The sequence below is a fragment of the Emys orbicularis genome, chromosome 10 (assembly GCF_028017835.1).
Source record: "Emys orbicularis isolate rEmyOrb1 chromosome 10, rEmyOrb1.hap1, whole genome shotgun sequence".
In the NCBI taxonomy this organism is placed as follows: Eukaryota; Metazoa; Chordata; order Testudines; family Emydidae; genus Emys; species Emys orbicularis.
The window spans coordinates 65,059,776-65,181,671 of record NC_088692.1 but is presented as its reverse complement, the minus strand read 5'-3'; the positions used below and the strand labels follow the sequence as shown (position 1 = coordinate 65,181,671).

Sequence of the window (121,896 nt, the reverse complement as noted above, 5' to 3'; positions counted from 1 at the left end):
CCTTAAATCCACTGATTAAATAGTATTCCTATTTGCCTGCTAATTAAGTGAAAGGAAAACTTTCTGCTAGGCCCCCATGTAGCGTTTGATTTAAAAATGGTTTTAAACACATATTTTAAAAACCTTGGGTGATGGCTGCATAATTTAGAAAAAGTCAGTTCTTAAAACACAAGAATTTGGAGGGGACTAGTTGTATTGAGCTATTGTGCAGTGCTAGCAGCACAGAGGCAAGGGAAGAATGCCATGCACATACATAGAACACCATAATACCAGTGCAGATGCTCCCCCATGTATATGCCGTCCCTTGTCATCCCCCCATGTTAGGCCTGCTGGAAGTGCAGGGTTAACATATGCACAGTGGTGCTGGCACTTGATACAGGATCAAATCTGCAAGGCGCTGAGCATCTCAAAAGACATCAGTTCAAGATCCACCTTGGGCAACTTCTTTCAAAAAGGGAAATGGCTCTAATGTGTATTTATTGGTAGAAATCAACAGAACTTTGAAATAATCAAACCCAAAGCTTACCATATAATAATACCTCCCCCACAAGCTGGAAAAAATTTGCAAGTCTCTCTTAAGAAAACAAAAGGAGTCTGTCTGAGGAGGGGCATGAACTCTCTCTACGGTCTGCTGCCCGTGGTATCAGGTGCTGCAGCATAGCACCACTGTTTGTCCTTCATCGGAAGAGCTCACGTGCTGGGGGCTGCCTTAGTTCAGTGCTTTTATCCCAGGGACCAGGAGAAGCAATGATGTACTAGCATCTGGAGTGCTAGTGCAGCAGCACCATGAAAATGAATGCTGTTAAAATCAAATACTGAAGATTTCAGATCATTAGCAGAAATGCCACAAATTACCAAAATACATTTCAAGAACCAAGAAATTACCAAAATACATTTCAAGAGCTGAAAATCTGGTCCTCTCTTCCTCGTTTGCCAAATCTAGGTGGCAGCATTCTGCCTCTCTCCAACACGAGCTGACAACCTCACAAACCTCTAATGTGACACTCTGCTTTAAGTTCTACTGATGTCATCAGTCCATAGGAGAAATAATAAACCCCTTACAAAGCTTCAGGAACAATACTACAAAGTGATTTGTCTGCCTGGCATCTCAGTGACACTCCACATGGGAGTCAGTTTGCCTGTGCAGATCCCCTTTGTAGCATTAGGGCCTCGGCTGGTTAAGTACCTTTCTCTGTTCATCATTAGAGATTTTTACAATACTTGAATTCTTCTTTTACTTTTAATGACAAGGGTTAAAGTTTTCTAAAGCACCTAAATGACTTAGGAGTCTAAATCTTATTGACTGTCAATGAGATTTAGGATCCTTAGTACCCAAGACAGTTTTGAAAATGGGACATAAGCACTTTTGAAAATTTTACCCGAGGACTTCATGTGTCTTGCTGCATGTTTGTAAAGTGCCTGGTAACATTATGGCTCTATAGAAGTTATTTTTAATAGTTATCAGCCAACATCAGAACATTTTTATCATCTTCTTTTTTTTCCAGGAGGCACAGAAAGGGGCAGCCTACTGAAAAATAAAGAGGAAAAACACCTTCCTCTACCCCCCATTAGGTTAGAACAGATGGGTTTAATAACAAATCTTAAACACAGTAATACTTTAATAAGCTCATGCAGCCATTCTACTGAAAAAAGAAAACAAATGTCATGTCACCTTCTCTAATTCTGATAAATAATAAAACAGTAACTATCATTTTCTAATATACATATGTCTACTTTTATTAAGCCTCAGTGCTCAGAATCTTTTATCATGCATTTTTACCTCATATTAAAACCCAACATTTAAAGTGAAAACTAAAATAACATTAAGGTGAGGTCATGGATATCTATGGCTAAAAACACTAAATATATACATTTAAAATAAAATTTTAGTGCATTTTTCTCTTTCCTTGATCATTCCCATTATTTTCTCCTATCTTAGCCCTTCATCATAGATGTAAATGGTGCCACAGACATTTCTCATGGTTCACCACAGTACTGCAGCTCTGGGTAATGCTCAATGACAACACCACTTGTATGCCCTTCATCAAGCTGTAGCCCCTCCCTCTCATCAACCGCCTACTTGTCTACAAGTCCCACACATTTCTGACTTGAATAACACAGGCCAATATCAAACATCTCCTCAGAAGTAGCAGGCAATACAAAGTACTGAATCTCTAGTAACAAGTAAGTTGGATTTAAAACCCTCCAAACACCTCTACTGAAGTTGTGAATGCTGGTTTTCAATCACTTTGTATATATATTTTTGCTACAATAAGAAATGCTATTAAGTGGGAACCCTATAAAATTTAAATTCTAATACTGGCTCTTCAATAGCCTTCAGAAATTTATTTAAAATTGTAAAGACTGCCTATTCCCAGCTGAAGAATAAGCAACTTGTACAGCAAACTCTTTTTTTAAAAATGCCACAATTCTTAGCAAGTGTTTCTGCTGCAGGAGGCACTTCCATTAAGACAAATACAATACGTCTGTCTTTCAGATACAGTGTGCTACATACATATTATTAAACAAATTTAACCCAACATTTCAACAGCAGGATGATCCTTACTCTCCATCCACTCAAAACCTGATGTAGTCATTGAGTTAATGGATTCATTGCAGATTTGTTGAAACAAGGGGTCATTCTTTAATTCCTCCAGTGTAGCATCGTCGTCTTGTCCCTGCTGACGACCTGGATCAAACAGTAGATTTGTATCTAAAGTATTCAGATCATTAATGCTGCCTGAGAGGTCGGAAGACAACCTGATGTCGCTGGAAAAGACAGATGCAACGTTATTGAGATCTGACACCACCTGATTCACCAGCTGCTGGTTGGTTTGCAGATTGTCCTCCCCTAAAAAGTCTTTTACAGTGCTGCTGAAATCTAATTGCTGTTCTCCAATTTCTGATTGTGCTTGGTTATCTCCAGAAGAAAAACTGATCTGATCGGTGCTGCTGTTTTTTGTGAGGTAACTTGGTGTTTGGAATTCATAAACTGAAGTGCTGGAATTGATCATATTTTGCGGGTTGGCACTAGGAAAAGTGGTGGATGTTTCTAAAATCTGAGTGAGATTCATCCTCGCTGTGTAATTTGAAGGCATGTTGTTCATTCCCAAACCTCTCACTGCATCATCGCCATCAGAATCAAGTTTGCTTAACAACACATTTGTTATTTTTTTAGTGTTTGTTTGTTTCTGAAGAGAGGGGAAGGCTGTCTGCATCATGACAGTCAAAGGGACTGACTGACTCCTTTGAGCTATATTATTGGCACTAGTGTCAGCATGAATATTTGTGAACACATTGTGAACTTCAGGTGTCACTGGACTTCCGAAAGGGGTCAAGTTAGAGCGTGGTATATTAGAAACTGGATAGACAGTGCTTCCACTAAGATTACGTTGGCGATGGACAGCAGGGCTTACACTCCGGCATCTGAAACTGTTATTGAGAGAGGAACTTGTTCCTTTGTTGTCAAGAGGAGCAGGAACAGCAAAGCCTTCCTGCTTGTTGGTGCTATTTACAGAGGATCCCTGATGTGATACAGGTGACACAGGAGTCACACGACCAAAGTGAGTATCATGGTGCCGGGACTGAGACTGATATGACTGGCCAGGAACTGCAAAAGCATGAGGTTTCCTGAAACGGTCTTCCACTAGCTCCTGATAGCTTGGAAGAATGCCATGATTTGAAACTGATGAATTAGTGACTCCACTGTACCCGTTATTCATCCACTCAAGTTTGGTTTTATCAGGGTGAGTAGCCATAGGTCGCTGCATTGGTTTCACAGGGCTACTCGAGACAATGCTGGCATCATGGTATGCCATACTGGAGCTTATTGGAGTAAATGCAAAAGGATTTCTGCATTCCACAGGACTAGGAGGGACACTGCTGCTGCAGTTTGAATGTGGTGTGCCAATGGGTGTATGCCGGCTACTTCCCAGAGCACTATCTACAGGAGTAGTCTGAGCCAGTCGTGAGCACGGGCTCTCTCGTGACACACTCTGAGATCCAGCAATCATTTCTGACGTGGGTGTTGGGGTCGGAGTCGGGGTAGGTGTGGGAGTCGGGGTAGGTGTGGGAGTGTGAATTGGAGTGCCATTGTTGTGGATTGAATGGTAGAAGTGCGTATTGCTTGGATGAGATGACATTGGAGCTCCTTGAGCTGCTGTCTGATTCTGCAGTGCCATTCCCAGACAACTACCATAAGGATGAGAACTGTTCATTGACATTTGCTCCTCCATGAGCACCAGTTCCTCCACAATGCTGTCCTGTGTAAGGTCATCATCAAATGAAAAGAAGTTTTCGTTTGACTGAGGGACTGTATGTTCGAATTCTTTTAGCTCAGACTGCAGAGGTAACGGTAACTGATTTGAGGACTGTGCTTGTATTTGACCCAAAGCTGATTCTTGGATCTGGCTCTGTAACTGCTGGCTGTATGTATCCTGTTGTATTCCTTCACAGTGCACTGGCTCCCATACAGATTCCTGTAAATCATTAGAGTCAGACTGTCCTGCAATAGTCATAACACTGATATCTTGCTGCTGTTCAGAGTTCACAGATGTAAAGTCAGAGGTTTTAGTGATATGCTGCCATGGATTTGGATTAAAGCTGCCATCAGATTTTGAATCATTTTCTAAGATAAACAAATTTCCTTCCAATTTTACTTTTATATCTGGAGATGAGGCTGTGAGCTGCTGTCCCAAAGTGGAATCACTGGTATTTATAACATTGGAATTCAATGGACAGTTTGTCACTAAGTGTGTTGAAGCTGTAGAATTTACTTTTATAGTGACCTTGCTAGGAACTTGAGCAAGTGCTGTAGTACTGTCATTTCTAGCTAATGATACAACCTTCTGAACCTTCTTAACACTGCTTCCTTTTTGACCTTCCATGCTACCTGCTGAAAGCTGCCCCACAAGTGGTTTCTTTACAGGTGGTACCTGGGACTCCTGAAGCGTAGAAGGTAGTCGCTTCCTTGGACTTTTAGTGCATGTTTTATCTTTAACAGTAGAATCACCACTAGGAGGTGAACTGATGCTGGGATTGGAGAAGTTTTGAGTGGCAACTGAGAGAGTAAGAGTGCTTTGATTATTGCCTGCTGAAGAAACTGGTATGATTTCTTTAGGTCGGGCTTTATATTTGGTCCTTGCTCCTTCAGCTCTCTGATCACAGCCCTTAACTGTTTTCACTTCACTGATGCTCTCAGTTGAAGCTTTCAAGGTTGTACCCTCAAAATGATTCCTCTGAGCAGCAGGCAGGCCCGGTGCTCCTTTTATAGCTTTAGACACATCAGAATTCTCTTGGCACTGTATTGGGTTGTCATCCAGTAATGCTTCTGGTTCCATTTTGATCTCAACTGCAGGTGTAGCTACAACACTGCTTGTCTTGGATCCTGGAGACTGAAGTGAAACAACAGACCCATTTTTAATCTGAGGAACAGTTCTCGATTCTTCCATTGCTCCTGTACTGCTGTTCAATGAAGTAGTGTGTTTGACGGGTACACTACTGCTGCTAGGGGCAAGAGATATTGCTGTCATTTTTACCACGTTTAAGGAATTTACATGTGGAGCTGGCACAACTGTCTTGATTGGGCTACTGGTGAAAAGCACCGTAGTTGGCGAGCGGATGGTGAGAGCACTGGTGTTTGCTGGCTTAGGTAAGATCTGTGGGTAACGATGCCGGGCGGAACGGTCACCAACTGGACTGGCTGGAACATTCTGAGGAGTCTTTGGTGACTGCTTGACTGACTGCATGTGCTGAGTGACCACCTGAACATTGAGCGGAAGAACCTTGCCATCAGAGGAGCCCATGGGACTTGGAGATGTCACCAGCTGTCTGGTCCTCGGTACCTGTATGTGGAGAAAAAGGACACACAATTTAAACAAAAGTATGCATGCCCTACATAATCTAATGGATAAAGTTAGATTAATGGGGAGTCAGAGTGCTACATCCTAAGCATTAAAAGGATGCTGCACTGTTATTTATATATAAAACTGCAAACAGGCACCCATCCTACACTCTAGTTGCTCTTCCAGAATACTAACACTCACATCACCACCATCATGGACAATCCCAAAGAGATATAGTCTCCTTGCAGACTGTCACAGTAAATACTCAAAACATACAGTAAAGCTGCTCTTCCACCTCAATGGCCCACTGCCCCACAACTTACACATCAGATCACGAGAGCAGGTATAATGACAAAGCAACAAGGCCTCACTATCCCTAGCCCACCTCTTCCCCAAATTCCTGGGGAAAGGATGAAAGACAATACAGTTGAGTACTAAGGCCAGCAAAAAATCAAAACAGAACAAATAATCCTGGTTGCCTAACCCAAAGGGGCCCTGGTCCATGACAAGGGCTCCTAGGCACTATGGAAATACAAATAATAATCCACATAACTAAAATCTGCACTAGAGACTTGGTGCTTGATTCTTGTAAAATTGAGGCCCTATTTTAAGTGCACTTTTGCAGAACGAAGGGGCATTCATGGACATGTCCAGGTCCCTTCCAGCCCTACATTTCTATGATTCAGATGCAGGGCTTGGAGTGTTGATTGAAGATAGATAGAGAGAGGAAGAGATCTTCAAACATTAATTTTTAAACTTCCACCAGTGAATAAAACACAAATCAAACATTATTCAGGCAGAAACTTAGCTATCAAAATATACAATAAAGACAAAAGTCAGCTTTTGTTCAGCCAAAACAAACAAGTCTGTACAGCATAGATATTCTAATAAAGGTTAAACTGATGCCAGTACAAAGCCCTCTGGACTAATGAAGCCACATTTACATACCATATGAAGGGCTTAAGCAATGCATAGGGCCTTGTACAATCTTCAGAACTCAGGTAAATTTTGCCCTAAAGGTATAATGATTCCCATTTAAAACCCAAATTATTCCTGGTTTAAGTGCCACTGTCAATGACTCACGATGAACGTGGCCCATGCTGTATAGGTGTCATTCTACTACATCCACATCCATCAGACAAAATTATTACATTTATGGCTTTGTCACTTATTTGGAATAACAGAAAAAGTCCCTGGAACAGGAAAAGCAGGGTCACTGCATCTATCTCTCAACGTTCATATAGCAAGAGGAAGCCATTAGTCTGTGATAACTTTCTATTTGCTTAAATATTTCCAGAATAAATATAAAATAGAGAAAAACAGTTTTATAAGGTTGTCTGGGTTGAAAACTGTTGGAGCACATTACCGGTATGGGGCTGGGTACAGCTGCCACTACGATACCGATAGGTTGAGGAGACAAGATTGCAGGACTTCCATTAGAAATACTTGTTACTCCATTGGCTGTAGCTCCTTCGGTTTTCTTTGCTGGAGACTCTCCTGGCAAAGGAGACTGCAGTTTCTGTTCCTGTTGCTTCTTCTGGATCTTACGCTGTAGCTGCTGCTTGGCATCAACTGGTGATGGGAGAGTTTTCACTTGAGGCTGAAAAGAATTACTTTCAGCCGTGGGTATAAAAGCAGAGGGTTGAGGGATCCCTTTTATTCCTGAAAGCGAAAAGAACAAAAGTGACTTATGCCATGTATGTTGTGTGATATTTCTAAACCTATATACATGGCAACATGTGCGCATGCGTGCGCACATACACACACAATGAAAACATTCATGAGGGGTTTTGTACTTGGAATAGTTATTTACTGATTAAATTTATTTCTAATACTGATGATAAAACCCCTTGGTGCTGGGCAAGCTGGATATGCTTATGTTGTTGCTCAAGTATTTTGCATCAGCATTGTTTCTAGAAATCCCAATTTGCAGTATCCAAGTTAACACAATACGGACAGTGTGTCCTTCACATAATTGTCAGTAGATGGCAGTGAATATACTTTTTAAGCATCTTCAATCTGTTTTTTGTTGTTAATGTTTATAGCACTTTTAAAAATTACACATTCCAAAACACAAGGTTGTGCCATGGACAAGAAGTGCTGAACAGATTGTACAGCATTTAAATCCCCTTGGACAGTCTGGGGAGAGTCCAGCAGTATACAGTGTCGAATACCAGTTGCAGTACAAGTGTAGAAGCGATATTAGCATGTAATAGGTAATGCTAGAAGTGCTTAATAATGCTACTAGTGCATGGAAGGGTGGGAGACACAACACGGAGACGGTGAAAAACTGAAAAGACAATTGAATGCAGAAGGGGAGATGGAGATACAGAAGACTGAGAAAAGATCTCTCTGGAAACAATGTCCCTGAAAGTCAGAGACAAACAGCAAAGCCTCCAGGCAACTGTTTTTACCTGTGTAGTCAGGACTAATCCACATTTTAACCTGTAACCAAATCATGTTACAACCTTGATCTTCAGAAAGTTTAGTAACAGTTCCAGGACTAGCATGTTCTTAAAATGATGCCTGTGTAAATGGGTTCTAACACTGTTTCCTTTCCACATCACAGGTGTTTAAAAGCTGTACATGAGACAACTCTTAATTATGGGTCTCTAGATACATCATTTTAGGCCAAATGGCCTGCAACATACATCATGTGCTCAGAAAGTGCCTCCTAGACATCTCACTTGGGAGCAGCAGTCACTAGGTTTGAATAACACTAGGAATGCTGCAGCATGTTACAGCCTTCACCTCTCAATTCCTTTTTCACTTAAGAACTGAATTGTCCACATCTTGAGTGACCTTAATAGAACTATTGAGAACTTCTCAGGCCAGATGTTTTTTGAAACACAAACACACAGTGAGAACAAGTTTTGATGCACAAGAAATCATAATTTTCCCCTTATAGCTCAAGAACAGCGTTTTGTACTTCAGCAATTTACTTCAAACCTTCCATACCAAACAAGTATTCTCTGATCGCCTGTTAATAATAACAGGAAGTTTAAGACTACAGGGAGTCTCTGAAAATGATGAAGGAACATGAAGAAATTTTTTTTACACAAATAATTACACGTTATTAAGCACTGGAACTCACGGCTACAAGATATCTTTGAGACAAAAAACTCAGTAAGATTCATAAAGGGACTGGACATTTATATGGATAACAAGAATATCCAGAGCTATAATAGTTAGTGCTATTATAAATTTTGGAAGAGATAGTAAACCTCATGCTTCATGGCTTAAGCCAGTCTCGATCTATTAAGGAGTAGGAAGTTTCTTGCACCTTCGTGTAAACCACTGGGCTTTGGCCATTCTTGGAGATAGGATACCGGACTAAATGTATCAAGGGACTGTTTCAGTATGGCAATTCCTATGTTCCTACATGTAAATTGTCTTTTAACCTTAACAATGGAGTATTTATTGTAGCTCCTTAATCATAAATGAAAAGCTAAATAAGATAATATACTTGGGAGAGTTGCACAATGTCACAAACTTGCACCAGCAGAAGCCCATCCGCCTCGCCTCCACAAGCTCTATTTTTAGTATGGTTGATGCTGACACCTGATGACCTACTTATGTTACCTGAACCAGAGCAAACATTTCAGGACAGTTTGCACCCGACATGCATCAAGATTGGCCCTGAGAACATCAGTTGTTGAAAGAAAATTAAATAACAGCTGAGATAAAGTCACCTAACAGGAAATTCACACTAAATCGATTTATATGCATTTCTGAAGTGTTGTCACTGTGCTACTACAGCCCTGCTCCAACAAAGTATGTAAGCACATGCCTAAATTTAAGCATATGAATAGTCCCCTTGATTTTAATGTCATTGATCATATGCTTCAAGTTCTGCATGCTCTCAAGTCAGAATGGATTTGATTTAAATCAAATTTATTTAAATCATGATTTAAATCACTAGTCAGGAAGACTCGATTTAATCATGGATTTCTACATAAAAGTGCATTTTTGTTGGTTGTTATAACCTTAATACACACATTCTTCACAACTCAGCGATAGATGTAGGTTTCATTTTAGAAGGTACACACTATACATTTTTAAAGTGATTTATTTTGAAAACTTTTCAGATTAGTTTTACAGCTATATCAGAAAATGAATGATTGTTTGGTTATTTCATTTACCAAAGATAACTGAAGCAGATATTTATGAAGTCACTGGGAGGTGAACTATCTCCAATCAAGAGGTTAATCATTAATACACCTCTACCCCGATACAATGCTGTCCTCGGGAGCCAAAAAATCTTATTGCGTTATAGGTGAAACCGCGTTATATCGAACTTGCTTTGATCCGCCGGAGTGCGCAGCCCAGCCTCCCCGGAGCGCTGCTTTATGGTGTTATATCCGAATTCATGTTATATCGGGTCGCGTTATATCGGGGTAGAGGTGTATTTGGAGGATTTTCTTGCCATGCTGTGTTAGGAGGAGAACATCACCAGACAGACATTTAAATTGTTTTATTTAACTAAAACAACAACGTTATGTATTCTGGATTTTTTTCTTCAACAGCAAACATATAATATTTTAACAAAAAAAGTTAAATGAAATATTAAAAAAAAAATTAAATCGACTCTGTCAGCCAGGTCAACGTGAGAAACATAAAATATTGGCTTCTGCAGCTAACTCAGTCGTCTTCACCTTCATTTTCCTGTTTGTTCATAATCTGGAAAAGAAAAACAAGCTTTCCTGCTTTTTCAGGTCCCAAACGATTTCTCAATTTGGAATGAATTAGTGCCAAGGAAGAAAATATTCTTTGTACACCAGCAGAAGAAGCTACTGCTGTTAAAAATGAGATTATCACTTCAACAGTCTCTGAATCCAAGTGCTTAAGTGACTTCCACCACCAGTTCAATGGTGTGACTTTCTTTAAAACATCAGCAAACATGTATTTCTTGAATGGTTCACACTTAGCTCTGAAGTTTATTATAGTTGGCATTATGGAGGGATGATTGCTGCATGTCCATGTCATAGCCAACTCCTCTTCTTCAGCAGTTAAGGTTTGACTCTGGTACCTGGTAGTATTGAGAATATTTGCAAGAAAATGAGCTGGAGATAGTGCTTGTCCCATTTGTTTTTTTAATGCTTGTCATTTAACTCTGTTATTGCATATTTCTCTTTTTAACATCTCACTCAGTTCCTTCCAAATTTCAACTGCGTCAGCAATAAAACAGCTATTTGCCTGCATTTTGTTCAAGGCTACAGAAACTGGCTTCAGGGTACTCAGCATGTGTTCAACATTTCTCTTAAGCCCAATGCTGAGAACTTTGACTGTGACAGTGCCATCTATTTTTTCACAATTTTCTTCACAAACTGTCATCAGATTAGGCCAGTTTTTGATATAGTGCTCAAAACAGTCCACTACTGAGTTCCATATCATGTCTTGTGGGAGAATTCGTTGGTTTCTCCCACTTTTTCCAGAGCAGCTGCTGCAAAGTGTTTGTTAGGGAAGTATTCTGCAATTTCAACATTATTTTTTATTTCTGGAACACTGAAGTCTTTGGCTAGGAGGTGCATTAAATGAGCACTGCAACCGTATATTATTAGCTTGGGACTCTCTTCTAAGTAATTTCTTCTCATTGGATACATTTGCAGCGTTGTCTGTGACCAAGCTGCGTACTAGACATTAGAATTTTTTTTCAGTTTGTTATAGCTTTTACTGCTACTTCTTGTAAGTATTCTGCTGTGTGTGCATTTCCTGATGTATCAATTGTTTCTGTAAGGAAGACATTCCCTTCTTCTGTTGACACACAAGCGAATACAACAGGATCATTGTGGGCATTGCTCCACCCATCAAGACTCAAATTAACAATTTCACCCTCTAGACTTTTTGCACACTGCTCAATTTCTCTTTCATACTCTTTATCCAACAATTTGCCTGCAACATCTGCTCTGTTGAGTGGACTGTATCCTGGTCTTAATGACTGAGCTATGTTAATGAAGTGTGGGTTCTCAAGCATACAGAAAGGAGAGTTTGTTGCATAAACAAACCAGGCAATTTTTTTCATCAATTACCTCTTTTTGTAATCTGCTGGTTCTTATCACAAACTTATCTATGGCTGTTTCTGGATGATGGAGATTTTTTTCCCTTTTTGCTACAGGTGATATACTGTGGCTATGTGACATACATGATGTGACTGAAACACTATCATTGGCAGATAACTCTGAAACTATAGAAAATAATGGTGATCTCGAAGGTGGATCGTCTTCAGAATCCTGTATGTTGAGGATGGAGTCTCCTAAACAAAATAAGTCAATGCAGTTATTTAATTATTATTACCATACTGCTCATTTAGTATTACTCATTGAATTCAGTGACACTCAATAATACTTTAAAGGTGAAATTGTAAAAGGAAGATATGCCTGTTTCAGCTATTCATTTTTATCACAACTGCATCTAAAATGATAGTACCATAGAGTAACAACTATATTTTTTGCTCAAACATGAGAATTCAAGAATAGTCCAAAAGGAAGACGGGCAGTCCTTAAGAAAGAAGTATGAAATAAAAAAGTTTGCCAACCTGAAGATCCTGCATGTTCAGACATGTTCCTTTCATCATCTTCAATGCAGCTTCCTCCTGAGAAGGAACACTTCTCATGATGTTGTTTCATTCGGGCAACCAGGCCTTGCATTTCTTTGTTGCACTGTTTGCATTTTTCACGCATGCCTGTCTTACCCACAGGTAGAGGAACTTCATTAAAATATTCCCAAACTGGGTCTCTTTTACGGCCTGCTGCCATTATAGGTTTTCCCTTCTGGTGAAAGAATGGTATGGTAGATCTCAAATCAATGAAGGCTACACTCAGAAAGACCTCAAGACTTCTGGAATATGCTGCTCAGCCAGTTTCACTTTTGTTTCTACTGCCTGTCCCTCCCTTCTCACATTTATCTCCAGACTTCTTTTCCTTGTCCAGATCTATTCCGTCACCAACAATCTTCTATTCATTGAACTTTTTGAAACTTTGCACTTTTAGAGAGAGGTAAGGGATTGACTCTGTGTACACAAATTTGCAGAGGGACAATAGGGTTGAGGCCTGTTATTTCTCATCTCTATATATTATTTATTTAAAAAACATTTTTGCTGTTAACAAGCATGTTATCTCTGGAGACACAAATCCACAGTTTGAGAACTTCAAAACTAAGCATCTCTGATGGTATCTTCTAGACTGAGCACTGAGTCCCATTGGGTAGATAGAAAGATTAACCTAAATAATCTATACAGAAGACCTTGAAACCCCATAAGATTGGGTCCCTAATCCATGAACTATTGATCTCATTTACAAAACTTTTCTTAAACATTACATGAATATATTGTCTCAGACTATTACCGGGGGGAGGGATAGCTCAGTGGTTTGCACACTGGTCTGCTAAACCCAGGGTTGAGAGTTCAATCCTTGAGGGGGCCATTTAGAGATCTGGGGTAAAAATCTGTCTGGGATTGGTCCTCCCTAGATTATCAGGGTTGGACCTCCCATCCAACCCTGCTAATCTATGATTCTATATAGCTGAGCCCATTAGGGGAGTTCTCTGTCTGTCTCTATGGGGGTGGGGTCTCTATATGTTTGGGGGGGAGGGATAGCTCAGTAGTTTGAGCATTGGCCTGCTAAACCCAGGGTTGTGAGTTCAATCCTTAAGGGGGCTACTGAGGGATCTGGGGCAAAATCAGTACTTGGTCCTGCTAGTGAAGGCGGGGGCTGGACTTGATGACCTTTTGGGGTCCCTTCCAGCTCTATGAGATAGGTCTATCTCCATATATTATTATAATTAGAATTTATAATCCCTACTCCACAATGAGATATCTTTGAGCTATAATGTATCTTAATTAAAACTATCTTTAGATAGGTTTTTTCCTCAAAATCCAATTTAAATAAAAGAAAAAATCAGATTTTTTTATTTTTTTAAAAAAATCATTGATTTTTATCCGCCCTGTCTCAAGTGCTTTGAGAGCCCATCTGGGGCCAGTCTGGAAGGGATAGTCATTTCACCATCCAAGTGCTGATACGCAGCAGGGTGCACTTTCAATCAAACTGATTTAAAGCACTGATTTTAATCCTAATTTAAATCAGCAACCTTTACTGGTTGTAATCTTGTTTTGCATTTGTACTTTTTAGTTATTTTCCTAAAGAAAGGTTGATTTCCCTTGGTTGGTATAACCATTAAAACATTGATTTGCAACCAAATATAGCCTTTACACTATATTTGCACATACACATTTATTTAAGAAATCATATGCCTCAACATACATTTATTCAGACTCTTTCTACTTTTTTTTGGTTCGAAAATGGTGAATAAAGTATTTCTTATTTACTAGATAACTTTATACTCAGAATTGGTTTTAAACTGCATTTGGATTGAAGCTGGAATTCAATTAAAAATGTACAAAACCAGCATTTTAAAATGTTTTTTATTAGTTAAATTATACTACCTTAAGCACTGGATACATAAGAAAAAAAATTAAGTTTATCAAAACATGTTTTGCATTTAAAACTAACTGATTTATTAAACAAAGGAAATATTAACTGTGTAGTTAGTGAATTGACGGGTTGTTTCTGGTCACCATGGGTCAGATTTTCAAATGTATTTAGGTGCCTAAAGATACAGATGGGTGTCTATAGTCTAAATACCTTTGAAAATCTAGCCCCATTTCCTTAAAGTTTTTAGAATTAGTAGATCTCATCCTGGTTTTTATTCATAATCTGAAAGAGGAACACAACTTTTTCAACTCCCAATTGGTTTCTCAAATTTGAATGAACTAGACCAAATGAAGAAAATATTCTCTGTGCACCTACTACTTAAATGAAATAAAAGTAATTAAGTCAAAAGCTTTTTTGCACAACAGAAACTGAAAATACTTACATTTGGAAAAATGTAAGTAACGTGCTCCACTGTAAGACTGAAAATAACACAGATACTTAATGCAATGCATGACATTGTGACCTATTTATAAAGCTTGCGTTGACCTTCTGTATACAATTAAAAAAGCAACACCCTTTGATGCCGCTTTTTATTTATTTAAATTATTTTAATATATAATAGTAAATTTAGGCCTTAACACAGATTATCATGATTTCAAATGCAACTTTTAACATTTTACATTTTAAAGGAAAAATGTATTTAGTTTAAATTGAAAAATCCTTTAAAAAAATCTGTAATTGATTTGATATGCATTCTCCCTATATGTTGCTTTCAAAGAGCCACCAGTATTCTGGCAATTGTCCTGTACAGAAAGGGAACAGATGTTCTTTAATTCTACATACAAACTCTGCAAACACCTGTGAAATGAATGCCAACTTGAATGGCTACGATGAACTAGAGTGCTATATCCTGATTGTAAAATGCCTCAGGTGACAGGGATTTACCCCCTCTCTCCATGAGATTGTGAATTCATAACCAGTTTCTGGAGACTGGGGAAATGGATTTGAGAGAGGCCACCCTGAATTCTTTTAGTAACAATTAATGTAGCCAAATATTCCTCACTTCATCTCCTTTCTCTACTGTTCAGATGCTTGTGACATCTGTATCCTTATATTCATCCTTTTTACAAGACTATGATACATTTTGTACAAAGTATGCCTGTGAGGTATCATTTGAAAACTCACAATCTGCTGAACATTATTGCCCTGGTAAAATATTTTCCTACATTGCATGTAAAGTTAATACTGTATAATACATGTTCCAAGTCTAGGGAAACAGTTTTAAACCAGTTTTCCAGAGACAAAAGGCTAGCCAGGTGTCAGCATAATCAAATGGACTATCACTTGGTTAAGCAGCCATTCTGTGGCAAGTAGAAGGCTGTGAGTGAAAAATTTACACGTTGGCAAAGAAACAGCTGGAAGTTCCCGTCCCACAGACTCTCTGTCACCTGAACCCCAGCAGAAGATAATTCTCTTCATTGAGAATTGTTACAAAAAAAGGGGAGCAAACTCCTCAGATTATCTCTACTCCCTTTCTCTCTGCTCACAATATCCACAATGCTTGAAAGACAAGGCAAGGAGCATTGGATTGGGGGAGGGTTCCTGGCTGAAATGCATCCAGCCAGTAAGAGTACAAAATCATGTGGTGAGAGAGACATTTTACTTTGAATTAACTTTAGCTATTAGTTGCGTTTTACCTCTTATTTTCTTGTAACCAAATTCTGACTTTTATGCCTCATTACTTGTAAACACTTAAAATCTATCTTTCTGTAGTTAATTAATTTGTTTTATTGTTTTATCTAAGCCAGTGTGTTTGGATTGAAGTATTTGGGGAATAAGGTTGCCAGGTGCCCAGTTTTCCACTGGAAAGTCCAGTTAGAAAGGGGGCCTGGCAGTGTCTGGTCAGATGTACTGATTGGACACTAAAAGTCCAGTTATTGCGGGCGAGTGGGGGGAGGGGCGGGAGGGATGCACAGGTTATCAACCCATGCTAGCCACTGCTCAGCTGGGGCCACCTCCTACCTGCATCTCGTGGGCAGGCAGGCAGGCCCGGTATCAGGCTGCAGCTCCAGAACAGAGGGAGTCCAGCTCAGGGGGGCAGGGATGGAGGTGAAGAGGATCCAGCTACAAAGAAGGGGGAGGGTGATGAGCAGTGAGCGATGGGGGGCGGGGCCTCAAGGGAATAGGCAGAGCAAGGGTGGGGCCTTGGGGGAAGAGGTGAAGCAGGTGGCGGGGCTGGGGGGGGGGGGGGTCTGGTTGTCAGCAATTAGAAAGTTGGCCACCCTATTGGGAAACTCTCTTTGAGATAACAAGATTTGTGCCTATCATTTTCTATTAATAAAATGGTGGACTTTCTATGAGCTTGCACTGTTAAGGAGGGTACTGGGCAATACAAGATGCACATTTCTGGGGACAAGTCTGGGACTGGGAATTTGCTGGTGTTGCTCTGTAATATAATTCAGGAGTGGCTGGCTACAGCACTCAAAGAATATGAGCAATTTACATGCTGGAGGCTGCGTGTGGGCAAACCAGGAGTGGTTGCTCTCACAGTGAAGCAGTGTAAAAGGCACCCCAGGTTGAAGAACTGAGGAGACACATCTGTCCATCACTCCAGATTGTACCATGTGTAATGTCACAATTAACATTAATGTAGCCAAATATTCCTCCCTTCACCTCCTTTCTCTACTGTTCAGATGCTGGATTCCGGAGTAGTAGTTCTTTTGGAGCAGCAATCAGGGTTCCACAGTCCCCACGGAATAATCCCAGTGAATGTAAACCATAGTTTATGTAAAGGCTTCTCTCTCTTCCCAGGTAGTAAACTGCTCCAACCAGATGTGACAATATTTTACTCGACATCCCCCACTCCCTTTCCTTACAACTAACAAACATAAAAATCCCAACTGCAGCAAAAATAGTCATATTAACTTTCCCCTCTTATAGCACTGGTGAAAGGAGCCAGTTTAACAGTCTGGGAAACAAAAGTCACAGAATAGGCACAATACAGGCAATGGCAATTCAAGCTTCCCCTTTCCAGCCCTCCAAGTCCACTACAGGGCTTTGCAACTTCAAACCCTAGGCCTCCATGCTCAGCCAGCCAAAACGGGAACCAAGTCAGCAATTTAGACTGATTCCGTCAAAGCACTTTAATATTTGTTTAAATCCATCCCTATTCAGGACATGCATAAGGTATGGGAGCTTTATGGAACCAGGGTGTTAGTGATGTGGATGCTTATTCATCAGGGACTGGACTCACACTACTAACTCATTTCACCTAATGGTCATCAGACTAACATATCTTTCAACCACTCCTCAACTGGGCCACATTCCAACAGGTGACATCCAACAGATGGCAAATTCTGTATCCAACTTCTATTCCTTCTGGATCACCCAGTCTCCCCAGTTCTTCCTATTTACATTTAAAAAGTCATCATTACACAAAATGCATTAATTTTCTTCTGAAATAAGAGATCACCCATCCCAGAGGTTCAGAAATAAGAGTTAACCCATTACCTGCTGGCGCCCCTGCCATTACTGTTAAAGCTGCCATTGATTTGGTGCCGATGTAGTGACTTTTGACAAGGAAACGAGCTAAATCCAAGACTGAATCAAATGGCTGGCTTAGGACTTTCTGGGCCCATTCGCACACAAGTCGACAGGCGGCCGACACAACTTCCTCATCAGCACTTTGTAGCTGCCCTGATGGATCTGATCCATCCAACTAATGCAAAGAAAAAGCAAAGCTTAGTTATTAAAAAGCAATGACAACCCTAGAGCAAATGATACAGAAATGGAACTCATTTACTTAATTCAAAAAAAATCTATACATTCTACATCTATATCAGTATTATCCAAGATGAAACACATCAATATTTTCCTACCGCTTGTGCACAAGCAGGGACATTATGTTACGTTACTATTGCAGTTCTGGAAGAATATTGCATGAGTAATTCCAGTACTTTCACTACCCACAATCCAATGCTCCTTGCATGAAAAGCCAAACTAAAATTAGCAAAGCATTTTTAGTGTTTCGCTACTTTTCTTCTGAGCCTACCAATTTAGCATGCCACCTGTTATCTGGAAGATGTTTGCGTCACTATGACTCCTGCTCCCTTTCTAACAGTGATCTTTTGGGTTTTTTATAGTGAAGGCAAAAATACACAGAGAATTATGAATTTAACAAATAATAATTTGTAGGTGGTGACACTGTGAAGAGCTGCTAAATTAGATCATCATTTTTATTAATAGCATTCCAATTGTTACTTAAGTTTAAAGTAAATCCAACTAGGCTTGTTTTGGGATATGAGAGTTTTGTAAAAAAAATCCTATATATTTTTAAACTGCACAGCTCTTTAGCTGCATACTTCTTATGAAATGTTTTTTGTTTCAATAATGTTAAATATTAAAAGAAAATATGGTAAAAGTTAGTTTGCACAAATACATATGTAGATACTGTACCCCATCTCCAGTTTTATGGAAGCCAAGGTTGGGCAGTGTTGGCATATGCACAAAAGCTTTCTTCCTCAGTCCACTGTAGCAATATGTGATCATAAATTAAGGTCTAAATATTCTCTGCTCCTTGGTTTGTAACAAAATGGCACATGTTTTCAAGCACTCTTCTGCTTTCCCAATATGGACTTTATAAGCAAAAGCAAAATGCAGGCCCCACACTTATTGGCATTACATTAAAAAATCCTTTACATTAAGCCAGGAATCAAAACAGTGTAAATTATGGACCCCAGTCCTGCACTGTCATCTGCATGGGTAGAGTCCTGTACCCCCATGGAGTCCAAATGAAGTCAGTGGGGTTCCATGTGAGCACAGCAGTCTGCCTAAATGCTGTAATTTGCAGGCCCTCGGTATGTTTCATGGATTTAAAGGCCAAAGGGGATCATTAGATCATGTAGTTTGACCTCCTGCATCACACAGGCCAAAGAATTTCAACCAGTTACCCCTGTATTGAACCCAAGTACCTGTGTTTGGGTACCCAGTAAGGCATCCAATCTGAATTTGAAGACCTCAAGAGATGGAGAATTCACCACTTAACTGGGTAGGTGGTCCCAATGGTTAATCACCCTCCTTGTTAAAAATTTGTGTCTTATTTCTAATTTGAATTTGCCTGGTTTTAACTTCCAGCCATTGGTTCTCTTTATGCCTCTCTCTGGTAGATTAACAACTCTTTACAAGATAAGGCCATATTTTATCATCCTGAGTTGATAAGAGAATGATTTGTCTTATTCATAATTTTCCGATTTCCTATTACATGAAGCACCGATTCTCTAAACTAGAGGGCGTATATAGTTAACTGCTACCAACTAAGCATGGAAGTCTCTCCTTTAACAGATTCACAGATTCCAAGGCCAGAAGGGTCCACTGTGATAATCTAGTCCAGTGTTTTTCAAACTTCAGGTCACGACCCAGTACTGGCTGGTGGCATGTAAGGCATTGGCTCGCCTTGCTCAGCACCCAGGGATCCTAGTGGCTCTGGTCAGCAGTGCCAACTGGGATGTTAAAAGTCCTGTCAACGGTGCTGCCCAGCTAAGGCAGGCTAGTGCCTACCTGTTCCAACACTGCGCTGTGCCCCGGAAGCAGCCAGCAACAGGTCCGGCTTCTAGGCAGGGAGACCACAGTGGAGCTGCTTGCGCACCGCCGCCTAGGAGCTGGACCCGTTGCTGGCCGCTTCCGGGGCGCAGCCTGGTCCGCGGTGCCAGGACAGGAGGGAAGCCTGCCTCTGCACCATGGCTGCGCCGCTGACCGGGAGCTGCCAGACATAAGTCTGCACCCCAACCCCGCAACCCAATCCCCTGCCGCAGCCCTGAGCCCCCCCCCACCCGAAACCCCTTCCTGCACCCCAAACCCTTCATCCCTGACTCCACCCTAGAGCCTGCACCCCCAAGCCCAGAGCCCCGACCCCCTCCCATACCCCAACCCCCTGCCCCAGCCCAGAGCACCCTCCCACACCCTGAACCCCTCATTCCTAGCCCCACCCCGCAGTCCTCACCCCCCACCTCAGCCCTGAGACCCTCCCACACCCCAAACTCCTCGTCCCCAGCTCTGTTGGGTCGCGGGAATCAACAATTTTCTTCAACTGGGTCCCCAGAAAAAAAGTTTGAAAACCACTGATCTAGTCTGACCTGCTGTATAGCACAGGCCCTCAACCTTTCGCAAAATAATTGCTAGAGCAGATCTTGTAGAAAAACATCCAATCTTGATTTTAAAATTGTCAGCGATGGAGAATCCACCATGACCCTTGGTAAATTGTTCCAATGGTTAAATACTCTCACCATTAAAAATGTAAATGCGTGTTCCATGAGTGTTCGGGGGCTGGATAGAATTGTCCTACAGGCAGAGCTGGTCCTTGGGCATGCAATGCATGCCTTTCATAGATAGACAATATGCCAGTACCATCCAGTGTTTCAAGTCGTACAGACCTTAAGAGGACAAGAGTCAATCTGTGGTGACAGAAAACTGTAGATCACCAGTGAGGAATGTGAAATGTCATACCCTCCAGAGATCGATCTCCCATGTGCCTCAACATTTATGAGGCCTTCTCATGATCTCATTTCTAAAGACATGGGCATGCAAATTATAGTTACATATCTGTTGCCTCATGGAGTCTGAATGCTCAATCTTAGATGTGGAAGAATGATTGGCTGACTTTGCTAGCTGGATGCATCAGAGCCACCCCCTCTTTATTTGAGGTGATCAGCACATCTTTCATCATATGTAAAGATACATAATACACAGACTGGTCCTCAGCTTTAGGAAGACAAAATTCTTCCTGACAAATACAAGTTCTCACTGCCTTCATGTCTCTGCTTACTGAGTGGACTTGTTCAGAGGTAATGTGCAAGATTAAATAACTTGATGTAGTTTTCAACCAGTTTTTCCAGGAACACCTTACCTTGTTAGAGATGGAATAGAGGTGTTTCAGTTACACAGTCTATACATGCTGCTCCCTTACTTATGTCAGACAAACTCGGAACACCAACACATGTCCTCATGGCCTTTAGATTTAATACTGCAATTCCTTCCTGGCAGGGCTTGTTCATTGCTTGCTCATGATGATAATGCAGCACAATGTTTCCTCACTGGCTTGAGCAAACTTTTTCATATTATGCTTGACCTGAGTTCTTCACACTGCCTGTTAAGTGATGCGGTGACATAAGGTTGGGCCTATTGGCTTTTTTAATGCCTTTAGCTGTGCATAGCCCTGTCTATAGTAGAGATACCTATTTGTGCTCTGACATCATCCTTTCAGGTATCCCAAGTTACATCTGAGGTCACCAGTTAATTGTGTTATTGCTTTCGTGGATTCTTGCATGCGGAACTCCTTCCTCACTGACATCCAGTTCATTCCTCTCCTCTTTCAAACAATTAACCTTCCTCTCCTCCTCAAAAAAAAGTGCTTTATAGCCTGAGCATTTCTGTGGGATGAGGGTGGCAATTTTAAACAACAATTTAATATGGCTTAAGAGGCATCAATGGCTTCATCTTAATTTCTCACATTACAGAACGAGGAAGTTAAGATCATAATTCTCCTTACTTGTGTTATTACGGCATAAAAGGTATTGCATGGATCTAATGCAAGTTGTTTTATCTAAGACCCATCTTTTTATTTTTCAAGGTAAATAACTATAGGAACAACTAAACATTTAGAATCAGATAAACTCAAACAGATACAACATTTCTGAAGACTTGTCTTACATCTTAACAACAGAAGATTAACAAATTTCCAAGTATTCTACAAAGCACTTTGGGGAAATTGTTTTCATTTCTTGATTTAATTTTACTTCTAAATTTAGCTGGTAGTTGAGCTACAACAACAGATGTTCTTCAAGCAAGCGCAGAAGAGATTACTGAAAAGTATTCTAGCAAAGGATATTTTGATTTGCCTCTTGTGCCCAGACGGCGGGCCTTCATATTTGGAAAGACATTTTTCATGATCTTTCCAAAGTCAGCAGCACTTAAAGGATGGTAGCCAAGATTGTCACAATAGCTCCTGAAAGAGAGGGAAAGAAAATGTGAATGAAACTGGTATTAATGCAAAAGGCCGTCCTACACATTAGACTTCCATCAAAGGCTTCAAAACAAAAAAACAAAAAATCCTCAGACCCATCCATATTTAGAACCACATTTAACATTAATGAATCAATCCACAATGAACTGAATACATTAAAAATGCATAAACAGAGCTATTAATACAGTCGTTTCTGCCTTGTACTCTTTCAGGTTCAAAGGCAAGTCATGAGGAGATTTAATACAGAGTGACATTATCTGGAGAATGGTTAGGATTTGCTATACAATTTGGTTATTATTTCATCATGTTTCATTACATATATTTCAGACATGGCTTGGATAAAAGAAGAAATCTCACTGGCCAATACATGGGTTAAAATTGCTTGGGTGTAACAAGGTGTGAGGCCACGTATGAATAGTTGAAAAACAGAGGGTGAGAGATTTTGCCTATATGTCAAGAGAGTGGAAGACCCTGCATGTGAAAACTCCAAAAAGGTTAGAACTTAATTTAATAAATTCATCTGGGATATTAGCACTAATGGGGAATAGCTAATGAGCCACAGAGCCTGTAGGAGTTTGTCTTCACACAAAGGCCTGGTCTACACTATGAGTTTAGGTTGAATTTAGCAGCGTTAAATCGAATTAAGCCTGGACACGTCCACACGATGAAGCCCTTTTTTCCAACTTAAAGGGCCCTTAAAACCGGTTTCTTTACTCCACCTCCGATGAGGGGATTAGCGCTGAACTCGGCCTTTGCGGGTCGGGTTTGGGGTAGTGTGGACGGAATTCGACGGTATTGGCCTCCGGGAGCTATCCCACGGTGCTTCATTGCGACCGCTCTGGACAGCACTCTCAACTCAGATGCACTGACCAGGTAGACAGGAAAAGCCCTGCGAACTTTTGAATTTCATTTCCTGTTTGCCCAGCGTGGAGCGCACAGGTGACCACGCAGAGCTCATCAGCACAGGTAACCATGATGGAGTCCCAAGGTCGCAAAAGAGCTCCAGCATAGACCGAACGGGAGGTACGGGATCTGCTCGCCATACGGGGAGACGAATCAGTGCTAGCTGAACTCCGTAGCAGTAATCGAAATGGCAAAAGATTAGAAAAAGTCTCAAAGGCCATGAAGGACAGAGGACATAACAGGGACGCACAGCAGTGCCGCGTGAAAATTAAGGAGCTAAGGCAAGCCTACCACAAAGCCAGAGAGGCAAACGGAAGGTCCAGGGCAGAGCCGCAGACATGCCGCTTCTACGCGGAGCTGCATGCCATGCTAGGGGGTGCAGCCACCACTACCCCAACCGTGTGCTTTGACTCCATCAATGGAGAATCATGCAACAGGGAAGCGGGTTCGGGGTACAAGGAGGATGATGATGAAGACAATGAAGATAGCTCACAGCAAGGAAGCGGAGAAACCGGTTTCCCCAACAGCCAGGATATGTTTATCACCCTGGACCTGGAACCAGTAGCCCCCGAACTCACCCAAGGCGTGCTCCCAGACCCTGAGGGCACACAAGGGACCTCTGTTGAGTGTACCTTTGTAAATATTACACATTGTTTAAAAGCAAGCGTGTTTAATGATTAATGATTAATTTGCCCTGGCAATCGCGGCCAGTACAGCTACTGGAAAAGTCTGTTAACGTGTATGGGGATGGAGCGGAAATCCTCCAGGGACATCTCCAGAAAGCTCTCCTTCATGTACTCCCAAAGCCTTTGCAAAAGGTTTCTGGGGAGGGCTGCATTATCCCGTCCGCCATGGTAGGACACTTTACCACGCCAGGCCAGTAGCACGTAGTCTGGAATCATTGCATAACAAAGCATGGCAGCGTATGGTCCTGGTGTTTGCTGGCATGCAGACAGCATCCATTCCTAATCGCTCTTTGTTATCCTCAGGAGAGTGATATCATTCACGGTCACCTGGTTGAAATGGGGCAATTTTATTAAGGGGACATTCAGAGGTGCCCGTTCCTGCTCTGCTGAAAAGAAATATTCCGCGCTGTTAGCCACGCGGTGGGGGGAGGGGTGAAGTGATCATCCCAGAGAATTGGGTGTGGGGGAGGGGAATTAGTTGGGTTTGTGCTGCATGTTAACCCTGAAACCGCAGCCCCTCCTTTTACATTGCAAACCCATTTTAAATGGCCAACCCAACGGGTGCTTGGTATGGGAAATGAGAGCACTACTGTTTGAAACCATTCCCACATGTTAAGAAGGTTAAAAAAGCCAAAAGACTGTGTCTTACCATGGCTGCCTGCAAGCTGAAATCTGTGGCCTGGCACTGCGACCTTGTAACGAAAGCACATGTGCTGTGTAATGTGAACAGCAAAATTTAACGTGAAAGAGTGTACCTATTGTTCTCTAAAATGTGTCTTTTTTAACCACCTCTCCCTTCTCCTCCACCAGCTGCAAATGTTTCTCCTTCACAGAGGCTAGTGAAGATTAGAAGGAGAAAGCGAAGGACACGTGATGACATGTTTACAGAACTACAGATGTCCTCCCACGCTGACAGAGCACAGCAGAATGCGTGGAGGCAGTCAATGACTGATTATAGAAAAGCCCAATATGAACGAGAGGAGAGGTGGCGTGCTGAATCGCGGGATGAACAGAGCAAGTTGCGGGCTGAAGATGATAGGTGGCGTCAGCTTGCAGACAGAAGGCAAGAGTCGATGCTCCAGCTGCTGGAGCATCAAACTGATATGCTCCAGCGTATGGTTGAGCTGCAGGAAAGGCAGCAGGAGCAGAGACCGCCGCTACAGCCCCTGTGTAACCAACAGCCCTCCTCCCCAAGTTCCATAGCCTCCTCACCCAGATGCCCAAGAACACGGTGGGGGGGCCTCCGGCCACCCAGTCACTCCACCCCAGATGATTGCCCTAGCATCAGAAGGCTTGCCTTCAATAAGAGTTCAAGTTTTAAACTGCAGTGTGTCCTTTTCCTTCCCTCCTCCCCCACCCATCCCGGGCTACCTTTGCAATTATCCCCCTAGTTGTGTGATGAATTAATAAAGAATGCATGAATGTGAAGTAACAATGACTTTATTGCCTCTGCAAGTGGTGCTCGAAGGGGGGAGGGTAGGGGAGGGTGGGGTGGTTGGTTTACAGGGAAGTAGAGTTAACCGGGTGGGGGGGGAGGGGCGGAGGGTTCTTCAAAGAGAAACAAACAGAAGTTTCACACCGTAGCCTGGCCAGTCACAAAACTCGTTTTCAAAGCTTCTCTGATGCGCACCGCGCCATGCTGTGCTCCTCTAACCGCCCTGGTGTCTGGCTGCGCGTAATCAGCGGCCAGGCGATTTGCCTCAACCTCCCACCCCGCCATAAATGTCTCCCCCTTACTCTCACAGATATTGTGGATCGCACAGCAAGCAGCAATAACAATGGGGATATTCTTTTCGCTAAGGTCTGAGCGAGTCAGTAAGCTGCGCCAGCGCGCTTTTAAACGCCCAAATGCACATTCCACCACCATTCGGCACTTGCTCAGCCTGTAGTTGAACAGGTCCTGACTACTGTCCAGGCTGCCTGTGTACGGCTTCATGAGTCATGGCATTAAGGGGTAGGCTGGGTCCCCAAGGATCACGATAGGCATTTCAACATCCCCAACGGTTATTTTCTGGTCCGGGAAGAAAGTCCCTTCCTCCAGCTTTCGAAACAGAGCAGAGTGCCTGAAGACGCGAGCATCATGTACCCTGACCGGCCAGCCCACGTTGATGTTGGTGAAACGTCCCTTGTGATCCACCAGGGCTTGCAGCAGCATTGAAAAGTACCCCTTGCGGTTTATGTACTCGGTGGCTTGGTGCTCCGGTGACAAGATAGGGATATGGGTTCCGTCTATGGCCCCACCACAGTTTGGGAATCCCATTGCAGCAAAGCCATCCACTATGGCCTGCACGTTTCCCAGAGTCACTACCCTTGATATCACCAGGTCTCTCATTGCCCTGGCAACTTGGATCACAGCAGCCCCCACAGTAGATTTGCCCACTCCAAATTGATTCCCGACTGACTGGTAGCTGTCTGGCATTGCAAGCTTCCACAGGGCTATCGCCACTCGCTTCTCAACTGTGAGGGCTGCTCTCATCCTGGTATTCTGGCGCTTCAGGGCAGGGGAAAGCAAGTCACAAAGTTCCATGAAAGTGCCCTTACACATGCGAAAGTTTCGCAGTCACTGGGAATCGTCCCACACCTGCAGCACGATGCGGTCCCACCAGTCTGTGCTTGTTTCCCGGGCCCAGAATCGGCGTTCCACGGCATCAACGTGCCCCAGGAACACCATGATTTCCAAATTGCTGGGGCCTGTGCCTTGTGAGAGGTCTATGTCCATGTCCATTTCCTCATCACTCTCGTGGCCGCGCTGCAATCGCCTCCTCGGCTGGTCCTGGTTTTGCTTTGGCATGTCCTGGCTCTGCATATACTCCAGGACAATGCGCGTGGTGTTCATAGTGCTCATAATTGCCGCGGTGATCTGAGCGGGCTCCATGATCCCAGTGCTAGCTATGGCGTCTGGTCTGAAAAAAGGCGCGAAACTAGTATCTGACGGACCAGGGGAAGGAGGGAGGGAGGGAGGGGCGAGTGACGACATGGCGTACAGGTACAGGGAATTAAAATCAACAAAGGTGGCTGTGCATCAGGGAGAAACACAAACAACTGTCACACAGAATGGCCCCCCCCAAAGATTGAACTCAAAAGCCTGGGTTTAGCAGGCCGTTGATTTCACGGAGGGACGGGGGAAGCAAATGAATACAGAACAAATCTATTTTTTACATCTTAAGACGACAGTGCAGCATGACTGATAGCCCTCGGCATCTTCTGGGCGCTTGGCAGTTATGATGACGATGGCCTTCAGGCCTATTGCACGATCTGCTGCTCAGGGAAGACTCTGCTAATGTGCAATGATCCAACAGGGCGCTTGGCAGAAAATGGCATACTACGACTGATAGCCATCATCGTCATTGTGAAGGCAGCAGAATATGACTGGTGGGATGGGGGACTGGGGGACATATGGAGTTCCAGCCACTGCTGTACGACGAGGACGGTTACCAGTCGTAATAAACCATCTACTGCCAAAAGGCAAAAGGCAAGGGCTGGTGCAATGCAGCCCTACTGCTGCCAGCCCCACAGCTGCCAGCACCCAGATCGCCGATGAAGGCTACCAGTCATGCTGCACCGTCTACTGCCAAAAGGCAGTTAGCTGCTGCTGCTGTGTAGCAATGCAGTCCCACGTCTGCCGGCACCCAGATGACATATGGTGACGGTGAGCTGAGCTGAGCGGGCTCCATGCTTGCCGTGGTATGTTGTCTGCACAGGTAACCCAGGTAAAAAGGCGCGAATCTATTGTCTGCCGTTGCTCTGACGGAGGGGGAGGGGCCTGACGACATGTACCCAGAACCCCCCGCGACACTGTTTTGCATCATTCGGGCATTGGAATCTCAACCCAGAATTCCAATGGGCGGCGGAGACTGCGGGAACTGTGGGATAGCTACCCATAGTGCAATGCTCCGGAAGTCGACGCTAGCCTCGGTACTGTGGACGCGGTCCGCCGACTAGAGCACTTAGAGCATTTTATGTGGGGACACACACAATCGGCTGTATACAACCGATTTCTATAAAACCGGCTTCTATTAATTCGACCTGATTTCGTAGTGTAGACATACCCTTAACCCAAGCCATACAGACATGAGGAGGCAGCCAGCAGAGAAGCTTAGAGGATTAAAAAAAAACAGGAGTACTTGTGGCACCTTAGAGACTAACAAATTTATTAGAGCATAAGCTTTCGTGGGCTACAACCCACTTCTTCGGATGCATATCATTCATCCGATATGAATCAGAGGATTCAGTCATCCATCTGGAAGCCTCTGCCACCACACGACTGAGGCGTCTCTCACCAGAGGATCTCCATTTCCCCTTCTACACTGCCCCAAAGCGATGGGATAATTGTAGTAAAATTCAGAGAGGTCAGCCTTGCAGGATTTGCTGGCCCCTCTAGTAGGTTTCTCTTGGGACAAGACCATCTCATGCTTTTTGCTTTATTTAGGTGAAAGAGAATGGTGGAAACATAAAAGACCAGGGTGCTGGGAATCCAAGAAAATTCTTGTGACTACTCAAAAGCCTGGTCTACACTACAAAGTTAGGCTGACATACGTTGCCTTCTGACAACTTATTTGTGCATGTGTCTACACTCAAATTTGTCTCCTGCCAGCGTAAGTGGTGACACAGTAACACCACCTTCCCAAATAGCATTGAACCATGCTCGACATACTCTAGTCAATGTAGGGCAAATATAGATGCTGCCTGACCTATGTTGATCCTAACAGTCATCCAGCAGCTGTCCCACAATGCCTGACGCTGACCACTCTGGTCACAATTGTGACTTCCACTGTCCAGGGTCATAGAGACTGGAAGCCACCCTCCTTGCATATTTTTGAAATGGCTTTTCCCGATTGCCCAGCTTGGAGCTCTTCTGTGTTGTGGTCAAAAGCTCAATCAATCATGCTACCTATGCACTCTAGATGTGGTCCTGCCTGGAGTAGGTCAGCCGACTGGGACAAAGGCAGTCTAGCCTAGTGGTCAGAGTGGGTGTCAGGCCTAGTGGTCGGAGCGGGCATCTGCAGTTTGGAGCCAAAGTCAAGGGTCAAATGGGAAGGCAGGAAAAGGATACCAGAACCAAGGATTAAGCCAGAGTCTGGAGCCAGAGCCAAAGGTCAAACTGGAAGGAGGAACTGGAGCAAGCAGGGGAGCAGACGAAGTGGGGAGGGTTCAAGGCTGGGGCAGGACAGAGGCAAGGCTGGGTACAAGGCAGGACCTGCAGGAACAAGGTAACGAAGGAGCAGAGAGAGTGGTTGGCAGGAGTGTGGAGAAGTCATCGAGCTGCTGCTAGTGCTGGCTAAGAACCAGCCTGCTGACCTCTGTAGCCAAGCAGATGATGTGGATAAGTGGGTAACCTGCTACAGACCATCTGTACTAATAAGGCTGCCTGGAGACTAGCTCTGCTGCAGACCCTGATTCTTTACAAGTAGACAGAGGACACTGGCTCTCCTGGGCCTCTGAGGAGAAGAGGCTGGGCAGACACAGCTATGAACAAGCCATAGAAACATGGACATCTATGAAAAGATTGCACTGGGGATGCAGGCAAAAGGATATGACTGGGAATAGCAGCAGTGCCACATGAAAGTGAAGGAACTGCGTTAGGCATACCACAAGGGTAGGAAGGCCAACAGCTGATCTGGTTCTGGGCTGTAGACCTGCTGCTTTTACAATGAGCTGCATGCCCTGGCAGAGACCCTATCAGAAACCCGCAGACCACTGTGGATACCTTGGAGGAGCCGGAAGAGGAGGAGGGATATGCGTCAGGGGGTCCAACTATGCCCCAAGACGACTGATGGGGAGGACACGTGACCTCCCCACATGTCTCCTCCTTGGGCCCCGTGCTCTCCCCGCCCCCTCCCCAACCCAACCTGGCTGGGAGAGGGGGAGGAGGAGGGGGCTCTGTCCTCCCACTGAGCCAGCTTCCCCTCCCCGCCCCCCCGGCATGTTCGGCTGCTCTTCCTGGCATCCAGGGCTGGGCGACAGAGCCACTCCCAGACGCTACCTGGTGCAGCGCAGCAGCTACCTGGGAGAGTGCTTGGCTGTGGCAGCAGCGGGCTGCCTCCTGCCAGGCCTTGGCTTCCGGGATAGCGGCTGATCAAGTTGGGGCCCCCCCGCCCCTCCCCCAGCATACTCAGAGTCGGCTCCTGTCCCCAGAAGCTGTGCCTGGGCAGGGAGCGGGCTGCCGCTGCTGCCCCTCCCCAACCAGGCTGCAGGCTCTCTCGCAGCCAGCATGCTGTGTGCGCAGCAGTAGCCAGCTGAGAGACAGCCTGGCTGGGGAGGGGTGGCAGCCCACTCCCTACCCAGGCACAGCTTCTGGGGACAGGAGCTGACTCTGAGCATGCTGGAGGGGATGGGGGCTCAGGCTCACTCGGCCGCTGTCCCCAGAAGCTGAGACTGGGTGGGGGGCAGCCTGCTGCTGCCGCAGCCAGGCACTCTCCCAGTCAGCCAGGACACTGCGCTGCACCGGGAAGTGTCCCAGAGTGTGGCTGGAAGAGGCTCTGGCCCCGTCCCTTCCTCTCCCCGCTTAGGCCAGCTCCTGGAGGGGTGGGGGGAGGGAGGGACACTTGTCCTTCCCTCAGCCTGAGCACGGAAGAGCCCAATCCCGGGGGAAGGAACCTCAGGACAGCATGTGCATGTGTTCTCCCTTCGAATGTTTAAATGTGAAGCGAGTGCCTGGCTCAACCTCATAGAATCATAGAACTGGAAGGGACCTCGAGAGGTCATCTAGTCCAGTCCCCTGCACTCAAGGCAGGACTAAGTATTATCTAGACCATCCCTGACAGGCGTTTGTCCAACCTGCTCTTAAATTTATTCCAGTGCTTAACCACTCTGATAGTTAGGACGTTTTTCCTAATGTCCATCCTAAACCGATCTTGCTGCAATTTAAGCCCTTTTCCAGTCTTCTGGAATGTCTCCTGTCCTCAGTTAGCAGGACACAGATACCAACTTTTCACTGTTTTACTCGTACGAAAAGAGGTAGAATTATTATCTGATCTTCATTCCCCTGTAATATTAGGCAATGGGAAAGTGGGGGCATGCAGAGAAGTTTGTTTATGTAGCCTCCTGAGAGATCTGGATGTAATTTTCGTGGAGATATCTGAAATCCTCTCCTGAAGGTTTCTAGGGGTGGCTTCCTTATTTCTTCCTTCACAGTAGGACACTTTCCCACACCACTCCGTGCAGAGCCGGCCTTAGGGAAAATGGCATTCTGAGTCCAGAAGACGGGGGTTAGGCAAACCGGGGGACAGCTCCCCTTACAGTGATCCCTCACGCATGGTTGGGGAGCAATGGGGGCAGGAAGCTGGGGGTGGGGAAGGGAGGGTGCAGAACTTCCTGCAGCCAGAGGAGGTTCCCGGAGATGGGTCTGATCTGGACACAGGATCAGCCCATGCACGGGAAGAGGAAGTCCCATCCCTCCCCAGCCGGGCCAGGATTAACAGCCGGAGGACATCACACAGTAGAAGTCCCCAGGTGGGGTGCCCCCAGCCCTGGCCCTCCCCGGCTCTGGGGCCTGTGCTCGGGGATTAAAGGGGCCTTGGGGTGTGTGTGTGTGTTTCGGGGGGAGGAGGGAAGGGTTGACCATGGCATCCCTCTGACCACGGCACCCTGGGCGGTCATGCATGTCGCCCACCCCTAAGGCTGGCTCTGACTCCATGAAGACTTCAGCAGGCAGCATTGCAATAAACAGGCTAGCAGCATAGGGGTCCAGGAAGCTTTGGGATGCCAGCAGCACCAGCATCTGTGTTCCTCTGGGCCTTTGTGACCCTCAGTCTTTGAGAGATGTCAGCTAAAACCACCACTGCCTGTGAAAAATAGTGCCAGTATTCAGTGACATTGTCCTGTTATTCATACCATGGAAACAGGGGCCGGCCTTTCATTGTTGTTTGCAACCAAACAATTCCTTCCTCATTCCTGCCCCCTCTTACCCAATGTGAGCCACACTCACCATGGCTGCAGGTAGAGAGCAGTGCTGTGCAGAGGCACGCCAAAGCTGAAGCATCAATAATGTCTTATTTAAATCTCTTATGGGAATCAGGGAAGAGTATGCAGAAACTTATCTTTCGCCTTCCATTGTGACTGTAAACACGTTATGTCTGTCTGTTTTATCAGTAGCTGCTGCCATTGAGGCCTTGAGGGATGCCTTCTCCACACCCGACCCTGATGATGAGGAGAAAGTAGAGGACAAGGGAGTGCATGTTCATCGAGATCCTGCAAGCTAGTGTTGCATCAGGCTGTGAGCAGAAGGCCTGGAGAAGAAAAGAGTGAACAGAAGAAAGGCCCAGGAGTCCCAGAAGGATAAGGAGAGGGAGGTGCACCAGGACAGAATAGGGCTTCTCAGACAGCAAACACAAATGCTGCAGACAGGGGCAGCAGGTTTGTATAATTTTTGGTGGTGCCCAGAATGGGTCTAAGTCCCCCACCCCCCCGCACCCTGCCTTGTAAGCTGATATACATTTTTTAAAATAGTGTAAAAATGGACTGGAAACAGTAAACATTTAACAGTTTCCCTTTATTGCACAATATCACTATTGTAAGAAATTGTTTTTTAACTAAGACTATCAACTTTATTAATACTCTTTTGAATACGGAAACAACCAAGCACTCTTGGGTCAATAGCCCTCAAAAGCAAATACTTTCTAAAATTAAAACAAATATAGCCCCTTCTTTTGCGATGTTCTTCAGGAGGCAGCAAACACTTTTAGTCATTGTTTGATTCTTGCAATGAGGTCATCCAGGAGACTTGCAATGTCCAATTCAGAGGTAGAGTTCTTAGGAACGTGCAGAAATGCCAAGTGATTTAGACGTTCTTGGGCCATTGACGTTCGCAAATAATTTTTCAGTCAGCGCAGGCAACTGAATGATCGCTCAGCGGTGCAGGTTGTAGTCGGAATTGTGTAGAATAATTTCAGGAGAATTGTAACTTCTGACACTATGTCACTCAAGCCTTTGTTTTGTTTTAGAAATTGATTCACTTCGCTCACCGAATTAAGCTGGCAATTTCTTGATCTGCAAATATCACTCACATTTCTAAATGAAAACATAGCTCCTCCATGGGAGGGATAGCTCAGTGGTTTGAGCATTAGCTAAACCCAAGGTTGTGAGCTCAATCCTTGAGGGGGCCATTTAGGGATCTGGGGCAAAAATCAGCACTTGGTCCTGCTAGTGAAGGCAGGGGGCTGGACTCAATAATCTTTCAGGATCCCTTCCGGTTCTATGAGATAGGTATATCTCCATATATTTATGTTAATGTCACCATGGAAAGCTTCACTTATTGGGACAATGTCCTGTTTCGAGCCATTTGCTGCATCAGTTATAACCTTCTCCAATTTTACTGCGAATGTAAAGCTTTCTGTTGAAAACCTCTGTTGAATAGCAACTTTGTAAGCATCAATGATCCCAACATATATTTGATGAAAATACTCTTTGGGGTCACTGAAAGTGAAGCTATGTGCTTTGAGTAGCACTAGGCATTGTGTAGTATATGTTATCAAGTATTAAAGATGAATTTATTAAAAAAAAAAAAAAAAAAAAGATTGTGTACCAAAAACAATGCCAAACATTACAGTACTATTAAAAAACAATAAATTTTATTTAAAAAAATAAATTAATAGAATAGACTGGTAGCAATCTGTGGTTGCAAGCTTCCACAGTGCAATCACCACTGATTTGTCAACGGTCAATACAGCTCTCACTCTGGTGCCCCTACACGGGAGGGCTGGTGCAAGTTTGGCACACAAATCCTGGTATGTGGCCTCTCTCTCCTCTGAAAGTTCTGCAGGTACTTCTCATCCTCCCAAACCTGCATTACGATGTGATCCCACCAGTCAGTGCTTGTTTCTTGGGCCCAAGCGGCATTCCATCAACAAATCTGAATTGTTTTTCGCTATGTCCCTCAAAGAAATCATCATGTCCAGTGTTGTGGAGCTACTCCTGCAGATCTGCAAATACCATCGTTGTCTTGTGTTTGCAGCGTTCATGACAATACTGCCTAGCTGGGCGGGCTCCAAGTTTCTGTGACAGGGCTGGGAAGTGGGTGGCCTGGCCTAGGAGTTAGATGCAAACTAAGAGTCCAGGAGCCAATTACGAGGAATCAGCCTAGCCTGCAACACCAGGAGATCAGAATCAAGAGACAAACCAGAGGGCAGAGATCAAGAATCAGTCTGAGTCAGGATACGAGGTCAGGTTCGGGTGATGGAACTGATGGCAGGAACCAGGAGGTAGTTACCCAGAGTCTGGCTGAGTCAGGATACCAGGATGTCAGGATCAGAAGGCAGGAACAGGTAAACAACCAGACCTGTAGTCCATGTCAAGTGAAGCCCAGTTGTATGAATAACTACCTGTTTCCTCCCCTGGCTTACATAGGGGCTGAGGCCCAATCAGGAGTCTGGGAGCTTTCCCAATCAAGAGCATAGGGATAGGACTTGTGCTCCAGTTGGGCTTCACGATCCCCAGTCACAGCTGCTGCTTTTGAGCTGCTGGGTGGAAGATTGGAATGTGGTGACTCCCAAGACCCGAGTTCATGACCTGTAGGTCTTGACATTCTGACAGAGATGCTACAGCAAAAAGTGGGATTTAAAAAAAAAAAAAAAGAAGAAGAAAGACAAAAATTATGGGATAGGTATGGAATTATGGGATGGAGAAAGTTGCATGATGGAAACTTGACCTTTTGCTCCAAGCACCCCCTTGCACGACTCACGTGTTCCCCACAATGTATTCAAAAATTCCCCCAAAAACATTGCACCAGAGGGTGGAGCATGGCACAGTGGGATATCTACCCATGGTGCACCACACTTTGCATCAACACAAGCTCTCCTGTTGAGTACACGAAGTGCCGACACAAGCAGCCAAACATGCCTGCGCACGAGCAATATACCATTGTGGCAGCTTTACACTGACATATCTTGCGTCGACCAAAGTTTGTAGTGTAAACATGGCCTCAGAAGCAGCTTTACCTTCTGCCATAAATTGGCTCTGAACGGACCTTTGCCAGTTTCACCTATCCATTTTCAGATGTCACCAGCCTCCACTGGACTGTGACTTGACTCGACTCTAGGGGCTCTCAAAAGGTATGGTAATACAGCTAGCTGATGCCAGTTGTATTCTGGCTTTCAGCTTCAGTACAAAGCATCATCTCCGTAGCATACATCTGGGTGTACTCTACAGTTTCTTTGATGTAGTCAGTGAGAACTGAGAGAGTGAATGTTGAAAATCCTTGTTTGAAGTTGAGCAGTACAAGTAAAACCCACTTAAATTAGCAAGCACTGGGCTTGGGACCTTATCGCTCACTTCTTTTCAAATGAAAATTTCACTCTAAGGGGAAAAAGAAAAGAAAAATATGCAACCACCAAGAATAGCAGGTCTGTTTCTAACAAGGACTTAGCAGCAGCCACAAATCTACACAGCTGCCTGGGGTTCCCTGGGTCCAGGCTGGAAGCTCCTGCAAGCTTGTGACCTTTTTGAGCGACTACTATTTTATCATGTAATTTAAATTTACAGACAGACCATTCCATGGCATTTGCAACCCCTCCTCCAAGCTCAGCCTGGAAAAGCCTCACGTGGTCTCTGTGGTCTCATGCTGACTCAGAGCCATGCACCAAATGCCTTTTCTTAATGGCTCCCCTCTCTGCTTGTTGCCCTCTTGGCATGTTGGTGGGCTTTGATATGCCCAGAAGCTTTTGTGCTTGCATGGAGGACAGGTTGAGTGAAAGCAGATGGGGGTGGAGGTGTCCAAATCAGAGATGGTAAAGATACTGCAGTCTTGCGTACTTTCCTTTGCAAAGGGCCTCCCCGCCTCCCTACACTATCCACAGTAAGGTTGACTCAGGATTTAGCTACACATTGCTTTAATCGACACCAACAGGGGTGTAAATTCTAACATGCACCAGCAGTTGCACACTAACTGGTCCATCTGGACTCTGCTGGCATGCACTAAACGTTCCCTAGTGTGCATTAATGCAGTACTATTTGAAACGGGACTACATGAACACACACTAGAGAACTTTTAGTGCATGACAGCAGAGTCCATACAGGCCAGTTAGTGTGGGACATATTAGAACCCATTAGAATTTACACCCCATCTGGTATGGACTAAGGCACCATGCTGACAAGCCCTCAGAATAAAGCACTTTTTCTGTGAGACCTACAATCTAAATATGCGCTTGAGATATAAAATTTAAATTACTTGGAATATAAAATAAATTAATGAAATAAAGGCCAATAAAGACACAAGACTTTACAGAAAGTTTGCCTGTAAAGGTATGTCCAATTGCTTTCAGTTTTAGGGGACTGCACTATATATTCTTTTGAACTATTTTTTTGTTTCCTTGAAAGAAAAGTGCATGCCTCCTTGTAGCATGGCACAATGGGGCAGTGGCTCTGCCTCGGTTTCCCTCTCGCTCTTCCACTGCTCCACCCAGACTCCAACACCTTCTGGGTTGAGGCGATTTAGCCCTCCAGCTAGGTCATGTAATAGTTCCACCCCTTCCAGGGTACCCAAAGTCCAAAATAAACAGTAAGAAATGTAAAATCTTCCCTTCCCTCAGGGAGGACCAAATACACAACAATCTACCCCAGTTCCTGGCCCAGCCAACCTTCTCTCTCCTAGTGAGAGCTCAAGATCCGTTCTCCTTCCCAGACAGGCATTTCTCTCTTTTTAGCTCCTCTCCCAGCCTGACACCTGCTGAAGTGTCATGGGGTGGGGTTGACTGGGCCCCCTGCAGCCCATCAACCCTAGGGTTTGTACACCCATCACAGAAAGTATCAGCCAATACTATAGTGTGTATGAAACAAAAAAAATATGTAACACTTAACACATTTGCCAATCCGCGTCAATCTAGCTGAGTTTTCAGCACTCAATCTCTTCTATTCTAGTTCCTGAGGCTTCCTTTTCTAACTCATTGCTTGAGATCTTTAACATTTACAACACACCATCTACAGATCAAGTGGTTGCCCTCTACAGACAGTGAAGTAGTGATTAATAATTTACAGGAGGAAGATGGGAACTAAAGAACTTCTGATCAAAATTTACTAACTCTATCAGAAACTTAAATGAACAATTAGCTCCATTACCTCAAATATTTGAATGATCTGATGCACTTATCTCAGATCATCACAGTGGAAGCAAGACTGCAGCAACAGAAGTTTTACAGCAGAGCCCAGACAGAGCTAGAAATCAGTGCAGCAACATGTGCCATCTTTAATTTTCTTCTTGAAAGATTTTCTCATCAGTTGAAGCCGTGTAGCCATGACTTTGCCCATTAAGCCCTTACTCAGGCAGATGGGAGTCTTGCCTGAGCAACGGCTGCAGGATTGCACTCTATGCACTAAATTCGCCTAGGATCTACACTGGTTTCTGATGGCATAGGCCCAGGTAGAAAATCCTTACTGGTGGAAAGAAGTTGCATCAACAAAACTCCTCTTTGCTGGATGGGTGTGTCAAACAGAATAGTGAGGGGACTTGATAAGGGGATGCATTTATTCTGTGCATCCCCAGTGCATACCATGCAGTCCCCAGCACATTTTAAAGCTGCATCTCCCTGGCATAAACCTGAAGGGAGGCTCACAGAGAAAACATCACCTGCCCTCCCTCCCTGGTGTTAAAGCCTTCTAGGGCACAGGGGGCCTTGCTTATGATGGTTGGTGCAAACTGCACCTCCTAATGCCAGTGAGAGTGGATCTGTCCCTGTGAACCACCTCATATCAGGAATTAAACTGCAAGTTCTTAACCTTCCTGGGCTGCTACTATTTTATTTTGTAATTTAATTTTCATTTATTTTACCACTTTAAAGGCAAGATGAGTGTAGTCACTTCTATCTAATCACAAAATTCAAATCTCTTCCTAGACACCCAACTTATAAAACCATAAAGAGAAGTAAATACGTATAGAAAGGAAGAATTAGTGTGCAGATAAAAGTGCATTGAAACTTGAAGAGGGAGGTAACACAAGTAAAATTTGTCTATGCTGGATTTGGGTAGATTCTGTGCTTCTGCCTTTAACATTTCAAACACTTGGAATCCAAACTATATTGTAATAAAACAGGCTAAAACCACCACATCATAGTTGAAGCAGAAATTCAGTATTTCTGTAAAACTACAAAGAAGAATTTCTGACTGATATTTACAGCAGGAATTTAAGTGTTAGGTTTATGGTGCAACTCCTCAAAAGTCTCGTTAGCCTCTGATGGACATATGACCCCTCCATATTTTATAATATTAATGAATTTTCTTATCTGTGTGTATAAAGTGCTCATTGTGAACTCCAAACAACATCTGTCTTCACAGGTGGAGGATGGAAATAACAACTCATGAGTGACATAGACAAAAGTAGGTTTTGAGATGTCTTAATCCCCCCAAGAAGGGAGAAATGTCTTATCAGAACTAATGCTACTATTTATATGCCATTTCCCACCACCTCCTACCCTGCGTCTATTCTCCTTTTGATGCACGAGGGTAACTCAAAAATATTCATGGAAGCTAAATGTTTTTAAAAGAGAACAGATGCTTTAAAAGGAGAACAGATTACAAATATTTGATATTTTCCCAGATATTTCCTCACCATCCTTATTTTGTGAGGGGGAAAAAAACAATACACAAAGGCTTGTTGTAGCTACACAGAAAATCTGTTCAAGTTTCACACTACACAATCTGTAGATGATTATTTTTCTGGGCATCTGTAGCTTGGCACAGCATGGAAGCCAAGCAGATTTGTTGCTGAACCAGGCTATAAATTATTTAATAAGAAATATATTTAAGAATAACGCTTACGTTTTTCTCTTGTGCAGCAGCTGCTGTTGCCTTTGTTGCTGTGTGTATATGTAACTGACTGCTCCGTGATTGGTTAATTCAACATACTTGCACTATTGGTTATGTTTCTAGCCTACGTCACAACTTGAGTTGATGGTGAGATTTCAGAACTAGGTGTGTGCGTGTTCAGCAACTCCAGGCAAGCTAATACCACCACATTTCAACTCAGTCGGAGCAAGTGACTCTGCCAGACAGCGTTAATTAAGGTGATGTATATACACACTGCAGAGGAAATCTGGTCATAGCACTGTGCACCTTCTGTGAGCTGAGTACTAAGCACCTTGCAGTTTACTGTAATCATTTGGAAGGCGAAACTGTTAATACCGCATCATAATTCTTTATTCAAATTCATCTTCAAGGAATTGGGCCATGTATTTTTGATTTGATTAATTTTTGGATTTTGGTTTTAAATACATTCAGAGCCAACTCTTGTCTGACTGCTCCCTTCCTCCAGTCCTCATCTCTTTTCTAGCTATATGGTAGCTTTGAGATCTAACTGAACACAAACGTGTGTTGGCTTGGTTACCAATTCTATGACCATTATGATATACAGGGAAACCCCGCTATAACGCGCCCCGCGATAATGAGAATTCGGCTATAGCGCCATCATAAGGTGGCTCCCGCCGCCCCAAGCGTGCAAAAAAAACCAAAACAAAAAACAAAAAAAACACACCACACTGGTGCCTTCCCCACTGCCTCTTCCCCCTTACCCCTGCTTCTCCTTTTGGCGGGAAGAGCCATTCTCCTCCCCAGCTGCTCCTCACTCTTCCTCTGCCCCTTGCACATCTCCCCTGCTCTCTGCCCAAGAGAAATTGACAGGTCTGAAACTGACTGGCTTTAAATGGTAAACTTTTCGTAACCCTGCTATTCCGCGACCCCGCATTTATCGCGATCAAATTTTTTGGACCCCAATCATCGCATTATAGCGGGGTTTCACTGTACTGCAACCTGTCGGAAACAGGCTTACTGCATGAGGGCTCGTTCTCTGTGACAGACACAATATTTCATGTATTATTCCAGAGGGGATCATTTAGTGGACTAAAATCTTAGTTTTGAAATATCTACAATTCCATGCATTACTTGTTCAAACCCCAGTAAGGTCAATTCAGCCCTTCATCCTCCTGATGCAGATAAAGTGACTTTGATGCAGTTGACTTTGTGTGATGTGGTCTTTTGGTTGACCAGCCTTACCCAATGTATTGTCTGGGCTTTAAGATCTCTTAGCACTTTGAAGTTATGGTTTACTTCCATCTGCTTGACCAAAACTCCCCCGTTTGCACTGCTGTGCAATGTGTTGGGCACTGGTTAGTTGCCACCATCTTGCATATAAGAAATCACTGCATTTCAGTGATGATGTATGTACACAGTTTGCAAAAAATAATTTGGGCCTTTGTTGCATGAAAGGGACAATATAAATTTACTGCAAGATATTATTAGTGTTCTGTACACAAATCCTCTTTTTCTATCATAATATAAAGAATATTAATTTAAGTCCTTATTTTTTAAAAAGTTTCTTAACTTTAGATTTATTTAATCTGCAGTTTAAAATTATGATCTTACTTTCAAAAGTGCAAATACTGAATACAGTAGCAGTTGCATCACTGTACTTAGTGCATCTTCAGACATTATGTTAATGCATAGGAACTGGTCTTATATGCATTTATTACCAGGAATACGTACTAAGGCACTGAGACATACAACACAGACATATATGTGTCAGTGGAATAATGTATGACTTGCCCAGTCTCTGAGTTAAGTAAACTCTGATCACTAATTTTGACATGTTTTAATTAAATGCATTTTTAGGTTCCAAAGCGGTAACTGGCTCCACCTGAACACAGGAAGCAGGGCCTTTCTGTGTATACTGCACTCTAATTTGAGCAAGTTTAATATCCAGATTATTATTTATGATTCATTTTATAAAAACATTAACAACGTCCTTCCTCAAAGTCTGAAACTGCAGAAAAAAAAGATTTTTCACTTCTTTATTGTTCTGCACAGATGGTGAAATCCTAGTCCTACAAAAGTCAATGGCAAAATTCCCACTGACTTCAGTAGACCCAGGATTTCATCCACAGTTCCTCTCATTTAAACCTCATAGTCAACATAAACAATGTCAGATTTTAAGTTCTAACCTCCACCATATTTAACTATACTTTAGTCAAGACAATTCAAGCCTCTGCTTATAAAGGAAGCAATTGTAGCATCTGGTTAAATATCTGTACTGTGTACACTACACTTTATGCATTGCTACAACTAGATGTATGGATTCAATTTAGCAGCACTCACTTGTACTCATCATAAACTTCCTGTTTGGGAAGGGATGTCTCTGGGTGCTCCTCCAAGGTATTCCGAATCCAAGAAAATGCATGCATTTGCTGCGCACGGCTTGATGACATCGAGATCTGATCGCTAAGTGAAAACAGAAATAGTTCTGATGAAGACAATGTACTCTATAGCTCCTCTTCAATTAGTAGAGTTAAGTGTTCAAATGGGCTGAAAAGATTCACATGGAAAGAAATCATGGACAAACAGGAGTTCCTGTGCAGGCATCCTGTAAGCGCAATTCTTAAAATTTACTCCATAATGTCTCATCTATGAGCTGTTTTTGCTGAATAACAGTAGGCATAAACAAAACCAGAACTTTGATCATTCCTTACAAAGCCATTCATACAACATCTATTCATGTATGCATCCACAGAACCCCAGTTTCAATATAGAGTAGGGGGGGTGGGAGGGAGAAAGGGCCACTTCAGACAGGTTCAAATACCATACCTCCTATGTTGTCCAAGCCACTGCACCTCTCCTCCACTTTATGTACAATGTCTCCCTGATATCTTGTTGGGCTGGTCTTCCCAATGCACCCCCATTTTATATGAGCATAAGGAGCTTTCATGCCCAATACTATTGTATAAATCAGGGTCAGGATATGACACAATGAAAACAACATTAAAGAAAGGACAATTTACTGCATTCCTGAAATAGGTTTCTGTGAGTCCAGTGTAGCAATGGGCAAACTGATCGGAAAGCTGTATGCAAGGTAACCCATCAGTCAAGCAGAATGGAACCACTGAGTATAAAGAACTGTAGCACCTTCTGGATCTCTAATGTGGTTCCCCTAATTGATGCTTTAGACTTTGTACGGTCTGCACTGGGGACATACAGAATGAAGAACTTCATGTAGCCCATCATATTTAAAAGGTTATGGTCATCCCTCATACCTCCCAAATGCATTTTACAATTTGCCTCAAACTTCCCAGAAATGTCTGTCCTGGCATAAGTTCCTGCCTATACACTTTCATGTGGATTGGTTATGTTTTGGTGAAGTTAAAAGTTAAGGCGAGATTCTTCCTTAAATTATGGAGAAAATGGAGTCTCTTCATAATTAAAAAAAACATGAGTACTCAAAATATGGGACATTTCAATCAGCTCTAATAAAAAACACTTGTTCTGGATATCAGTATGAGGGGGAAATGGTTAATTATTACAAGTGTGAAATGTGGAGTTATTTCAGAGATGGCAAGGACCTAAATGAACAAATACTGTCAGACCTACCATGAAGTAATAATCATTCTTTCCTATAGTAATATTTTAAGTGCTATATTATACCTCCATTATATAAAAATTGAGGCAACAGTCAGACCTGGTCCATAATCAGATTCCCAACCAAAAGCACTTCCTCATAAACAGCCTACCATGCAAAGCTTATATTGTCAGATTTGTTATTATGCATCAAGGGTTCCCAAAGTTCAGATTTACTGAAGAACTAGTTCTCTGAAAATATTAAAGACACTTTTCCTAAAAAAAATAATAAAGAAACATTACTGTTTCCAGAAACAGTAGATAAATGTGTGTTTGATGGGGAAAAAAATCTCATGGGAACTATACCAATATTAATATTAAACACCCACACCCACACACCTTTTCTCTCCATTGCTGGGACCCGAAGGCAGTTGAAGGTAGAGGTAGAGTTTCTCTAGGTCTGTAAACTTCTCAACTTCTTGCTAGAAAACAAGGTTTTTAAAAAAAGCAAATGGTAAATGAACAGCATGACAGGTTGTAAAAAAACCACCAAACACACATTTTCAAAATGATCCCAAATAAAACAACACGTAATATTTGGCAATGTGAAAGCATTAGACTGCAAGGTCTTTGGGGCAGGGACCACCCTTTTGTTCTGTGTTTGTACAACAGGATCCTGGTCCATGACTGGGACACCTAGAGACATTATGGTAAGGCAAATAATAATAAATATTAATTATGATCACCACTTAAAACAAAAGTGAACATTGGAATATCTGCCTGTTTTTAACTGCAAAGGAAAAAGTTAATCCTGATAACCAGAAACAGTTTTCCCAGCCAAAAAACACTGTAATGAAAAGAAGTTTAAATTGAAACCTTTCATTATGATTTCCTAGTCTTGGAGGGCCACATTCAACACCCTAAGACCAAAGCATCAGATAATGGCTCTTCTGTAATAAAGCACGATTGTTGGACTGACCATACAACTGTATCAGTGGTCAAACAGAGCAAGCCCTAAAGAAGGCTTTTTGGAAAGTCAATGTAAGTGGCTGTCACAGAGTGATTACATCGATATTGATGGCCAGATTCTGAGCTGCTGTACATCATTGTACCTCCACTGACTTCAACAGAGCTGTGCCCATTCCTATCACCTAAGGATCTGGCTCAAAGCCTTGAAATCAGTGGTTCTCAACCTATTTACCACTGTGGGCCGCATATGCAGCTCTCTATGTGTTATGTGGGCCGCATCCACACAATCTATATATACTACCTGTATGGCCCTGAGGATATCACATGGGCCACAGCTGTGTGCTGTTTGGGTTGCCGGTTGAGAACCACTGCTTTAAATCATGGAAGGTGGTGAAAAACAAAACAAACACAGCAGGCACATGCACACCCGAGCAGCAGATGCATGATGCAGTGTTATCATGAAGGAACCAGGCTTTGGGTGATCCCAGTGCAGTAAATTGGAGTCTGAAATATTAGCAAAGTCAATTTTGGTAACCTGGGTAACATATCCAAGCATAGGGCACAGACGAATAAACCAGACTTCCAACAGCAAGGAGCAAATAATTTCCTTCAGGAAAGTACCAAAGATAAGGTGAACGTATGTTATTTAAATAATAATGTTCATATAAAAATTTACACTTCATTTGTATTAACACTAATTTGAGAAGACTATTGCTAAAGTAAAACTAGTTCATGCATAAGCAACATTGAGTAAATATGAGCAATTATTTTTTAACATAAAACAATGCTATCAGGAATGTGATTAATTCATCTCTCCTTGACCGTTATTTCACTTTTAAAATTGCTCAACTAAAAGAGAAAACCAAGGCATCTGCTTATTAAGTCTAAGAGTGAATGAAACCAAGGAAGAAAGCAACTAATCAGAACTTTAATTTAATTTCAAAGCAGGGTGTCCCCTAATTCAATCAAGGCAGAGAGGAGTCTTGTCAGGTGGCCAAGAGATCAACACCTCTGAAAAACTACGAAGGGGGATGTACTGTAAAGTGAATTATTATGTTAATATTTATTTTGTTTTGTAATTAGTGTATAACTAGCAGCATGACAGTATAAAACAAAACAAACAATTCTGAGAATGATACAACAAACAACATATATAAAGTCTCCTGAGAGGACTGAGCCACTAAGTAATGAGAAAATATATTCTGAGGAAAGAAAGAACTAGACAAAAATTTGTCTGGGGGAGGTGAGACCAGAGAATCAAAGAGCGTTCTAATCCTAAATGGCTAAGACCACACTGGGGGGGGGGGGGGGGGGGGGAAAGAGAGAACTTGTGAGAGCCAACAGACACAACAGTAACATGTTGGGCACAATCTATTCAGATTCACCACTTTTATAAGCTGCGGCAAATCACAAAATCTGGTATTTTTACTGACACTAACCCCTGAAACTTGCTGACAATGATTTCTGTGTGACTTTTACTGCAGTTCATACAAAGGTTGTGGTACTTAAATTGCCTTCTCTATGGACAGGTCTCATGTATTTTTCAATACATACTGTGGGGGTCACTGAATTCTCTCCCCCCCATGGTCTCCCACCACTGTGGAAGCAGGAGGAAAGAGAACTGATTACCACTACATCTGCTTTACCTGGGCTTAGGCTAAGAAAATGGTGCTTCAATAACAGCACGGTCCTTTTCTCTTAGAGCAGGGAGCAAACTGAAAAGGCACTGCGAAGTGTAAAAGGCAGCTGATCCAAGAAGGAGCCACAGGGAGAACCCCATTCCCAGAAGAGGAAAAAGAAAAGAGACTCTCCCACCATCAACCCAGCGTAGAGTTCTGTCTTCTTTAAACATTGCCCACTGCATATTGCTTCACTATATTTTTATAATGGGATTTTAGAAAGAAAAAAAAAACGCAAATAGGGTAATTTGTGCAGCAATGGCCCCAGTTTCTACACATGACAAACTTGCCATCTTGAGACATAAGCAGAAAATGTAACAGGAGTTGAAAAAAGCCAATTCTTCAGCTGGAAGAAAGGGAGATACAAGAACCAACCGCCTATGGTGAAATGGCCACTTTGGGGTTACAGCTGCTTATAATTTAAAAGGCCACAGGCCAGTATCCAGAAAGGGCATGCTGGGAAAATAGCTCCTATAATAGGGCAGTGGTAAGACCATGCAGTGGTAAGAACTAAGAAAGTCCAGGCAGAGACAAAGAAAAGGGCTCTGGTAAAGAGACAGAAGATGGCTTCTATGTTAGGTTATAGAATTTTTTCCCCTCGTTCGTACAAGTGACTCCCCCACTATACAGAAGCAGGAAAAATATGCCTGGCAAGCAAATTAAATGGGAGGCTCCAATATGTATTTACATAGAGAGTCATCCACCCTGATCTGTTCCTGGGTGGAGCTGTGTCTCACTCCTTCAATTTCAGACAGATCCAGAACTGCACTTGCCTAGGATCGTGTTCTCTTTTTTTTTTGTTTTGTTCCAACAGCCACTGTAGGTTTGAGCAAAAGTCAAACGTGAGTTGTAAGGAGCCAAAAGATGAGAACTGCTGATACATGCAGGGTTGTAGTTCCTTTAAGGGTTTTTATTGAAATAAAGAGCAGCAAAGCTTGAGTGATTTCCTGTTGCCAGACCTGGAGGCGGAATCATAGCCCATTTTTTCCCTGGCTTTTTGGTGAGGATGGGTTGAAGGATTTGAGCACTGCTGCAGGCTTTTTAGGATGCTATATGCTTTGGGAGTATACTCTTAACATTGAGCCTTAAGTTTTGAATCTTTTTTTTAAAATAACTTAGTTCCAGGATCAGTTCATCTCAAATCTGGAAAAAGGAAATATGCTACCAGCAAGCCACCGGAGTGGCCCCGCTGATTTTTTTTTTTTTTAATTAAAAGAACGTAGATCCCAAACTACAGCTGGTAAAAACAGTAATGAAACGTGCATATAATGGCAGATTTGCTATAAAACTTGTCAGACTTCATTAGAATACATATTCATTCATGATTGATTGACTCTATAGTTTGCTCTTCTACTCTCGTCATTGAATCTTGGCCAAATTCAGTCCGTGGCAGAGTAGATTCATCTGATTTATAATCCTGCTCCTTAGGCCTGGTCTACACTAGGAGTTTATGTCGAATTTAGCACCGTTACATCGGATTAACTCTGCACCCGTCCACACCACGAAGCTATTTAGTTCGACATAGAGGTCTCTTAAATTCGACTTCTGTACTCCTCCCCAACGAGGGGAGTAGCGCTAAATTCGACATGGCCATGTCGAATTAGGCTAGGTGTGGATGGAAATCGACGCTAATAGCTCCGGGAGCTATCCCACAGTGCACCACTCTGTTGACGCTCTGGACAGCAGTCCGAGCTCGGATGCTCTGACCAGCCACACAGGAAAAGCCCCGGGAAAATTTGAATTCCTTTTCCTGTCTGGGCAGTTTGAATCTCATTTCCTGTTTGGACATCGTGGCGAGCTCAGCAGCACTGGCAACGATGCAGAGCTCTCCAGCAGAGATGGCCATGCAATCTCAGAATAGAAAGAGGGCCCCAGCATGGACTGATCGGGAAGTCTTGGATCTGATCGCTGTGTGGGGCGATGAGTCCGTGCTTTCCGAGCTGCGATCGAAAAGACGGAATGCAAAGATCTACGAGAAGATCTCTAAAGCCATGGCAGAGAGAGGATACAGCCGGGATGCAACGCAGTGCCGCGTGAAAATCAAGGAGCTGAGACAAGGCTACCAGAAGACCAAAGAGGCAAACGGACGCTCCGGATCCCAGCCCCAGACATCCCGTTTCTACGAGGCACTGCATTCCATCCTAGGTGCGGCCGCCACCACTACCCCACCACTGACCGTGGACTCTGAGGATGGGATATTGTCGACGGCCGGTTCCTTGGACATGTTAGCGGATGGGGAAGATGAGGAAGGAGATGAGGAGGACGAGGCAGTCGACAGCGCTTACAACGCTGATTTCCCCGACAGCCAGGATCTCTTCATCACCCTTAAAGAGATCCCCTACCAACCGTCCCCAGGCGTTAACCCGGACACAGAATCAGGGGAAGGATCAGTCAGTAAGTGTTTTAAACATGTAAACATTTATTTTTAACAGAACAGGAATATTAACAATATTAACAATGGGTTTTTCATGATTACTTTGCCCTAGGTGCTTAACGTTTCAGTCCTTGGCAGTGCAACTACTGAAAAAAAATCTAACAATGTCCGGTTTAGCATGATTGTTTTGCCCTAGGCGCTCTACTGTTTAGTCCCTGCCAGTGCAGCTACAGTAAAATCCGGTCTATATGTCCGGGGATAGAGCAGAAATCCTCCTGGGACATCTCCACGAAGCTCTCCTGGAGGTAATTGGAAAGCCTTTGCATCAGGTTCCTGGGGAGAGCGGCCTTATTGGGTCCTCCGTGGTAGGAAACGTTTCCGCGCCAGGAAACAATCAAGTCCTTGGGTATCATTGCCTTGCAGAGCATGGCAGCATACGGCCCTGGTCTTTGCAGGCTTTCCCGAAACATCCGTTCTTTCTCCGTCTCTGAAATCCTCATCAGAGTGATGTCGCTCATGGTGACCTGCTTTGAATTAGGTAGGGGAATGTTAGTATTGGGACTGCTTGCCTGTTCCTTTACAGAACTGTAACCGGCGGTTTAGAGCCACGCGGTGGAGGCGGGAGAGGAGCAGCATACAGGGATCTTTCCCTGGGACAGCCGCGAGGGGGTGGGACAGGGGCAGAGTTCATGCTTGCCGGATTGCTGGCAGCAGGGACTGGCGTTGCTTTGAACGTGAAAGGAGGCCAGTGCTATTATTAAAGTTTTAAGCAGCCACAAGTCTACGGCTTACCATGTCAGCCTGTTACCCAAATTCCGCTGTCCTGTCCCACTTGTCTGATCTGCACTGCAAGACCCCAGGCACTGAATGCGAAGGCCGAAAATTCGACCTTGTCCTGAGTGCGCATGTGATAGGTGCTGTGCATGGTCTTGTTCACAGAGAAAGACTATGTTCTTTGTTCACCCAAAAATTTATCTTTCTGAGGAATTCACTCCCTTTTTCCCATCCCACAGCTGCGACTGTCTCCCGAACTACCCTGGCATCACACTCCCAGAGGCTAGCGCAGATTAGGCGTAGGAAGAAGAGGACACGGGAGGACATGTTCTCGGAACTTATGGGCTGCTCCCGATCCCAGGCAGCCCAGCAGACCCAGTGGAGGGAGAACTTGTCCCAAATGCATCGATCACACATGGAACGGGAGGAGAGGTGGCGGCAGGAAGACCAGCAGGCGACTCAAACGCTGCTTGGACTAATGAGGGAGCAAACGGACACACTCCGGCGCCTTGTGGATGTTCTGCAGGACCGGAGGCAGGAGGACAGAGCCCCGCTGCAGTCTCTCTCTAACCGCCCTCCCCCGCCACAAAGTCCCATACCCCCCTCACCCAAAGTCCCAAGAAGGAGGGGCGGCAGAGTCCGTGAAAACTCTCACTCCACCCCTGCAGACTGCTCAAGTACCAGAAGGCTCTCATTCCCCAAAATTTGATAAGTCCTTTCCTTCCCGCCTCACCCAAGCCCCCGTCCCAGTTTCATCCCCCAGTTTCATGTGTAGTTGCTAATAAAAAATAAGTTTCTGTTAATTACTGTTTCCATCATGTTCTTTTAGAGGAGAGTCTGTTTGAAGGGGGGGAAGGGGGTTGGTAATTGGACAGGACAGTCACCTTTACCAGGGTACAGACGCGGGGGCAGGTTCAGCAGCAGGGCACACACACATTGCATTCACTAGTTACCCTGGTCAGTCTGGGAGGTGGTTTTCATGTTCGGGGGGGGGGGGGGGGGGGGCTATGTGACTTTGTGGCGGGGGAGGGCGGTTAGAGATCTTATGCAGCGGTCCTTATCCTGGATCACAGAGCCACGCAGCAGGGGATCTGTAACCGTCCTCCCCCTGCCACAAAGTCACATAGCCCCCACACACAGAGTCCCAAACAGGAGGGGTGGCAGGCTCCGTTGAAACAACCAGTCCACCAGTGCGGAGCCTGTCATTCCTGGAGTTTAGAAGCATCCTTTGCATCACTACACTACACCCGCTCCCCACCACAGTCTGCGTCCCAGGTTCAACACTTTCCCGCGAAAACAGTAATAAAGAAAACGGTGTTCATTAACAAATTTCAAGTGATTTTATTTTTAAACGTGTGTTGGAAGGGGGGGAACGGGGTGAACGGGGTATGTAAGTGGAGAGGATAGTGAACATTTACTGGGTAAAGAAACGGGGGCAGGTTCAGCTTCTCTGTAAACAAACTTAATAGTCACAGGTTACCCTGCTCACTCAGGAACCTAGCTTTCAAAGCCTCCCGGATGCACAGCGCGTCCCGCTGGGCTCTTCTAATCGCACGGCTGTCTGGCTGGGCGTAATCAGCAGCCAGGCTATTTGCCTCAACCTCCCACCCCGCCATAAAGGTCTCCCCCTTGCTCTCACACAGATTGTGGAGCACACAGCAAGCTGCAATAACAATGGGGATATTGGTTTCGCTGAGATCAGAGCGAGTGAGTAAGGTTCTCCATCTCCCCTTGAGATGTCCAAAAGCACACTCCACCACCATTCTGCACTTGCTCAGCCGGTAGTTGAAGAGTTCTTTTTCACTGTCCAGGGCGCCTGTATAGGGCTTCATGAGCCAGGGCATTAGCGGGTAGGCTGGGTCCCCGAGGATCACTATAGGCATCTCCACATCCCCAACAGTTATTTTGTGGTCCGGGAAGTAAATACCTTCCTGCAGCCGTCTAAACAGACCAGAGTTCCTGAAAACACGAGCATCATGAACCTTGCCCGGCCATCCGACGTTGATGTTTGTAAAACGTCCCCTATGGTCCACCAGTGCTTGCAGCACCATTGAAAAGTAGCCCTTTCAGTTAATGTACTGGCTGGCCTGGTGGTCCGGTCCCAGGATAGGGATGTGAGTTCCATCTATAGCCCCACCGCAGTATGGGAATCCCATCGTGGCGAAGCCATCTATGATGACCTCCACGTTTCCCAGGGTCACTACCTTTGAGAGCAGTAGCTCAACGATTGCGTTGGCTACTTGCATCACAACAACCCCCGCGGTAGAGTTGCCCACGCCAAAGTGGTTCGCGACTGACCGGTAGCTGTCCGGCGTTGCAAGCTTCCAGAGGGCTATGGCCACTCGCTTCTGGACAGTCAGGGCTGCTCGCATCCAGGTGTCATTGCGCTTCAGGGCAGGGGACAGCAACTCACAAAGTTCAAGGAAAGTCTCCTTCCGCATGCGAAAGTTTCGCAGCCACTGGGATTCATCCCAGACCTGCAGCACTATGCGGTCCCACCAGTCCGTGCTTGTTTCCCGGGCCCAGAATCGCCGTTCCACAACATCAACATGACCCATTGCCACCATGATGTCCTCGGCGCGGGGTCCTGTGCTTTGTGACAGGTCTGTGCCACTCTCAGACTTCAGGTCCTCACCGCGCTGCCGTAGCCTCCTCGCCCGATTTCTCAGCATCTGCCTCTGGGAAACGTGGATGATAAGGTGCGAGGTGTTGATAACGGCCATAACTGCAGCGATGGTCGCAGCGGGCTCCATGCTCGCAGTGCTGTGGCGTCCGCGCTGTCACTGACCAGAAAAGTGCGCGAACTGATTTCCCGCCGGCGCTTTCAGGGAGGGAGGGCGGGAGTGACGGTTCGATGACGACAGTTACCCAAAACCACCCTCGACACATTTTTTCCCCCAGAAGGCATTGGGGGCTCGACCCAGAATTCCAATGGGCAGCGGGAACTGTGGGATAGCTGCCCACAGTGCACCGCTTCCAATGTCGACGCTTGCCCCGTTAGTGTGGACTCACAAAGTCGAATTACTGTCCTTAGTGTGGACACACACATTCGACTTTGTAATATCAATTCCACATATTCGATTTAAGTAAAATCGAACTACTCTCGTAGTGTAGACATACCCTTAGTAACACAACCCTGACAGTGGGGGTGAGGGAGAAGGAAGGATTACTAATAATGAAGAGTTCATCCAAACAGCAGTTACTATTTTAAAAATGGATGTTTTTAAAAATAGCTAACTGCAAGTAAACAAAACTGACATGCAGCGTCTCAGGATGGAAAAGTCACTTGTATAAACTACATTTCTGATGCTATGCATACTAACATGAGCCATTCAAAATTCATGCAGGAATGAACTTGCCTTGTATTAAGTCGGTAAAACACAGAACTTACTATGACTTATAAGAAGAGCTTTGTGCTCACATTGAAACATTGCCATTTTTGACTCTTCCTACCAGTTTTCACACCTTATATGTTTCAACAAAAAAGTGTGAGGTTTCTAAAATGTCTCTGCGGCAAAGCTTGAAACACACCTGACATTACCAGTCTAGCTTCCCTTGTCTTAAAAGTACTTTCTGGAGTAGTGAAAGATCATACAATCTTTCAACATGGTAAAATTATTCATTTTTACTCGGAAGTATTACATCAAAGCTCTGAACAAACACTAACACACAGATAGATAACTCTTGCAGAAAACGTCAAGGATACTAAAAATCAACCGCAAATTATATCTGTGAACTGCAAGATAATTCTATGCCAACGGATTTCCCCCCCCATCTACTTTTTCAGTGTCCTTTAACTCCTTTTGTAAAATTATCTGACCAGAAAAGACTCACAAATGTGAAGTATAATACAGAAACAGCATGTCTGACCCACTTCAAGCTCTGAGAAAAAACGGTTACCTACCTTCTGTAACTGTTCTTCGAGATGTGTTGTTCACGTCCATTACACATTAAGTGTGCGCGCGCCGCGTGCACGGACGTCGGAAACTTTTTCCCTCAGCGGCTCCCGTCGGGCCGGCAGGGATCCCCCCTCCCACCAGAGCAGCGCCCCGCTCTAGCGTATATATATCCCTGCTGGCCCGACCCTCCCTCGGTTCCTTCTTGCCGGAGACTCCGACAGAGGGGAAGAAGGGTGGGGAGTGTAATGGACGTGAACAACACATCTCGAAGAACAACAGTTACAGAAGGTAGGTAACCGTTTTTTCTTCTTCGAGTGATTGTTCAAGTCCATTACACATTAGGTGACTCACAAGCTTACCATTGGAGGAGGGTAGGAGTCAAGGAACAATTGATTGAAGCACAGCCCTGCCGACCACCGCGTCCTCTCTGGTCTGGTGATGGATTGCGTAATGGGTTGTGAACGTATGTACCGACGACCAGGTGGCCGCTTTACAGATTTCCTGGAGTGGAACCTGCACCAAGAAAGCCGCCAAGGACGCTTGGGCCCTAGTCGAGTGAGCCCTGATCGCCGGGGCTGGTACGCTGGCGAGCTCATAGCATGTGCGAATGCAAAGCACAATCCACGCTGACAAGCGTTGAACCGAGATAGGCTGGCCTTTCATTCTCTCCGCAATGGCAACGAACAGTTGTGTCGACTTGCGGAATGGCCTGGTCCGTTCCAGATAGAAAGCCAAGGCTCTACGGACATCGAGGGTATGCAGGCTGCGGTGGCTTGGGTCCGTATGGGGCTTAGGGAAGAACACGGGTAAACAAACGTCCTGCCCCATATGAAATTGCGTGACCACCTTAGGACCACCTTATAAGGATAAGGTGCAACTAAGGCGGCCTCAGTTGCACCTTATCCTTATAAAAAAAACTGTATATGGGGGTTCCGAAGTGAGGGCTCTCAATTCCAATACCCTCCTAGCCAATGTGATGGCCACTAGAAACGCTACCTTCCATGAGAGGTGCATGAGGCAGCAAGAGGCTAGGGGTTCAAAGGGCGGTCCCATGAGTTTAGTTAGGACCAGGTTAAGGTTCCATGCAGGGACCGGCGGGCGCGAGTAGGGAAACACCTTCTCCAGCCCCTTGAGGAATCGAACTATTGTGGGGTTGGAGAATACCGAACCCCCCAACTCTCCCGGGTGGAACGCCGATATGGCGGCCAGATGCACTTTAATTGAGGCGGGGGCGAGCCCTTGATGCTTGAGGTGCAGCAAGTAGTCCAGTATTGATGGGATGGAGGCCCGGAGAGGCTGTATGAGATTACGCTCGCACCAGAGGGAGAATCTCTTCCATTTGGCAAGGTAGGTCGCTCTTGTGGAGGGCTTCCTACTACCAAGAAGAATTTGCTGGACCTGGTGGGAGCACCTATGCTCCGTATCGTTTAGCCAGAGAGATACCACGCCGTGAGATGTAGCAACGGTAGGTTCGGGTGGAGTAGGCGACCCCGGTCCTGCGTGACGAGGTCGCGATGGAGGGGTAGGGTAATCAGGGCAGTCAATGACAGTTCCAGCAGGGTTGTGAACCAATGCTGGCGTGGCCAAGCCGGTGCTTTGAGGATGACTGTCGCCTTGTCCCTGCGGGTCTTGAGCAGGACCCTGTGGATGAGCGGGAATGGTGGGAAGGCGTACCTCAGGCTCCCGCCCCACTGAATTGCGAAGGCATCTGCCAATGATCCCGGGCTTTGGTTCTGGAATTAACAAAACTGAGGGCATTGGCTGTTGTCCTTGGTGGCGAAGAGATCCACCTGGGGAAACCCCCACCTCTGGAAGATTGAATGCAGGACGTCCTTTCTCAGCGTCCATTCGTGCATGTGGTACGACCTGCTGAGGCGGTCTGCTAACCCGTTTTGGACCCCTGGGAGATACGCTGCCAGTAGTTGGACTGAATGGGCTATACAGAAGTCCCATAGGAGGAGAGCCTCGTGACAGAGGGGAGAGGATCGGGACCCGCCCTGATTGTTTATGTAGAACATGGCGGTAGTGTTGTCCGTCAGAACTGACACGCTGTGGCCTTCTATGGTAGCGTGAAAGGTCTGGCAGGCGAGGCGAACTGCCCTTAACTCCTTCAGACTGATGTGGAGCAACCTTTCTTCCCTGGACCATAAGCCCTGGGTCCGCAGGTCCCCTAGGTGCGCCCCCCAGCCCAAGTCCGACGCATCTGTTACTAACGTCAGGGTGGGTTGTGGTGTGGCGAAAGGGACCCCTTCGCAAACTTGCTGCTGATCGAGCCACCAGCGGAGGGAGTTCGATACCCGAGCTGGGATTGTCACTACTAGGTCCAAGGGGTCTCTGTTGGGGCGATACGTTTGGGCTAGCCACAGCTGTAACGGTCTGAGTCTCAGGCGGGCATGTCTGACTACGTGTGTGCAAGCCACCATGTGCCCCAGGAGTTGCATACAGCATCTGGCCGTGGTCATGGGAAACTGTTGGATGGAGCTTACGACCTTTTGAATGGCCAGGAACCTGGAAACTGGAAGACTTGCCCGTGCCGCCACCGAGTCCAGGACTGCTCCTATGAAATCCAGTCTCTGCGTGGGGATCAGTGAGGACTTGGGTACATTGACCAGTAGGCCGAGCTTGCGGAACACCTGTAACGCCAGTGCCACGTGGGAGCGGACCTCGTCCTCCGACCTGCCCGCGAGGAGCCAGTCGTCCAAGTACGGGTATACCCGCATCTTCCTTTTTTGAAGAAAGGCTGCCACCACAGACATGCATTTCGTGAACACTCGCAGGGCCGTTGCTAGGCCAAAGGGTAAGACCGCGAACTGGAAATGGTGTTGGTTGATGGTGAAGCGCAGGAACCGCTGGTGGGCAGGGCAGATGGCGATGTGAAAGTATGCATCTTTCATATCGAGGGCAGCGTACCAATCCCCCGGATCCAGGGATGGGATAATAGCGCCAAGGGAGACCATACGAAAACGTGCCTTGACCAAAAATTTGTTTAGTTTGCGTAGGTCCAAAATAGGACGGAGGCCCCCTTTTGCTTTGGGAATAAGGAAATATCTGGAGTAAAACCCTTTCCCTCTTAGGTCCGGAGGGACCTCTTCCACCGCTCCTACTTTGAGGAGGGCCCGCGCCTCCTGCATAAGGAGTTGCTCGTGAGAGGGGTCCCTGAAGAGGGACTGGGATGGGGGGTGGGAGGGAGGGGGCGAGGAGAACTGAAGGGTGTATCCCGCCTCCACCATGCGAAGGACCCAGCGGTCCAATGTTATACGGGACCAAGCACGGTAGAAATGGGACAAGCGGTCCCTGAAACATAGGGGAGGATCCGGTATAAGGGTCGGTACGCTGTCCTCGATCGCAGCTTCAAAAACCTTGCTTATTTCCCGGCTGAGGCTTGCCTTGGCCTTGGCTGTGGCCCTGGTTAGGCGTGTTGTTTCGTCTACGCCTGTTGTCCCTACCCCTTCTGCGGTACGGTTCCTGTCTAGGACGAGGGTATAACTGCCTCTGCGGTGGTTGGGGCTTAAAGGGTTTCCTCTGAGTCACTGGGGTGTGCATTCCCAATGACTTGAGGGTTGCTCGAGAGTCTCTGAGGCTATGTAATCTGGCATCCATCTGGTCTGAGAACAAGCGTAACCCCTCGAACGGGAGGTCTTGCAAGGTGTTTTGCACCTCTGGGGGAAGGCCGGAAGCCTGTAGCCATGCCGAGCGCCTCATCACCACTCCTGACGCGATTGTCCTGGCAGCTGCGTCCGCGGAGTCAAGCGAAACCTGCAGAGAGGTTTTGGCTACTGCCTTCCCTTCATCCACTAAGGCAGCGAACTTGGGTTGTGAACCCTGGGGCAGGGAGTCCTTAAACTTGGAGACTGATGCCCAAGAATTGAAATTCTGTCTGTTCAGAATCGCTTGTTGGTTAGCGATCCTCAACTGGAGGCCCCCGGACAAGTAGACCTTCCTACCAAATAAGTCCAAGCGCCTTGCCTCCTTGGCCTTGAGGGCCGGGGCTTGCTGGCCATGCCGCTCTCGTTCGTTGACCGCCGAGACGACCAGCGAACAGGGTGTTGGGTGAGAAAAGAGGAAGTCGAACCCTTTGGAGGGGGCGAAGTACTTCCTCTCTACTCCTTTCGCAGTTGGTGCACTGGAGGCCGGTGTTTGCCATACTGTCTTATAGTTAGATTGTACTGTTTTTATGAGCGGGAGTGCGATCCTGGAGGGGCCTTCCGGGCTTAGGATACCAACCATGGGGTCCTCCTGCTCTACCGTCTCCTCCGCCTGCAACCCCAGATTGAGGGCTACTCGGCGGAGCAATTCCTGGTGCGCCCGATGGTCAATCGGGGGAGGACCGGACACTGTCGTGCCCGCCACGGCTTCATCTGGTGAGGAGGAAGAGGTTAGGGCCTTCTGAGCGTCCTCCTCTTCCTGCAACTCCTCACCGACTGGGCGCTCCTCTGGGGTCTGTCGTATCTGAGACGGTGCCGGGCTCGGTGCCGAGTAGGCTCTTTCTCGCTCCGGTGGTCTGGAGACCGTGGCCTCCTTGCGAGAGGAGGGGCGCCCCTGCGGGGCGCGGGAGCGGTGTCCCGAGGGGCCAGATCTTGAGGTCCTGGACGAGGGGCCTTGCTGGTGGTAGGCCCAAGGGGTCCAGAATGGCCATTGTCCTGGCTGGCCCCACTGTGGGTGCCAAGCGGCTTCGTGTTCCCTACCGGTCGGTGCCCTGTGGGTAAATCTGCTGGACTGGCCCGAGTCTGCCTCCGAAACCACGGACGGTGACCTGGATGGCCACGGTGGTGCCATGGGACGGTGCCGGTCCAGGGTCGGAGAGTAGTGCCTCCGTGACTGGGACCGGGAGTAGCGTCTTGCCGACCTGGACCGGTACCGGTGACCTCGGGACTGGGAACGACTGCGAGTGGTCGGTCTCGGGGATCGCGTGGCTGACACGTCCCGGTGCCTACTCGAGTAGGGCTGCTGGGTCGGTGCCGGGCGCTTATTCGGGCCCGACGGCTGTGCGGCCCTCTGCGCCGAGGGTAGCCGGGAGTCCACCGAGGCGGAGCTCGACCGGGATCGGCCCCGTGAATGGTGCCGAGATGGTGACCGTGATGGGCGCACCATTGCCGGCTTGCCTCTGGATGGCAGTCTTGGTGGATTATCCTTGGCTTGGAGGGGGCCCTCAGCGGACAATACGATGAGGTCCTTTGCTGCCTCAAACATGTCCGGGGTGGAGGGCTGTTCCAAAAGCTCCTCCAGCCCTTCCTCCTCACTCGATGCGCCTATCCCGGGGCTCGACGGGCCTTTCGGCACCGGAGCCACTGGCACGGGATCTGTCCTGGGGCCGCCACGCCTTTAGGCGCACTTGAGGTCTTCGCGGGCGCTGCCCTCTTATGTGGGGAGCGTCCTCGGGCCTTGGGTTGACCCTTCGATTTTGCCGGCGAAGATGACCGGTGCCGGGGGCGGTCCTGCTGTGTCGGTGCTGTAGGCTTAGGGTGCCCCGCCGGCGCCGGATCACGAACCGATGCCGGGGCACTCCGCACCGAAGTTGACTGTGCCACAGCCTGCTGTGCCGAAGTGGAGGGCTGTAATGCAGCCTCCATGAGCAGCTGCTTAAGGCGAAAGTCTCTCTCTTTCTTAGTCCTGGGCTTGAAGGCCTTACAGATCTTGCAGAGCTCTTTTTGGTGTGTTTCCCCCAGGCAACGGAGACACGAGTCGTGGGGATCGCTTATCGGCATAGGCTTGCGGCACGTGGTACAAGCCTTGAAGCCTTGGGCGTGCGGCATGCCCTGCCGCCCAGGGCCGGTGTCGGGATTGACCAAACACCTAACACAAAGGAGCTTAACTACTACTAAAAGAACCGATAACTGCTAAGATTAACACTAACAACTAACGCTAAGGGACACTCTCAAGCGAGAGACAGAGTTGTTCCAACGCCGTCACGGACGGTAAGAAGGAACTGAGGGAGGGTCGGGCCCACAGGGATATATATACGCTAGAGCGGGGCGCCGCTCTGGCGGGAGGAGCGGGTCCCTGCTGGCCCGACGGGAGCCGCTGAGGGAAAAAGTTTCCGACGTCCGTGCACGCAGCGCGCGCACACCTAATGTGTAATGGACGTGAACAATCACTCGAAGAAGAATATAGCTGAATAGCTAAAGAGAGGTTTTTAATTTATCTCTTCATATAGTAAATCCTGCAAAGAAACAGTTCTAGAATTTCTTGAGCTTTACCCTCTTCTCCAGTCCATGGAGATCATCCAGAAGCAGGTTCAGATTTCATCACGTTTATATTACCAATCAGATCAGCATTTTAGCAGGCTTCAGGTGTACATTCAGAGCCAAGATTTCATGACCATTATTAGAACACCTTGAGGTCAGTGAAGTGACAGCACAGACGAATTTGCTCTGAACCTACTCAAAACACCACAATAAAGTGGTTTTTACTAAAGTTGTGTTTTCACTAAGAAAAAATGTTAGCAGTTCAAGATAAAACCTAGGCTCCCCCATAGCAAAGTAGAGTTAAAGACTATGGGGGAGCCATACCTCACCTTGATCTGCTAATTCATGTAAAAACTACCAACTGCCCCTTCTTCACTAGGACTTACCATACCTTTTTTCCTGCTGAAGAGAAAGCCTTCAGCTACACAAGATTTCCATTTTAAAAACAACTCTCCCTCCTCCCCCAACACAGAACCAAATTTGAATCCACACCAGTACTGACCAAAACTGTTACCATCTGAAGCTGTCTGGTGGCCTCTGGTTAATTTACTGGTAGTCTCAGTCCAACTGCAGATGCCAATATTTGGAGGAGGGGACAGTCACTATCATAATACAGTAAAATACTGGATAGCTGAAAGTCCCTTTCTCCCCTACAGGATAATAGCTATGTAGAACAGGACTGAAGCACTTCAGTGGTAGGAGAGGGTTTGTACTACTGCTGCCCATGCTCAAACTCCTCTGTAGATTAGGGACTTCAGTGATCATTGCCATCAATCCAGCACCTCTTACTAGCACTGAATTCCTTTTAAAAGACAAGGGGCAGGGCCAAGAACCTTAACCTTCTTGCTAAGTGATCAAACTGTGAGCCACATAATCAGGTTCAGGAGTTCACTTAGTATGTGGCAACATAAATATAACAAGCAATGTCACACTAAGTGAGCACCTACTTCTAGACTTGTTTACTACAGTTTAAAAGATATTGCAATAAATCTTTAATGGATGTTTACCCCACAATTCTTGCTAATTATCCCTTCTGGTTTGCACAGCACAGAATGATTTTCTTATGATCTTCCAAAAACTGACTTAATCTGTCAGGATGCAAACAGTACAGCAAGACACACACAGACACACAAAAGGATAAATAACTATATGAAGTTATTACTGTTATCCTCTGTCCTCCTAAACTTAAATTGTTGCATCTGGTCTTAAATTAGGTGGTCCCTGCCCCCAGCAGCTTAGTCTTCCAGCATGTTTGTATAGTGCCCCGCACACTGGAGCTGTGTGTCTGGCTAGGATTAGGTGCTACCATAATGCAAATGCTGAAAAATAGTAAATAATGTGAGTCTCTACTTAAAATGAAAATGTGTTTGCTAGAAACCTTAAGTCAAAACCTAACTGGACAAGATGAAATAGATATGAAGGTGGCAGTAGCATCTTCTCACAGCATATGTGACTAAGGAAGAAAGACTTCTTGTAAATTCAGTTACCTGAATCAAGGTAAACTGCTAAAAGGTGGTTTTTCCTCCAAAGGGCTTGTTCTTATGTTCTCTATTGCAGTCAGCAATTAAAGTGCTATGACAAAATGGCACTGCCCTTGAACACTCCTTGGTGTTGTTATTAAAGAAACTGAAAAGATAAAGGATACGGATCTGTTGTAACTGCATGCCTCATGGGACTAGGCACTCAAATGGTGCCAAGAAGTCTGCAAGTCTCTTGAGGAAGCACAGACCATGAAAACTACACGTAAGGCTGAACACTTAAGTGGACTGGACAGACCTGCCCACAAGCTTGGTTCTTTGGAAGTAGAGGGGGTGTAGGGGAGAAGAGATCTGGCAGTGTCTAAATGTCCAGATCACATGGAGTCAGTTGCTGATAATCATATAAATCTGTTCATACTAAGGCTCGGTCTACACCAGGGGTCGGCAACGTTCGGCACGCAGCTCGCCAGGGTAAGCACCCTGGAGGGCCGGGCCAGTTTTATTTACCTGCTGACACGGCAGGTTCGGCCGATCGCGGCCCCCACTGGCCGTGGTTCGCTGTCCCAGGCCAATGGGGGCGGCGGGAAGCGGCGCGGGCCGAGGGATGTGCTTCCCACCGCCCCTATTGGCCCGGGACGGCGAACCGCGGCCAGTGGGGGCCGCGATCAGCCGAACCTGCCACGTCAGCAGGTAAATAAAACTGGCCCGGCCCGCCAGGGTGCTTACCCTGGCGAGCCGCGTGCCGAACGTTGCCGACCCCTGGTCTACACTTTAAACTGATATTGGCATAGCTACGTCAGTGAGGGGTGTGGAAAAAACATAGCTATGGTGACATAGGCTCCTCAGTGCAGACATAGCTGAAATGTGAGATCAGTAAATACGGCAGACAGCCTTTGTCCCCCAGAGGGTAGAGAGGAGAATGGGCTTGCAGAGAGAAGTTCCTAACACAAACTCTCCCATAAGGATTTTTAAAAGGCAACGATGTTCTAATTTCATTGGGCTTGGGAATTCTCAGACTCTCACACAACAGTTTACAGCTTTCAATAGCAAGAACAGATCTCCTAGCTGAGTTTCTGTGTTGTGGTTGGTGTATTCACCACTTCTATTTCCTGTAACCTATTCTGATTCCAGCCTTCTGAACAATGCTATGCTGTATTTATAACTGACTGCACTACATTAAGTATGTATCCTGTCTCAAAGGTAAATTACCCAAGAGAGAACCATTCAATTATGGATGGAGATCTGATACCATTAGCAGGACAGACAGGGAAGCATTTGAAATGCAAGGTCAGAGCATAAGGAAACCCTTGTGATATTCTAAATCAAGTTGTGGAGATTGTTCTTTAGCATTACAGGCTAAAGCTCTATCTAGGAAAATGGCTAAATTGTCCAGCTGACCAAAATAATCCAAAAGCCCATCCAACAAGCGAAGGGAAACATTTAGTGTACATCCACACTGCAAAAAAACAAACAAAAAAAACAAACAAAAAAACCCACAACAGCAAATTTCAGAGTCCAAGTCTACAGACTTGGGCCCTGAGACTTGCTGCCCAGATTTTTATTCCCCCGCCCTCCAAATGTTGACTACCCTTGGTGGCTGCTAGACAAGCCGATGATCTGCACTTAAAAATCCTAAATCCAAGACTATTAGTATGAAACCTGTTTCCATCTCTAACACAATTTTCTTGTAAATGCACAGAATGCAAACGATTTGCTCCTATATTCTTCTTCTGGTGCTGCTTAAGCAGTTCTGCCCTATATTGCACTGTGAAAAGAGTTAATTATATTTGCTTCTACCTGCTGCAACTTGCCTTTGTGCCACTGACCTCACCTATCAGGGTCCTCTGCTCAAGGACGATCTTCAACCTACTTTAGAGGCAATACGGGGAGCAATTGCCATTGGTGGCATTAAGGAAGAAGGAGGCAGGAGGCCACTTTCATCCTCAGGCTAAATATCAAATGCACCCAAGAATCCCTTTAAGTGTAGGTAAGACTGGATCAGAAGCTGGTCCTTGAAAGGACATGGATACAAAAATACAGCTTAGTTTAAAGAAATATCATTTAGCTACCATAAATTAGGGTAACTTTATTCTCAGAAAAAATACTTTGGAAATCCAAATTATCTTTTGACAACTCGCCTTTAAAATGTTCCTAGCGTGCTCAGCCATATGGCTACACAGACACTATATGAAGGTAGCTAGAGGGCAGCTTGAGCCATAACTTTATTAAGTACTCATTTATGGGTGAAATTCCATGACCTCTTATGCAGGGGGTCAGACTAAGTGATCATAATGCTCTTTTTTAGCCCTCAAATCTATAAAAATGGTTGCTTCCTCGCTTAAACATAGGTGCAAGATCACAGTATTAAGGGAGTGGGATTTACGCTGATTTAGAGCATAAACTGTTTCTGATTTAGGGTATGTCTATACAGCAATAAAAGACCCAAGGCACAGCCATGGCAAGCCCGGATCAGGTGACTCAGGCTCGTTGGGGGTGGGGTTGGGGCCTAAAAATTGCAGAGTAGACATTCAGGCTCGGGTGGAACCCAGGCTTCAACCCGAGCATCTACACTGGTAATTTTACCACCCCCACCATCCTGAGCCCCGCCAGCCCGAGTCAATTGACCCTGGCTCTGAGACTTGGTGCCATGGTTTTTTTAATTGCTGTGTATACATACCCTTAGAGCCCTAAATGACTTGGCATCTGTCTTCCTAAGATGGCTCTCCCCGTGAAATACTACTTCAATTGCAGTCAGCGCAGGCATTCTAGGCAGAACTCCTTGTGTATGTAAGGGAAGGAGCTGATCAGAGGACATACTTTGAGGACTCTAACTTCAGAAATACACCCTTCTGCCCAAAGCAGTCAAGGCCTATAAGGCCTGGTCTACACTACCCGCCTGAATCGGCGGGTAGAAATCGACCTCTCGGGGATCGATTTATCGCGTCCCGTCAGGACGCGACAATCGATCCCCGAATCGACGCTCTTACTCCACCAGCGAAGGTGGGAGTAAGAGCCGTCGACGGGAAGCCGCGGAGGTCGATTTTGCCGCCGTCCTCACAGCGGGGTAAGTCGGCTGCGATACGTCGAATTCAGCTACGCTATTCGCGTAGCTGAATTTGCGTATCTTAAATCGACCCCCCCCTGTAGTGTAGATGTAGCCTAAGGCATACGGCAAAGCTGGTCTCTGGGCAAATGTTTGGGATCTTGACAATGGTGTGGAATTCTTTATGGAGGGGTATGGATTAGTTTTTTCAGGAGTGACACAGGGTGGAGAAGGTCGTATTTATGGATGCCCTATATCTGTGCAGAGAAGCCACTAGTTTGCTATCAGGATGGATAGAAGTCGATATATTTAAATTAAATTTTTTCATTTAAATTAAATACAGGTTTGTTTATTAAAACTAAACCTATTTAAAATACATTTGAAAATGATAACCTATGTTAAGGCATAAAATTATTGTATCAGAATAATTTAAAGTAAATACACAAAATATTAAGTAGTACATATTTGCTGCCAAGTTTTAAAGAAAGCTAAATCCTGAACTGGTGGATGTCATTGACTAAGCACCTGGAATCAGAGTCTGTTGAAGTGCTAAACCGGCTTTTGGTAGCAGTAGCCTCCTTCTGCAGGTGCAGAGATTATTTTCTTCATTTCAGTTTATTCAGCTAACTCAAAGTTAAAAACCATTTGGAAGTTGAAAAAGCAGGAAAGTTTGTTTTCCTCTTCCAAAACTAAGGGCTTGTCTACACTGGCAATTTACAGCACTGCAACTTTCTCGCTCACGGGTGTGAAAAAACACTCCCCTGAGCGCAGCAAGTTTCAGCGCTATAAAGCGCCAGTGTAGACAGTGCACCAGCGCTGGTAGCTACACCCCTTGTGGAGGTGGTTGTTTTAGAGCGCTGGGAGAGCTCGCTCCCAGGGCTGCGCCACGACCACACAAGGCACATTAAAGCGCTGCCGCAGCAGCGCTTTAGCATTGCCAGTGTAGACTAGCCCTAAGCGTGAGAGTTTGAGAATTCTAGTTCTAAAATCCTGAAGGACACAGTAGCCAGAAATAATTGATTCAATTCACTAACTACAATTCACTAAATTATTAAACTACTGTTAGTTTTAAATGCAAAATTTGTTTTGGTACATTTTTCTTATATTTCCAGCACATTTAAGGTAGGTTTATATAATTAAAAATATTAAATGCTATTTTTGTACATTTTTAATTGCATTTCAATTTCCATCCAAATAGAACTTTACACAAATCACAAGTAAAAAATGTATCATCTAGTTAATAAGAAATGCATCATTCACCATTTTCTAACATAATAAAAAATGTTAACATTAAGCATCTGATAAATGTAAATTAAGCTATACAATTGCTTTAGTAAATATGTATAAGATACATAGTGTATACTCCTAGTTACCAAAAAGAAGCACCAATTTAACACAAAGACTATATTTAGTTGGAAAGCAACACATTTTCATCGTTACTAACCAATGAGTATCAACCCTTTTTTAGGAAAATAACTAAACAGTATAATAGCAATACGCAATTAAAAGTGATGATTTAAAACAATGTTTCCAGTGTGCTAATTTAAATCATTAGTAAAATCAGTGATTTAAATTGCTTTGATTTAAGTCAATCCACCCTGCTTGCTATGGCAATTTTTGGATTAGTTTGACTCTTTTATCTTTTGGGGCTCAAAGAGCTTGGAACAGGCAATCTTTGTCTATCCTGAAGCTTAAACACGTACAAGAATCTTATAAAATCATAATGTATATTGTGATAGCACTTAGGAGTCCCAGTCCCTATTGTGCTAAGCTCTATACAAACACACAACCAAAATATGGTATCTGCCCCAAAGACCTTGCAAAGGATGACATACTGAAATTAATCAAGCCATTGTAATAAATCAAATGCAACTGTACAATCCCTGCTGGTAAAAAGGCCTGATCCTGTGAAGTACATAGTACCTTATGAGGCTAATTGGAGTAGAAGACTCTCAGCTCCTAGCAGGATCAGGCCTAAAGATAGCAAATGTCCCTGTAAAACACTGATTTTCCCCTCCCCCCCCAGTGCATTCAATAACTCCTGTGAAAGCAACAGTGCAAAATATCCCTTACTGCCATGGCAATATGCAGTAGTTTTCAACCTGAGGTCCACAGACCCCTGGCGGTCCACATACTATGTCTAAGATTTCCAAAAGAGTCCGCTAAGATTTCCAAAGAGGTCCACACCTCCATTTGAAATTTTTTAGGGGTCCGCAAATGAAAAAAGTTTGAAAACCACTGATCTAGCCTGATTGACTAGCCCTACAGATGAAATTATTGGACAGTATGGGCATCATCCAGTGATATTACTAGCCAGGGCATCATCAATCCGTACCAATCTTGAGGCTGGCTTGTGTGATGTGGGTACATGTCCACTGAGAACTGAACTGAAATCACTAAATTCACTTCTCATAGGCCACTGAACAGCTGACAGATGGTAACTACCTTATGTCACTACCCCAGGTTAATTTTTCCAATGGTGCATAGTGATGAAGGGCTTCATAATCACTGCCAATTCCCATTGGCCATTCATAGTGGTCTTAGAACACTTTTTAATATTTGGAAAACCTTAAAGTTCTACTTACCAAAATGCAGTCCACCTTAGATTGTACAGTTTTGCTAGGGGAGAAAAGAAGAGAGAAGTCTCAGGTTAATCTGTACAGCAATGAAATAAAATGTTACATAGTAGAATTTCCAACTGCTGTTATGCTGAGAAGCTACAAGCTTAATTCCTGGCTATTTATGCAAGAATACTCATCCTGTAACTTTCTAGAAGAAATGTTTTCCAGAAATAGTTGTTATTTAAAACACACGTGTTTTTTCTGACAAGGGTTATAAGTTTAATGCAATCTCATGCTGCAACTGGGAAACTCTATTCTGAGTTACTGAGTGGCTACCACTTCCACAAAGTGGCATTGATAGATGCTCATTATTTCTTGGGATTGGGCTCTGGCATGGTATTAAGTGTTTTTGCAACTGGTAATTGCTTCAGATTCTTTTGATTTGTCCACCTATAAAAATAATTTAATTAAATCTTATTAGACATATGAATTTCTGGTTATCTTGAACAGCTTCTACAGTCAACCACAGCTGTTTTTTTACTGACAACTTAGTGTTTCCAATAAATAACCTAATCAATTTAATATTACTACCTTTCAGCTGGTTACAGGAAGATGAGTGACGGAAAAAGTAATGAGAGTCACATCACAAGTAATTTCACTTAACATCGGCTGGGCGAACCAGTCAATTGACTGCCTATTGTTTGACCAGGGCCAAATACTGTCAAATATTCCAGCAAGAGTGCCCTAGGGTAGACAGCGGTGATGGTGTGATTGAACCATGGTGCCATTCTTTCATTTTTTTAGAACACCGTTTCACATTTTTCTGAATTAAAATCTTTTTTTTTGGGGGGGGGGGTAATTAGGCATAAGTACTATATATATCCCTAACTAAAACTTGGGCCGGGGGGCTGCGGGTGCTCGGGGTGTGGGTGGTCTGGGGGCACCACGGGTGTTGGTGGGGGTGGCCTGGGACCCCTGCTGGTGCTGGAGGGGGAGGGTTAGCAGGGCTAGCAGGCTCCCTACCTGGCTCTGACCTGCATGTTCCTGCAGCTCCTAGGGGGAGGGGCGGCCGGGGGGCTACTCCTGCCACAAGTGCCAGCTCCGCAGCTCCCATTGGCTGGGAACCGCAGCCAATGGGAGCTGCAGGGGAAGCACCTGCGGGTGTGCGCACCACACGGAGCTCCTTGGCCCCTCCGCCCAGGTAAGCGCCGCCCCACACCCCAACCCGTTGCCCCAGCCCTGAGCCCCCTCCAATATACCCAAACTGCTGCTGCTGCTGGCCCAGGGGCTGCCTGAGCCAGCACTGGCCACTGCAGAAGTCACAGTGGTCACGGAAAGTCATGGAATCTGTGACTTCCGTGACAGACACGCAGCCTTAGGCATAAGTATTTATCTAAGCCTAAGCCTACTGGAGAACATAAAGTCTACAAATTTACATCGGCACAGCTGCACTGCTGTAGCACGTCTGGTGAAGACACTCTAAGCCGATGGGAGATCTCTCTCCCATTGGCTTAATAACGCCACCTCTGTGAGAGGTAGTAGCTACGTTGGCGGGAGAAGCTCTCCCACCAACATAGCGCTGTCTACATGGGGTTACATTTGGTGAATTTTTCACACCACTGAGCGATGTCATGATACCAAAGTATGTATGTAGTATAGCCCAAGCCTTACGCTTAGTTACTGAATTAGTCTTTTAAGATATTTGACCATTTTTGACAATATCTGACCTGTCAATTGACTAGTTATTTCTAGAACGATCAAATGCCCAACCCTAAGTAAATATGCCCCAAAAAATACACTGTGGGGAATCTAGTCTACTTTATCCCCTAAGTGGCTCTAACACTTCCAAATAAAGTGATTACTTCATGCACTTAGTCTGACTCTACAGCCTATGGAAATCAGTGGGATATTTACCATTGGCATCAATGAAAGCAGGCACAGGCCTCTAAGATACAACACTAGATACTTAATTACTGGAAAACTAATAAACAAGTACTAAACTAAAAGTTTCAAAATTCAGGGAACAACTTTGCTCCCTCTGGAGGGCATGAATTAGACCCTAACTCCAAAGCTCGTTAGCTCAGCTTGGCAGGAACAAGACCTACTGTGATCAGACTTATTTTTCTCACATGCAGGTGCCAGGGCAGCAAAGAATGGCTAGAGAAGGCAACCACTAGAGATAATTTAAGTCAGCAGTAAGAAATAAGCAAACCAAAAATAGAAAATGGCTCTGTGATGGGTTCGGTCACAGAGACCCCCTGGGGACTGTCACCTGACGTGCTGGAATTACCTCTGAGCCCGTTTTCCCTGCCATCTTGGGACTTCCAGAACCCTGCCTTGTGGAGCCAGACACACTAGCCTGCTGCAACACAGACCCAGGCCTGGTCCACACCCCCAAAGCTGCAGACTTTAACTAAAAACTGCTCAGCAGATTACCTATCTCCAGCACCCAGACACCCAGCTCCCAATGGGATCCAAACCCCAAATAAATCCATTTTATTCTATATAAAGCTTATACAGGGTAAATTCATAAATTGTCTGCCCTCTATATCACTGATAGAGAGATATGCACAGCTGTTTGCTCCCCCAGGTATTAATCACTTACTCTGGGTTCATTAATAAACAAAAGTGATTTTATTAAGTATAAAAAGTAGGATTTATGTGGTTTCAAGTAATAACAGACAGAACAAAGTAAGTCACCAAGCAAAATAAAGCAAAAACACGCATGTCTAAGCCTAATACATTAAGAAACTGATTACAAGTAAAATCTCACCCTCAGATGTTCCAATAAGCTTCTTTCACAGATTAGACTCCTTCCTAATCTGGGCCCAATCCTTTCCCCGGTACAGTCCTTGTTAGTTCCAGCAGACATCTTAGGTGGAAAGCAGGGGTGTTCTCATGACTGGCAGCCTCTTTGTCCTGCTCCACCCCCTTTTATAGCTTTGGCACAAGGCGGGAATCTTTTGTCTCTCTGGGTCCCCACCCCTCCTTCTAAATGGAAAAGTACCAGATTTAAGATGGATTCCAGCATCATGTGACATGGTCACATGTCCTGTGAGACCCCAGCCTCCATTCTTCCTGAACTGGCCCACATGTACACAGGAAGGTTTGCAAGTAAACAGAGCCATTTACAGTTCATTGATTCTGAAGCACCCTTAATGGCTTTCACTTAATATGTTTACATTAGTAATACAAGTTTATATCTTATTCTCCTAACTCCAGACATAAAAATAATACAGGCAAACATATAGGATGAACACACAGTAGATTATAAGCTTTGTAATGATACCTTACAAGAGACCTTTTGCATAAAGCATATTCCAGTTACATCATATTCCCATTTATAAGCATATTTTCATAAAGCACATGGAGTGCAACATTACAGGCTCCACTATCTGACTTTGTATTGGGAGTCAGATCTTACTGGCGCAACCACCATTGCTGCAATGGATGTTCTGAGACCTCAAACCAAAGAAGCAAGAACCAGTGTTGTCATCTTGCCAGGTATCTTTGTTTTCTCATTTTGGTGCTCAAAAAAGGTCTAACATTTATGCTGCAGGGGTCACTGTTGCTACTGAGGACTGCCCCTCCTCATGTAAGACTAGTATCTGGCTGGAGGGACAAGAGAAAAGAACTAGAAAGGGGCAATAGAAGCTCTCATTGGTATAGGTAGCTGGTAATGCCACTGATGCTGTCCACACATCTGTTCGCTGCCTACTTCTGTTCCAGAGGCCAGTTAAGGAACTGCTGTCAATGGGATCCAGGCATGGAGAGCGTTCCAAAGGGCATAGCAGTGACCTCTTATTATATCTGCTGGTGGCTGTCAAATGGGTAGACACACTTATGAGAAACTTCCAAGGAAGGGGGTGAAGCAGATCTACCTGAAACTTCTCAGGCTACGTCTACATTTACCATGCCACTTAGTCTATATACTCATGGGGGAGCGGGAGAGGAGCAATCTAACTACTGTTACATATTCCCCTGTATGTACTGCCTATAACCTTGGCTGTCTTATTAGGAGGTCTAATGACATAGAGACATTAAATGTGGTAACACCTGGAGAGAAATTATTCCTTCAGGTGACTACAGACTTCACCTTAGGGGACCAATCTGGCCAGGAGAGGTTGCTGATCTAATGGCAGCCCAATGCACTGCCATGTAGGGAAAAATCAGACTTGAGCCTGCATATGACTCTCTCTCCAGGCTGACTGATTAAGCAGTGTGCTCTTTCAGGAAAAAGGCAGAGAGCACTTCACTGCCATGAGGCAACTCTCTGGGCTGATGCACAGTGCAGCACTGCTGAATTCTGTCAAGCTCTCCTGTCTCGGGGGACGTTTGCAGTAACATTTGTTTCTTGTGGGGGAGCTGGAAGGTTAAGTGGAAGTGGACCCCTAGACCCCATTACACCAATCTAAGGCTGTTCAAAGGCATATTACCAAGCCACCATCTCCTCCAAGAGAAAAGTTTGAAAATGTCAAGACTCAATTTGCTGTCTGGAAAGCACAGAGCAGCAGAGTGCAAGAGGTGAGCACTTGGATCTATGGAAGTCCTTTACTTCACGTACAAAAAAACTCAAACTGTTTTGCATTCTTCTAGCGCTGACCTCTACTTCTGTAAGAGCTCATCAAAATTGTCCTGACCTGCCTCTGAAAAGTTCTGCAACACCAGAATAACGGGCACAGGTAATATCAGCCAGTTAACTTAACACATCATGTGAGTATTGTCAGTAGATGGGAGCAAAGTTCCCATAAGCTACATGTAGCTGGTTGGTGGCACACAAAGCATGGTTATGCATACGTAACCTGGTCTGCAAGCACATGCCCTGAGACTCAAGTAAAACACTGGCCAAAAAAAAAAAAAAAATCCTGTCTGTTAGATAGGAATAAGCAGGGTGTCTATTAACAGCAGTGAGCAGTTATATGAATGTCCAGCTCTGCATTCCCTAGCCTAACAAAGGGACACCATATGCTACAGCTTAATATAGACAACCTAAAACTTCCATCCTAGCTGATATCTCAGAGTTATAGCTTAATCCTGCAAAGTCTTTGTTTACTTGCATGAGTAGTTCTACTGACATACAATGGGACCATTCATGTGAGAATTAAGCATAAGGAACTTTATGGAACCAGGGCCCTTCAGGGGTGGCGAGTTATACGGGCAAATTCAGGGACCGGGGTCCTGGCTCCACCAATGTTCGGGGTCAGGTCTCTCCCCTGGCCCCACCTGCCACCCCACGCGCCTCCCCCAGAGCATCCCTGCCTGCGCCCTTGGCAGCAGGCAGCTGCCACGCCACTCCACGCTGCGCTCCCTTGCCGGCCACTGCCGGCTACAAAAGGGAATGGTGCCAGCGGCAGACTGAGGCACCGTCGCCACCTGTGGAGGGAAAAGGGGAGGAGGCGCACACTTGATGGCAGACCTCTCCCAACCACAGGGGAGGCAAGGGGGCTTCCTAGACCTGAGAGGGGCCCGGGCCCTAGGAACATGTGTAGTGACGGTGCCAGGTGAGTGTGCTGCCGAGGGGAAGAAGGGGGCCCCTCCCCCGGAGCTTGCTGCTGCTGGCAGGAACAGGGCTGGGGAGAATGTGGAGTCCTCCTCTCTGGCCCCAGCCCCGGGGCAGACTGCCTGCACCCCAAACTCCTCATCCCCAGCCCCGCCCCACCCCAGAGCCCGCACCCCCAGCCAGAGCCCTCACCCCCCCGCACCCCAACTCTCTGCCCCAGCCCTGAGCCCCCTCCTGCACCGTGAACCCCTCATCCCTGGCCCCACCCCACAGCCCTCACCTTGAGCCCCCTCCCACACTCCAAACCCCTCATCCCCAGCCACACCCCAGAGCCTTCATCCCCAGCCAGAGCCCTCATCCCCCCCCCCACTCCCTCACATTGTGCAATATAGGGAAACTGTTAAATGCTTACTGTTTCCAGTCCGTTTTTACATTATTCTAAAAAATATTATACAAACCTGCCACTCCTGGAGCCCTTTGATTGTAAAGTTGCTGGAACACGGACGTTAGCCTTGTGTCTCAAGTGCCGTGTACACTTAGGAAACTCTTAAATGTACAGTATCTCCATTAGGTCAGGGAATAAAAAGCAACAAGCCTAGCAATAGGTATGGTGGTGAAACAGTCGACCTAGTTAGAACAGACTTACTACCTTTGTCTACCACTTAGCTATTTTTCCTTTGCTGGCTTATTTGAAAGGTATTTCTTGAAAACTTACCTCAAAATTATTCTACAAATAACTATTAGGCTATGGCTACTTAGATTGTGCATGTATGATCTGTACAGTATTAGCTAAATATTACTGCTAAATAACTGCAATGTTTGTACTGAATTTTATAATAACTCAGGGTTTCATCCAGTCTATTTTCCTGTGAGACTGCTGGCAACTATTACCTCAGCAGGCCTCCTGAGTTTGGCAGCCCCAAAAACCCATGGTTATTGTCAGCTGGATTGGGCCCTATATGGAGTAATTGCTAACATTTGGAGTCTGTGATCCAGGTGCTTTGCTACATGACTCACAACAGGTGCAGGAGAGTAGCGAGGTGATAGATGCTCTCACTAATGAAAATAACCATTTGAATCTATTAATGACCTAAGCCCATCTGAAAACTAAATACAGAACTAAAATTATCAGCCACAACTAGCATTGCTGCTCCTGGACAGCTGCTTCTAGAAGCAGCATCTGGAGGTCAAAAAAACTCTCAGTGAAGTTAAAATGAACTAATCTACTTAATAGGGGAAGTAAACTTCAGATGACTGCTTGAACTAAACTGTCTTAAAATTAATTAAAAGTTAACTACCCTCATATCTGAAAGCTTCAGTCTTTTTTGTGATTGACAAACTGATTCTTCTAACAACTGCATTGAGGTTGACAACTTTAAAAAGTTTCAGTTTGGTATAAAACTCAGTTATAAAACTATGAAAATCAAAATGTACAAAAATGCCGATAGGGATACCACCATAATCAATAATACAACTTCCCACAGTAGATACCGTTACGTAGATTGCTTACATGAAATCAAAGATACAGAAATTATGTTCACAAACAGATATTCAAGAGGACAGTATACTATCCTCTGTATGAAGAAAATCCCATTTAAATTAGAACTTTGGGCAAAAACAAAAACTCAAGGCTATAATGTGGTCCAAATCAGGTATTAGAAGCCTAAAGCAGTGTCAATAACCATCAATTTAAACACTTGTCAAAAAACAAGAGTCCACCTGCTACACTATGAAGCTTAGAAAAACTTAATTATGTTAAAATAGCATGGAATGTGAGGCTACCAGAGTCACTCCAGCAGCCTAAAAAAGGCTGAGGAGGCACTGTGTAAGACAGAAGCTGCTTTCTAGAATAACTCCATTGAGAATGAAGTAGGCTTCTAGTTCTGTGTTTTATCCAGAGATAAATGTGTGTGGGGTTTGTTGTTTGTTTTTTTTATCATTTTTAACTGTAGTAGCTCTGTAGTTCAGGTTGAGAGCCATTTTATTGTAAACCCTTCCAGTCAGTCATAACTGTCTCAATTATTTAACTTTGGAGTTAAAATGTCTCAGGACTAAGGTAAAGTTTTCAGAAAAGACTAAGCAGCCCAATTTTTCAGAAATGACAAGCACTTAGGAGTATAAATCATGTTGACCTTCAATTAGTCAAACTCCTAACTCATTCTTGAAAATGAGATTGCATTTCTAAAAAGCTTTGCCCCTTGTCTCTACCCAAAGTGTTTTTAATGAAGAAAATCAGTTATATGAAAGGTGAATGCATAGTTCTTCCAGTGACTGTTTGTGCTCTGACTCAAATATGACTTCATTTTAATGGACTTGGCATGAACATAATAAAGAATGTGATCTTTGCTAAGTTTGCAGAGGTGGGTGTAAGGAAACAGTTACAATATTTTTACAAAGTTTTATAGGGTCAGATTCTGCCTCCCCGGCTCAAGTAAAATAGTATCTTGGTCAGTGAGTAGTAACAGTAATTTTACTACACTGAGTCAGGTGGGAATACTGAGAAGCCGTAGCAGAATCTGGGACATAATGAGCAGTATTTTTCCTTAATACATTGAGTACGCTGCGAATAGCTGAGCCCACCTAGCCACAAGGGATTTGTGAGGACTTCAAGACTTAGGGAAAGAAGAAGGGGAAAGTGTTTGGGAAATGGCACTCTCTCAAACTTTACTGGCTATTGCCTAGTATCTTCATCAACCTTCTCAAAACTTGTGCAATCACTGACACTAACCCCTATCAACTCAAACGGCAAAGCAGTTCATAAAAATGTTATAGCTAGTGGTGTTACAAATTCAAACTGCAGATATACACAAGCACCCTGGGATCAATAAATTCTGAAACACTGGTCTTTGCAACAGAGAATTTCAACTGCATAATCTTACTGACTCTGTAGACCTACACACTGACTTGGACTATTCCAGGTTGGTACTGGACGCTGCAGCACAGAGAGGGAGGACTCATTCATTCCCCCAGACAGCATCTGTACATGGGATAGGGCCAGGGGATGCAAATCTACCTCACACAAACCCGAAGGGGATGCTTCATGGGTTCCCCTCCCCACGAGTTCCTCCTGTGAGAGAGGGAGACTTTCCCTCCCAGAGCAACTTACTGTTCTGTGATAGTCATGTGTTACTGAATGAGTTGCGTTTAATTTGCTTTCTTGCCCAGTAGAAATGCTCTACAAAGTTGCATTGGAGACCTGCACTAGATTCTTAATCCTGTTGTTTCACTCCTTGAGGCCTCTATATAGATATGAACAACAGAAATCCACTAACTTGCGGCCTATGGTCTTATCAGATCTCTGAAGTTAAACAATATTGAGTGAGATGCCTGTCTTCCTTGCAAGACACAGATATCCTTTCCTGCAGTGCTGGTCGGATTCCTTCTCTCACTGTCAAGTTCTTTGTAAAACTAAATCTTACACAAGTCAGCCAACAGTTAAGATTCCCACAGACTAAGCCTGTTCATAAACTGTACTCTAAAAAACTCCTAATACAAGATTCCTGCACAAAAGAGCTGACAAACTAAGGGCTTGATCCCACAAGTCTACTCCCATGCCTAATCACCACTGAATTCAATGTATTTGCTCACAAGTAAAGACATGAATAGGGTTTTTCAGGACTGGGCACTAAGTCATAAGTGACATACGGGCCCACAGTTGCGGTGCAAGAAATCTTAACAGATTGCCTCTATTAAGCCTTAGAAAGCCAAATGGGTCACTTTTCATTAGACTCTGGCATGCAGGGGCAACGGTGGTATAGTCTGTTAAAGGAACTAGACATCCTGTTATTTAGTCCACTTCTGCAAGCGTTTGCATAAGCACAGAGCACGTTTCTGAAACCAGGTTGTGTGCATAGCCAAACTCTGTATTCATACAACTCCCACACACTCACTGTGTCTGATTAATATGGCCCCGAAGTACGAACATCTCATCTCTGCTACCTGCTCCACGCTCCATCCTATCATGAAGACAGGACACAGCTCCTGATCAGATAGCATGGAGTCATCACTGTAGGTCTGCAAAGCAGCACTGATTTTCCAACATACCTGTATTTGGCTACATTACACTGCATATACCAATATGCAATAAGAAAAGATGCAAGCTACAATACATACCTTTTGCAATAATAACTTATGTGCCTAGCATTGTATGGTGGATATACCAGAGACCCTTGTGCAAGTCAGCCAACCTTAATGAATAAAATTTGTAAGTACAATTAATGGGCCCCCAGAATTCACCCAAGTTAGGCCACCCTGCCTAATGAAATAGTAGAATTACCCAACAGCACACACAGTAAAATCTTTTCCCAAAGTCTCAGACTGATGGTCTCAAACACACTTTCTATTCCATATATTGGCTATCCATTATTCAGTGCCTGAAGGATTCACTTCACAGAAATATACAGGTCAGCTTTCCCTGAATGCCTTTACTCATCTTTTACATTGCTAAAAGACGTCAACAAAGCAATCTAGGCTGTCCTAAATTTACATGTTTCTAATTATGGGATGGATACAGAGGTTTGGACTTCCCCCTTTTAATTTACTAAAATTTTAAAGGAAAAATCTAACTTCAAAAAAAGGATAGAAAAAGTTGAAGAGGTAAGTAGCCTGCTGTTAGGATAAGGATATCTACTCTAGGGAGTCAGACACTGCACAGGCATACGTAAGAAGACAAGGTTCTAAGTATCATGAATGAATAACTAGTCAGAGCCTTATTATTATCTTAGACACTAAACTTTATAGGCATATGTTTCTTTAGTGTCAGCATGCGAGGTTCTGCAAAATCAAATATGCAAAATTCTAGCACATACATATGTTAATTAGGCTAGTCACCAAAGAGATAAGAATTTGAGCCTCATCTAACTTCCTTTGGGGGGAAAAAAACCTCAGGGCCAGATTTTGAACTCTCCTGAGAGATGCAGCCCAGAGGAAAGCAAGGCAAAGGTATAGCTACACCTTCTTCTACCTCCAACACATGCCCAGCCTCCAATGCCAGAACTTTCAAGGAAGGACTGGTGTAGGGTCTTCTTGGCTGGGCACACATGCTTCTCACACATCAAGAATTCTCATCCCTCCCCCGCTTGTGGTTCATATAGGGCCCCTATATTTTACTCATATGCTATACAGTGGCTAGAATCTTACCCCAATATTTCTACTCTGGTGGCTGAAAAGAGAACCTTCCAAATGTGAAATGAGCACAAACCAAAGTATAAACTGAATGTTGTAGCTGTTGCCAAAGAGACACTTTGGCCACATGGCCTTTTAAGAATCATTCACCTCTGAAAGAACTCGTCATCTCCTACTGCAACAGGCATTTGTTCCCCTCATGTGATCTCCAAGAGTCACTGTCAAATTATTTAACAGTAGTGTTTGGGAAGTCTTAAAAGGCTGTTTTTTGGGAAGAAGGATGCTAAATGAACACCATCTATAGCCTTTGAACCAATGAGGCTTGTTGTCCAGTAGCCACAGGGACCATTTTAGTGTGGACACACTCTTTCCTCCCCCTTTGATCTTGAGCTTTGTTTTCTGTTTGGTTCCCTGTCTCCTTACCTCTTGCTAACTCTTGTCAGTGTTTTCAAACAGAATGGTATACCCATGGAAATTTACCAGATTGATAAAAGCAAACATCAACAATGTTTATCGTTTATAATGAATGTCATGTTGAAAGTCATACTGAGAAATAGGGAAAATTTTATGTGCCATATCTTTAACCTGAGCACACACTGAATCAACTCCCTTTGGAATAGGCCTAGCGGTCTTCTCTAGAACTCTAACCAGGTTTAATAGCAATTGTTAAACCATTAAAGAGATGCCTATTTATCCTCATCCTGCATGCTCATTCTGCAAACATCTGTAATAGTGGTATAATGCTTACTACCATAAGTTGTCCTATTAAAGGCAATGGGACTACTCACACTAGGTAAGCATTATCCCGCACTAGCAGTTGCAGGATTAGGCCCATAATTTTTAACCTTACCAAATCAGTCTACTTATCTTGCATATAACCTTCTCTTTAGAAGTGTAATGAAATGTTAAAATGCAACCAGGGATAATCTGAGGAAAAATTCTGAAGCCACTGCCTATATATGTTGATACCCAACTAACAGATGTTCACACAGGTCATGTTACATTCTCTGGCACAGCTCACACTACTAGTGGTAGTAATATTCAACTGGCTGTAAATTAAAAAATCACTTTTTGCTAGTCATTGTTCCAAAAGTTTGCCACATATATCTGAAATATTATGTATTGCCCAGCTAACTGATCAAGCAATTTTTGAGACAATTAAATAATCAGCCTGTGGCAATATTAGTTGTTGCACATGGAAACTACTTGACAATGGAATTCCACACCTCATTCCGGCCAATTCAGAACAGATGAGTTAGGCCTGGTCCCCACTAAGCCCCCACTTCGGACTAAGATACGCAAATTCAGCTACGTTAATAACGTAGCTGAATTCGAAGTACCTTAGTCCGAACTTACCGCGGGTCCAGACGCGGCAGGCAGGCTCCCCCGTCGATGCCGCGTACTCCTCTCGCCGAGCTGGAGTACCGGCGTCGACGGCGAGCACTTCCGGGATCGATCCGGGATCGATTTATCGCGTCTAAACCAGATGCGATAAATCGATCCCAGAACATCGATTGCCTGCCGCCGGACCCTCCGGTAAGTGTAGACGTACCCTTAGTCTCCACCCCCAAATTGGTACTTGTGCAAAATATGAATGATCCAATAACCAAGCCTTTTGGTGCCACCTAGAGGCTCTCTCCCTGGCTGCAGCTTTCTTTCCCCAGTGGATACTTCTACAACCTAACTTACTAATGGATATTATAAACCTTACTAATGTGAAACTTTACCACCTGAATTTCAGAAGTGTTGAGCATCTGCAACCCCCACTGATTTCAAGTACAGCTTGTGGGTGAGTGCTCAACACTACAACAAGTCAGTCTATTCAAAGAACTTTAAGAAAAAAATGAATCTATGTAGATCTCAGGTACAGTGGCTGAAAATATGTTGTGCTAATTCAATTCCCAAATGATTCATTCCCTGCTGGTGCACAGAGATGCAGAAATCAACTTAAATCAGTGAAACTTCTACTTTTGCATCCTAAATTCACCAACTTGAAACTAATGGGGTCTGACTATTGATCAAACTTTGGCTAACACCAGCAGTTAAGAGAATAAAAGGGCACAAAGCGGGGGGGGGGGGGGGGGGATTTTACTTCATCACTATGAGCTGTGAGAGTAGGAGGGGGAGATGTTACTTCAGCACTGCAGGTTCTAGAACCCTGCAAAGAGACAAGTGCATCAGTGACTAAATGGGAGGGGTGCGAACCTCCATGGCCCTGCTGACTGTGGCCATAAGCATCCAACATTGCAGGAACTTTCTGCTCTTCATCGCTCAGAAAACTAAGTCATTGAAGGGCATAGTGGAGGAGGAGAATAAAGACACTATTTCTCTCTGTTAGTGCAGCTATGCTAAAAATTTGTATCCACTTTTTAGCAACAGCACAGCTGCATCAGTGCAAGGAGCGATGCAAACAGTAGCATAAGTGGGTGTCTTTACCACAGAGTCACAAAAAGCAGAAATGTTCATGATAGTGGTAAAAACACCCATGCTTATCTACACTGCTGCTTGACAAACTGTTACTAGCTTTCAGAGTAAGGGAAGCTTAAATTTTATGTATATGAATGGAAGCCAGCAGAGCGTTTCAGTAGGAAGTCTTAGCCCAAGTGAGTGTGGCTCAGTCGATGCGCCATTAGACTGTGACTACAGATGCCTGGGTTCTAGCTCTGGCTCTTCCTGTGTGATGGTGAACAAAAAATCACTTTGCTTCTCTGTTCATCTGTTTTCCTCTCCACTCTTTGTCTTGTCTATTTAAGGCTCATCTACATGAGGAAATTGACTGATGTAACTATAGTTGTGAAGTAGCATTGTATATCAATGATGAGGTAGACTGTAAAGAAATAAGAAGTGATGGAATGGATAAGACAGGATCTGTCTGGGCAAAAATCACATTGGGGAAGAAAGCTACTGGAGCCTCCCCTGGGATAGTGCCTGGGGTGTGCTATAGAGCACCGGGATCTGATATGGATAGAGACCTCTTTAATGAAGTAAATACTAATGGGAATTGTGTGATCATGGGAGACTAACTTCCCAGATATAGACTGGAGGACAAGTGCCAGTAATAATAATAGGGCTCAGATTTTCCTGGATGTGACAGCTGATGGATTCCTTCACCAAGTAGTTGCTGAACCAACAAGAGGGGATGCCATTTTAGATTTGGTTTTGGTGAGTAGTGAGGACCTCATAGAAGAAATGGTTGTAGGGGACAACCTTGGTTCGAGCGATCATGAGCTAATTTAGTTCAAACTAAATGGAAGGATAAACAAAAATAGATCTGTGACTAGGGTTTTTAATTTCAAAAGGGGCTTTAAAAAATTAAGGAAATTAGTTAGGGAAGTAGATTGGACTGAAGAACTTGTCGATCTAAAGGCGGGGGAGGCCTGGAATTACTTCAAGTCAAAGTTACAGAAACTTTCAGAAGCCTGCATCCTAAGAAAGGGGAAAAAATTCATAGGCAGGAATTGTAGACCAAGCTGGATGAGCAAACATCTCAGAGAGGTGATTAAGAAAAAGCAGAAAGCCTACAAGGAGTGAAAGATGGGAGTGATCAACAAGGAAAGCTACCTTATTGAGGTCAGAACATGTAGGGATAAAGTGAGAAAGGCCAAAAGCCATGTAGAGTTGGACCTTGCAAAGGGAATTAAAACCAATAGTAAAAGGTTCTATAGCCATATAAATAAGAAGAAAACAAAGAAAGACGAAGTGGGACTGCTAAACACTGAGGATGGAGTGGAGGTTAAGGATAATCTAGACATGGCCCAATATCTAAACAAATACTTTGCCTCAGTCTTTAATGAGGCTAATGAGGAGCTTAGGGATAATGGTAAGATGACAAATGGGAATGAGGATATGGAGGTAGATATTACCATATCCGAGGTAGAAGCCAAACTTGAACAGCTTAATGGGACTAAACTGGGGGGCCCAGATAATCTTCATCCAAGAATATTAAAGGAACTGGCACATGAAATTACAAGCCCATCAGCAAGAGTTTTTAATGGATCTGTAAACTCAGGGGTTGTACCGTATGACTGGAGAATTGCTAACATAGTTCCTATTTTTAAGAAAGGGAAAAAAGTGCTCCGGGTAACTACAGGCCTGTTAGTTTGACATCTGTAGTATGCAAGGTCTTAAAAAAATTTGAAGGAGAAAGTAGTTAAGGACATCAAAGTCAATGGTAATTGGGACAAAATACAACATGGTTTTACAAAAGGTAGATCGTGCCAAACCAACCTGATCTCCTTCTTTGAAAAGGTAACAGATTTCTTAGACAAAGGAAACGCAGTGGATCTAATTTACCTCGATTTCAGTAAGGCATTTGAAATGGTTCCACATGGGGAATTATTAGCTAAATTGGAAAAGATGGGGATCAATATGAAAATTGAAAGATGGATAAGGAACTGGTTAAAGGGGAGACTACAATGGGTCATACTGAAAGGTGAACTGTCAGGCTTGAAGGAGGTTACTAGCGGAGTTCCTCAGGGATCGGTTTTGGGACCAATCTTGTTTAATCTTTTTATTAAGATTAAGATTAAGATTAATCTGACCTTGGCACAAAAAGTGGGATTGTGCTAAAAAAGTTTGCAGATGACACAAAGCTGGGAGGTATTGCCAATACAGAGAAGGACCAGGATATCATACAGGAAGATCTGGATGACCTTGTAAACTGAAGTAATAATAATAGGATGAAATTTAATAGTGAAAAGTGCAAGGTCATGCATTTAGGGATTAATAACAAGAATTTTTGTTATAAGCTGGGGACGCATCAGTTGGAAGTAACAGAGAAGGAGAAGGACCTTGAAGTATTGGTTGATCACAGGATGAGTATGAGCCTCCAATGTGATATGGCCGTGAAAAAAGCTAATGCGGTCTTGGGATGCATCAGGCGAGATATTTCCAGTAGAGATAAGGAGGTGTTAGTACCATTATACAAGGCACTGGTGAGACCTCACCTGGAATACTGTGTGCAGTTCTGGTCTCCCATGTTTAAGAAGGATGAATTCAAACTGGAACAGGTACAGAGAAGGGCTACTAGGATGATCCGAGGAATGGAAAACCTGTCTTATGAAAGGAGACTCAAAGAGCTCGGCTTGTTTAGCCTAACCAAAAGAAGGCTGAGGGGAGATATGATTGCTCTCTATAAATACATCAGAGGGATAAATACCAGGAAGGGAGAGGAATTATTTAAGCTCAGTACCAATGTGGACACAAGAACAAATGGACATAAACTGGCCATCAGGAAGTTTAGACTTGAAATTAGACGAAGGTTTCTAACCATCAGAGGAGTGAAGTTCTGGAACAGCCTTCTAAGGGGAGCAGTGGGGGCAAAAGACATATCTGGCTTCAAGACTAAGCTTGATAAGTTTATGGAGGGGATGGTATGATGGGATAGCCTAATTTTGGCAATTAATTGATCTTTGATTATTAGTGGTAAATATGCCCAATGGCCTGTGAGGGGATTTTAGATGGGGTAGGATCTGAGTTACTATAAAGAATTCTTTCCTGGGTATCTGGCTGGTGAGTCTTGCCCACATGCTCAGGGTTTAGCTGATCGCCATATTTGGGGTCAGGAAGGAATTTTCCTCCAGGGCAGATTGGCAGAGGCTCTGGAGGTTTTTCGCCTTCCTCTGCAGCGTGGGGCACAGGTCACTTGCTGGAGGATTCTCTGCACCTTGAAGTCTTTAAACCATGATTTGAGGACTTCAGTAGCTCAGACATAGGTCAGGGGTTTGATACAGGAGTGGGTGGGTGAGATTCTGTGGCCTGTGTTGTGCAGGAGGTCAGACTAGACGATCATAATGGTCCCTTCTGGCCTTAAAGTCTATGATTCTATGATAGTAGTACAGTTACACTGCTATAACTACGCCAGTACAACCCCCTATGTGGATACACTATTCTAGAATAAAGATTTTTTTGCCCCCTATAGTCGCTTATTCCAGAAAGCATGTCCACGCAGGGAGTTATGCTGGCATAGCTACCATGGTATAACTATATTTCTATAGTTTCCCCATTAGACGAGCCCTTAACCTCTGCCTGCAAAGAGCTTACAATCTACTTTCCTAGGTATTTCTGACAGCACCTAGCTCAATGGGGCCCTGACCTCAACTGGACTCTGTAAGCTCTATAGTAATATAAGTGGCAGAGTTTAGGAAGGTTTGCGGGGGGGGGGGGGGGGGGGATGATGGTAGAGTAACAAGCCCTGGAAGTCTAGAGAAGACAAAGTTTAAAGAAGTGGGGAGTGGAGAATATCAAAGTGGGAAGATAATTTGAGCAGATAAACTTAGAGAAGGTAGTTTTTTCAATACTACACTGCCATACTAAAAGTTATCATGAAAAGCAATCATGAGTTTGAGAGGAAAGAACAGGGGTGGGCAAACTTTTTGGCCCGAGGGCCACATCAGGGTTGCGAAACAGTATGGAGGGCCGGGTAGGGAAGGCTGTGCCCCCCCCAAACAGCCTGCCCCCCGCCCCTTATCCGCCCCCTCCCACTTCCTGCCCCAACTGCCCCCCTCAGAACCCCCGACCCATCCAACCCCCCCCTGCTTCCTGTCCCCTGACCACCCCCTTCTGGGACACCCTGCCCCTAACCACCCCTACCCCTTATTCCCCCCCCCCCCAGCCCCTTTCGGAATGTGGCCCCGCATTTCCCCCCACCCCTTCAAAGCGACACTTCTCTCCGGCCGGCTGCACGGCCGCCCAGTGCTCTCCGAGTCTTCCACCTGCATTCCCCGCGCTCCCGCCACCCGCACCGCCCGCCTGCTCCCCTGCCCCCGCAGTGCAGCGCACCCACCCCCCGCGGGGGGGGGGGGGGCACGCCGGTGCTGAGCTACCCCAGTGCCCGGCCCTGGGTCCCCCTGTTGTTGGGGGGCCCGTGCCAGGGCACCCTGTGTTCACTTGTAAATCTGCCCCTGCGCCGCGCCACCTGGCTGGAGCCAGCCATGCCGCCGCGCTGCCAGCACAGCGAGCTGAGGCTGCAGGGGAGGGAGGACAGCAGGGGAGGGGCCGGGGCCGGCCAGGAGCTCAGGGGCCGGGCAGGACGGCCCCGCGGGCCGGATGTGGCTCACGGTCCATAGTTTGCCCACCTCTGGGAAAGAAGGTTTTATTTCATAAGACACACGAAGATTACTAACACCAAAATCCGTATTTAGTTCTGACACATGCATTAAGGCAGACCCTAGAGTAGTGCCTGTGGCTACAAAGAATTAATGCTTGGTATGTATATAGTTATTTATTGCAGTAGTGTCTGGGAGCCCCAGTCACAGACCAAAGCCCCACTGCACTAGGCACTGTACAGACTGGTTGCCCCTGCCCTTATGATCTCATGCCTTACATTGGAGGATCTCAAAGTGCGCTAGAGACACTAATCCTTATTACACCTCAAGGCACATGCCAGTTTTAAAGATGGGGAAACTAAGTTATGGAAAGGTTACATGACTTACCTAGGGCCATATACAGTAATCACACTTCTTCCATTTTGAAAGATACTGCTGGCTTGAGAGAGAAACTATGCTTCAAATGTGGGATTACCACTAGAATTTTGTAATCTTGATCAAAATTGGAGAATCTTTATGTGCAACCCAGGATAGTAATCAATGGCAGAGCCAGGAGCAGAGTTCAGGTCTAACACTGCTAACCACGGACAAGGCACTCCCTTAAGGTATAATCAGTTTAAGAATTAAAACAACAACAAGGATCTAATACTCAAATTATGCCTTGGATCTAAAGGTACAAGAAAGAATGCCAAAAAGGGAGAGTTCAAAGTACAATAATTGTGCTATTCTGGTGCCAAATAAATGAAGAGAGTTTTCAGTGTAAATGCCCCAAACCTGCAATTGGGTTTGCCTGCACTAGTCCAACTGCAGGATCAGGGCCTAAAACAGATACCCAGGACAAGGTGCACGGAGACAATTTTTAAAATCATCTATGCAGGTTTGTTTCAAGGTGATCCAGGGTGAACATGCTCAGTCTTGTAGGAATTAACTACATTAAGTGATGAGTGGAAAGAGCAAGATCTCTGTGGTCTATCGATCATAAAATTAACACCTCATTTAGTCTAAGTCAGTAACTTTCACCTCAAACCACTGCAGTGAAATCATTAACAATCTAGATTAGTCGATCCAGCTCAAAAATCCTGGATGGCATCTACAGAAGAAACAAATTTTGCAGGACAATGCTACCCTTAAGAGAAAAATATTTCAATTCAATGCATGCTGAAATCTTCAGTTGTCACCATTTTCCACAAGTACAAAATGAGTTTACTTTATCTATCTGCTAAAATGGCACTTCCAAAACAACTGAGACCCAAAACTTAACTTATCGACCTTGGAAATGTTCCCCATAAAACAACAGTAAAGTAATGCAGATCCCAAATCTGACTACTTCAGCCAAGCCACTGCTGGCCCTCTGTACCAGCTATGCTGATGAATTCTATTAACGCAAAGCTAATGTAATATTTAGTAGTACAGGTGCTGTACATTCTGCTGGACAATACGGGACACATTTAATCTAGCAGTTATGTGGAGTGGAATAGTGTCCAAAGGACTGCAAGTGTGTTAAGACTCACCACTTTCACTGAAAAGATTTTTCTAAACAAACCTTCTTTCCTAAGATGTACACTAAAGCAGTGTGTTGTGCTTGCCTGTTGTTCCCTGTGCATCAGCAGTATCTAGTGAACACTAGGGAGCTGGGCTCACTCCTGCTGACATTGATGATACACAAATAAGGAAGTAAACAAAAGTGAACCATGTTGTCTTCTGTTCTACGTGTTTAAAACAGGAAACAAACCCATCTATGCCAAATAGAAGACAAAGCTTGCTGGTAAGGTAGCTGAACATCCTTGCTGAAAAATTCAAAGCCATTAACAGCTAAAGACATTTTTCCACCTGAACTGGTATTACTCGTACATATATTTCTTCAAAACACTACATCAAACAGCTAAACTGGTCCTTAAAATCAGGTTGACTTTTCATATGCTGTACTAGTTCTGTCAACTATAAGTAAAATGTCATACCTAGTACATGCTGCAACTTTAAGCTACTGAAGACTGAGCACTGTCAGAAGACACAAGCTTACGTTTAAAGACGCTAACATGTATGCTGTCTCATATGTAACTCAGTCTGTCTCTGGTTATACCTGTGCAACCTCAGGAAAGTTCACTGGAACTGCATGGGTATAAATGAGGGCAGAATCTGGCTCCAAGTAGATCCAAAATAATAAAGATATGGCAACTGCTAGCTGCGGCAAAAATCATGGTGGGCTTGCCTGCAGCTAACAGATTGAAGCTGATCTAGCCATTTAACAACGACACCAGCTCATTAGTATTAAACTGGGCAAAGATACTGTTACTACAGATAAGCTCTAAAAAGCACAGTGTAAATATGCTTTAGAAGTACGTGAGTTTTTTTTTTTTTTTTTTTTTTTTTTTTTTTTTAAGAGCAAGGAAATGGTCCCTGGAGGAGTTTTGGAATTGTCCTCTGGACACAGGTGTACGAAAGTGTAATATCTTTTACTGGACCCACCTCTGTTGATGAAAGAGACACACTTTCGAGCTACACTGATCTCTTCTTCAGGTCACAGAGCTCTGTGTATCTCGAAAGCTTGTCTCTTTCACCACCAGAAGTTGGCCCAATAAAAGATATTACCTCACTCACCTTGTCTCACTAATATCCGGGGACCAACATAGCTACAATTACATTGCAAACAACACTTGCAACCAAGCATACTACTTACAATATAGGGTTTTAAAAATAATAATTTTAACCCCTTCATTACATTTTCTGTTTCTTCTATTGCGGGTTTGATGAGGATTTAAGAACAACCAGATGAGTAACTGACTAAAGAAGGAAGTTGTCTCTTCTAATGTAAAACCCAGTTCTCAAACTTGGCCCACAATAATGAAGAGCTGACTTGGAGCAGTTGAGATGTGGTCAACTGACCACGACTGTATCCTTTCTGAGAGGTTAAAGGAATGTTTGCCCAGGTAGGTCAAACTTCAGATCCAGTCACCATGACAGATGTCAATTTATATTTTTTTAAACTCCTTGTCTTGCAGGTCGTATAAAATGGCTTGAGGAAAATTATACCCACCCACTGATTCTAGGTGCTCTGTTTCAGCAGCAAGACACTCTCATATGGCAACCTTTCCCCCCTACGTTCCTGCTTTTTGATATTTTGCCACAAGTTACTTTAATAAACTGGAAGTGGCAAGAAAGCTGCTTAGATACTTGCATCCCTAGATTTTTAAATCACTGAGCTGTGCACAGTTAAATCCAAGCAGATTCACTGCTATTCGTGGGCTGCAATGCCTTCTGTACATCATATAGGAAGATAATATTGCTTCAGAGGAGCCATGTCCTATATTTATTATTGTTAACAGTCTAGATGAGGCACTGCAGGGTATTCTAAAATCAGGATGACTCAACTGCCTAGAGAGATTAAATACAGAAAGTGCTGAGTGATCTGGCTAGTATTATAGGAAAAAGAACCTGCTTGTATAGGACAGTTATATCTAAATACCTTCAGCTAGAACAGCAGAATGAATGAACTGATTACCATATGTGGGATCTTACTTAAAGGTCAAAGCATATATCACAGCAAGCACTATGAGCTTAAGATTCCAATCTGTTAAGAAACCTGAACTCTTGTAGCTAGAAAGATGCTGACCTACTTCAGGATACCATTCAATAAACGTTTGTACCAAGAATCCCAATGACATAAGCAAGAACAGCTATGGAAGCATCTGAATCCAGTTTATCAACAGCTAACAACACCGAAGGTGGGATTTTCAATAGCGGTCAGTGTTGTCCTAAACTAGAAAAAGTGTAATCCTTGATGGGATTTCTTGTAGAATTTTAAATCTCCAAAGCTCTGTAAAGAGCAAGCTCAGTGAAACTGAAGGTAATGTTCCCCAATAGTGCTCATAGTTACTGCAATAGCTCTGAATTGTTTTAAAGCCAAAAGGCATGAATATGTAACAGCCACATCTCGCTTGTAGTACGTTCAGAACTTGGACTGCTATCTATGTTACCCAGTGTAACACACTATTACTCTAACTCCTTTTTGGTCCTGACAACTCTACAACTCTTGTGCTACAAGACTGAGTTGCGGCAAGTCTACACTACAAAATTAACAGAGGGTCCTGTGGCACCTTTAAGACTAACAGAAGTATTGGGAGCATAAGCTTTCGTGGGTAAGAACCTCACTTCTTCAGATGCACTTCTTGCATCTGAAGAAGTGAGGTTCTTACCCACGAAAATCTGAAGAAGTGAGGTTCTTACCCACGAAAGCTTATGCTCCCAATACTTCTGTTAGTCTTAAAGGTGCCACAGGACCCTCTGTTGCTTTTTACAGATTCAGACTAACACGGCTACCCCTCTGATACTTGACTACAAAATTAGTCAACCTACTTTACATCGACATACAGTCACCGCAATAATTGAATCGGTTTTACACTTCCACACTCGGCTCCTTGTGTCAGCAGTGCGCGTCCTCACCAGGAGTGCTTGCACAGATTTAACTGCCACTGTGGGGGCATTGTGGAACAGTTTCTGAAAGGCAGCAACAGTCGACGTAAGCAACACAGTATCTACACTGACACTGCGTTCACCTAACTACATCAATTTAAGCACTACGCCTATCACAGAGGTGGAGTTATTAAGTCGGTGTAGTGGGTGAGTTACATAAGTGGGAGCTACATTTTAGTGTAGACGCTTATAGAGTTAGGTCAACGTGAGACAGCTTATGTCGACCTAACTCTAGTGTAACCAGGCCTAAGACATCCAATCTCAAACACCTAATTGTCTTCAATTGAATAAGATTGGATTATGTGTCTCCCCTGCCCCTCTTTCAGCACTGATCTATTTCCTTTTCTTGGATGCTTATTCTGATAGCAGTTTTAGATAAGCCAGTAACTTTACTGCCTTTGGAGTTCACTCCTAAGGATCATATGGAAAGAACACTGAAATCTTTGACAAAGGCAGCACAGAGCACTCCCACCAGAAACCAAATACCAGAGATCTGGGCCTAACAGCTGGTCTATCTCCCCAATCCAGCAGAGTATTCCACACCAGTGGAGTAGGGCAGAACGGAAGGGTGCAGTGTCATTCCAAATAGCACAAACTCCTCCAGTTAACTAAGATATAGTGCTGATGGTCTCTTTGGGGTGACAAAGTAGATGATGTTGACTGAGAAAATAAACGGATCCCCAGATTTGCTATCATATAGTGAGAGGTGCCTCTGAGGGAGATATGAATGGCAAGTTTCAATCCTGGACTTTCCATTCTTTGTCAAAGACAAAAGGAGCGTTTTTACTTAATCTGGTCTAGTTTTATGTACAGTTCTACAAAGCTCATGGGCTAATCCAGGGGTCAGCAACCTTTCAGAAGTGGCGTGCAGAGTCTTCATTTATTCACTCTAATTTAAGGTTTCGCGTGCCAGTAAAACATTTTAACGTTTTTAGAAGGTCTCTTTCTATAAGTCTATAATATATAACTAAAATATTGTTGTATGTAAAGTAAAGGTTTTTAAAATGTTTAGAAAGCTTCATTTAAAATTAAATTAAAATGCAGAGCCCCCCGGACCAGGGGCCAGGACCCGGGCAGTGTGAGTGCCACTGAAAATCAGCTCCCATGCCGCCTTTGGCACGCATGCCGTAGGTTGCCTACCCCTGGGCTAATCCATTGTAAAAACAAAAACTGATCCTTGATCATTAGCATGATCTAGAGTGTCCCATTTATTTTCTGTTAATGAACAGGTTATTATTAGTTGTGCCTCTTCAGTATCCTCTTGAGGAATAAGCTGTTCAGTAACTTTGGAGACCTTTGGGGTCCAGATAGCATTATTATTAGGGCCCTACCAAATTCATGGCCATGAAAAACGCATCACAGACCATGAAATCTGGTCTCCTGAAGTGAAATCTGGTCTTTTACTCTATATACTATACAAATTTCACGGGGGAGACCAGCATTTCTCAAATTGGGGGTCCTGACCCAAAAGGGGTTTGCAGGGGGGTTGCAAGGTTATTGGGGGGGGGGGGTGTCACGGCATTGCCACCCTTAGTTCTGCGTTGCTGCTGGCGTGGCACTACCTTCAGAGCTGGGCGGCTGGAGAGCGAAGGCTGTTGGCCAGGCACCCACCTCTGAAGGCAGTCCCACGCCAGCAGCAGCGCAGAACTAAGGGTGGCAATACCATACCATGCCACCCTTATTTCTGCGCAGCTGCCTTCAGAGATGGGCAGCCAGAACATAAGAAGGGCCAGACTCGGTCAGACCAAAGGTCCATCTAGCCCAGTATTCTGTCTTGGACAGTGACCAATGCCAGGTGCCCCAGAGGGAATGAACAGAACAGGTAATCATCAAGTGATCCATCCCCTGTCGCCCATTCCCAACTTCTGGCAAACAAAGGCTAGAGATACCATCCCTGCCCATCCTGGCTAATAGCCATCGATGGACCTATCCTCCATGAACTTATCTAGTTCTTTTTTGAATCCTGTTATAGACTTGGCCTTCACAACATCCTCTAGCAAGGAGTTCCACAGGTTGACTATGCGTTGTGTGAAAAAATACTTGCTTTTGTTTGTTTTAAACCTGCTACCTATTAATTTCATTTGGTGATCCCTAGTCCTTGTGTTATGAGAAGGAGTAATAACACTTCCTTATTTACTTTCTCCACACGTGTCACAATTTTATAGATCTCTATCATATCCCCCTTAGTCGTCTTCTTTCCAAGCTGAAAAGTCCCAGTCTTATAAATCTCTGCTCATATGGAAGCCATTCCATAGCTCTAATAACTTTTTTGCCCTTTTCTGAACCTTTTCCAATTCCAATAGATCTTTTTTGAGATGGGGCGACCACATCTGCACGTAGTATTCAAGATGTGGGCGTACCATGGACTTATGATATTTTGTGTCTTATTATCTATCCCTTTCTTAACTATTCCTAACATTCTGTTTGCTTTTTTGACTGCTGCTGCACATTGAGTAGATGTTTTCAGAGAACTATCCACAATGACTCCAAGATCTCTTTCTTGAGTTGTAACAGCTAATATAGACCCCATCATTATATATGTATAGTTGGGATTAGGTTTTCCAATGTGCATTACTTTGCATCTATCAACGTTGAATTTCATCTGCCACTTTGTTGCCCAGTCACGCAATTTTGTGAGATCCTTTTGTAGCTCTTCGCAGTCTGCTTTGGACTTAACTATCTTGAGTAGTTTTGTATCATTTGCAAATGTTACCACCTCACTGTTTACCCCCTTTTCCAGATCATTTATGAATATGTTGAACAGTACTGGTCCCAGTACAGACCCCTGGGGGACACCACTCTTTAGCTCTCTCCATTCTGAAAACTGACCATTTATTCCTACTCTTTGTTTCCTACCTTTTAACCAGTTACCAATCCATGAGAGGACCTTCCCTCTCATCCCATGACAGCTTACTTTGCTTAAGAGCCTTTGGTGAGGGATCTTGTCAAAAGCTTTCTTAGAATCTAAGTACACTGTATTCACTGGATCTCCACTGTCCACATGCTTGTTGACCCCCTCAAAGAATTCTAGTAGATTGGTGAGGCATGATTTTCCTTTACAAAAACCATGTTGACTCTTCCCCAACAATTTATGTTCATCTATGTGACTGATAATTTTGTTCTTTACTATAGTTTCAACCAGTTTGCCCGGTACTGAAGTCTGTAATTTGGCCTGTAATTGCAGGGATCACATCAGGAGCCCTTTTTAAAAATTGGCGTCACATTAGCTATCCTCCAGTCATTTGGTACAGAAACTGATTTAAATGATAGGTTACAAACTATAGTTAGTAGTTCTGCAATTTCACATTTGAGTTCTTTTCGGATTTGTTACCTAAAAAGAATGGCTCAGGTTTGGGAATCTCCCTCACATGCTCAGCTGTGAAGACTGATGCAAAGATTTCATTTAGTTTCTCTGCAATGGTCTTATCGTCCTTGAGTGCTCCTTTAGCATCTCAATCGTCCAGTGGCCCCACTGGTTGTTTAGCAGGCTTCCTGCTTCTGATGTCCTAAACAATTTTTTTGCTATTACTTTTTGAGTCTTTGGCTAGCTGTTCTTCAAATTCTTTTTTGGCCTTCCTAATCATATTTTTACACTTCATTTGCCAGAGTTTATGCTCCTTTCTATTTTTCCTCACTAGGATCTAACTTCCACTTTTTAAAGGATGCCTTTTTGTCTCTCACTGCTTCTTTTACTTCGTTGTTTAGCCACGGTGGCTCTTTTTTGGTTCTCTTACCATGTTTCTTAATTTGGGGTATACATCTAAGTTGAGCCTCTATTATGGTGTCTTTAAAAAGTTTCCATGCAGCTTGCAGGGATTTCACTTTTGGCACTGTACTTTTTAATTTCTGTTTAACTAACTTCCTCATTTTGTGTAGTCCCCCTTTCTGAAATTAAATGCTACAGTGTTGGGCTGCTGTGGTGTTTTCCCTGCCACAGGGATGTTAAATTTAATTATATTATGGTCACTATTGCCAAGCGGTCCAGCTATATTCACCTCTTGGACCAGATCCTGAGCTCCACACTTAGGACTAAATCAAGAATTGCCTCTCCTCTTGTGGGTTCCAGGACTAGCTGCTCCAAGAAGCAGTCATTTAAGGTGTCAAGAAACTTTATCTCTGCATCCCGTCCTGAGGTGACATGTACCCAGTCAATATGGGGATAGTTGAAATCCCCCATTATTGTTGAGTTTTTTATTTTTATAGCCTCTCTAATCTCCCTGAGCATTTCACAGTCACTATCATCATCCTGATCAGGTGATCGGTAATATATCCCTCCTGCTATATTCTTATTATTAGAACACAGAATTACTATCCATAGAGATTCTATGGTACAGTTTGGTTCATTTAAGATTTTTGCTTCATTTGATTCTACGCTTTCTTTCACTTATAGTGCCACTCCCCCACCAGCACGACCTGTTCTGTCCTTCCCATATATTTTGTACCCTAGTAGTACATTGATTATCCTGAGAGAGTGGCGGCTGCTGATTAAGGGCCCAGCTCTGAAGGCAGCAGCGCAGAAGTAAGAATGGCAATACCATACCATGCCATCCTTACTTCTGTGCTGCTGCTGGCGGCGGCTCTGCCTTCAGAGCTGGACTCCTGGCCAGCAACTACCCCTCTCCGGTCGCCCAGCTCTGAAGGCAGCACTCCCATCAGCAACAGTGCAGAAATAAGGATAGCAGTACCGCAACACCCCCCTATAATATCCTTGTGGACACCCCCCCTTTTGGGGGGGGGGTCAGGACCCCTACTATTACAACACCGTGAAGTTTCAGATTTAAATATCTGAAATCATGAAATTTATGATTTTTAAAATCCTATGACCATTAAATTGACCAAAATGGACCGTGAATTTGGTAGGCCCCTAATTATTATACAGCGGATATCGCTAACCACACCAAATTGATCTTTTTGTGCTTTTACACTGCAGCTGCACTAGCCCACAGAGCGGAGAGAATCTTGCAGTACTCCACAGGGCAGGGCCTTCAGTGCTGATGTAACTGCCCATCATCACTGAATGACAACCTCAAAAGGAATTAACTAGTTGTCTTCAGCTAGTCTGTACAGCTGGCCTCCCCTCACAAATGAAATGAAAGGGGTCCTGGCTGCCGCACGGGGGGACTCCACCGCCAACTGCTGGCCCTCATGGCTTGCCCCTGCACCGGGGGACTCTGCCGCCGGCCCCCGTGGCTTGCCGCTGCACCCGGGGACTCTGCCGCCCGCTGCTGCGCGAGGGGCGGCAGCCGGAGTCCTGGGCTCCGGGGTGCAGTGCAGTTTAATCGTTAACCATTAACCAAAACCCATCAGACTGATGCTTATCGGTTAACCAGTTAAACGTTTACATCCCTAATTGTATCCCATATCAATCTTCGACTTCCTGTTGTTGTAAAGGAAAGAGGCATTTTTCAAATATGACACGCTTAAAGAGCTTTAGAAAAAGGTTATTACATTAACTGTCCCAGTCTTTAAGGATTTTGTTTATAAAGCTTGAGTCGCCTTGGCTGAATTGTAGCTTACACATGGACTCTAGGGCTTGTCTAGGGCTGACACACTTACATCTGTTGAAGCTTGTGCCTGTAAAGCAGGCTTAAACAGCTACAAGTGTCCACTCAAAGTTGTACCAGTTTGACTAAGTTGGTACAAAAATCACATCTTCAGCTATTCAGTACAACTTTGTGTAGAGCATGCCTAACACTGTATTTGGAGGCCTTCTTTGTCTTGCCTATACTCAAAGAGCCTGTGCTGTTTTATGGATTCCCAAACAAGGAAGAGGACTGGAAGAACTTCATGTTAGGTTTGCCAGGGAGAACACATGATGCCAGATAACTTCCTATACATACACACACCACACATGTGGAGATGAGAGCCATGTAATATGCATTTTTGACCACCTCATCTGCCTACTAATCTACCTTTGCAAAGACTAATTCCAACACGGAGCAGCCAAGCAGCTAACATTAAAGTCTGCCAGATGTTTCCCTCCCCTAAAATATAACTCGTCAGAAAAATTCATGCTACCCATACAGGACCTCTAGTCAAGTTAAGGTTCAATGTTTCATCTTTTCGGGACTATTATGACAGGCATTTAAACAACTAGGCATGGGGTCAATCCCAGCTTTACATAGGGTACACAACACATGAAAGGCCCTGACATTTTAAGTGTACATGAGCTATTTTAGATCACTTTTTCCATTTCAAATCTCTCCCCCTAACTTAATAGTAACTAATGCACAGGGTTTGCAGGCACAGGGTTACAAAAGGGACCTTGATACATTTTTTTAAACCTCTAAACTTCAAGTTTTCTCTGCAACACATGTAGCAGAATAAATGCTAGCATAACATGAAGGATTTATCAGCACCCAAATGGGAGGACCTGCATAACTCTCGTTTCTCTGTTCAAGAGTAACATACCTCTCCCAAACTCATGCCAATAAAACCTTTAAACTACATCACCTATTTTCAGGCTATGTCTATACTTAAAATGCTACAGCAGCACACCTGCAGCACTGCAGCTGCGCTGCAGTAGCACTTCAGTGTAGACACTCACTACAGTGATGGGAGAGGTTCTGTAGTTAATCCACCTTCCTGAGAGGCGGTAGCTAGGTTGATGGCAGAATTCTTCCGTCAATCATCTATACTGGGGGGTTAGGTTGGCTTAACTATATTGCTCAGGGGTGTGGATTTTTCACACTCCTGAGTGATGTAGCTGGGTTGACTTAACTTTAAGTGAAGACCTATACTACGTTTACATGAAAAAAATAAGAGAAACATAAAACAAAAAGGCTGCTCTTCATCGAAGACCCAAGACAGGTCTCCTAAAAAACTTAACAGTAAAAGCTGAAATTTCTTATGTGAAGTGCCACTTGTTTGCACAGCACAAGGAGTTCAACTCAGAACAGGATTACAGACACAAAAATACCAATCAAGGAAAAGACAATATTTACCTAGATGAACTTTAGAAAGTCACCTGCTCAGTCTGGTACATGACTTGCTATCGCTTCATCTTCAAACAACTAACAATTTTTCTGAACTGTTTGCATAAGTACTATACTGAGGTGGACAGTAATCTCTGTTTGACCATTAATTCCGAAAAGAGGGCTTCTCTAAAAGAGGGCTGTGTAATTGATTATACTGGATTTTCACACCACTGAATCCTCTCACAAATGTAATGGAGAAAAAGACTTGGGCATCAAGGGGATTGACTCTCTCTTGTGGACATGACAATGTCTTTCCCTGGGAGTTACAAATAAGTTTTTGATTTCATGGCTGTATGCCTATTTTTCAGTGTAAACTATTCAGGATATTAAAGGAATTGTTTCTATTTATTAAAAAAAGAGAAGAGAATTCAAACTATTAATATTCCAGCTTGTTTTCTGGGATTGGCAGGGAGTTGAGGAGAGAGCTCTTTTCCTGAATAGGAATCTGATAGGATGTATGTATCCTACCCCTCAGAAGAAGGTGAAAGGGGCTAATATACTTGCTTAGAAAGCAGTGCAGTTAAAAAACTCATTTTAAAAAAGGATTTAGACTCATTTACATATTGCTAGTTCTTTATTTCCCCCTTTAGTCTTAAATTGCTAATGTGGACATTTATTATTGTAAGTTTCTTAATGGTTAGAAATTCAGATTTTACATAGATTTTTTGTGTGTTTCACATTTTCAGCTTATGACTATTTTAAAAGACTAATCCATGACTACCTTAACATCCTTATGTGTGAGAAAACCTGAAACACAAGACTGGTAAGCAAATAGCTTGTACCATATTTAAAAAACAACACTATCTTCTGATATACTGAATTTCAACACCTTATAGCCATTATGCTCCAAACAGCCCACATTCCTAGAGTCTGCAGTATGAAGTCAGTAAGGCTTTTGCTCCTAAGTCATTTAGATGCTTTTGAAAATTCCACATTTAGAATTCTAATTTATCGGGGTCCTATTTGTGAAAACTTTGGCCGGTGTATAAATTTCACAACAGCTATGATGTGTTGAAAGTGTAAGTCTTATTTGTTAACTCTGAAGCAATTTTGTTTTGAAATGGCAAAGATTGCTACTAAAAGGTTGTTAAAATATAATTTTAGTCCCTTGTGCTGCAAATACTTACACACATGCCTTAAGTACATAAATAGTCCCACTGAACTCAAGAGGACTAGTCGTGTGTATGGTTACATACTGCTTAAATATACCCGCACATAATAGTGTGGTTTTTTCCTATAGCAGTTTTATGAAATTCTAAGATGATATATCCTACTACTACTGACATTAAAATAATAGTTTACTTTTACACTGAAGTAATAGCACAAATTTTCAAGTTAGATATAGGTACAAAGCTTCAACCTGACAAATCAAAAAATTGTGTTTTTTTTAAATCAAGTTAATTCTCCTGGCTATGAATAACTACACCTTGCCATTAAGGGAGGAATACCCCATGCTGTCAATCCTTGTTAAGTAGTCTTCTTCCAAAAAACAGGTTGGGCCATAGGCGAGACCCCTTCAATGTAAGGAACATGCTACTCTACCAGAGCCCTAAGAAAAGAGGACCCTGTATACACCATGTTAACACTTCCAAACTGTAACATGATTCTGGGCCTTTCTGCAAGCAGTCTTACCATAATATAAAACTGGAGCTTTTGTATGAGTTTGGGAAAGCAGACACACACAATGCCCATTTGGCTAGGGAAAGGTTAACTGAATTGCAAGCACAGAAACAATGAGGTTCTAACCACAGCTCTTCCCCTGACTTACTATTCCTTTGCCCTTCACAACCCTTACTATGAGTCAAGGCTTCATATTGCTATCTTGATGTACTATCATTCACCCATTTCACAGATAAAAGAAGAACTTGCATAAGATCACTTGTGGCAGGGCTAGGAACAGAACACAGCTCTCCAGTACACCAGTGCCGAGTCTCTTTCACTTTGCTATCATTTTTCAGAAGGAATATGCTAAATCAAATGTTTCTGTAACCCATGCTAGTAATGCAGCTCTGCTACCCTCTAGACCACATAGCTGTTTGACTCTGCCACTGCTTCCAGGCCAGGAGATCTGGTTCTGTTCTCGCAGATAACCTAATCAGAGGCATCGTTACATTTGGTTATACTATCTCTAGCAATTAGATCACAATTTGCTCCCTGAGGAAGAGAAACCAAGCATCCTGATACTCAGGATTCAACTGCTCTAACCCATGGCCAAAATGTGTTCTTTTTTTCCTTCATGGATTCATCCACAGAGGATAACAGCATGCCTTCACCGCTCCAATTACTCTAATAGCAGAAGAAGAAATGGTGTGTGCTGTGGATCAAATACCGCTGATGACTTGTAGGGATGAAGAAAAATATCCATATGCTAGTATACAGGCTATTAAATAATAATCTTATATTATTAGGGGGAGGGATAGCTCAGTGGTTTGAGCATTGGCCTGCTAAACCCAGGGTTGTAAGTTCAATCCTTAAGGGGGCCCACTTAGGGATCTGGGGCAAAATCAGTACTTGGACCTGCTAGTGAAGGCAGGGGGCTGGACTTGATGACCTTTCAAGGTCCCTTCCAGCTCTAGGAGATAGGATATCTCCTTTAATTAAATTTAAATTTTTTAATTGAATTGAATTGAATTGAAAAACTTATTTAAAAGTTTATTTGGATTTGTGTTAACGGGAGTGTACTTTAGGAACAGGATGTGGCACTTTAGAACATTTGAGTCTGAGCAAAGCCTGGGAGATTTTGCTTGGATGAAAAAGGAGTGGAAGACCCTGCCCGTGTAAGAGCCAAAAAGTTCAGAGCTAGATTAAGGCCTTGTCTACACTACACAGTTTTGTCGATGCAAGTTAAGCTGACAATCTGAAACCAGTATAATTACATCACTTGTGCATGTTCACACAACGCTCCTTCTGTTGACGGAGCGCGTCCACAGTTGGTGCTCTAGCATCAACAGTGAGAGCAGTGCACTGTGGGTAGCTATCCCACCATGCTACTCTCCAGCTTCTACAGCTAGGAGTTGTGGGAAGACAAAGTGGATCACAGTGTATCATGGGTTTGAGCTCAACATCCCAGGATGCAGTTTTTCCATCCCAGCATTCCATGGGCTTCCGAATGCGTTTTGTGGCATTTTTCAACAGCCCCTGCTTACTGTGCGCCTGCCATCTGTCTGAAAGGATGGATCCCATACTGCTCTCTACTGTTGTGGTCACTGTTATGAACACATTGCGGATGGTCATATGTTATATCATGAACTCCCAATCTGAACAGAAATCAGAGTTGCCTGACCTGCTGTGTGCCATGGAAAGAAAAAATGCCACATTACTTTTGGCATTCATGGAGCAGTGAATATGGTGGACCATTGCTTTTGGGCTCAGGAAACAAGCACTGAGTGGTGGGATGACGAGCACTGGCTGCAGAACTTTTGGATGCAGAAAGTCACCTTCTTGGAACTGTGTGCGGAGCTCGCCCCAGTACTGCGGCACAAGGACACCAAAATGAGAGCTGCCCTCTCAGTGGAGAAGCACGTGTCAATCCCTGTGTGGAAGCTGGCGACTCCAGACTGCTACCAGTCAGTTACGAATCAGTTTGGAATCAGGAAGTTGACCATTGGGGTGCGGTAATGCAAGTGTTTAGGGCCATTAATCACATTCTCCTATGAAGGACTGTGACTCTTGGCAATGTGCATGAAATATTGAATGGCTTTGCGGCAATGGGATTCCCTAATTGCAGTGGGGTGATAGAGGACACCATATTCCAATTTTGGCCCCGGACCATCTTGCGACGGAGTAGATCAATAGAAAGGGTTACTTCTCTATAGTATTGCAGGAGCTTGTGGATTACAATGGGCATTTCACTGACATCAACGCGGAGTGGTCCAGGAAGATGGATGACACATACATCTTCAGGAACACTGGCCTGTACAGAAAGCTGCAACCAAGGACTTTCTTTCCAGACAAGAAGATTCCAGTGGGGGGGATGTTGAAATACCCACAGTGATCCTGGGAGACCCAGTGTACCCCTTACTTCCATGGCTCATGAAGCCTTACACGGGAAACCTGAACAGCAGCTAGGAGCACTTGACGAATAGGCTGAGCAGGTGCAGAATGACCATAGAACGTGCCTTTGGCAGATTAAAAGTGTGCTGGCGCTACCTTTGTGGCAAGTTAGACCTAAATGAGGAAAATATTCCCAAGTCATAGCAACCTGCTGTGCGCTCCATAATATTTGTGAGGCTAAGGGTGAAAAGTTTCCCCTGGAGTGGAGCACAAAGGCGGATCACCTAGCTTCTGAATTTGAGCAGCCAGATACCAGGGCTATTAGAGGGGCACAATGGGGGGATATTCGAATCAGGGAGGCTTTGAGGCAACATTCTGACAATGAGCACCAGTAATATGTCTTTCTATACAGCACTCTGCCATGCTTTGGATAAAATTTTTGATGATTCCTGACCGGGATTTGTAGTCAGCAAATGATCAAATTGTCACTATGTATTACTACCAGCAACCACCATGTGAAGGACACAAATAAAGACTGCTTATTTTTAACAGAGTTTGTTTGTATTAAATACCAATTAACAACACACACAAAAGGCTTGGTGGGAAGGGAGATAAGAGTGCAGGGCAGTGCAGGCTGTCATAGCTGTAAATCCAGCTATCATTTTGGAAACTGTCCAAAGGGATGGAGTAAACAGGGGACCAAACTGTTCCAGGAAGTTGCAAGGAATGTGTGGGAGGAATCTAGGGAGGGCATGGAAAGCAGTTCTGTACCAGCTGCAGGGCAGGGTCAAGCATGCATGTGTTCTGCCTGGAGCGTGATTAGGGACTTCAACATGTCTGTTTGCTCCTCCATCACTTTTATCATCCGTTCCTGGCTCTTTACAATGTGCTCCTTGCTCTCCTTTCAGTCCTGCCTTTCTATTTTAAATTTTTACTTCAGGGTCTCTCTCCATTCCCTGCGTTCTCTTTTTTCGGCCTCTGAGGATTGGAGCACCTCTCGGAACATGTCCTCCTTGCTTCATTCACCTTGGTCATTTCCTTATCTGAGGGAGGCGCTCTGCCAGCGTGTAGGGCATTCCCCTGAAGTCCACATCTGCAGAAGCACAAGAAACAATTCACAAAAGCATGATTGTTAGTTCACACACAGCATTGAATCATTGTACTAAAATACTCCTCTTTTTACATACATATCACTTTCTCACTGTCCCTTGGCAAGCACACATCTTGGCGAACACCCTAAACATGGTGAGTTTGGCCAGGGTAGGGGGCCTCAAGATGGGGCAAAGGGTCTAGGTGGTTTTTTTAAGGGGATTACTGCAGGCAACTAGGGACAATATTGTAAATTCTGCCACCATTTTCCACAGGCAGGGATCAATGAAGCCGATATCTCACTCTTGAGGGTAAGCAAGGATGCAAGGGTGCATCTCCTGCACATGTGCAGCTTCAGACCTGGTCTCTATGCTGCTCGCCTGCGTGCCACTTTGGTCTCTGCACCAGTGATTGCCAATTGGTGCAGGAAAGTTTCCTACAACAGGGGAAGGAACAAAGCAGCTCTGCCAAAGAACCTTCAGCAGAAGATTGGCGAATACCTCCAGGAAAGTTTCCTAAAGATCTCTCTGGAGGATTCCTGTGAAATCTCGGTGTGCATTAACACATTGTTCCACCCAGTGCTTAGCTGCACAAGGGAATGTGGAGCACACTGAAACACAACTGGTCTTGTACATTTCCATCCCTTCACCCACTGGAGAAATGGTCTGAAGTAAATAGTAAATGCAAAGTACTCCACTTAGGAGGGAACAATCAGTTGCACACATACAAAATTGGAAACGACTGCCTAGGAAGGAGTACTGCGGAAAAGGCATCTGGGGGTCATAGTGGACCACAAGCTAAATATGAGTCAACAGTGTAACACTGTTGCAAAAAAAAAATCAACATAATTCTGGGATTTATTAGCAGGAGTGTTGTAAGCAAGACACAAGAAGTAATTCTTCCGCTCTACTCCACATTGATTAGGCCTCAGCTGGAGTCTCGTGTCCAGTTCTGGGCTCCACATTTCAGGAAAGATGTGGACAAACTGGAGAAAGTCCAGAGAAGAGCAATAAAAATTATTAAAGGACTAGAAAACATGATCTATGAGGGAAGACTGAAAAAAGTGGGTTTGTTTAGTCTGGAAAAGAGAAAACTGAGAGGGGACATGATAACAGTTTTCAAGTACATAAAAAGTTGTTACAAGGGGGAGGGAGAAAAATTGTTCTTCTTAACCTCTCAGGATGGGACAAGAAGCAATGGGCTTAAATTGCAACCAGGGAGGTTTAGGTTAGACACTAGGAAAAACTTCCTAATTGTCAGGGTGGTTAAGCACTGGAATAAATTGCCTAGGGAGGTTGCGGAATCTCCATCATTTTTATGAGCAGGTTAGACAAACACCTGTCAGGGATGGTCTAGATAATATTTAGTCCTGCCATGAGTGCAGGGGACTGGACTAGATGACCACTCGAGGTCCCTTCCAGTCCTATGATTCTAGAATATAACCGAGCAGCAGCAACTCAAAAAGATCACTTACCAGGGCTCTCCTCTCCTGCATGCCAAAGACCAACTGCTGGGACTGGCTAGACCCCTCCGGAGTGGAAATGAGGTCCCGACTTGTTGTGCCACCAGACAACCCTGCCATGGTCTCTGCACTGTCTTCCAACTCAACCTCGTCATCCATGACTTTGTCCTCGGGGTTGAGTCCACTGTCCACCGCCAAGAACCCTATGGCTACATCGGCAGGGCTGGAGGCAGTGGAGTCGCCACCAAGGATAGCGTCCAGCTCCTTATAGAAACAGCAGGTCTTTGGCACAGCACCAAAGCGATGGTTGGCCTCCCTTGCCTTCTGGTATGCCTGCCTCAGCTCCTTTATCTTCGCATGGCACTGATGCATGTCCCGTTCGTAGCCCTTATCCAACAAGCCACGAGAAATCTGACCATAGGTATCCAAGTTCCTATGGCTAGAGCGGAGCTGGGACTGCACAGCCTCCTCTCCCAACAGTGCCAGCAGATCAAACAACTCAGGTGTGCTCCAAGCAGGAGAGCGTTCGCCATGTGGAGCTGCCATGGTCAGCTGGGAAGATGCGATGTGACCACTCCAAACCGAGCAAACAGGAAATGGAATTTCAAAAATTCCTGGGCTTTCAGAGTGGGAGGGGCAGACGCCTGTGTACCTGGGTGCAGGGCAGCAGAGTTCAAACCGCTGACCAGAGCGGTCAAGATGGGCATTGTGGGACACCTCCTGGAGGCCATTTACAGCGACATAAGCAAGCGCAGTGTCTACACTGACACTTTGTTGATATAACTTTGCCACAAAAAACTCTACACCTCTCAGCGAGGTGGTTTTATTTTGTCGGCAAAGCAGGAGAGTTTTGTTGGCAGAAGGAGCATTGCAGTGTGTACAAACTGTGTAGTGTGGACAAGGCCATAGTAAAGTTATGTTTCCAGAAAGCCAGCTTTATTCTCAAGGTGTAACATTAGTACCTACAGGGACTAGATGCCTTAGGGCATTGCAAATGAGATACAGTCTTTCACTTGTAAAGTCACCAGTGTGAATCCTGCCCAGCTCAGCAGGGACAAAAACCCTGTTCAATTCTAATGCATGTTTGGCTTCCATATGAGCTTGGTAGTCCCAGTTCCAGCTCCCATATCACAATCTTACCATCATGGTCTACACTAGCTTGTAAACTCTTTGGGGCAGGGATTCTCTCTTACTATGTATTTATCCAATGTCTAGCACAATAGGACCCTGATCTGATAGTCTTCTAGTGAGAGTTCCAGCACTACCTGCCACAAACATCATATTATTCAAAGTTGCACAAGTACTGGTAGCTCGAACCATTTCAGTGAAAAAAGGCTCATCATACTAGAGCCAATCTCATTTTTGGGGGGGTCTGGCTCATGATTTTTTTAATTTCTGGTACTGGCAGTACATTACAGCAGAGTTCTGAACAGCAACGAGGGTGAGGCAATCTGTTTCTCTGACCGTGGTTTCAGCATTCTCTGGAGAACAAGAACTGTTCTATGGTAAAGTAACCCCTTCTGGGGATTGGAATAAAACTGCTTAACACTTACAGTGGTGGCATGCCTCAAGGTTGATCCTAAAGCTGGTAACATCATTGAGGCTGTCATACAGAAAAGAGGCAATTTTCAGATTTTACATCAGAAGTTTATCCCTTGGTAGTAGGGATCCCCATTTTTAAAATACGAGTATTGGCAATGCATTTACACACACCTTCCTTAATAAAGATATCACTGTTCAACTGCAACACGCAGTGTCATCCACAGTACTGAAAGTTTAAGATGTTTTACTTCTTTTTACTTCTTTGTTATTAAACATGTCAGGGCTCTTTGAGTCAGCTTGGGATATTTATTCAAAACAAACAGAACCAGACACTGAATCCTAAAACATTGTCTTGTTTTGGGGAAAAGGGAGTTGGCATTCCAACATTACCATTAACAATATAACCAAAGCAGATTTTTTTTAAGGGCGCTTACAGTCCGATCCACAGAACACTTTACCCCAGATAAAGTTTAGAGACTTCAAGTTCTGGGCCTCGTGTGCCTTTAACCTCACTAAGTTATTACTTATTTCTATAGTGTTCCTCCCCAAAATGCAGCATAATGTAATTCAGCTTTTGGTCTCTATTTTAATATGGTACCAATTTTTTAAAAAGGAAAGCTGAAGGCCTGCAGAGGGGTTGCCAAATTAAAACAGAAAAAAATGCTGAAGTAGTATTTTCAGATGACTTTTGAACACGGGCAAGGAGCAGCCGTGGAAGATGTTCAGCAGGAACAAGTTACAGATGCTAGGAACCACTGCATCAGTAGCACAAACTCCTGCCAACCCAAAGCAGGTGCTGCTGGAGCACAGGCTTCCTGCCGGATGTAGTACTAGGTGGTGCTCTCAAATGTACCTAAGCAATTGCTGGCTTTAAATTTAAAAAAATATATATTCACCATTATAAGCAACCAGTGTAATGTAACTGGGATGGGCAGCAGTAGTGCTCTTACTTTTTGCATTAACAGGGAAGTTTTAATAACCTCACAGTGGCAACTGCACATGTTGCTGGAACAAAGTCACTGGAGTATGGATGTGGCCCATATATATTTCTCATCTGAAAATGAACATTTTGTTCCATGTCTGAACCACCTGGCTGACCATCAAAAGGATGTGTTCAAAAAATAATGACAAAGTTTATAACTACTTTCAAGCGTTCCCTGTAAGTGAAGATATGAACCCTAGCTAGCAACCAGACTTCTCTTTTTGGAAATGAGGCATCTTGACAACGACCAGGAATATCAACCAAGCACACCTCCAGGGGGAAAATTGGGCTTGAAAGGTCTATCAGGCAAGATAATTGTGAAACACCACATCGATACTCTATTCCACAGTAAGAAAAGATATCATATCATATGTACATGAAGACAGGATAAAACCTGACGGGATGCCACATTTCATGTCCTCAGAGAGGGCACACAGTGTCACCAATTTACTCCGATTCTGGATACAATCCAAACAACTAGAGGGCCATTCCAAACGTACCAGCAATATCCCTTAGTTATAAGGCCCAGATTTTTAAAGCTATTTAGGCATTGTTGCGCTCAGCGCTGTAACGCCTACCTGATTTAGGAGCCTAAGTCTCATTTTCAAAAGGGATCTAGGCACATAGGAGTCTAAATTCCAAAGTGCATACAACCCTTCTGAAATTGAGATTTAGGTTCCTAAATCAGTTAGCCATTGCGATGCTGACTGCAGCAACATCGAAGCAGCTTTAAAAATCTGGTTCTAATGCAACAGCTCCAGTCACTTACATGAAGCCTTGATGGGAAGTTCAGTAAGGCCAAAATGGCCACCTAACCCTTTTCTGAAGCCAGCACAACATCATTTTACTGCAACGAGCATAGTTTTAACTCTGTACGGAGACCTGAATCCAGATGAGACACATCTATCGTAGTGCAAATGAATCTGAAAAGCATTAAAGTAGTATTGCAAACTAAATAAGCAAGATACTCAGAGTGATACAGGTGTAAGAAATATAAGAAGTTTGTACAAAACCACAGTTTAACTATGTAGACTGCACACTAGCCGTGTACTATAGTATCCAACTGAAACAGCAGTGATCAAACAGAATACAACCCATTTTTGCCTAAAGAATAACAGAGTGGAGGAAATAAAGCTTTAATTTTCTACAGTTATTGTATGTAACAAATGGCATGAGTTTAATAAGTACAAGAGAACTAGTTCAGATGTATATTGGATTTTTATAGTCAAATGTTTTCAAAATTATTTTCATTTAATTTCTCAGTTATAGTTTCAGAACCCCATTATCTTATTCTCTTTCCTAGATTGTGCTTTTCTTCCCAGTTCTTTGTTCTTGCTGGTTCAGGGAATTTTGGCTGAAACCAATACAGGAGAAACAAAGCACTGACTTCTGTGCTTACCTGAGGAAAGAAAATAATCCCTGTATAACTCTGAAAGCAAAGTATTTAGTACATATACTGAAAAACTGAAGATAGTTACCTTTAAAACTATCCTCCTGGTAACATCATTACCATTAAAGACAGATGCACATCATAAAGAGGGGGTTGTTCAACCAATTTTTCCCCCTAGTTTACTTCACACATTACCACTAGAAACAAGCTTACAGTACAGTCTGGCATGAATAGTCACTGTTGACCACAAAGGGGAAAACCCGCAACTGACCTATTTCATACCTACAGTATGTAAACAATTTTTATCCAGAAAAAGTCTCTGCAGTTGATAGGAATATACTAAACAGAATTTTAGTATTCAGAATTGTTAAAATTACACAAAGTTTTTACTACCTGCAAAAAATGTTGTTTTTGTACAGAGTTTATTCTTACAATACTAAATTCAAGAATTAGCCAATTTGATTAATTAAATAGCTCCAGCTTCAGAAAGTCAGCAATGAAATTTATGCTTCACAGCAAGGGATAGGACTACTCAAAAGCAGAGGCCATATGTTAGATCTACTCATGGACCCCCTCCCTCCCATCTGAAACTGCACAGACCACCTCCCCATCCTGTTTCACTTGTATAACATCCCTATGGCAATTATAGCAAATAATGACATGGAAATAGTATCTGACAGCTTTGAATTAATTTTTAGCTTTCTTAATGATTTAGCAGGTAGAAAGTGGAGCTCTTGTTGGTAGTCAATGAAAGCTCACTGATAATCTGATGGCTAGCAACTAGCTTCCTATTTGCTTATAGGTAAATTCAAAGTTTTCCTATTAACCAATAAAGATCTATAAGGGTTGGAACCTAGAACCTGAGAAATGGCTTCTCTCCCTACGTTCTTCCACAATGAAGATCTGTTGAGGGACTAGAGCAAGAAGTTCCAACACTCAAAAGTATGGAGGCTGGTAGCAGGGTATTTCTGGAAAACTCCAGAATTCACTTCCCTTGTAAGTCTGGAACAGCTCCTTTCTGCTGACCTTCGGGGTAGAATTTTGTCAGTAGGAATGGCAGGACTGCTGCATTTTTATTTGTTCCTTTGATTTATGCTGAATGTGGTCAACTAAAATTTGCCACTGTTGTGAGACTTTTTGCACCAGGTGCCCTGAGATATTCTAATAGGTGCCTTTTTATAAAGTCAAAGTATGTATTTGTATCCATCTATCTATTTTGCAGCTGTATCAGCTTCTTAGAACTATTTTAAATTAATTAATTAATACGAGGGATGGACTGAACAAAAAACACAGATTTGGATCCTGATCTGAATTTTGCAGCTCTACCCCAATTCCAAATATTTCTGTTTGGCAAAATGTGCAGAATTAGGGTAAGAAGAGAAAGCAACATACATTAGTCATGGGAGTTGCAATCCCTTCTTTCAGGACGACAAAAATATTTCAGTGCTTTCCATGCAATTCTGGTCAGACGAATTTAAAATTAAATAGTACAATCTCCAGTAGTAGTATATTTTTTATTAAATTATACAGCAGCTGGAAACAAAACTGGGAGTATTTTTAAAAATGTATATCAAGATTTGGGGTCAAACTTCCCACAAGCATACAGACAGGTGCAACTCCAAAGAAATCAATTGAATTGCACCAGTTTACAGGGAATTTGGCCTTTAGGGCTCAGGGGAGGGTAGATTATCAGCTGAGATGACAGTCCAGACAATTCTTTGCTTATTAAAAATGAATTAGAAATGTATTCTGTATTACAATGTTGCACCGTCTGACTTGCTGCAACAAAAAGAAAAAGAAAACACCTGTGGTGGAAAGTGAAATGTTTATGAAAAAAAGAAATCATATATGTTTATGTTGTGAGGTCAACAATTTAATGCTCTCCTATATATTTTAAATGAAGTTAACAGTAGTGGCTCTTTGCCAAATCTCTTATTATTTGAATATGTTTTTTCAATACATTTCATTAGCTCAGTGTTTCAAAATAAATGTGAAAAAGGCTGGGTCTGATTCTCCTACAGGCAGCTTTGCAATGGCTCACTTCTGCAAAGTTATTTCTGCCATACTCAGAAAGTCAGGATCTTTTATAAAACCTCAACTCGCTCTCAAAGGTTACATAAAGGTCAGTTTTCATTTTATTCAGATTATCTTCTAACCTTGTAAAAAAATGCCCCCAGACCTAGAGAGACTCCCTTGTCCTGGTGGGTACTCCCCATTTTGAAAAGTTGTTTCTCCTTACTCCGCTCTCCCCGCCCCCACCTTTGCAGTCGCTGCCAAATGTCATTTATGCAGCTAAGTTTGCCCATTCCCTAAGGATAGAGTCGCAGGCTGCACCTGTTGATGGGAGGGATGTTGAGGATGCAGAGTTTGCCAAGAGCAGCTCCTTGCCATTGTAAGAGGCAGAGCGCTTTCTTAACCAGCTAAATGAGGGAAGACATTTTAGATGAGCAGGTGTCCTGAGGAGGAAGTCTCCCTGAGGAAGAAGGTATTCCCTTCTCCACCTCCTCCCCCTTCACATGACAGATGTGGGGCTAGCCAGCTTTCATGGTCAAGGGGCAGGCTACCCCCATTCACTGATCAAGGATGGAACACCCATTTCCACACCCAACTAAGGTAAAAGGGTGACAGGCAGATGGTGCCTACCCAATCTGGAGAGAACAAGCAGTTACACCCAGATAACTCCAGCCAGAGAGGACTGATCAGGCTGACCCACATTGCAGCCAGCATGCACTGACCTAAAAAGTACACAGTCTACAATTCATTATGTATACAGTAACAGCAATATGTTCTGGACAGGAAGTCTCCCTACACAGCCTATGACAGTAGAGCCACAAAACCAAGAAAAACTGAGTTAGCTACAATAACACTTGGCAATTTTACAGTACCTCTTATTTGAGGATCTCAAAAGTACTTTACAAAGGTGGGTAAACATCTCCATTTTATATATAGGGAAACTGAGGCACAAGCATTGGCATGACTTGTTCAAGGTCACATATGCAAGGGACTACAGGAACAGTGATAGAGTTAGGAGCATAACCAAAGGTTTGGTCTACACTTAAAAATTAGGTTGATGCAGCTACATTTGCCAGGGTCTGAAAAAACCCACACCCCTGACCAAAACAGCTGTGCCAACCTAGCTCCCTGTGTAGACATAGCTATATTGACAGAAGAATGCTTCCATTGACATAGCTAATTTTGTATGGGAAGGTGATCCTACACCAATGGAAAAACCCATTCCAGTGGTATAGACTGCATGTACTCTACAGGGTTATGCCAGCACAACTATGGCAACACAGCTATGCTGGCATAGCCTCTGTTGTGTAGATACAGCCCAAGTAACCTACTTCCCAGTCCCCTACTCTAGTCATTAGACCATCCCTTTCACTTAATTCTTTATTTGTCCCATAGTGGCTAGGTATTACAAGGGCCTCGGACTACGTTGCATTGCACAGAGCTCAATCAGACAAAAACAATACATAGATACACACAATATTACAAGTCATGGAAGTCTTCAGATACTGTCTGTACAGACACTGTCACCATTTTGAAGTATTCTGTTTGTTACACCTGTCTCCTTCCAGATGCAGAGGATCTGCACTCTGGCTGGGATTGTTGGAGGACACTAAGGGAGTTAAGTATCCGAATATCATTGAAATTTAATGCGTTGCTCCTAACTCAGTAGAGTCCTTTGAAAATCCCAATCTGCACCTTTATCAATAGTCTGGTTAGGAAGCAAAACTCAAACAGATAAGTCTTCTTACTCATTAGCCAAGTATACATTTTAATGTATGCTGTAGCCCCTTGTATTTACAGGGCATCTGTGAAGCTGTACTGCTTCAATGCTGTTGATGACCCATGTCGTTAGCAGCATGTCAATATCTTAACAGCAAGACTAATACAACCTAGATATTGAGCCAAATTCATCCCCAATACAACTCCATTAACTTACACCAGGGATAAACTTGGCCTACTGTGTTGGTAGATTTAACTTGGTGGTAGATTTAACAATCAAATATACAAAAAGTCACCATGACTACAAAATTCCAATAAATATGAGAGACCAACCCCCCTCAGCACTGAAATACCAAGTTTAGTGGATGGGGGAAATTAAGAGTATCTTGTTGATAAAGTTTATATCTATACTAATTTTTTTCCCCTTTGGATTAAAACAATTTAGTTTTGGGACTTTTATATAGTAAAAAACAATGTTTCCCAAATTATGGCAGATTCTCCTTGAGGAGGCATGAAGGAGTAGCTGGGTGTGAAAGGGCCTGCAGACAAACTCCTAAACTGTTCTCCAAAGTTTCAGCATTTCTCCCCCCGCCCCCAATAGTTTTTAGCCACCATGATTGCAGAAGAAATCTGTCAAACATGTTTGAGCCTGAGTTTGCAGAGAGTCTGAAATAATAATTCTGAGGTGTGAACTGCCCCATTCATTTCAATAGTGATTTTTTAAATGTCAACACTTAACTATTTCACTGCTCATCAAAGCATGCAAAAAAGGAGAGATTCAAATTATGAAGGCCCACACCAGTGTTTTCCAAAGCACGGGGCATGAAGAGTTATCTGCAATGTATGAGCAGAAGACATATTAATTAAGAGAGGTGTGATTGCAGGGGATGCATGACTTGTTTCATTCTCCAGAAGAGGGGCTGTGCTTTCAAGAGATTAGGAACAATTGATATAAAATCCAGCCTAGTTTCTTAGAACAAAAACAAGAATCCAAAATGAACAAGGGCCCAATTCAACTCCCACTGACTTCAATGGGACTTAAACTGGGCCCTACCACACATTGGAGTTTGCCACTGAGCAGCCCAGCTCATGCAGTCTTGGCATAGTGCACCATACTACTAACTAAAAGACAGATCCGAGAACAAAATTGTGATCAGAAGCCCATACCCAGTGCTGCTTAGACAGACTGCGAATGCTTTGTGTTCTAAACTCCACACTAGTCCTCAGTGCGGTTTTTATGTCTGACATGGGGAAAAAAGCCTTCACCTCTCATGCAGAATTAATAAATTCAAATCATAGCAGATGCCTTAAGGACAAAAATGAACTGCTGGGATCTAGGCTAGGTAAGCAAACCCAGGGCCTGACTACATGTGCGGATGTAAACAACAGAAGACAATTTACAACAACAGTAAACAAGTATTTAATTTAATAATTTTTGCCAAACAGTCAAAATAAGGATCAAGAAAACAAAACAATTTCCACTAGCTATAGGATGTGAACTGGACCATGTGAATAGGGTAGTAAGAGAGGGTTGAAATTGCCTAAAATCATTGGGGCTACTGTTTACTGCACATAGTGCAGAATGTCAGCAAATACTTTTCTTTGTTTGCAATCCAAATTTCTTAATCTCTATCCACATCATTTTTATGCATGTCCAGTACTGTCTGATTTTTTCCACCAATAGGATATTCTCTAGCAATCTAATGGAATTATGAGTAGACTCAAAATCCATAGCAGTATGTTTGTGTACACAGGCTCCATATATAAATAAAACACTTATTTGATAATACTATATTCTCACTCCAAAAAATTAATTGAAATTCCATTAGTCTATATGCACAGACAGCTAAACAGGGTAAGGTTTTCCCTCCTCAGGCTTTAGTGTCTGGACAAAAAGCTATTAATATAAAAGCTTTAATGAATCTACAGTGAAATGCAAATAAGCATATTGAGGCCCAATGTCCAGGGAAGACTAAGGCAATTTACAAACCCTGATATTAATCAGAGAGTCTAGGCTCTGTAAAGACAGGTTCTTTCTAGTCTAGACTTCTAATCCGTCATTGGGAAAAGAAGTCTAATATTAATTTCTGTCCTTTTCATCAGCACTGTAAGAACATATCCAATTGTCAGAGCAAGTTATATATGCGATACAAAAAATAAAAATGGACAACACTTCATTGGGCCCATTCAAGCGGGTCAGCTGAAAAAAACAATTCTGTGGATAGACAATACAGAATCCTTAATCTTTTAATCAGGCAAGAGTTAATAAGCCATAACTATCCAACATACCTGTACACAGACATGATTGTAATGCTAATGCTTCCTGATCATTTTAAAAACATCTGAGAAATTCTCCATTTCTCCCCCTCCAATGGGCACTTAAAGTGCGAATAAAAATATTAACTTAAAATGCTGCTAAATACTTTTGAAAGTCTTCAATATGCATGCCAACCATGCCGTGAACCTTAAACACTAAAACTTAATCCAGTGTTTAGTTTTAAAGAGAGACTAGATACAGAAGAGTTACTTCTTTCGTCAAACTGCATTTTTAATTTAATAAACAGAACAAATTAACTATGAGCTAAGATAATGAATAACTCATTGTCCTGCAAGAGGCCTACATCACATACTATATTTATATTTGTCTGTACAGTGGCAGGACAGGCACAGACTTGTTTGTGATCAGCAAGTCCAGTATTTCAGTAGCTGCTATATCCTGCTATACTATTTTGATTGAAAATATGTTTTGCATACTAGAAACACATCTTTTAAACTAAAAAGATCCATCCACTATACTCGCAAATGGGGGGTGGGGGGGAGACAGATAAAACAGTGAAGACAACGCTGAAAGGTACTCATTTAAATGTGTTAAATCCTTCAGGAGTTAAAAAACACTGACCTCCTAAAACAAAAAACCTAGGAGAAAATACTCTTTTCAATAGTGATAAGTTAAAGCTACCCATAAAGATGGAATCTGGTCATTTTAGTATTATTCTCAAGAATAGCTTGTACAATACATTAACTGCCAGTACACTCCACCTACTGTAAACAGTACTAATTCTTGGGTTGGGAGCAGGGAAGAAGTGAGTTTCCAATGCATGATATATGTACTGTATGTATATCACTTTTCTTTTGCAAAACTACCTTAATTTCTGGTTAATAAGAATAACTAAATCTGCACTAATATAGTATATAGGACACTAGTAAATATTAACAAAAACAAAAAATCAGACATTCAGGTGAAGACTGCTTGCTAGAAGTACAGTACTAAGAGAACACAAGGATTTCTAATGTTAGCTCTCCACAGTCAGAAAAACAAAATTTAAAGTAAGGTTTGAAAATTGAGTGCAATTTTATTATAAATAAGTTGTTTCACATATTATATGTTTACAGTATAATATGCAAGTACTGATATTGTCTCGAAGTGCTGCAGAAGTTTTAGACCTGTCAAGAAAGCTGTAAGGACAGTCAAGAAGTAAAGGTCATGTGTATATGAAGGATGGCTAATCAACTATCTACTAATTCTACAAGCCATACTGGGAGAGGAGACAACCACAATGTACTGGCGTTTTTGAAACTTCTGATTGTTTCAGATACTTTGTACTAGCTTATGCATCACCATTTGGTGAAGCTAATAAAGTTCTTTTGTACTGAAAGTGAAGAAAAGTTATTTACTCAAACATGTTACATATTTGAACCAAGCTATCTTTGAATGTAATGTTATAAAACCAAAGTCTCTTTTTAAAAAGCAAGTTCTTATTAAAGGAGAGGTTTTACTTAGTAGCCATTTTGTCTTCAACTTGGACATGATACCTAATCTGAATGCAATGTAAACATGCTGTCTGAGAAGCTGATTTCCAAATACCATGTTGATGGGAAGAGAAGGGGTAAAACATAAAATATGTACCACAAAAACCTATTATAAATCAGAATAATCTGAAGGTAACACAATCAGAACATCCAGGAAATTCATCAGTTAATATTGTCTCCTTAAGTCACCTCATTGCACACAAAAACTAAACAAAAGGCTGTGTGTGTGCATTAAGGACAGAGAATGTGATTTACTGTTTAATTTTAATTTCCTAGGTTTTTTTAATATCAGTTTAACTACATAACAACCCCCCTAATAATATTGTTGGACTTCCTTTTAAAATCCATATTAATTCAATATACCATAAAAGCTAACTATAGTATGAAGCACTATAAACACTGGATCAGTTCACTGGCTACTAGGCATCCATAATATGGATGCTGCAAAAGGCAAAAATTATTGTACATATGCAATTCCCAATTTTCAAAATGTACCCAAAGGGCTTAATCCACATATTGCAGGTGCCAGGCCCTTGCAATACTTCACTCTCAAAACAAAGCAATTTTTTTATTTGGAGGACAAACTAAACTCAATAAACTTTTTTAAAACTAGTTTTTAAAAACTAATATTAAATTCAGCAGAATGTGGGTTTACTGTGAAGTGATTTTGTTTAAAATTTGTAACAAAAATTGGATTCTTGGAAATGTCACCATGCCAAGTTTTAGCCCAGATCACATTTTAATTGCAAACCCATGGAAATAGAGGTTTATAATAGGAACACTGATACAATCTTTATTATGACATTTGCACACCTTGATGCATTAATACTTTGTATTATTGGGGGATGAGACAAATTCATATATCAAAAAGAGCCTATTAATAAGCAGAAAACAATATTCAATTATTAAGATACCTTAAATAGGTGAGGCTATATCCATTATCTTAACACAAACCTACCATAATTACCATTATCTCTGGATACAATGAATGTAAACATAGCCAACCAAAGCCTTGAGTACATTTGACTGTATATAATTCCTGGGGGAAAATGCTGGTATCCTCTAAATAAAAGAGATACACATGTATGTGTGTAGTACAATATATAGAATACACACAGGTGTGTGTATATTATATATATTTCCAAAAGGTGCGTTCTTCCCAGGAAATGCAGAACCACCACCTCTCCTAGATGGTTTATAATCTTGAATAAACACTGCAAAAACATGTAGGGGAGGTAACTAATCCTACAGATGAACAGGTTTTGCGTTGCCTATTAATATTCTTATGGACAATGGTCCGTCTGGCTGAAATTCACAATACGCTTCTTCCTCTCTGTGTGTGTGGGGGGGGGGGTCTCTCTCTCTCTCTGCAAAGCCAAGTAAACACATTTTCCATTCCCCATCCCCCACCCCTCAGATACACACCACCATCATGCAGTGCAAGTTATCTCCCAACCTCCTTTCTTTTAAATGCACCAAGTGTTTCGATCCCTATAGATTTTAAGCAACTTGTTTTTCTGCAGCTCTAAAAAAAACATTTAACATTTATTTTCGGGGGGAGGGGAGGGTGGTTTCAGAGGTGCACATTATGGGACGATTTACCCCAAAATAACCCCCCAAAACAATGTCAAGGGCCCTATCAGCGAGCACCAGGCTCTGGCAATGCACATGCAGCGCCTGCACGAACCAATCTCCGGCTCAGCGCTAAGCCAGCGTGCCATGGAGGCGGCTGCTGCTCTTACCAGATGGAGTTCTTGATTTTGTGTTGCAGCGCGTTGGCTTCCGTCCCTTGCAGCCCGGGCACCAGGGCTGGCAAAGCCCCCCCTGGCGCGGGGGTGCCGGGGAGCTGCTGCGGCGGCGGCGGCTGCGGGGGATCAGGTTGCTGTTCTTCTGCCATCATCGCCGGCGGAGGGTGCGGGAGAGGGAGCGGGCGCGAGCGGCGCTGGAGACACTAGGCCTTCACCCCAGCACTCGAGTGAGTCGCCTTTCCCTGCTGCCTGGGGGACATCACGGAGGAGAAGCCGCGCCGGGTCCAGCCGCTGCTACGCCCGAGGGTGGGGAGCCTTCCCGACGGGAAGGCGCATCGCGGCGCTGCCCCGCGCTCTGGGGTCGCTGCGGACTCGCCGCCGCCGCCCCCCCAGCACCTGGTCCCGCTGCAGCCCCAAAGCAGCCCGCACAGCGCTGCCTGCCGCTTGTCCTGCTGCTGCTCTGCCAGGCGAAGGCAGCCCGTGCGCGCAGGCTCACTGCCGCCCTGTGCAGACAGCAACAACACGGCTCAGACACAGGGGGGGCGAGGGAAGGAATAACCAGGGCAGGGACCCAGCCAGCGGTAGCCGGGCGGCGGGGGGGGGGGGAGAGTTGACTCCCGCAGCAGCGTGCCTCAGCCTCCAGGCAGCACTGCAGACTGAGGGGGGAAAGGAGCGCCCTGCCCGTGATTCCGGCTGGCTGTGTCAGTGGGTGTCCATGCTGTTTGTGCAGGATTATGCAGTGTTGCCAAGTGGCCATGCGAAGGAGAAGGCTGGGCAAGGCACTCCCTGCACTAGACACCCAGCAGCAGATCCAGATGCAATGGCATGGAGGCGGCCCCCCCGAGACACAGGGCAGCCTCTCACCTGCTACCCAGGAGTCGCAGGATGCATCACACCACTGAGAAGGGTCAGGGGGAAGGGAGCTGGGGTAGTCCCCTCAGAAGAGCACTGGTAAAATGTGCCCCTAAACTGCACATCCTTGATTAGCCAAATGCATAAATTACATTTTTTGTGACTGGGTTGCTGCTTTAAATTGTTAGTCATACGTACAGGGCCATAGGTCTGCATGGCCATTTTACGGATAAACACATCACAAGAAGGGTCCCTTGGAATGCCACATAAGTGCAGGGGTCTGCAAACGTGGATCAGATTGCTGGGTTAGGGCCCAGGGCCCAATCTGTAAATACATACAGTATTACCTAGCACTGTGTTTACTCACATTAACAGCCCCATTTCATTAAAAACTATTCACTGTAATAGGCAAAACACCTGTTGGTTAGAATTCACACACACAATATTTAAGAATAACTGAGGTTGTATTGTACTGGCATACATAAATATGTAATTTAAATTTACACTCTGCCATACCAATTATCTAAACATGTCCTCCCTGATATTTTGTTATCAGCATTCTACTGCATATACAGAGATTCTCCAAAGTCAGGCAATATGAGTTAATGTTTGTGAAACATTTACAAATACTATTGTTTATTATTTTACAGTGCTCTGTGTTTCCTAGAAACCCCACAATCGAGATAAAACAATGAATGATAGGCTTGATTCTCTCTTGCCCTGCAACCATTTATGCACCCCAGTGGCATAAAGGTACCTTAAAGGCAGTGATCTCCTTTCCCTACTTGGGTCTTACCCCTAGCGTAGGGGCCTCCCTTTCTGTCTTAGAACCAATGAAATGGCTTTGTGGTGGCCCCCTTAAAGCTCTCAGCATGGGGGCATTCTGGATGAAAACTAGAGCTGTGCTGCACTCCACTTACTCTTGGCCTCCTATGGCTTCTATGGAGCTGTGGGCAGTGCAAACTTAGAGCAGCCTTGAGGCTGATCTAACATACAACAGCAGCTGGACTTGCTTCTGGCAGGATGGAAAATACAGGAGGCACAAAGGGTGCTTAGATCTACCTTTCACTCTCTCAGCATTCCTGTATTTATTGCCTCTCGGAGTGGAGAATAAAGCCGTATGATCCCCACCCCAAAGAGCTTACAAAACAAGGGCCAAATTTTGCAACTGGATCAACACATGTAGTATCTTAGACCTACGCAAAGTACTTTGAAAGCAGTGGGGCTTCACCCAAGTCTACCTGCATGCATCTCCATTGAATTCAATGAGATTTTATGCAGACATGGAGTCCAGACATGCAGCTCTGATTCACGGTCAGAATCTAATTTCAGACAGGATGCAACAAAGTGACGGCAGCAAAACTGTCAAGGGAGGTTAAGGGAGGAAGGAGAGGGATAACAGTAACACTACGATGTAGTTATTCAGCACAGGCTTCCCTACCTCACAGGGGCGTTGCAGATATAAATATATTAAAGATTGTAAGGTGCTCAGATACTACACTGATGGGTGCCAGAGAAGTACATTAGATAGATCAACAAGGAGTCCGGTGGCACCTTAAAGACTAACAGATTTTGTGGGTAAAAAACCCACTTCTTCAGGTGCATGGTATTGACACCTCCTCATCAGTTATTGGGAGTGGACCACATCCACCCTGATTGAATTGGCCTTCAACATTGGTCCTCCATTTGTAAGGTAACTCCCTTCTCTTCATGTGCCAATATATATTTATGCCTGTACACCGGGCCCCCACTAGAATGCGCGTCTATATAGCGCAAATTCGCATATAACGCGGTCGCGGCCATGGATCCCAAATTTAATTACTTTAATTGCAATTCATTTTAACGCAGTCCCCGCTATAACACGGTCCCCGCATTAACGCGGTACCATGCATGGATCCCAAATCCCGTGTTCTAGCGAGGGTTCGGTGTATCTGTAATTTTCACTCCATGCATCTGAAGAAGTGGCTTTTTTACCCATGAAAGCTTATGCCCAAATAAATCTGTTAGTCTTTAAGGTGCCACCGGACTCCTCGTTGTTTTTGTGGATACAGACTAACACAGCTACCCCTTTGATATTAGATAGATCAGTCCAACCTCAGTTATGCATAAATATTATCCGTGTGTGTGTATTCTAACTAATAAGTTTTGTACCTACTACTGTGAGTAGTTTTTAAGGTAATGGGCTGTTCATGTTAGTAAACACAATGCTAGGTAATAAGCATTTAGATTGGAGAATATTTTGCAGGAAGACAATGAAACTGTGAGGTGGGCGGGGGCAGTCACTATCAAAAGGGACAGAAGTTCAAGTACCTAGGTTTAATAGTACAGAATAATGGTGAACTCAACAATGAACTTATAAGCAGAACAGGAAAGGCATGGACTAAAGGGAGAGAAGTGAGTGGAGTGATCTGCAATAGAAGAATGCTGATCAAACTGAAAAGGAAGATGTACAAGATGGTTATCAGGCCTGCACTTTCTTATGGCTCTGAATGCTGGACACTGAGACAGGCACAGATCTTGAATACAGTGGAAATTAAAATGTGAAGATGGATGCATTAGAGTTACAAAGATGGACCATGTTTGGAAGTATGAAGGTGGGACCAATTATAGAAAAGATGAAGGGGCCCAGGCTTAAGTGGTATGGGCACGTGAAAAGAAGTCTGTAAGAATATATAGGAAACAGGGTGTTAAACTTAGAAGGATTTGATTAACTGTGGAGTTTCCAAAGAACTGCTTCAAGACAGGCTGGAATTGAGAAGAAGGACTTGAAGAGCCATAAACATAAACAAATCAGGGAAATACAACCTGGATGGAACTACTATAAGGTGGGGCATAACTGGTTGGAAATCTGTTCCCAGAGAGTAGCTATCAGCAGTTCACAGTCAAGCTGGAAGGGCATATCAAATGGGGTCCTGCAGGGATTAGTTCTGGGTCTGGTTTGTTCAGTATCTTCATCAATGATTTAGATAATGGCATAGAGAGTACACTTATAAAGTTTGCAGATGATACCAAGCTGGGAGAGGTTGCAAGTGCTTTGGAGGATAGGATGAAAATTCAAATGATCTGGACAAACTGGAGAAATGGTCTGAAGTAAATAGGATGAAATTCAAAGTACTCCACTTAGGAAGGAACAATCAGCTATACACATACAAAATGGGAAATGACTGCCTAGGAAGGAGTACTGCATAAAGGCATCTGGGGGTCATACTGGACCATAAGCTAAATATGAGTCAACAGTGTAACACTGTTGCAAAAAAAAAAAAAAAAAAAAAGCAAACATTGTTCTGGCATGTATTAGCATGAGTGTTGTAAGCAAGACACAAGAAGTAATTTCTTCCACTCTACTCCGCGATGGAGTAGGCCTCAACTGGAGTATTGTGTCCAGTTCTGGGTGCCACATTTCAGGAAAGATGTGGACAAATTTGAGAAAGTCCAGAAAAGAGCAACAAAAATTATTAAAGGTCTACTAACATGTCCTATGAGGGAAGATTGAAAAAATTGGGTTTGTTAATCTGGAGAAGAGAAGACTGAGAGGGGACATGATAACAGTTTTCAAGTACATAAAAGGTTGTTACAAGGAGGAAGGAGAAAAAATGTTCTTCTTAACCTATGAGGATAGGACAAGAAGAAATGGACTTAAATTGCAGCAAAGCAATTTAGGTTGGACATTAGGAGAAACTTCCTGTCAGGGTGGTTAAGCACTGGAATAAATTGCCTAGGGATGTTGTGGAATCTCCATCATTGGAGATTTTTAGGAGCAGATTAGACAAACACCTGTCAGGGATGCTCTAGATAATACTTAGTCCTGCCATGAGTGCAGGGGACTGGACTTGATGACCTCTCAAGGTCTCTTCCAGTCCTATGATTCTATGAAAAAGAAGATAGGAGATACCCAACTGAGGGAGGTTGTTTTTTTTCCATTTGTACATACGTAGTAAGTGACTTAGTTGACTAATTTCTTGACAGCATCATGGAAATTGGGGGCCTAAAGAAGAGGGACTAAAATTTTATATTACACGCACACAGACACTCTCTCTCTGTCTCTTTCTCGCTCACTCTCCCACCTCCCCCTCCGCTAGCTTTTGGAGATGAACGTTTATAAACTATTACATTACCAACCAAAGCAAGACTTTACAAAAAAATAGCTCCTCCCTCTCTCTGTCATATTTCCTCTGCTCCTATGCGTCAGTTTTGTTTACCTTATAAAATATTCTGTTCAAAATTAGAGAAGCTAAGTTCTCTCATTCTTGCCTTTTATTTAAAAAACAAAACAAAACTGTTCTTTTTTAGTCTAGAACTGAAAATTTCTAAAGGGACAGCCTCCAAAAGGAATTCAGGAAAGGGAAAGAAGAATGTAAGTAGCTCCTGCAAACAGGAGCAGTTAAGCAAAACGGTCATTTGCTTAATCCTAAAAGTGCTACATTGAAAGCCCCTAAGTGCCAAACCTTTTTTGCAGCAAGACAATATTAACATGCTTGAAATGTTGTAGTATTTGTAAGACCAAGGTGCATGTACCTAGCAAAATTTTCTAGCTTTGTAGCAATTTTCATTTTGATACAAACAAGGCAAGTCTGCCCTCAGTCAGTGAGAGTGCTTGCACATACCTGAGAGCAGAATGTGACCCATGTCTGATCAAATGAACATATAAAACCTGAGTGGTCAGAACTTAGTTCACTAGGGTCTCAATCCTTAAAACATTCATGATGCATTTAGCTTTACCACCTTGAGTAGTCCCCCTGAAACTGATGGGACTACTCACAGTAGTAGAGGTAAGCACGCACACATAAGCATTTGCAGGATCACTGTCTGCCATAGTAAACTGGAAAAAATCCAAGCACTATTTCAACTTTTAAAAAAAAAAATGGTAATATTACTTTCAGTCTAAACCAAAACATACAGAGCAAGTCTGTTTCTGACATTATAGTAAATGAACTCAAATACTATGAAAAAATGTAAATGTTATTTTTGGAGGTTTAGAAAACATAGGTAATGTTCATCCCTGGTGAATTTAATTCCCTCTGGTATTGCTCCAGTGATTATACTGTAACCTCACATGCCTGCACACATATTAGCATCACTCAGCCAAAAGAAGACATCCAGCAACAAAAATGGAACTAGGTCCCATCTATTCTGTAAAAGCTATCATGCTGGGGGGCTCAGGTATAACAATATGTTTCCCCTATATAGTTAAAACATGGCTCAGTATAAAGTTAGGTGGCAACAAGCCCTCTTCTAACTATATTTCCAAGCTTTGGTTAAGTTCAAGGTTTTAATATGCTCCAGGAATATTATTATATCATGTTTTAGTCTGTTGTATTTAAATTCTGTTAGGGGACCACTGTGTTGTAACCATGTACCACTCCCCTCCGCGGTATCACAGTTTTATTTATTTTCAGAGTGGGTAGTATAAGGACTTGGGAATTGGGCTGGACATTCAGACCATATTTAATTCACAGAACTGGTCTGTGTGGCCTAAAAGCCAATGGCTGCACTCTTGCATCTCAGGATTAAACTCACCTTTTCTTGTCTTTCTGTAGTAAGTTTCTAGCCTTGTTCATTGTGAAGAAAGTCTTGACATTGTAAAGTGACTGTTAGTGTTAATGATTATATGTTAATGTATAGTGATTATAATGATTATATGTTAATGTATAGTGCTAATGCCTAGAGGCCCAAACAGAGAGCAGGGCCCTTTGGCCCCATGCCCTCTCTGCACATCCCCTTACAGTATGGCATAGTACAAAAGCGGCTCTGCCTCTATTTCACTCCTGCTCTGACGGTGCTCTCCCCACACTATATCACCTTCCAGGCTGAGGTGACTTGGCCCTGCATCTAAGTCATGTAACAATTCCATCCCTTTCAGGGTACTCAAAGTCCAAAAGAAACAAAATCTTCCCTTACCTCAAGGAGGCCTTGATGCGCAGCAATCTTCCCTGGTTTTTGGCACAACCAACCATCTCTCCCACAATGAGAGTTCAAGGTCTGCTCTCCCACACAGCCAGGCACCAACTAAGCTGGGCTCTCCCTTTTTAGCTTCTCTCTCAAAGCCTGACACCAGCTTCAGGTGCCAGTGCTGACTGAGCTCCCAGCAACCCATTACAGTAAACCCTATCACAGTTCCATTGTTCTGGGCATTCTATAAACATAGGAAAAGACAATCCCTGTTCAGTCTTTCCAAAAATGAGAACATAAAGTTCTTTTTCAACCTGATCCTGAGAGGTCTTGGGCATCCTCAACTACTGAAGCCATTGGTAGTTGAGGATGTCCAGCACCTTGCAGGATCAGGCCATTTGTAAAGGAAATCATGTGGGCAATTGGATTGGCAATGTTACTATGGAGTGCGGTACCATAGGCCTATTCCCGACTGTCTGACCAAGATGCAAAAGTTGTGAACTGATTCAACAAACTATTTTTATGAGACATCAGGAAACACTCAATAAGCACACAGCAGAACTTAGAAGTAAATCACTGGATACTCAGTAATATAGTAGTCTAATTTAGGCCTACATGTTGATGGCTCAAACAAATGAATAAGCAGTATCTGAAAGACTGAAGAAGCTTGTGGTTCCGGAATAGTACTTTAAATGCACTCCACACAAAATGATAGGTTTGTTGCAGGATGGGAAACCAGCAAGTAACAGTATTTACCTGCTGTAAACCCTTCAGACCATAGGAAAGCAGAAGTCAAAAGATAAGCAGTAAACACCACATTTATACATCATGCTAGCTCAGAGGGCTGAAGAGTATTCTTCTGTTTAAGAGTGGCGTGCAGCAGGACCACTATTTTAGAACTTGGTTGCCTAGAGCTAGGCATCTAAATTCATATTGAGACACTTAAATTAGTAGCCTGATTTTCAGAGGTGGTGAGCACCCATAATTTCCTTTGTAATAAGTGAAAACTGCACATACTCAACACCTTTGAAAAATAAGGCTATATTTATTTATGTGCCAAAGTAATATCAAGTTCAGGTCTGAAAATGTTAGTCCAGGTAAATACAATTGCTAGTGAATATTTAAATTGCAAATATTATTCAGG

The 121,896-nt window shown here is 43.8% G+C and overlaps 1 protein-coding gene across 1 annotated transcript; it reads right to left on the bottom strand.

The window, feature by feature from the left end:
• Positions 1–2,531: 2,531 nt before the first annotated feature.
• On the bottom strand, positions 2,532–114,401 carry RFX7 (regulatory factor X7). Its single transcript, XM_065412465.1, has 9 exons — positions 114,006–114,401; positions 65,171–65,204; positions 42,584–42,666; positions 40,952–41,074; positions 22,155–22,271; positions 18,728–18,812; positions 17,783–17,990; positions 7,210–7,505; positions 2,532–5,843 (listed from the first exon to the last, which is right to left on the bottom strand). Exons 1-9 carry the CDS (start codon positions 114,161–114,163, stop codon positions 2,532–2,534), a joined length of 4,416 nt encoding a protein of 1,471 aa, XP_065268537.1. The 5' UTR covers positions 114,164–114,401.
• Positions 114,402–121,896: the final 7,495 nt, after the last annotated feature.

Coding starts and splice junctions, on each gene's coding strand:
- RFX7 (XM_065412465.1), bottom strand. CDS start 114,163: ATGATGGCAGAAGAACAGCAACCTGATCCCCCGCAGCCGCCGCCGCCG. Junction 65,205..114,005: donor AAAATCAAGAACTCCATCTG/GTAAGAGCAGCA, acceptor TTTCTCCCCTAG/CAAAACTGTACAATCTAAGG. Junction 18,813..22,154: donor GGCACAAGAGGCAAATCAAA/ATATCCTTTGCT, acceptor ATTTATGATCAC/ATATTGCTACAGTGGACTGA.